Genomic DNA, 142,840 nt, shown 5'->3' on the forward strand with positions numbered 1-142,840 from the left:
GAAGTGTTCAAAAAACGTGTAGACGTGGCACTTCGGCACATGGTTTAGGGGCCACAGTGGTGTTGGGTTGACGGTTGGACTTGATGATCTTATAGGTCCTTTCCAACCTTGATGATTCTATGATTCTATGATTATATAAGTGGCCATACATGGGTTTGGTTCCCTCCCCCTCCCCCCCTTTCAATTAAATTGTATTAAAGTTTTACTTAAAAAGTTAATGCAGTTCTTTCAGGTAGGTACACTACTAAATTGGACTACTTTGCACCTCTATGCTATTATGTTGTTTGCAGAGATGATAATGAGTTGCTCTTGAATCACAGTTTCTTTGTTCTTTATGGGTCTAAGGCTAAGGATCTGTTTGTCACCCTTGCTGTAATGAGTCCCCGTAGGCAGTGACCAATATTAAAAGTCACTTAAGTAAATTAACAGTGACATGCTGATATGCAATTGAGGGGCTTAGATGCTTTCTATGCTACTGTCTTGAGCGTTTTTTCATTGTGCTGGCCTTTGCATTTCTTTCATGTCCATGTATTTATAAATTATTTACAAGTAAAATCTTTTTAAAATTGGAGACAGAAAATTTGGAAAACAAAGATACAGTTATGTGTTTTGCACAGCTTCCTGAAGGACAAGTTTGCTAATTCTGCTGGATGCAGACTTAGGGACCCAATACATCTTTAAAACCCGTTCCTCCAGCATTTAAAGTTGGCATTGTGCCTAAGGCAATTAAAAGGGCAGGTTCTGTGAAGATAGATATCCTGCACAGAACAAAATGTTAGTATCTTAAATTAGGTCCACATGTTTTATATTTCTGTTTTCAAGATGGTAATTTTAGAAATTTGGAGGAGAAGTAGTAAGTTGTACTTCAACTGTGGGAAGATAAATATTAGGAAAGCAACTTGGAAACCAAACCTTTTCTTTTTTTAGTAGTTCACACCACAAACATGATTCGTTGGTAGTGTGGGGTTGTTTGTTCCGATTTTTTTTTTTCTTATTTCTTAAAAGACTTCACAGATGTTTTTCCTTTGAGCCCAGCAAGCTTTGAGCTGAAACAGTTTTATAAACTAAGTACGTAGGCACTGTCATCAGTGAAATTGCCATTCTCTCTGCATAAGTGAGACTTTTGAGCTTCTGTGGCTGTATCACAGGGGCATTTCATATTGCTGAGACTGGGAGAGAAGGCACTACAAGGCTAAAGTTGTTAGGTGCGTGAACAAACATCTGCTTTATAGATTGTTTGCTGTTTCAGATTTGTGGATTTTGGGTGGTGTTTCTTTGTATTTTCTGCTTAAGAAAGAATGTAAAAACCTTGTGTGGTTGCTTGAAACTGTACTGACCAGAATAGAAATGCTCCATACACTGTCATGTATTGTAACTACAAAATCTAGAGGCTTCTTCCCTTCTTTCCGGAGTTCCTAAGCTTTACCACTGCAATATTTGAAGGGAGTGTGTGTGTGTGTGCATTTTGAAAGAATAAAACATTTTAAAAGTTGAGCTTTAGCATACGCATCCACTCTTGTTGCTGGAGATCAGTAATGGGTGCAAGATGTAAAGCTTAACCTATTGGATTGCTTAGTTATTCCTATCCTGCCCTAAGTTTAAGTAGTCTTTCTTTCTTTTGTGGTTAAATCTGTCTTACAGATAATACATTATCTTATAGATAAATCTATCTTACAGATGTAAGTGGCTCCTTATGTCTGGTTTTGTTGCTTGTTTGACATCTGTGTAATGTTATCTTGGTTTTGACAGAAACTTCATTTTCCAAAGGTCTTTGCTGGAATTCTTGGTCAAGCTTTACTGCAAGTTTTGTTGTTGCTTTTTTGTTTTAAGTGATCTCTCTAGTGTAGGCAGAGGGATGCTCTTGCTTTTACATTTAGAATGTCTGTAGGAAACTTGGATTTATATGTGTATGCTGCTGTCCAAATGGTATGTTTTGTAAAATCCTTTTTTCGCCTTCTTCACCAGCCTTTTCCACCCTTTACAGGTAAACTGAAACTTCAGGAATGATCATCAGCTCATTGGCGAGTTACCATATACAAGGCAAGTAAATAAAGACTATGGTATGAGTGCTTTGTCAGATAAACTGTCCAAAAGAAGTAAACACTTGGAGGCTGTTAAATTAACATGAACTCTGCTCTGCATGTCCCCCCCTACTACCCCAACACTTCTGCATACGAAATGTTTCAAGAAGGAGCTGGTGTGGCTTATTTGTCACTAAAGTGAACTCTACTGGGTATAAAAGTAAGTCAAGGCCATTTGTGTTTTTCAGGGAATACCATTTCTTCTTCCAGCCATTTCTAGCTGGGTAGAAGGCAAATACTGACTAGGACCTGTGCAATGAATGTTTTGCAATGGAATGCTACATGGGAAACCAGTTTGCTTTAGAGTGAAAGGGAGCAGCATGCAGAATAGTCAGGAATTGAGGAAAGGCAAGACAGCTAAATGCAGACCTTAACCTACAAGGAGCTGCCGGAAGGTAGAGGAGTTGAGTGTTTAACAGCTGGCTCACAGTAGAAGGCTTGGGAAGGGCTCTGATGACATCTTGCCAAGACAAAGCAGGTGCATCTGAGAGGGGAGCAGGACTTGGTTAAGATTTAGAGGTTTCATGGAAGCCACTTGAGGGCCATGAGGGCAGTGGTTGTCTGTTCAGTCATGTCTTTGTTGGAGAAAGCTGCAAAGACGACCTGAGGTGTGAAATGAAACTACAATTCTTGAACACTTCGTTTTGTGTCTGACCACAGCAATTCATATTAGCTGCGGTTTCCACACACATTTGACTTTAGACAGCAATTTAAGTGCCTGTGAAGTCGCACTGGAGTTACAATGTGCTTGTTTTCCAGCAAAGAACTACAACTTCATCTGCTCTTAAAAGCCATGCTACCTCAACTGTTACAAGAACAGTCCAAAGAATGAAACCTCATACATCTCTGTGATTGTGTCTCTTGTAAACATGTGGAAAGAGAAGTAGCTTAATCAAGCTTGATATCTAATTTATACAGTATTTAAGTATAGCTTAAATCACTGTATGCTAGCATAACTTGTCTGTGCTAGAGGGATGGGGGGCTTAACTATGCTGCCAAAGGAAAATTACGCTTTATGCAAGAGTTATACTACTAGAAATTTGGGAAAATTCCAGTAGAAAACTGAAAACTGAGCAGCCTTCAGTGGAGGCCAACAGTTGCTGTAGTTGAGACCTTCAAAGGCTGAGGCTAAATTACCAAACCCATTTTTTCCCTCTCCGAGATGACTAATGCTTCTCCTGATTTTTTAAGGAGTAACGAAGGGTGCAGAGGACATTGCAACTTAAACACTTCTACCACACTAATGGAAAAAAATTCTTCTTTGCAGAAAAAGATGACATCTACATTTTTGCTCATTGGTCATCTCATTCTACTGATACCTCTGTTCAGTGCTGGTAAGTTAAATACGTTGTTGAAATCACCATTTTAAAAAAAGAAAACCTGCAGGAGATGAGTTGTGTGTATGTAGTAGTAAAGAGTTACTGAGGGCAAATAGTGGATTTGAGGTTTGGTTTTGCTTCAGCATATTGGAGATGTGCTGAATGCCTCTTCTTGGATTGAAGTTGCACTGGGGATGGAATGGACAGATTGACATAAATATTTTTAAATTGAACCACATAAAGATAGGGTACTGGGGCTTTGATTAGCCTCTCCCTGATTCCTATGAAGAAGTCCAAACTGATTTGATTCCTTGACTTAAAGTCATCTCTTAAATGCCTTCTTTAAGAGGCATGCTGTAGCTCTAGTCCTGAAAGCAGTGGGGCTCAGTTTCCTTTGCAATTAATTCGTAATATTTTTAATGGTAGATCTAATTTTTCGGTAAAATTTAGGACTACATAAATTAATGATGCTGCTCTTGACATAAGCAGTCTAACGTTAATGTTTCTGAATTAGCTTAAAATCCATAAGGACCTACCTGGAAATTTTTAAATTAGGTGACAGGAAGGTGGTGGGACTGGAAAGGTTACTGAAGACTTTTTTATTTTGAAAAGCAATACAGTAGCCTTGTGTTTATACAGTCAGTCAGTAAGACTTGTAAAATCAATTCAGTTAGATGTTTTGCAGTTTCATGGGAATTCAGTGTTGCATATGTATGCAAAAGTTTGGAAGCCTTTAAAACCTGCTTTATAGCCAAATGGCCTGCTCTGTGCTAAGCTAGTATTCTCCAAGTAGTTTTCGCTATAGCTTTCATAGATAGTATCTACATTAAGAATCTGGTAATTCTGCAAAAGTATTAACATGCTCAAATAACAGGGGCACAAAAGATGAGTTGTGAAGCTTGTGTTGCCTGGTGAATCCCATGTATATTCTTATGTCTTGGTTTGCACTGAGGCTATTGGACTTACATGTGCTTGTTGGTGACTAGCTTAATAGAAGGAAGCTGTGGCTTAAGCTTTGTAAAATGTGGTTTAGATCCTCAACCAGAAGGTGCTAAACAAACAAAAAAATGGTAGCCTTGTGATGTTTTGATGGTAAATTGTTTATTTTCTAATTTTGTGCAACTTGGAATGGATATTAATACTTCTAAAACATAATAGTATACAGATAATTGCATACTGATAATATACAGCACTGATAATTTTTTTTCTTTTTTTTTAATAGAAGAATGCATTATTTGTGATTACTTTGTGCTTGTCGGAGAGCCTATAGCTATTAGTTGCCCAATAATTACACTGCCAGTGCTTCACTCTGATTACAATCTGTCGTGGTACAAAAATGGTAGTGCTACACCAGTAACCACAGAGAGAGATGCCAGGGTCCATCAGCGAGAGGGCTTGCTTTGGTTTATTCCTGCAATGCTGGAAGATTCTGGACTTTATGAATGTGATGTAAGGTAAGGAAGGGCAGAGGGAAACAACTGCTTTGCTAATGCTTACAAGTGTGATAATATATTCATGGAACTTGAGTATACAGAATTTTTTGTTTTAGGTGAGAACTTGGGTCAGTTAAAAGCACTGTTTTGACTACACTTTTTGTTTCTGTGTGCTGCCCTTTTTAAAAATTCCACACATGTAGCATTGCAAAAGACGTTCATGCAGAAGACTCTTATCTTAAAGCATGATAATACTGACAATGGTCTGCGTGGTTGGTTGTTTATTTTGTTTGTTTGTTTTGGATGAAGTGTAAGGTCACAGGGAAAAGTCTTAACTGCTTCAGCTTTTCCTGTGTTCAAATTGCTGTTTGATACTGACAGATCAGAAGAATATTTTGGTTTCTTCATTGGACATGGTTAAATGGAAGAAGGATCTGAGAGGAGCAAACTCTGTATGTTACGCAGTATCACCACATACAGGCTTTGTGGAGAGCTTAGCTACTTTTTGGGAATCCTTTTAGAAATTTACAAACTAAAAGGCAGGAAACCTTTCTAATGTTTTATTTTAAGGCATTACTAAATGCTACTGGTCACAAATGAGAATGCATGTGAAGTGCAAAGCAATGTGCTAGACAGCTTTAGAGCCAGTGAGAGTAACGTGTGCCCAGTACTGTTCAAAAGATCTGAGTGCACAGAGAAGAAGGAAAAAGAAATAGATTCTTTTAAACTCTTTAGCACTTTAAAGCTTTTGCTATATTTAAAGCTCAGATTAGTGTACTGGACTTCACCACTTCAGGTGGTGCTGGTGGAATGGCTGAAACTCACTGTGTGCTGAACAGGGAATTAATTTTGGGAAGGTGCACAGAAGTTGTTCTTTTCCTGACGGTCTTGCCACAGCACGCTGAGAACAGCCAATGGAGGCTTTCTGAGTGACCCAAAATTTGTTTCAGTAGTGCGTAGTTACGTGTACTGGTGTGCATACAGTACATCAGTTACGCTGAAGGGGTTTGGGCTGTGGACGTATTAACAAGTGATCAGCAAAAACTTCCAGTGTAGGCACAGGTCACAGGCCTTTGCACCTTCCTGCTCCAGAGTCAGAAGTCAGAATAAATGTAATCCTTGCAAAGCTACCCAGTTAAATAATTTTAATTTAGTCTTTCCTACTATGTTTCTAGTTACTCTAGCTATGAGGTGCGTTCTCATGGGCACCTCATGTCCCTGGCTTGCATAACAGGGACAAAGAGGACAAACATAACAGCAGGAGAAAAAACTTGCTACAAGTTCAGTTGTGTTAACCTGTAACCTGCATTTTATGTGTCAGTCGCTTAAACCTTAATTACAGAGCTTGTCAAAGTTCAGTATATAGAAGTTGAAGCCAGGACTGTCAAAACATGCAGTTCACTCTTCGAAACTTCTCCCGTAGCATATCACTAAGAAATGAAGAGTTGAGCCCTGAATTAATAGAGAGTATTCCTTTACTTCTGGCTTAGGCTTTTGGTTTCTAGTGCCATCTCTCCTCTGCAGTGATAGTGTACCACAGGTTCTTGCAAGCTGTTGGTGTGAAGTGGTTTCACGTTGATACTGCACCTTGATGTATATGTTACTCAAAAGCTTTATCTCTCTTCTAAGAGTTCCAGCCTGTTTCTCTTGATAAGTCCCTCCAAGGAATGCTGAGATGAATCTGTTATCTTCTCTTGTTCATTTGGCACTGAGGGTGTTCCAGTGCAGCTATGTTTTGGGTTACCTTGCACTACTGTATGTTGGCAGACATAGCGCTGAAAATGGCTGGGTTGGTGCTGTGGGCTCTGTAGAGTGTCAGCTCTGAGAAGTCGTGGCTTCCCTTCTGGTGTTTCCAGAGCAGACTCCACTTCTGCTCACAACATAAAGTCAGAGCTTATTCCCATCTCTTTCAGTCTGGAACAGGGCTGAAGTGCTGAGGGTGGTATTTAAGAGCTAGGGGGGCTGTAGCAGGAGTGTTAGAGGTGAGGCTGGTGAAGACGCTGAAGTCCCTCTCTGTAAACTCCCTGACCTTCTGGAAACAGGGAACCTTGTTGGTAATGACCTGACTTGTCTGCTGTTCTCGTTACAGGAGCCTTAACCACTCTAACAAAAAACCTATAAATTTAACAGTTTTTAAGAATGATAATGGTTTGTGTTTTAACGGAAAAATGAAGTTTGAACAAAAAGTGATGAGCACAAATACTGGAAAGATTATATGCCCTGATCTAGAACATTTTAAAGATGAAGACAATAATCAGCCTGAAGTACACTGGTATAAGGTATTGTGCATGTGTATATCAAGATAGGAAATACTCTATTTAAAATGTGTTATAAAGGAACTGTGAAAAGCAGCTTTTGGAAGGGAAGGTTTATTTTCCCTACAGTTTGAGTCAGGTGTCTGTCTTCCTACACTACTGGGGAGGTGTAAGGAGGTATGGGAGGCATATTTTAAAAAAAAAAATTCTCTGTTTTTGGATTGCCTGTTTTTTCAAAGTAAAAAAACATGTTTTGCGTGTTGATTTGTGAAAATCTAATTTATCCTGTCATAATTTTATGTAGACAATAAGTTTAAAAACTGTATGTTTCCTTAAATACAAGACTCTGCATAATTATTTCCGTTTCCCAGAATATTAGGCTTGTCCTGTCTGTTGATCATGGTATTGTATTCTTATGCCTCTTGCTCTGATTCTGCCAAAACACTCTGTAGCCTATGCAAGCTTAGAAACATGGATTTTGTCCATGTTAAGGTAAAATTCTAAAGTAGCTCAACTTATAATTCTAATGCTGGTATTAAAGTAGCTACGTGGGCCTGTGCATGTGAAATAAACTTGGTGCTGCACCTATACATCTTCTTTTGAGATGAAGTGATTCTAAACTGCTTATAGGTCAGGGAAGACAAGGAAGTTTTTTCGCTGTATTTGCATTGCCACAGAAATGGTAATATACTCAACAGAACAAGGCATTGCTACAGTTCAGTGATTCATTTCACTGAAGTAGAAACGTAGGCATGTATTCTCATAAATTCTGCTACATGTGTAATAACTTTTATTACAGCTGAGGTAGATAACTGGCATTTAATGAAGGCAGTGAAATAAAACACAGCATTTGAAAAATTAAAGGATTTACTGCAGTGATTATTAAAAAGTGCAGATGCAGTAAGACGTCATTGGGCTTCATGTTAGAGTGTAGTGATCCTTGGAAAAGAACTCGCATAATTTTTTTTAAAAAAATCAGCATTTGGCAAGTATTTTAATAATCTGTAGAGTTCAGTAACTTATTTAATTATCAGATTACTAGTTCCCTTAAATCACAGGAACTTTTGATATATTTAGGAGTGTAAGCCTGGATTTCTTGAAGACAAGCGACTTCTTTTGGCAGAGGGTGAAAATGCTGTCTTGATTCACAACGTGACTGTACAAGACAGAGGAAACTACACATGCCATATAGTATACACGTATATGGGAAAACAATATAATGTTTCACGAACTATGAGTCTAGAGGTTAAAGGTAAGTGCACTGAGGTTATTCTCTTCTCTTTTTGGCTCTGCTGTAAATATTTGTATGCAGGCATAAGCTATTTGGCATGTTACTTTTCAACTCTGTGAAGTTAGAGTTGCAAATCTTCTTTAATTAATTACTTCCTGAATGCTAAAATTAAAATACAATAATGCATGTTGCTACCCTTGAGCATTGCTTCTGAGGGAGAATTGTCACAGGGTAATGAGAAATATGAGATTAGGAATGAGAACTATAAGGAAGCAGTGGTTACTGGGGTAGGGCGGTTTGGTTTTGCTAAAACAAATAATGCACCATTAAATTCAATACCTTTAAAAAAAAAAATTTTTGCTGAGACCATCACAGCAAAATACCTGCTTGTGACCTTGTTAAAGTTGCTTACAAAGTTCACTGGAATCTCAAGTGATGGGAAAGAAGATGTGACAAGCTGTATAAATACTATAAAGTTAATGAATCTTCCTCTGGAAAGGATTGGCTTACTGTTGGCACCTGGTTGTGCTTTTCTGCACCTAACGGGACATAGAACTTGCTGTACCAGGATAGTAGTTCTGTCAGCAAAGTTGGCTGGAAGTAGAGCATCCATTTTTCTAAATTAAATCAAAATTCTGACTTTAGATAGGTGATACAAAAACATTGGGTTGTTAGCAGTGAGTCTATATATCGTGCCGAATGGTACAATTCCAGCCCAGTTTAAGTTTGTGCTTGTTTAGTCTTTTACTTACATAGATACTCACCTGATCTAGGAGGTTGGTGAGACAATCCCTCTTTCTCTTCCTTATCCATCTCTCTGACAAAGCTCATTGCATTTTTTTGTTTTGTTTCTGTTTTCTGGTTTTGTATTACTTTTATAACAACTGCCAGTCAATTTGAGATTTTTTTTCCGAAGTATTTTTAAGGTAAGCTAAAACCTTCTGTTAACTTGGAAGGTAAAATAGAGTAATTTGGATAGAGTACAGCAAATCTCATGAGATATTTTCTGTTGTAAATTTGAAACTGGTAGTAAGTATGGTGTTACAATAGTACCAAACAATAAAACAAAACCATTGTAAAACTATCAGTTGAAGTAAGTTGTGGGACTCTTCTTTCCTAAAGATTTTATTTTTCTTGTTGTTTCTGTTAGAAAGACCACTGCGAATAAGACCAGAGTTTATTTATCCAAAGAATAATACAATTGAAGTAGAACTTGGTAAGTAGTGACTATTTAAGAAGTCATTAACATTCAGTAAAACAAATAAGCTCCTGGTCTTTCTGAAATAACATGTTAACAGTTCCACTGACTTTAGCAAGACTAGGAGGTAGGTACATGGATTGAGGATATCTGGAAGACAGAGGGTGGAACATGATTCCCTGAAGTAATTTGCAGGGGCAATAACTGTGTGCTTAAGGTTAGAGTCTCTTGACCAGCATGTTGGGTGGATGCATTTATTTTTTTTATTCTATTGCCACCTGTCCTTTGCACCACTTCTCGGTGTGTATGTCTTGACATATCCTCAGTATCTGTGGAAATACAGTTACATATAGGTAACATGTTAGGATAGTTACCAGTTGAGCAGTTCAGTAGTTTTTCCTCCTCCTGTATGTTTCCTGTCTACTTTCCCCCTCCACAACCTGGATTTTATTCCTTGTTCTAGGGTATTAAAGGGTTTCAGATACTGGCCTTTTGTGAAACAATGAGCTGCTAGTTGATGGATATCCCAGGTATTGTTTATCTTAGAAATTGCTTAAAGAAGAGATTCTGGATATAATGAATAACTTCCTCCCAGTCAGGACAGACAGACAGTGCAGCAGGCTGCCGAGAGAAGTTGTACAGTCTCTGTCCTTGGAGGTTTCGGAGCCTGATAGGATAAAGCTGTGAGCAGCCTGGTCTGACCTCAGAGCTGGCTCTGCATGGAGCAGGAAATTGGACTAGAGAGCTCCCAAAGTTCCTTCCAACCTCAATTATTCTGTGATTCTATAGGCCAAGTATATGGTACGCAAGTCTTTTCCTAAGGAAACCTATATGTGTTTAGATTGCACCATATATCGGCCAGAGTTGTGTTCTACTGACGTAGCCCAGAAGAGTAAGTTTTGGAGCTGCTTGAACTGTAATTATTTTTCTTGTTTTGCACCAAGGACAACTGCTTCAAACAGAGTATTTGATTAAAAAGGGCATTAACTGATTTTGGAGAAGTGTGATTGGCTATTTACTAGATTTACTAGTACAGGATCTAAGGTGTCTTGTAATCTTTTGAGGAAGGATTATTGCCAATTAGGTAATTAGAGAAGCTCTGAGGAAAGGTTGCTTTGGGGTTCTGGCACTATACAGGATCTGAGGCCACAGCACTGTGGATTATTTTTATGTACATCTCATTGATGGTAGTCCCGCATAACATGGCTACTTCTGCTGATGATTTTTCTGACACTGAGCTTGTAAATACTGTGTATGATTCTTTTGTCACATTGAGGCTTCACGCTTCTTTTCACATTACGTGAAACATTTGTCTGGCCCAAATTCTAACTTTGAGTATATGGAACTAAACTAAAGTGAACAGCACTGAAATACTGATGGGTTTTGTGGTTTTGTTTATTTGGGTTTTTCTGTTGTTGCAATTGTTTTGGTTTTTTGGGTGTGGTTTTTTTTCTTTCCGTTTTGACCTCAACAACTTGTGAAAGATACCTCATTCTGAAGTTGCCAGGTTCTGGTGAGGGTCAGTAGATTTTGACCAGAATGATGAATGAGCTTTACTAGAAATTATATCCTCCAAAGTCCAGAAGGCTTTGTTTTAAACAGTGGGAGTAATCTGATACAAACAGTATTATTTTATAGACTTACAGTCCTGCAGTCTTCAGAAGGTTATTTAATTCTGTTGGAAACATTCAGAAATGGCTCAGCAGCCTCTTCTTTTCTGGTAATTACATCTTCTCCAGCTTCCTTGCAATTACATGCCTGAAAAGCTTTTGTGCTCTTCTGTTGTGCTCTTCCACTAATAAGGAAATTTGTTCACTGGATCTTAGACTGAAATAGGGAGACTTGCCACAGTAATTTTTTTACCTTGCACAACCCTAATCTTTATGTGTGAAAACTTTCCTTTTCCTTTGTAATTGTAACTGTGGAAGAAATGAAGTAATATTATGGTGGTGCGTCCCTGTACTGCATCTCCTACCCATCAAAATACGTAAATGTTGTCCCCAGTTCTGACTGGTAATTAGTTATGACTTCCCATTTAATTCAGAAAAATTCTTACCAATGCAACTTCTACTCAGAAGGAGTCTGATCTGCATAGGCCCTTAAAAGGGTCTTTAATTTACTGAAGACAGCCTTTGAGATTTTCTTAATCCTTGATAGTACCTGCTGAGAAAATGGAAAATAGAGCAATTCTTAGTCCAGGGGCTGCCTGTGACTCTCAGCCTCTATTAAGATGTGTCATGCAACAACTTGTTTAGACTCCTTAGTTTAGAATAGCATTTAGTCCATATTTGTTATGGCTTGTACACTGCATTAATTAAAAGTTCTGATGTATTACTGGGTGCCTTAGACCAGCTAAAATGAACAAACCCAGCTTTGATTGCATTACAGACATTAGGAAAGCAGTCACACATGAGACTAAAAGGAGACACAAAGCCTTTGGGAGCAGGGTGTGAGGATATGCAGAAGCCATCCCAGCGGACAGTGTTGGCCAAAAGACTCTGATCTTGACTGAAGATATGCATGATCACTGAGAATGGGATTTAGCTCCAGGGTGTAATTGTCTACACATGGGTATCTGCATATGAGCTAAGGGCCTTAATTCATGTTACTATCAACAGGGGCACAATTCAGTTGCCTACACGTAGATGTCTAGTGCTGTGTTGGGTGATCTGGCTTGGGTGGTCTGGGTACTCTAGTAGTGCAGGTTTCTTGAAGATCTGAAGTCCTATTTCCCAGGTCTGTATGGATGCCTTGAATGCTAGAATGCATCTCAGATGTCACCATACTGTGCACATGCAACTAATTTGAGTCCTGCGATCTTGCAGTGGAGTCAGTAGAGCCTGCATTCGGTTGATAATGTCCAGGTATCTCCTTTAATGTGAGTGGACTCCAGCAGAGCTGAACTCTGTTACTAGCTTAGACATCTAGCTCACATGTAGACGCGAACATTTAGACACCTACATTTAGGGTGGAATTTATATCCAGATTGGAGACACCCAAGTGCAGATTACAAATGGATGAGTTTTAAGGACTCTGCTTTTTATAAGGTAAGTGGGGTTTTCGATATCCCTCCTTTTCCCAGCTGTTCCCTAATCACTTGATCCTGCTTCTGTTACAAGACCTTCAACTGCCGTATTTAAATGTTTTTTATAGGCTCCCATGTAGTTATGGAATGTAATATATCAAGTGGCATAAATGGCTTGATTCCATTCTGGCAAGTTAATGATGAGGGTGTTGATAGCTTTGATAGCACCTACAGGGAACAGTTTTATGAGTAAGTATCCTTATACATTGAATTTTAAGTATATTTCTACGTGAAGTAATCTGCAGTAATTTGCAGTGAATTCACCATAAAGTTGACTACTAGTCAACTGTCAGTAGTCATTGAAAGACTGATTAGAAGTCTGCATCAAGTACGTTATATCCTTATTGCTCGGTTTTAAAGAAAGTAAACATTTTATTATAAATACTGATATATCTGATACAAATGTAATGAAGCAATCATATGTAAGTTTTTATAATGTTGTTGTGAAACATACAATTTTGTAAGGCTTATTTATGCATTCGTTCTTATGCAGTCCTTTTTGCTAATAGAATTAAAGCCTGCCCTCTATCATTAATATGGGGAGGATAGATTATTCCAAGACAAAAAATCATCACACTTTTATTTGTGGAGTGGTTCTTTTCTAAGTACAGACACAGCTGCTAATCCTCAAGAACACAAAGCAGAAGCTCTTGTTGCAGGACATTTAGGGTTTTTTTATGTTCAGGTCAATTAAGCACAAATTAGGCTGATAAAACCAGCAATTTCTTTAGAGAGAGGAGAACCTTTGTTACTCAGTGACTGGTCTATGCTGTAGCAGAGTGTACAGTTTGTTTTCTCATTGTATCAATCACTGCTGTTAAATATAACCCGTAAAATGTAGTGCAAAGAAGAAAGAAAAAAAATCTCAGCTGATCACTTCACAGTCATGCAGAAGCATTGCTGTCTCCATGAAGTGGAAAGCAGTATAAAATATGGCTAAAGAGTTAGGTTGCAGGCTGCTTTTAAAATGATCTTTTTTATTCATCTGTATCTGTATCTTCAGAAGGAATCTTAGTTCTGCTTTGTCCCCAAGTTCTTTTAGGGGGAATTACTACTTTCATGATAGATCTGTATACTGGGTTGTTTGCCTATAAGTATTAGGGCCCCAGCTTATGGTCTCTAAGGCACAACTAAGTCCATTATTCTTTAGGGCATGAAGTTTCTCAGCTTCACCAGTTAAGACACGTGCAGTTCTGTGTAGTTATGTTTAAAGTTATTGTAACTGCAGCTTCTTCTGAAACCAACTTGGTGCTGCTATTAAACACATCTTCCTGAAAATCATTTAATATATTTAACTTAAAGCAATTCTCTGTTGAGGTTTTTGGCTTGCTTGGAAGTGATCTCCATTTCTAGTCACTAACCTACTTGATAATTTTCCCATGCCAGAGATGGAGATGTGCAAAATACATCCTGTGCAAGTTCTAATTAGGATCAGTATTTCAAAGTAAGTTGTCCAGGATCAGAGAAATGAATCTAATTGCAATAATAATGTTTTATTTAAAAAAATAGTAGCAATTTCTTAGCAATTAAATTTGTGGAGCATTTGCTAGTGGCAAAGCACACTGTAGGCATGGCCAACATTATGGACTTGAGGTCTTACACCTAGGAGGTAACTCTTTCGTCTGCTGGGAGGAAAGTTACAACTGACTTGAACAAATCTGAACATGCTGCAAAATGATGAGGTTTGTATTGGCATCCCATGACAGAAGTTGCTGGCAATTATATGTGTCAGAAAAACTGGTTCTTCAGGATGTTCTGCAAAATGAGTTTTCCTCCTTAAGTACATGGTCACATCACTTTGGTATATAGGGTAGGATGCCAGTTTGTAGGTACTTTCCTACTGTGGCCCCTCTCACCTTACGCTTTGAAGTCTACCTTAGAGCAGGGTGGTATTTAGCAGGATAGCATATTATATCTCCAAACCTGTTGTGGCAATAGATGCCAGACATAAAGGCAGTATCACCATGTTTGTTGTCACTTGACACCAGGGTCACCCAGCTTTTGTGACTTTTGTTCATCATTATTTCCTAAGTTGGTTGGCACCATTGACTGTGGGCCCTGTGAGCTTGGAAAGTCTGTTAGTATGCTTAGATAGGTTTCTGCTTCGTCATCAGTATAAAGAATCCTGGAAGATGATTTTTCTGTTGACACTTTTGTTACTATGAATAATCTTTCATTCACAGAATCATTTAGGTTGAAAGGGACCTCTTGAGATTGTCTAGTCCAACCCCCCTGCTCAAGCAAGGTCAGATAAAGCAGGTTGCTCAGGGCCGTGTCCAGTTGGGTTTTGAATATCTCCACAGGTGGAGACTTCGCAGCTTCTCTGGGCAACCTGTTCCAGTGTTTGACCACCCTGAGAGTAAAAAAGTGTTCAGATGGAATTTCAGATGGGAAAGTGTTTCAATTTGTGCTCATTGCCTCTTGTCCTATCAGTGGGCACTGCTGAAACGAGCCTGCCTTTCTCTTCTCCACTCCCTCCTGTCAGGTATTTACACACATTGATAAGATCCAACCCCCATCTTCTAGCCTTCTCTTCTCCAGGCTGACCAGTGCCTGCTCTCTCATATGACAGATGCTCCACTCCCTTAATCATTTTCATGGCCTTGCGCTGGACTTGCTCCAGTAAATCCATACATTTCTTGTACTGGGGAGCCCACACCACTACTCCAGGTCTGATCTCACCAGTGCTGAGTAGAGGGGAAGGATCACCTCCCTCAGTCTGCTGGCAGCACTCTTCTTAATGCAGTCCAGGATGGCTGGGCATGGGTTATTCCTCCTCAGGTGCAGGATTTGCATTTTGCTTTTAACTTCATGAGGTTACTGGCAGCCCATTTCTCCAGCCTGTCAAGGTTCCTCTGGATGGCAGCATGACCCTCTGCTGTTATCAATCAGCCATCTCTTTGAGCAGTTTTGCAGATGATACAAAACTAATGGTGCACTCTGTCCCACCCAGCAAAAAAATCCCAACAGCGCAACATGTATGGAAAATGCCAAAGTCACCTCTGGTCATGAAACTAACTGTTACAGCGGTGATACTTACTGTGCTTCACTAGCTTCTTAGGTTTACAGAGGTAAAAAAAAGAATGCTCTAGTATTTGTGGATAGATGAATCTATCCCATATTAAGCACTGATATTTCAGTTTCTCTACAGATGTTTTCTTTTTACCCTTTTTTAATGACAGAAAGGGGATGCCTCATGGACTTGCTGTATCTGGAACAAAATTTAACATTTCAAAAGTGAAAGTAAAGGATTATGCTCATAAATTTTTCTGTCACTTCATATATGGTTCTGAAGAATTTACAGCCTACATCAAATTGGAACGCCCAGGTAAGAGATCTCATCTTGATAAAATGGTGATCAATGATGCTTACTTCTCAGTTACTTTGACAACACCCTACTTAGAGCTAAAACTGCATGATGTACCATTGTGCAAAGTGGGCAATGCAGCTCAATACCTTCTTTTGTGAATTTTTTGTCATATCCTTGGCAAAATTAAATAAAATGGCACTTTTAATTTGCTCTGTCTTCTCTCATTCAGTGTTTTAGGAAACATTAATGAAAGATTCCAATTTGTTTGAAGCAAGTATGAGACCTCAGTGGAATACTGTGCTTTATTTTACACATTTGTACTTTAAAAAGTATGTGGATCAGAGGAGATCGTGTGTCTAGAAGAGCAGTGAAAATGGCCAATTCTCTAAAAGACCAGGGGGAAGACATTACTAAGTGTGGAACAGACTGCCAAAAGGACATGAATGTATATGTGAACCTGGTTGTCCTATCCTTCAGTAACAAATAGTGGGCTGAGATTGCCAGGAGGAAAAAAAAAAATCTATTTCTGTAGTAGGAGAAACTCTTCACATGATAGTGAAGGCATGAAATAGATTGCTTGGAAAGTTTATGGGCTTTCTGTTACTGATGCATGTGCTGTGTTATCGCCTTCTAGATAGGCTCATGCATGTTGTTTGGGAGCATCAGGCCACTTGTTGGAGGCCCCAGTCTTGTGCTCAGAGGCAAGGATAAGTTTGACCTATTGCTGGCTGGCACGAAATTTCATTTTCAAGTAGATGAACTTAAAGGTAAAGTGAGCTTTAAAAACTCAAAGGCAAGGCTGAAGAAATTAATTCTTTTTATTTAAAAACAGATACACAAAAAAGCAAATCACCAGATATTATAAGTGCCTATGTTTTTTTTAATTTAGCTGCAGAAGAGCCTCTGGTCTATTGAGCTTGTATTGAGCTGGCTTTGTCAGCTGTGAGCCAGTCCTTTGACAAATGTTATTCTCAAACTTACCTTTAACTGGCCACATTGTAAACAAACAGTTGCCTCGAAAGTGGATCTGAGCTCTGGCTTGTTACATAACTGTAAGTTCTTCATAAAGATTGTCAGGGTAGGACTTAACCTCAGAAATCTTTTAATATGCATGAACTAAAAAATGCAGTTTGTGGAGGCTGTTTGTTTTGAGGATAACAAATCTATTACAACAAATGAGTAGGCTCAATGACAGATCTTCAAGGAGGCTAGAGGCAATGGAAGGCTGGTTGGCCTCGCGAGAATAGCATGGTCAGAAAATCACCTCCCCACCTCGGACTTTTTTGCTTTTTGACTGATAAAATTTTGTACAAGAATTTTCACTCTACTGCTGCATACGTCAATATTTTGGTGTTTCAGGTGAAGAGTAGCCTCATTTGTCACATTGCTAAGGTACCTTTTCTCTGAAAGATAAAAGTAGGCTTATCAAATAATAGTATTTGCAGAAAGCATGCATGAAAAACTTTCAGTCCTACTCATTCATTCCTTTTTTTTTAAAGTATTTTAATGACTAGAGTTTTAAACATCTCTTTTTGCCTTTCTCTGGTTCTAGTATATAACTGTGTTTTGTTTGTTTTCTCTCTTTTTATTCCACTCTACTGCAGCTTGGAACATTCAGGGTTACTTAATTGGAGGAGGAGTTTCTTTGGTATTTTTAGTATTTTTTACTCTCTTTATCTACAAGATCTTCAAAATTGATATAGTGCTTTGGTATCGGGACTACTGCAATCTTTTCATGGGTAAAAAAGGTACATTTGTGTAACAGTGCTGTGTGTTGTATTGAGTCTTCACCTTCCCTTGCAAAGCAATGAGTTAATCTCGTGGAGTGTGATTGGTCTTCCTTGGGCTTTTTGAAAGGATAACATGTTTTTAGGATGTTTAGAATTAGTTCAGATAACAAAAGCATTTACAGGGGAAAAATCAGCAACTTTCCAGGAATCCAGTACTATCATTCCTTTCCCTGAAGACCCACTTCGGTAGTTTGAATGCTGTTCTGACAGCAGTTGGTCAGATTTCTTTTAATTACTGTGCTTACAGAAAGCAGTGAAATTGTTGTGCGTTTTTAATTTTCCATAGATGAACCAGGACAAATTGCACTTTCTTTTGTTTGCTATTTGAAAGCACTTATATTTTACTTTCTCTAAATTCCTGGCATGCAGAAAAATGTTGATAGGGGTGCTGTCTATGAGAGCATGCTGAAGAATGGGTCATTTCTAAACATCTGAGAGGAGGTACATGGCTAGAGAAACAGAAAATATTTTCTAGAGGTATTGAGGTTCTGTTAGATTTCTTTGAAGTCTTTTAAATTTGCTCTTTCTGAAAAGTTTGTTCCAAAATATCTAATACTATTCAGACCTTGAAATTTGCCAAATACTTTGGTTTTGTTTTCATGTCAAAGTGGTTGCTGTGTTTTGAAACTCCAGGTTAGAAAAATGACGTGTGAGTTATATGGCAGTTGAAATTTTAAGTTATTCAGTTGTACTGTTGGAACTGCTACTCTGCAGATAATTCAGTGATAGTATTTTTTTTATTCAGAGTTCAAAAAAGGATATTCAAACCTACTTAATTTTGCAGGTTTCTTGTGCGTGTTCAGATCCAGAATACTGAATTCTAGAAGGCCTGATTCTACAAATATTTCAGGCTTAGCATAGCAGGATTAGAACCCAAAAGAATGATTCAAGTGGGGAAAAAACAGAGTTTAGAAATTTTTTTGTTTTTTTACTTGCTTTTGTGTCCTTAGAATCCATTTTATATTACTCCTATTGCTCACTCTTTAGTTTCAGATGGGAAGATCTATGATGCTTACGTTGTGTATCCAAAAAACAGAGCGAGCTGCTCAGATATTTTTGCTCTGAAGATACTGCCAGAGGTCTTAGAAAGACAGTGTGGATATAACCTCTTCATATTTGGGCGGGATGACTTACCAGGAGAAGGTAAGCTCTCTGAAGACAAAGAGCTATTTGATAGGATGACCTCTCTACTGTTTCATTTTTATTTGTGCTGAGAACTGCTGTCAACCAGTGGGATCCAATAAAGGGTATAAGGGATGCTTAGACAGTGCAGGTGGAAAACAAAGAATAAAGAGCAACACCAAGTTACCAGGAATGATATCAAAGACCACTTGTTCCTAGTGAAAGTTCTTACAAAGCACTGGCTTCCTTGCAACGTTTTAAAGTCCTTGTGGAGGTTTCCTCTGTGTGCATATGCACATCAAATTTGAATTTCTAACATCTGACACTGAAAATTGCAAAGTTTGTCCCACTGACCGCTTATGTGAGGTGAAATGATGAAAGTCTTTTGAATCCTTCCCAGTCTTATGACTTTAAAAAGATAATACTGAGACAATAAATTTGCAGAGTAGGCCTTGAATAGAAGTTTTTGTTTAAAAAAAATTATGTGCGAACAAACCTACATGAGGTGGTTCGTGGATCACTTTTTTATATCTGAAGGCTTTTGATAGTGGTTTGAGAAGAAAGAGGTCCCTGAGAAGTAGAATTTAAAGTGCTGCTTTATTTTTCCACCTTGAAAAAATGCAATAGTTCTCATGGTTGACCCATATGGATTTTGTGTAGTATTTACCATATTTTGCTGGTTTAGAATTAATTGTCTGGAATGCCATTGAAGGGAGGATTCTTTGCTTTCTCTTCCAGTTACATGTAACTAAAAACAGTTAAGCATAGCAGAGCAAGCCGTTTAAGGAAAAAGGTCATAGTTTTATTTAGGCCTATGGTTTTGGAACTTGTTTTTTTGCAATTGCACCTATGATGGTAATAAAATGGCATTAGCGAGATAGGTAGTAGATAGTTGGTAGCTCTTCTCTGTTTATGCAAAATAAGAATATCGACATGCAGTCTGATGGGGTCAGATTGTGTTGCATTGGCCAAATCTCTACTTGCTGGCTAACCCAATGTAACTGCTTGCATGCTCTTACCCTGCCCCTATTTGTGAGGTAAAGTGTGTTGGCTTAAATACCAAACAGTGAATGAAGCAGCTGCAATGTGTTGGTAACACAAAAAAAAGAAACACAGCCTTAATTTTGCACGTTTTTTTTTCTACAGCTGTGATCAGTATTGCTGATGAAAAAATCCGTCAAAGTAGAAGAGTGATAATTGTTTTAGTGCCAGAACCCTCCTGTTACAGCGTTATAGAAGATGTGTCTGAAAAGCAGCTAGCCATGTATAATGCTCTTATCCAAGATGGCATTAAAGTAATTCTCATTGAACTTGAAAAAATACAAGATTATGCAGACATGCCAGAAGCCATCAAATATATTAAGCAAAAGCAGGGGGCTATCCGATGGAAAGGGGACTTCTCGAAAAGGTCTCACTCGGCAAGTACCAGATTCTGGAAGAAAGTGCGCTACCACATGCCATCCAGAAAAACTGCGTCTTCATCAGGATTGCATTTGTTACCGAAAGACTTTAATTCTCCCTAAATGACAATAGAAAAATGACACTTACTGACTAATTCAGTGCACATAGTTTGTGATGGATTGATTGAAGGTGACGTGTATCTGTTTTGTGCAATCTCATCCAAATTTCCTGGATTGAAGGTACTACAGCTGCGTCTACAGATGTGAATCATCCTTTCTTCTGGCCAGATCAACAGAACACCTTGTAATGTCATCAGTAGCACAGTGATGACATGGAAACCATTGTAGGAAGTATATGAGGCCTTTTCCAAGAACTGTACTGTGTTTTGGTGGAATTCGTTTGGTATTAAAAGTGGAAGGGGGAAAAAACTATCAAAAATCCCAGAAAACTTTTCTTTTTTGCAGTTGAAGGTTGAATATGAAGGGAACTATAGTAATTATAATTGTGATGCTATGTAATGGGCAAGGTTGATGCCAGTAAATGGTTTTCTTTCAATTTTTTTAATGAAGTGACACAAAACTTTTATTTATTACAAGTTCATTATTTGCCGTGTTCAGTTTGCTGAAAGATAAATCCCTCTATGTTACTGCATCAGTGTGTTATGATCCAAGAGAAAAGGTAAGAGACAATCCCAGCCCCTGAAAAGTGCTATTGACCCTGACAAAGCCTAAAATACTCTTCCCTGATCTTTTTTACATTTTAAAGAACTGTACCATTTTTAGTCACTTGTCCCACGCAGACATCCTAAAAATCCCACTGTAATGCTGTATTGAGTCAAAAAAATTAATCTCTAGATGATTTTTTTCCCCCAGTTAAGTGGCTAAATATTTGTTCTTCATTACCCAGGCGGAACAATTAGCTAATGGCACGGACTCTCTTGTGGGGAGTACAGAATGGTTGGCTTCATCCTCCTCACTTTAAAGACCAGATGAAGGGGCTTCAGGGCACCTACTTCTCTTGGGTCACTGTTGCTGAAGGAGAGCAGGTCTCCCCTCCTGTTCCCAGCCAGGGTGCTGGCTGTAGCATTTGTCAGCTCTGAAAGCTGAACCTGACTGAATAGAGTACGTGGCAGAAATCGTTATTTCCCATGTGATAGTTTTCTCCCACATTAGTGCATTTCTCTGGTTCCCAGAGGGTTCAGAGTGTGATGGGAGAAGTAAAGGGGTGGTGAGGCCACGCTTTTTGGCTCTGGGAGTGTTTAGAAAGCAGAGCTAAAATAGCATTGTTGCCCAGTGCTCCTTAAAGTGAGAGAAAGAGATGCCCACTCTTCCCCTCTGTAGCTGCTTGATTTTCTCCTTTCCCTTTCCACTGATGATGTCAGGAATCTGAGGTAATGGTTGGCTGTGGCTAGATGAATTGGGACTGGAGTTGCAGCTTCCATACAGCTGTTTGGGAAAGGAAGTTGTTAAAACTTACTGTGCATATTAAACCCTTTCTCTCCCCACCCCCTGTTTACTTTTTTTTTTTTAAACAATATTATGTATACCACAATTTTCTTAACTCTGAAGTTATGTTTGACTTGCGTGCAGGCAGTGATGTAGTTTGTAATGATAAATTATTTTTTCAGGGGAGGGAATTGATTTGATTGATTTTAAGAAATTATCAAATCTGTTTAATGCCATGTTTATAGCTATGAATTTTATAGGAGCAGGAGATGTGAGAGCCAAATTGCCTGTGCTTTTTAGTCTGTGCTTGAAAGTTACATTTTTAAGTTACCAGATCTGTTTGTATATGAAAGTTTGAGGATTTGGCTGTTCCTGCCTTTAACTGCTGCTTGCAACTCCAAATTCCTGTTTGTGTCCTATCACCTTCTTTCTTGCAGCACCTTTTGTTCTCCTCCCATTCAAGCTCCGGGCTATGTTTTCCCATGCAGTTCCCTTATCTTGGAACAAGCAACTTACTGTTCTGTCAAACTCCCATCATTTTCCAAGCTGTCCTTGAAGGCTGTTGCTAATACAGTATCAGGCAGAAATTTTCCCTTTACGTTGGTCCTTTGATATCTCCACTTGTTCATCTGAAAAAGCAAATGTTCTGCGTCCTTCAGAATCCATGTATTCATTTTGACACTGCAGTGCTGGCTTTTGCTTTTTCTTCTTTCATGGCTCAAGCATTTATCTTCTGATGCCTCCATCCTCAACCAGATAAAATGGATAGTGTGAGGTGCCATCCCACAGAAGAACTGCCCAGTGAACGTGGGATGGTGTGACCCTCGTGTTCTGCCTCATAAGTGACAAAACCAGTGGAAATAGGTTCCTCTCCCACCTAATGTGCTTTGGTTACCTCAGTGTATGCTGGAAATTTGAAACTTGGCCCCTGAGAGACAATGTCTTCTGGGCTTTGCGAGTTGAGTGTGTGTTTGGCCAGAATGGAATATGAGTCTCTTCGGGATAGGAGGGGGAGAAAACTGCATTTGAAACATCAAACTATTTCAAACTGCCATGGTACTGGAGTGTTTTATTGATGAATGTCATGTATCTATAGACCAATGCACACACTTCTATTCTCATTCTGTGTTTTAGTCAAGACAGAAGTGTCAAGGGAGGAACACTTCTGGTCATGAAGTGCCACATTCATTTAGCTGTTGCACACAATCTGCTTTTACATATGATGTGTATTCAGTGACAGCCCGTTGTAGGGTAAGAGAGCCTTGCGATCCATCTGAAGTTACTGACATCCCTCTGAGCAAGGCCAATTGTTACAGTTGACATCGATAGAAGAATACAGTGGGCCAGAAATACGGCTTCTGTTTGGTCACAGAACTCTCCTGTAGGAAGATCCCTATATGAAATGTGAAGACTAGACACTGGAAGTATGGTAGTTGTACTCTGAGGACTAGGGTATGATACTGACTGCACTTCCACCTTGACAGCTCGCAGTATGCAGGCCAGCAGCCTTGGGCCTCCTGAATTATTTTGCTGGCTCGAATAGATAAATGAACAACTGCTAATTGCTTTCCGTACCTTTAGGAATAGGAAAGTTACTGTACTGAGCCAAAACACTGTTTTTTAATAAATACTTGTTCTTTTTGATATATTTATACAACTGATGCTAAAGTTTTCATGTGTGTTATGTAAAGGCACTTTGAAGAAAGGTCCATTTTTTAATTCAATAAAGGCACTACATATTTTTTTCGTACATCACTGGTGTTTTTTTCCTCAGTCCTCCACTAAAGCATCCTGAGAATGAACAACAGCCAGCAGCAGTCTTGTCTTCAAGTGTTTTAAACAAGACTCCTATATTAGATCTTCATTCAGGCTGCTGAATGTGTGTGGGGGAAAGGGTCTCATTAACCATTGTGTTAATCTGGTCTTGGCACAACATTAGCACTAACCACCTCACCCTGCCTGGGCAAACAGGAGCTGTGAGCTTGGCTCAGCTCTGTCCTGTCCTCTCCTTGCAATGAGGTGAAGCTAGAGCAGCCCCAAGGCTGCTGCCTTGCTCTCTGAGTCCCCAGCAGTGCCCCACTGAGCAACCTTCTGCTGCAGCTCCTCCACAGCTGGTGGAAATGCAGGAGACCTCAAATGGAGGAGATGTGAAGGGCTTCTCATCGGTAGTGGAGGCAGCCTTCTCTGCTTGGCTCCTTGGGCAAGCTCTGACTTTCTCATCTGCTCCAAGAAAGTCAGAGCCTTGGCAGTGGGACTGTAGGGGCTGGTCTCACATGAGAACTCATGTTGATTCCAGAGAGGCTAATGTACTTAATGTAAGGTTTACAGCATAATTTTCAATCCTAATAGATAAAAGGAGCTTATAAAAGTATGAGTTTTAAATTTGATCTGTACTTTTTGCATTCTGATTGTTTTGAATCTCTTCTGGAAAACTTACTGAATACCATTTCTGTCCCTTTTTCTAGTAAAGGTAATGCTAGTTCTGTTCACTTGCTAGGTTAATCCTGGGCTTATTTTTCATGCAAGATAGATAAGCAGATAAGAAAGCCATTAAAGGAGTTCTGAAATGAGTTTTTATCTACCTGTGTGAGTCTCATAGTAGTTGTTTTTCAGACTCTAAGAACTTTTGTGAACTTCTGTATAACCAGCAGCAATAAGTCTAATTTTATATTTACAATATAGATATATATGATATATAGCTTTTTCATGTGAAATTTCCCAAATGAAGTATTTTCAAGACCTGTATTGAGAATGCTTTTGCTTTTTTCCAGGCCTAATCCGTGCTATACACCTGTCTAAAATGCAGGCAAGGGTTCAGGCTGTAAATTAATATGTGTTTGAAGGTCCTATGCATTTGTTGCTTCCTCTTAGGAAGGGGATCACTATAAGCATCACTTCCATGCTGACAGCAGCACAGCACAAATCCTTTTTAAACAGGAGGTGGGTGGACGATTTGCTTCTGTTAAGGTGCTATTTGTTCCCCACGTCTTCCAAAATACAGCAGCTTTGAACTAAGTCTGTGTACTTGGAGATTAAAAGATTGTGGTGGAAAGAGTCAAGTCAGAGAAAATCACCGTTCCCTGGTAACTGGACTCAGCATGGTTTACTGTGAGAGCTGAAGCCAGCCTGACCAGCCGGTTTCCTGCCTGGACTACAGGAACAGTAGGAATGTGGTCAGTACTGTGACACAGCCCTCCTGTGTGGACTTTTCAGAATTCTTCTACATTAGTTTAGTCTTGTCCTCCTCAAAGCCATTGCCAGCAAAGCTTTCCATTCAGTAAGAAGATATCATGTGAGGTGAGTAAAGCTGATGCAGTTCTTGGATGTCTTCACTGGTAATGAACTTAAAGGGAAGCAAATTAACCAAACCCTAAGCCGCTGGATGAAACAAGAGAAAGAAAGGGGCGGTCAACAGAACTGTCAACTTCAGGAGGACACTAATGCAGACATCGAGTGAATCAGTCTAATTTCTGCATGTAAAATGAACTCGGGAATAGGATTTTAGAAAGGTATTATGATGCAAAATTTCCAAGTTTTGACTAGGGTATTTTGGGTTGCGTGCATTTATTGTTTGAGTATGTGTCCTGCAAGAGTATTAAAGACAGTCTTCAGCAACTACACGCTTTTCTTCTGTGGTTCTCTGCTTGCTCTTTTTAAAATTCTCGTTTGGTTTTGTTCCCATGAAATGGATATTTGCAATCTCTAAAAATACATAGAGAGATGATTTGAACAAGGCATTGCATAGTCCATGTTTAGTGTTTGCAGAGAACGGGCAGTCTCTTCTTACTGATTGTCTATGAACATCGGAGCTCCAAGGGCACTAAGAAGCCTTAGCGGCCCTGAGCAACCACCCCGCGGGCCCAGGAACCCCATCTTATCCCACCCTGCTTCCTTGCTGGGGGCGGACCCTGGCTGGGACGGAGCTGCCATATGATATGGAATCCTGACAGTTAGGTCGTTAAGTGTCTTGTTATTAAATGAACTTTAGCTTGACTTAGTACAGAAGTAGAAGCCAAATGCCTGTGATGAAAGGGAGCCAGACCAGAGCACATCCCTGTAAGAAGCTGCTTCAGCTTGTTCTTGCAGTTGCAGATTTTATTCCTAAATGCAAGAAAACAAAACAAACACACCAAAACAAACAAACAAAACCAACAAAAGGAATTCCATGCAAAACCCAAATGGCTTTTGTGGAGGTAACTCAGGGACGCCTGTGTTCCCAATTCCAAACACTGGTGTGAAATACACACAAAGCAAAGCTTTCTCTTCTACTTTTAACACTATTAATTTTGCTGCGGCTGGTAGTCTTCAGAGATGAGCATTTCTAGCTACCTTCAGAATTAACCTAGCTCCATGGTAAGAGATCTTCAAGCAACGCGATGGTTCCATCAAAGCTTAGCAGTAGTGTAACTAAAATATTTTAAATTAATTAAATGCATTGTAATTAAATTGAAACTAAAGCCATTTTCTTTTAAGCTTCTGCTTAAATAGTAAATGCATCCTGCTATAAAAGGCAAAGGTGTTGTTTATTTGAGAGGGGACTTTGTATATGAAGCTTGTAAGAGGGGGCTTGTATATCAAGCTTTTTAAAGATGCTCAGTAAATTTCTTCGCCCCTCTTCACTTTCTAAATTACATTTTAAAAGGACACCTTAATTTTATTTACATATATCTGCACAAATGTGGGTGATAAGTGATACTTCCCTTGGCTAGAATGGCTTTATGTGTAGCCAAAAGAAGCGAAAGTTGCTCAGTGCATCTGGGGTGCATCACTGAGCCCAAATACTCTTTCCCACATGCCTTCCCTTCGTGGACTGCTCTGGCTGTGCAGAGTCTGTAGCAGGCTCATCAGTACATCATCAGCAAACCCAGCAGTTATCGATGATAAGCAAAGTGGAAAATAAAGAAAAAAGTTTTCAGAGATGTCTTAATGAGAAAGTAATTGTATTGTTACCAGCAAAATTACTTTCTGCATTCTTGAGGAGGAATATTATGGATTTTGAATTAAGTTATTTATTTGTATCATCTGTCCATGTTTTAATAATCAATTGGTATTGCATTTAGGAATGTAATCTGCTTAGCAAAGACAAAAAGTTTCTTAGATTGACAGAGGATCTTGTACTAACCAATCTGACTGTAAAAGGAGTGGAGAGAATTATACAAAATCACATATAATTACTTGGGAAAACAATATAACATTAATGTAAAAAGTATTAGTCAGTCTACTTCTCAGTCTGTTGTGTAACAAAGTGGTTTGATTCTATGGATTTTCTATCATTTCTTTATCTAAATCCAAAAGTTTCACGTGATGGTTCTCTGTATTCGTGAGGAATGTTGAATTGAAACACCCAAGAAAACGGTTTTCTTCAATTATAGTAATCCTTTCCAAAATATGAAGTTATAATAGAATTATTAACAATCTGTTAATAATTTTGCATATTTAGAAGCATATTAATTTCAAATTCAGAGCTCAGGAGCCCAGCCATTACCCAGTTACTCTTTACTTGGCGTTACTGTCAGCAGCTACTCCTCCCTAGTCAAATGATGTTGGTTATGACTGGAAAGTGAAAATTTGAGGTGAAAATCACCAGCCTGGAAGTTATATCAACACTTGCAATTTCCTGGAAGGCAAGTGTGCAAAGGAACAGGCAGGTCACAGTTCATGGCAGTTCTTCAGACTGTGGAGCATGAATGTGGGTGGTTTGGACACCTTCCTAGCATGACATAGCATTTTCATCACCTTGGGAATGGCCAGAAAGTCATGCAAGTCCAGACAGGTAAGTCTTCTGGGGACATGCAGAAAGGGCAAATAAAACCTTTGAGAGCTCTCCATGGCAATAGCTGTATTACAGGGTATGTTAGTTCTTCAGTGCTATTGAGTCTAGGTGCACACCAAAGTTGTATCCTGACCCCACACCAGGATGTAATGTGAATTCAAATGAGCTCTTTTGGCTTTCTCTGGAAGAAAACCCAGTCTGTCTCCAGGAGTCATGAGCATGCTCTGCCCCAGGTCTCCAACAGAGCCCCAGCACGCATCCCAGTGATGGCACAATCAGTGCTTAGAGAGGCTGAAATATTAGGAGAAGTTCCAGTGCAAACATTTGATTAACACTAAGTTAAAAGTTGCCAGCCCCCATTTCCCACTGACCCCAAAGAAATAAGCAGCAAAGATCCATTCTGTCAGCTACTGGTGCTTCATTTTTCAGTCCTCCTTTTCAGACTCAACTATTGCTTTATTCACCTGGGAGACCTGGATGTTGTTCCTTCCCTGAGCAATCTCTGTTCTGCCTAGGCTACCAGCACAAATACAAATAGTGTTACAGTTCCACTGTTGTGCATTTTTTCCAATAAACCACTGCTATGACCACAACCTTTGAACAACTACTAACATGGGCCAGCTGTTTGCAAAAGTCTTCCTTAATGTTACAGAAAGCACTCATGTTTTCAGTTGGGTTATTTACGTCCATCTGAAAAAGGCAACAGGGAGTTACAGAAGTCTGGAATCTGTATCAGTACCATGCCAGTCCTAAAAACAGATGATTGTTCAAACAGTAAAGGGTGATGGTAAAGGTGCTTGCTTGTTTCTGGCTTAAAAAGGAAATAATGGAAAGGCGGGAGCTGGGCTGAGATGATGAACTGATGAACAAATGAGGTACTAACCAGCCAAAAGGCTATTTTTTAGTTTTCCTTCTTCATTATCCAAATAATTTGAATATTTTCCTACTACACCAGATAGATATTTCACAAAAAAGCTTTATTTTCAAATAAAATAATATTGCTCAGGTATTTCTAGTAACATAACAATGCTGTCTCTTTTTCTCTAGTCCATAATATTTTCTTACATCTGTTGGGCATTTTTTGGTCAATGCTACATTCAAACATAGCAGCCCAGACAAGTAGAATAATACTAAACAAAATAGAAAAGAACAAAGAACAAATTGTGCAAAGAACAATAATTCAGGTGCAGACCTGCTTTTTTGCAGTTCTTTAGTGAAACAGAATGTCAATCTCTCAGCTGCTAGTGATATTTCTACGCGAGTGCTATCGCACTTGTTTTGGTAGATATTTTTAGGCTAGTGCTTTTTTTTTTTCAGATAACATTCTGTATTTGCAGCAAGGTTTTTTTGTTGTTGTTCATTCTTAGAAACTCTCCCCTCACCCCCTTGGGAAGAAAATGAGCTTCTTTTTCCAAAAAAAAGTATGGTTGAAATTAAACTTGGTAACTACTTAATGTATCTCTTCCATCTGCAGGTTATAATAAGCTAAACTTAGCTATTTCAGTGATGCACTTGATGCATTTATTGTGAATGTTCAGACTTGTTCGTATTAGAAAACCTTTTCCATACCCTCCACAAATTCTTTGATTTCCCTTTGTGTTCACAGAAAAAAAAAAGGTTCTTTGATTAGGTATCTGGTGGTATACATACAAAGATTGGGGGGTTGTGTAGGCCTCCTGCACAGCAGAAGTAATTTGTAAGTTTTGCCTTGGTGGAGTACTGGGAAACCCGCAGTGACCCGCGTAAGGGGGAAATGCCAGAGAAGAGACACGTCTGATGGGGAACATGCAAAAAGATTTCTGTAGAGGAAAATTAGTACAGGCTGGCATCTGGTAGAACGGAAATTAACAGATGATGTGCTGAAACATCTTACCTTTTACTTGCTCTCAACTCACTCGCCTTCAAACAGTTTTGCCTTCAGAAGTAGAGATATGCCAATCAATGCACAAAATCTGCCAGATGATTTGCTGCAGCTCATGTGGGATGCACTGGGATGCTGCAGTGATGAGTAAGAAAGTGTGGTTCTAGAATAGACAAGATTTATTTCATCAGAGCAGAAGAGAAGGGTACAGAAGACATGAACTGGGAATTTATTTAAATACTAATATTCACAGTGACCATGAGTGATGACATATCTTTAGAAGATAAATTAAACTTTCTGCATTTCAGACTTTGCGAGTGAGGTCTAACGCTAGTGCTCAATTACCCTAAATCTGCTTCTTCCAGTTAGTAAAATTCTCTCACAGTTTCAGTCTTTCATACAAGGTACTGTTTTGCTTTGCTATATAGTGTTTGCTTAAAACCATCAAGGCTAATCTGGGGACAAATCCAAATGATTGTGTTGCATTGTGCGGTCTGCTGGTTAGGGCACTTGTCTAAGATGTGGGAGATGTAGTTTCATCCATCCCCTCATTACACACAGAAAAGGAACACCTGTGGTTTTTTAGCTTTTAAAAAGTAATTTTAAAAAATTTGAACACACATTATTGTAGCTTTCTTCAAGATATTTTTCCCTTTACAAATCCCCTTTTAAAGGCCAGATTTAATACTCAAATATGTTAAATGGGCTTATTTGTGCATTAACTGTGCAAGAACTGGAGGATGTTTACCTGCACAGATACTAAACAGAAGCAAAGGTAGGGATTTTAAAACAGCCCAAATATATTAGATGTTGAGTCTGAGAACTTACTCACGTGAGAAATTCAGGTTATGTGTGTTACATATTATATTGGCCAACCTTCCACATATGGTCCTGTCTGTATGCAGAAACCCTACGTTAATCGTGTTAAGATTAAAGGACTGCAAAAGTTCAGTTTAGAGAGTGTTGGGCTTTCTCAGTGTCCCTATAACACTCAACTACATAAATGCCATTGACCCTGGCTTAGGTGCCAAATGAAGCTCTCTGAATCTCCTGTTAAATAAAAGAAAAATGTTCAAGGACTGGGGTCTCAAAAAGCAAACATAATCTGAAAAGGGACCTAGAAAAGCCTCACATTTCTAAAAAGTAGTTCCTTTCTGCTGTCAAATTCCTCTTCAGCTTCTTGCTGTTTCCTATCACTTGAATGGCTCAGACAATGCAAAATCAAAACAATTTTTAAGGCCACACCCTAATGATGTTTTTTAGAGTATACTATTATCATAGACCGCAATGTATCAAGCTTCCTAAGAAAGTAGTTAGGTTTCTCTTCTCTATTATTGCTGTTCAAGAATCTCATTCAATCTGATTCTTAGAAACATATAAATTTGTAGCTTTAATGTATTAAATGATATCTGAGACGTTCTTCTCCTTCATTGGCATCTACTGGGTATACTATTTATAAACAGCAGTTGTAGTCTGTCTTTGGTTTAACCTAGACAAGCTAAATTAACTTAATTCTTCCTGAAAGGTAAGCTTCTCATTTCCCGTGGTATGCTAGTAGTCCTCCTCCCATGCGAAGTCCCTTCAAATTTGTTAACACGTTGACCAGGACAGTACACAACCTTTGAGCCGAAGGTGGGACGCTACCCTGAACAGTGTTGTCGGGGCCCTAAGCAACAGATGCGTGTGTATGGAGGAGTTAGTGATCCACGTGAGAGCTGATGCGAGTCGGCACAGGCCTGAGCTGTGCTGCACATACCACGTGGCTGCAGGACAACCCAAGCCAGCTAACCCTCATGGAGAAGGCTGTAGGCAGCTCCTGCTTGGCACATGGTGATGACTCCAACCGCATACCTCAGCTTAGTTTGGAGAGAAACAGCCTGTTTTCATAAGACAACCTTTGCTTGACAGTAGAGATGACAGAGTTGTCTAATTCTAAGGACAGCTCATGAAACCTCTAAAAGCTTCAGTGCTGGCAAATCTCGCCACAGGTGGGATTTGCACGGCTGCCATGCCCTGGCTAGAGGTCTGGCGGATGCTGCACAACTCCAGGTGCCCAGCACCTGAAGGGACCTAAGATTATCTGTGCTATCTCCTTTTACCTTCCAGGGTTATCTCCAATAAGCTGAATTTTAATCAACATCCCACTGAGCCTCAGCACCTTTTACACAAAAATAAGTGGTGTAATTTCCGAGTGCATAAGGAGCACATGAGTAAACATCTTTATGAATCAGACCTCTGGATCACATACTTCACTTCCAACTGTTACGCCATTGCTAAATTACATAGAAAACTTCATTTTTTTTGTGCTGACAGCACTGATGTAGATATGAAGAAAATGGCTGATCCCCTGGCGAGTTCCCTCCATGACAGTAACTACTGCCACACCTTGGCTTTCCCCTTTTCAAGCATCTGCTGTCATCTTTCACTAGCTGGCCTCCCAGTCAGCCTTGCAATTCTGGTTTTGCAATACAACTCAGTTTTCCATCCTCTACCATGATAACTGGTTTCCAAGATGAAGCCGATAAGGATATTGAAACAAAACAACACACTAATGTGATGTAACTGAACGCTGCAACGTTACTTTTGTATTTTCCATTTCCGATTTTCCATCCCTGTTTTAACCTTTCTGAATCAAAAGTTTTTGCATACCCTGCAGCTTACATTTTTATTGTTTTTGAATATTTCTTCCTCAATAGAAGATTTTCTTTTCTCCAATTGTATAATATAGAAAATTTTTTAAAATACTGTAGAGTGTTTTTTCTGCAGAAAACCTTGTCTCTTCCTCCAGCTATTTCAGATGGCCCAAAGAAAGGTATCACCTCCTGCAGTGGCTCTTGCCATGCTTCAAGATTACTAGCTACAGGGCCTGCAAATTCATACACCAGTGAATCTGGAATTTAGGATAGAAACTGCTTGGCCTCCCTGAATGAAATATGCAGAAAACTTAACAATTTTTGTTTCTTCTTAGTGACTGTACTTTGCTGGATCATATCTTTATTTCTATTAGCCTTGCTACCTTCTCCCATAGTTGCCTTTCTCAAAGGAGATGAGAGGATTAGTGTGGTTTTCTGGCCACATGTAATTCTTTCGCTCATTCTGATTGCACTGAATTCTATTTTATTGGTCATTTTATAGCTAAAGAATATGTTATTAAATGTTTTGATTTACCTTGTGAAAATAAACTCCATCCGACTTTTCCCAGTGCTCATGGTTATGAACTTGAAAACAGATCTTTGTTTACCAGTCAGTCCCATTTCACATTTCTGTAATATTTTTTTGCCAAGACAGATTCCCCCAGCTGAGTTTTAAGCCTTCCAACCTGCAGGTAAAGTAGGAGGAAGAAAATTTGATGGAAGCATGAAAAGCAATAAATCATTTTCTTTGTGGGAAAAAAGGATAGATTTTGCCATAGACAGTGTGCCTGGCTTTTCTACTAGAAACCTGCTAGAAGTACAAATTGCTTCCTATGCTCTACTGGTGAATAATTTGTAATGCAAGATGTTTGATTACCACACTTACAAGTCCAGAGAGATTCTTGTAAGATGGATGTCTGCAAGCTAGTTGCTCAGTGTTAAAACCAAAAGTGGGATTGCTCAGTAAAATGGAATTACACATTCTCAGCATTGCAAACACATTTGGATGGCCTTGACATTCCTAATATTCTGATTTGGGATGCTAAATATCAAACCAGACTGTTTTATGCAGCTTTAACTGTATCTAGTTACCTGCAATTACATTTCTTGGTATTTATTCTTGTAGCTTTAAAAGTTTTGTACGTACAACAATATTCTTAATGTCTTCATCAAAGTTATCTTGTGCAATAAAGATTAAAGTAGAAATGGCAGAAAAATACACATAAAGGGCTTTAACATTCTGTTAGGTTTTTATTTGTCCTCTTCAGTTTCAGATGAAAAAGATATACGATAAATACGTATTGCAGCCAAAACCAAAAAATAAGGTTGTGGCTACAAACCACATAGTTTTGCCCTAAATATACTTCCGGATGCCCTAGAGACATGGTGTGATTACAGTCTCTTTTCACGTAGAAGGGTTGATTTACCAGGAGCAGGTAAAATACAAAATTACTGAATTCTATCATTTCCTCTACAAAAGTAGCAATTACGTTTGCTTGTCATTGTCACTTGTCCTAAAAGAAAATCAGGGCAAGCGTTGCCCTGATTTTTGCAGGTTAAGTTAGTCTGTGCAGAGGACCTCATGTCCATACAATGCATGTTTCAAGAGACTTTATTTCAGACTAACTGCTGTCAGGTACTGTTGATAGCATACCCAAGTAGTTGGAGCTTGTCTTCAAGTTTTGCCTCACCTGAAAGGAATCTGTTCCATGGGCTCCAGGACTGTTTGGTGATACAAAGTGTGTGGGGTGGGGTTGAGAGGGAGATCAGCTTTAAAAGTGCTGTCCTGATCTGAACAAAAATGCTAATGCAGCCACATGCACATGCCTGAAGGAGATAACATACGTGAAAAGGGAAAGTTGTCAATACTAGAAATTGGGGAAGACAAGTGATCGCGAAAGCTGGAACAAAACTACTGGATGATGTAGAAAATCAAGAGGTTTGTGGTAATGAAAGGCAATGGTCTAAATTAATCCCAGGCAACTTCCATCCTATTCCTACCTAAGTGAATGCTCTCACTCTGATTTCCTTCTATGCATAACTCAAAAGCATTTAATTATTTATGGCATGTAACCTTCTCCCTTCATTGGTTATGTAAAGTTTATAAAATAAATAAAGCAGATGCATGCCGCCATCCAATGGAAAAAGCACTTCACAGTGATACCTTATGTCGCAAATACATTTTGGAAAAATGCAATATACCAAATGCTACCCCTAAGTCTTGTCTCTCCATCTGCACAGAAGTATCCTTGTTTGAACCACTCCCAGTTGCAAAAAGAAAAGTCATGTCATGATCATTGCTCTGCTGCAATCCATTTTCAAAGATGGCCCTAAAGAGTTGTATTAGAGCCCTGTGCTAATTACAATAGAATAGATCATTCTGTCTTAGAGCTTTACGTGACAAAATACTTCTGAATGTTTGTGCAGATTTTAAAAATAAAGTAAATTCCACTGCACAGATCTGATCAGGAGGATGTTTGGATAACTCTTTGCTTCGCGTCACCTTCATTGCTGGAGCTGGTGGTTCTTGGTGTGCTTTGAAGTGTTCCTGGTGACCACAAGAAATGTTCATGCAGACTGCTGTCAATGTCCACCTTCCTCGGACAACCCACTTCTCTGCTCTTCCAAAGAATTTTTGTCTTATGATTGCCATGTTCTGTACATTTTGCTGTCTTGGCCATTTCAGTTGATATTCCTCCAGCTTTACTATAACGAGTTTTTTTCTGAATTCTGATTCACATCAATCACTGAATAGTTGAATGATTTAATTGTTCTCATTTTACCTATTTATTTTGGTAATGCTTTAGAAACATTTTTACTGGAAGCATTTTTTCACTAGTAGTAGTATTATAATGAAGATAGGAGAGAAAAAATACTGCATACAGCAGAACCTCTTTCTCAGAAAGAAATACTCAAAAATGAATTTTTTTAAAATCAGTGCTTCTAGAAAAATGTAGTAGAGCAGATTAGGGAACACCTCACTTGCCTTTATGATAATCAGATTTAACTCACAGATGTTTGGTGGTGGTGCAAAATAACAATATAGAAATTAGAAATCTTGCATAAAAATTCTTTGACCTAATGCAATGAATTCATAAGAAATATTTCCAAAATGAAATATGGATATAATTGCTGACTGAAGAGAGACTAGCTGACTGCATAAATCCTGCTGTCTTTGCTGAGCCAGGAAGGAATTAATTCTCTGCGGGTCTCCCAACTGCATAACGTCTGGAGGTGTTACAACATGCCTCCAGTCAGCACTACATGCCTTGCACTGATGGAGGACAATATGTGCAGGCATAGCAGAGCGTTATCTCTCATCTTTGCTTACCTGTGGCTACCATATGGTGGGCAGGATAGTTGAACGTTGTTTCCGTTTGGTAAATAAAACAGTACCAGAAGTAGAATGAATAATCAGGGTGGAAGGAGCAGGATGGGTCTGGATTATTCTCCACAGTTTTTGCAGAATACTTGTAATTTGCTTAGGAAATGTGTTTATGCTGTATTTTTAACAATAATGAGAACATTTACCTTGATAATTCTAAAAGGTCCATGCCTACTTTGGGAGGAACATAAGAAAAGGGCTTTCCTCTACCTTACTATCTATTCTAGTCAACAAATAAGTGATAATGCAGCCTTAAAAATGCCCATATCAGATTCTGTGTTCACCACGCTACATTTGAAGAACTTCTACTTTGAAGAACTCTGACTCCAGCCGTGGCATGCAAGTGAAACAGAGAGCTTCAAAACACCAGAATGCAGCAAATAAATATACTGTTCCCAGAACAGACACAAGCAGAATAACCTCCAAATAATGTCGGGGCTACTTAGCAGCTGTTAAGTTTGTAGGTAAAAAATTAGGGGCTAAATGGGACTAAACGTGTATGTTTAAGCTTCAGAGCCAAGTGAGATCTCAGTGAGATGTGGCAGTCTGGGAAACTTAACTGTCTACAGTAGCCTACTGAAGCAGCAAATAAAACAGCTAATGTCCCTCATGCTCCTGCCAACAGCCTCCATAGTCTTGAGGGGATCTTTCTCGCCCGGTGGCCCAGTGGCCCAGTCTCTTCAACTAGGGAAGTTTGCAGCTGCCCGTACTACAACCACAAAAACAACAAAAAAAGGTCAGTCGCTCCAAACCTTACAGTCTTGGAAGATTTGCTGCCGGCTCCCCCCGCGCCTGCCGTGGGGCGGAGGCCGACGCTGGGCCGAGGCAGAGAAGAGCTGGGGGGGATGGCGGCCCAGGCGGCGGGATCAGGAATGTGGCGGCCGCCTCGCCGGACGCCCCCGTCTGCCTTTTTCAACAGAAAGTGGCTCTTGCTCAAACTCCTAATATTTCGCAGCTCGGATTTAATCAGCACCGCCTGCCTGCGCCGGGACACCTGCCGCCCTGCGCCGGGGCGGGGAGGGGAAGCAGCCCGGCCCTGAGGCGAGGCCGCCTCACCGCCGCGCGGCACCCAGCGTTGCCGCCTGTGCGACGGGGCGAGGGCCGGCGGCGCGGTTCACGGGCTGGCCGGGCTTTCTAGGAGACGGCAGCAGGGAGTCCCGCCGCCTCGCTCCGCTCCGCACGGTCGGGCCGGGCCGGGCCGGCAGCGGGTACGCAGCAGCTGGGCTTCCCCCTGCGTGCTGGCGCATCCTGAGGGAAGCCGCAGCCCGTCAGCGGCGGCCGCCTGCCCCTGAGGGGGCGACGGGGCCTCCCCTGGGACGGCGCGGGCAGCCGGCGAGGGTGGGGGCGGCCTCCGTCGCAATGCCGGGCGAGGGGCCACGCCCCGACCGAAAGGTGGGGGGAGGCGGAGAGCGGCAGCGGCCTGGGTGCGGCGGGGAGGTGCAGCGGGAAGCGCTTTCTCCGTCGATCGTGTAACAGGGCGGTCGGCGACAGCTAGTTTGGGGTAATCCGGGGGGGAAAATCCGTAGACATACGCCGATAGTCGTACTTTGTTCCGATGTCCCGTTTTTGGGGCTGCGAGGTGGCTCAGACCGAGGTGGTGTCTCTTGGGGAAAACGGAGGGCTCGGTGACAGTTTAGGAGTGGGAGTGAAATCAGTTTTAAAAGGTCAGCATTTTCCTCTGCCAGCCGTTGCGTGCGACGCGGCTCGGTTTCTGAGAGGAAGCGTGAGAGCACCTTGCCTCTGAAGTCAGATCTTGGCCCCGGGTGCGGCGGGTCTCCGGGCAGCCCGCCGCGGCCGCCACGGCGCGGCCTGCCGCTGGGCTCCCCGGGGCGCCCGGGCCGGCGGCTGCGAGCGCCGTTCTTGCGCCGCCGAGGAGCGGCAGCCCCGTTCCCCTCAGTGTGTCCAGGAGTAGGTAAGAATTTAAACGAAGGCTGTTGACAAATTATTTCCTGCCATACCCGGTGAGGGCTGTCAGCGACTCACAGAGAAACGGCTACGGAGATGGTGTCGGTGCTGTAACTGCAGCCCAGCGCGGGGGCTCGCTGCAGCACCTGTCAGGTGTGCCTCAGCACCGAAGGAATACATGTATTTGTTGTACTCCTTTTCCTAGATGAGAAGCGAGACGCTTGATTAAGTTCCCTTGAAGAGGCATGGCATACCTGGCAGTTAATACAGGCGTTTAAGGTAATATGTATATATCTTTTTTTTTTCTGATTTGAAATGCTCATGGGCTTACGTAAAAGAAATGGTGTGATATTCTGACTTCTTGTTAGTTCATTCCGAGAGCAGGACTCTCACATGTTTTTGAATGAGACATTCAAAGAAGTGCCACACGTGCAGAAATTACTAAAAGACGTGATTCTTCAAAGTTCTGATGAGACTAGGTTTTTTAATTGAGTAGATCAACTTTGAAAGAACTAAAGAGTAGAGGAAAATGTGGCAGTACCAATTTAATTACAGATTTTGATGAGAATTAGGCTTTATGATGTGCTGTCATGGATGCTGTAATTGTAATTCAGGTGCGTGTATCAGTGAAGACCTCTTTCAGCCACTTTTAAAAAAAATTTATTTTACATTGATGCAAATATTTCCTTTCAGGGTGAAACTTTATGGATGTGGCCTCAGATCATAGAATTTTTTCCCCTCTGGAAAATTTCGGAAAAAAATGGCTCCAGCTGAATTCTGTCCTGAGTGGTAAAACTCCACAGGTCGATTGCAGGCTCACGATGTGGACAAAATGGCTGGAAAAAGGGACAGATTTACCTGTTTATCATGGTGGAGTGTGGTATGAAAAACATTTGCGCTTGACTCTGCAGTCATATGTTTGTTGTTTTCATTATGAATTATGTGAACGCATACACAGAGCAGAGCCTAATTTTGCTGTTGGGTATACCTTCCACAGAAATGGAAGTTTTTTCATTGTGAAGCTTCAGAGACAAGCAGGAGTCTCTTCAGAGTGGTTCATGTGTTATCGGTTTATACAGGGCTATATATACTTGCATGTATATATACATATTTGCATATATATATACATACTGGCAAAAGGGCAAGTTAAAACTTTAAATAGCTACAAAGAACACTGAATTTATAGTGAAGCAGGATTCTGAAAGACTTTCCTTCAGAACATGGCAAAATGCTGCTGCTGAATCTACTGATAGGGGCAAAAAACTGCTGGAGAGAGCATGTGTGAGAACACTGGAGTAAGGTAATGCTGTAATGGAACAGAGCTTATGAAAAAAACTGTTTCAGAGAAGTCAAAGAAAATACATGGTCGTAAGTGGGGTCTATTCAGTCCCATTTTCTCCTTAAATTATTTCCATTATAATATTTTCATCTTCTTTATAATTGAAAACTAGAGATTTTAAGAGTTACTGTCCCTCACAATTAGTGAAGAAAGTTGGAGCTTTTGTACAAACATGCATAAAACCCCTCTAAGGATTCTAAACTTTTTTTGTATTTCTTTTTATGCTCAGCATTCTTGCAGGGACTCATTCCTTCTTACAGCTGGGCAAGAAAAGACCTGCCTGGCAATTTGAGCGGAAATTTGCAATGAGGAAGGAGGGAAGAGAGGGGGAAAAAGGAAGAATGCAGGCACTGCAAGAAGCAGTGTAGATGACTCAATATATGGCACGCTTCTGAGTCAGTTTGGTGAAGTAAGACACAGCAGCCGGAAGTGTCATCTTTGGCTATTGTAGAAATTGGTGATCAGCTAAAGATTTTTCACAACAGGATGGGATTCTCCTGATCATCCTTCAGTTTGAATAATTGCATTTGTCCTATCACAATGCTGTAAAAACTGTGGTAGGCTGAACTAGAAAAAAAGCACTAAGGCAGGCAAAGTTTAGGAACAACTTGTTGGAGGCATGTAACTAATGGATCCTTCTGCAAACACGTTAGGGATAAGAAGCCTACCAAGGAGTCCTGAGAGCCAATAGATCATTCGGGTATAAAAAAAAAAACCCCTATGGGAGAGTCTGTGGGAAGATACGAACATAGCAAGGGAAAAAACAAGAATGGGAATTTTTTGCATTTGTGTTCATCTTGGTAGAGCATGAATTTCAGTGCCAGTACATTTTCATATGGCTAATCTTCGTGGAAAGATCTGTCTCAAATTGAAAATTCAGTAAAAAGCAGCTACAGAACAAAATGGTCAGTAACAAAGCACCACAGCTGGCTGATACTCACTTTTGTGTTCTCTTGTTGTAAATGTCTCATTAAAGCAGCTTTAGGACCAAAAGATCAGAAAGCAGTAAATGTTTTTTTATCCTCCCCAAGTGATCAAAAGAGAGCCAGGGAAGTAAAGCATGGTGAGTCTGGTATATGTAGCAGTCAGCTGGGTAGAAACTCCTTTAAAAGATGGAACCAGTGGAAATGAAGATGGATTTTTTGGGGAAGGAGTCGACAGTAGCTTTTGTAAAAGGAAGTCATGGCTCACAAATACTAAAATTATGTTAATATTATAAACATGTAGGTGAACACATTGGATACAGGAGACATGGTTGATACAATCTGCCTTAGTTTCCAAAAGGCATTCAACAGAGGCTGTCAGTGAAGCCAGGCTGCTGTAAATACGTATTCTGACATGTATAAAGAAGCATAGGTAAAATGCTTAAAAACCTTTACCTAGGTAAAAGGTAAATGCTCAGTTTTTCAAGTGGAGGTAGATCTAGTGGAGTCCCAAACAATTGTCTTCTGCTCAGCATATATTTTTAATGATCTGAACAAAGTAAAACTATTGCAGTGGCAGAATTTGCCAACAATACAAAGCTATTCAGGCTAGAACACAGAGGTGTTAATTGCAAAAAGTGGAAGAAAGGTGTCATGATAGTGAATGAATGGGTAATAATAGCAGAAGAAATTTGTTGTAGATAAATGTAAAGAAAATTTTAAATGAAGACATATGGGCAAAATCCTGACATCATGTGCTCGGTGGCTGACTGGGTTTGCCTGTTCTTTAACACTCAGTGCTGAGGTCTTGTGATTTTACTACATAGGCCCATGGAAATACCAGGTCAGCACTTAGTGATATGCAAAGAACAAATAGATTGTTAGAAATTATTATGAAATTATTAGGAAAAAACCCAGAACAAATAATTGTTTTAGTTTATAAATCCATAGTGCAGCTATGTTTTGAAGACTGTATGCAAGTTCTGTTCTCCCCTTGCCATCTCAGACGAGCTGTAACATAACTGGAGGAGGCACAGAAGAGGGTAGAAAAGATGATAAGAAGTACGAAATCAGATTCCACCTAAGAGACAGTTAGAGAGATTAAGACTCTGGATAGGGAAAGCAAGAACTGGTGAGAAGTATGCTAGAGATGTAACAAAGATAGAGTGCTTGACAAGCTGAATAGGAAATGTTCGCTCGTGTTTTTTTTTCTTCTTGTATAATAATTAGGAGCTGTCAGGTGAAACAAGCAGATAACAGGCACAAAAAAAGCCAAAGACAATTCTTACATTTCCTGTGTCCTGTATTAACTGTACAATTCCTGCATTAACTGTGTAATGCAAATGTTGGCTTTCAGTTGTGGAAGTGTATATTGGAAACTGCTAATTGAAGGTTTGCTTTCCTTTTTTGCAGGGAAACATGACAGCAAAAACATTGTTTTCTTGTAATATCACAACAGCATTTCTATCTTTAATTATTGCAGGTAAGTTTGTTGGTGGCTATGGAAGATCTTGTTCTGAAATTTATTTTTTCACACAATACTAATTTGCTGTGAAAATGGCTGTAAAAGTCAAATTTATGTGCATGCCAGTGAGGATTTTTTTTAAACAGTCCTAAAAGCAGTAACCTGTGAAGCATATAATATGTGATATTTTATGTACTGTCTTATCACAGACTTGTTTAGGTTGGAAGGGAACTCTTGAGATCATCTAGTCCAACCTCCCTGACCCCCCTCCAGGGTCAGCTAGAACAGGTTGCCCAGCACCATGTCCAGTTGGATTTTGAATATCTCCACAGATGAAGACTCCACAACCTCTCTGGGCAACCTGTTCCAGTGTTTGATCACCCTCACAGTAAAAAAGTGTTTTCTTGTGTTCACATGGAATTTTATGTGTTTCAGTTCATGCTTGTTGCCTATTGTCCTGTCAGTGGGCAATACTGGCAAAAGTCTGGCCCCCTGTTCTTTGTTCCTTCCCATCAGGTATCTACAGACACAGATAAGATCCACCAGGGCACTCCCAAGCCTTCTCTTCTCCAGGCTGAGCAGTCCCTGCTCTTTCAGCCTCTCCAGTGGAGAGGTGCTTAATCATCTTTGTGGCCCTGTGCTGGACTCAGTCCAGTAAATCCATATAACTCTTGTACTGGGGAGCCCAGAACTAGCCCCAGGACTCCAGATGTGGCCTCCCCAATGCTGAGTAGAGCGGAAAGATCACCTTCCACCTGCTGGCAGTGCTCTTCCTAATGGAGCCCAGGACACCATTAGCTTTAGCTGTGAGGGAGCATTGGTGACTCATAGTCTGTTATCACAGAATCATTAAGGTTGGAAAAGACCTCTAAGATCATCAAGTCCAACCCTCAACCCAACACCACCATGCCCACTAAACCATGTCCCGAAGTGCCGCGTCTACATGTTTTTTGAACACTTCAGTGATGGTGATTCGACCACTTCCCTGGGCAGCCTGTGCCAATGCTTGACCACTCTCTCAGTATAAGAAAATTTTCCTAGTATCTAGTCTAAACCTCAGCCTTGTCCTCCAGGACCCTAGTGTTCTCTGCAGAGCTGCTTTCCAGATGAATGGTCTCCAGCATGTACTGGTGCCTGGGGTCATCCATCACCAGAGGCAGGACTTTGCATTTCCCATTGTTGAACATGAGGTTCCTGTCAGCCGATTTTTCCAGCCTGTCAAGGTCCATCTGGATGGCAGCTGTGTCGTATAAGCTGATGAAATGACTTGTAGTTTTAACTTTTACAGGATGTGTCCTTATGATTTTTTCATATTGGAAAATAATGGCCATTTAACAATAATATAACATCCAGAGTTTTGTAGAACTGCTAGGCTACTTGGTTGCAACTGCTTGTTTCTGCCCTTCAGCTGTCAACCAACAATCAGTTCACATTTAAAACATTTCAAATTAGTTGCTGTCATAATCTTATTCCACCTGGAATCTTGCAGCAGTGCCAGACTGTTAAAAGAAAAGCCTCATTAATTTTCATGCCTTGAGTTTCTAGCAAGCCATTTGGTTGGAAATGCTTTGGATTTGGTTTGGGTTGGGGTTTTTTTCCTATGGATGAACAAGCTGCAAGGTTTACCAGTCCATTGGATAGTCTGGGTTTTGGCTAAGTAATCATATGGAAAGGTGATTATTTGGCTGCCCTCTCCCCAACAGCAGAGAGTTCTATTGTCTGCTTAGTTATGTGTGTACCTTACAATTCTTTCCTGCTCCATGGAAGTAACGGAGGGCATTGGGGGAGGGGGATTTCAGAGGCAAGAAGTGTTTTTTTTGAAAAAAGACACTATTTGAGAGTATTAACATTTAGTGGCAGAAAAAGGTTCTCAGTTCTTATGGCCGCAGCATTTCATAACCATTGAAGCTATCACAGAGCATTCAATACAGATATCTGAGCGATTCAGTTTTCATAAGTAATTTGGAAAAGAATTAGAGCAAAGTGGTGAGAACTGTGGGTGATATGAAATTATCCCTGGTGATTAAAACTAATGCTGACTATGAAAAGGATATCTGGGTGTTGAATGGTTTAGTGATAGAATGTCAATCAGTAAAATCAAATGGAGGGGCATGGAAGGGCCCTACACATACAGCAGAAGCATGCATGCTGTATGTGTGTGATGTGAACATTAATTAATAACCACTTGGGAAAAATGCTACTTTGGCATCTTTGGATGTCATCAGTGGTGGTCAGAAAAGCAGAATTTTTGGGAAGGGAGTGGAGCAGAAACCAGGAAGCTTCATTATGCTACTCTGTAACACCATGGTGAATGTGAATCAATTGAACTCTGCAGTTCTGGTCATTCCATCTCAGAAAGACTATATCAGAAAAGGTAGAGAGATTAGTGACAGTGTTGTCTGCTATGGGATGGCTTGCATATGAGAAGTTATTAAATGAGTGAGGACTCTGAGGTAAAGAGATGACTGAGGCAAGATGTGATGGAAGTCTATAAAATCGTGAATATCATAGAGTAGGCAGATGAGGGAATGTTTACTTTGGCGTTTCTCATCACAAGAAGTACATGATACCCAGAGAAATGATAAAAGCCAACGAATAGTTTTTCATGCAGAACATGAGAGAAAAGAAAGGGGCTGAAAGCAAAGCATTACTGTACTTGTTCTGTCCTACTTTCTTTTCTTATACATTTTCCACTGGTTGTTACCAGAGACGGGGTTTTGGGCTAGACACTTGCATGACTCTCTGTGGCTGTTTTTCTATTCTAATGAAATAAGGAATTTAGATAAATAGAATACTGACTCTGGATACCAGGGTCACATTCCTGAGTTGGTGCCTTTTTTGTCATACTGGAAAAAAAAAACAACAACCCTCATGGTGTTCTCTTTTTGTGTGTGAATCTCTGTGGGTCCAGGGGAAAAAAAATGAGCTCATTGGTAAGTGCTTGTAGTAATTCCTTTCTAAATTCTCATAAAATGAAGGATGAGTTGAAATTTCCATATCGAACTTAGTATTTGTGCAACTGCAACTTTAACATGTGTTAAAGTGTGTCCTCTTTAGGACATTTGTGTACTGAAAGCATCGTCCATCTTGAAGACTTGCTTTGACTGGAGTTAAGTGAAGCTAACAAAGAAAGATGTTAAAAGTGAAATTTATGGGTGTCTGTGTGTATGCACATGAAACAGACTGGAGAAATACGAGTACTCTAGTAATTTGTGTCAGAACAAAAACATACAAATGGCAGTCTGCTGCAGACAGATTCTGTTGGAGGTAAAGTTTGGATTCAGAAAAGAGCGTTTCATTTCAGTGGTGTAGCTATAGCTGTATGTCACAGAGTAGTACTCTCAACTTCGAAGATAAGGGATTATAATTGTATTTTTAGTAGATGGCTTAAGAATGGAAGTGGAAACTCCAATAAACTGTGTAAATGTAATCAAGAAATGAGTTCGGTATATTCTTTTACAGTGTTTGAGGTTTTTTTTAATGTTTGTCTCTCTCTAGAGAAATGTGACGCCTATGACGTGATGTTGAGGCAAAGTCTTGTGCCTGATGGGCAGCCTCTTGCTATTAAATGTTCACTGGAAAGGAGTTTGGAAAGTGGAGACTACAACTTAACATGGTATAAAGTTGGTAACAAGACAGCTGTGCCTAGAGACAAACGTTCTAGAATTCATCAGCGGAAGAATTTCATTTGGTTTCTCCCTGCTATGTTAGAAGATTCTGGAGATTATGAATGTGTCATAAGGTGAAAGTTTAAAAAAAAATGACATTGCTACAGAAATGAGTTGCAGAAGGAATAAATTTCAGAAAGCAAGTAGAATTTGGGGTGTAGAGAAATACTAATGAAGAAGGGAGAGTGTGTTCGCAAAAACTGACCTTAGGTGGAGGAAAGTAAGTCTAGTTTGGGGTTCTTTTTCCTAGTAAGCAAAAGTAAATTTGTTAGAGAAACTGTAAACTTTTCTTCCTCTCTTTCTTCTTCAAAAAGAATAACATATATTTTCGACTTGGAAGGTATGCCAAGGAGGTTAATTTAATTATGTTATATTAACTGCAGGAATTTGACAAGCTGCAGGAAAATGTGTACAAAAGTAACAGTTTTTGAGAGGATTGATGGTTTATGCTTAAATGAAAAATTTGCTGTAGAGGAGGTGATATTCACTTTATCATCTGGAAAGGTGGTGTGTCCACACTTGGAATATTTCAGGACTGAGAAGAATATTCAGCCTGTTCATTGGTATAAGGTGAGAATGCTGTGTTTTGTGCTGCCTTACAACTGTCTATTATTTAAAATGTAAATCCCCGATGCTTGTGAACTGTAGGAGAAAAACTGCAGGTTTATTGTAAATGGGAGAGAAACGCTTTTAAGACAAATTGGGTGAGGATTAAGACTTTTTACCTTTTAAAGGCGTGTAGAGGGTTTTTGATTAACGGGGTAAGAAATTCGGCTCAGATGGAGGAGACGTTGACCCGCGCGTCCACCAGGTGGCGCTTTTTTACCCGCCAGGGAAACGCGCTCCCGCGAATTTCTTTTGTGCGGAAAGAGACGTCATACTCATTTGTAAGAGGTGGCGTATCCACCATGGGCTCAGTATTGTTCCATAAAATAAATGCCATTTCATATTGTTCAGTCTTACTTAAAGGCTCTTTCCGTTAGGAGGACGTAGTGCCTTCTGCAGCATTCCTGCCTCATGCCCATATGGTCCATATGGCACCAAGAGTATTTCAATACTTAAAAAACCTAAGTCTAATTATTGACAGATTCTTCATTAATGAATACTTTTACAAATGCTGACACGTGCATTTCACTTTCTTATTTTTTTAATATTGAAAGTTGTTTTCTGTAGGATTGGATTAAAAACTCAGAGCCAAAATGAAGTATGTTTTGCTTTTTATTCCACCTCCTTCTCTCTTCTTTAGCCTCTGCACAGCATCCATCCTTATGCTGTGGTCCATTGAAAGTTCAGATAGCATTAAAGAGAGACAAACCGTAGAAGGAGATAGTGATATGCATTAACAGAGTTTCTACACATGTTTAGGACTGCCAGCTTCTGGAAGGGAAAAGGTTTGCCTTCTCAAACAGTGATCTTATAATTTTCAATGTGACTGTACATGATCAAGGAAACTATACCTGCGAAACAACATATACCTATAATGGAAAACAATACAACATTTCACGAGACGTCAGTCTGACTGTAGAAGGTAAGTAGATAATTTTACTGTGTTTGTGTTCATAACAGTGACTCCAAATTTTTGTCCAAGTTTCTAAAGACTAAAGTTAAAAGACCCAATTTGTGGATAGGCATCCTTAGGGCTACTAGTTTTCACCTAAATATGGGGGAAAGAAATGTTAACAGAGAGTTTATATTTGTTGCCACTGTGTTGAAGATTGCCTCCCCTGTTCAAAGTTGTAGTATGTTAAAGCTTTGCTGCTTAGACCAGCTGCCAAGGTCCCTAAGCAGGTGCCCTGTAATGCTTGGTAGGCACAATACTTTCTGCTGTAGTTGCACCCTCTATCCTGCCCGTCTTACTTCTCTGTCTTTTACATTATCCTCTTGCTGCAAGAACAACAAAATAAACCAGGCCAAATTGTAGCAGTATCTTTATTTTCTGTGTCCTGTTTCCTTCAAACCTTTGTTTTTTCTGTTTTTGGTTTTAAGCTCCTCAGCACATGAACTGCTGATTTCTGATATCGTGTGTCTAGCTCGGTAGACCCTGATTTATGTCGGGGGGCCACCAGCACAACAAAAAAAATATGAAAGAATGCCTAGCTGTAAAACGTGAATACCTTTGTTAGCACAGCATTATGAGAATGATACTGGATCACTGAAAAGGCTGTGCTATGTCAAGGTATGAAATACCAATGCTGTTTTTACATTCCAGCCAATGAAAGGCTTTTTCAGGTTTACTAATAGATTGCGTTACTATTTCATGGTCTTGTTTTGTGCTTGCCAATTTTGGCTGTGTGTGTATATATATGGATACATATGTATGTGTATATGTGTGTATGTGTATATATATGTTATGAATATGGATTGCATTCATATAATGTCATATGTGTATGATGCGGATAAATAAAATATGAGGAACATAAGGTCAGATCAGATGAAATGATCATTCTGGTCTTAAAATCTATACCTAGAACTTCTCTCTTAGTGTAATTTCAGCTCTCATTACTCAGTAGAAGCAAAATCATATCACTCCTTTGCCATAAATGACTGAAGGCAGCTCAGTTGTTTTTAAAGACTCTAGCTGAGTAAGTCTGCACTAAAGTGGGTGATTTTGGGTCCAAACAGTAGTGCAGACCCAGTTTTCAGAAGGGGAAGGGAAGGATATATCTGGGGCAATTCTGTGTGCTTCACTAGTGGGCTTGAACAGGATGCTTTATGATTTCTTTTTGTTAATTTGTGCTCTTGGAGAAACTTCCTTGAACTTTGAGTATCCTGCAGGAAATGTTCTAAAACATCCTACAGCTGCCTGAGGCAGCTGGAAATGGTACGTGTGTTCAGTGAGGGACCCTCCAAGTTGGGATTCATTTAACCATACTGAGACTTTTTTAATGTAGATATCTAGATCTCCACGTGACAATTACTCTCCTTTTGTAGCCTGTAGAGAGAAATAAGCTTTCCAGAGTGTCATCCATCTAGTCCTAATGTAAATGTCTAAAAGGGGCCACTGGTATTGTACTTCCTTATAGACAGTGCTGTGGGAAGAATTGTCAGGCTTTTAACGGGAGTACAGAAATGAAATTTCCCTTTATAATTGTAAAAGTCTAAAATAGATTCATTGTACGCCTAAGTTTTTGGCTCCAGTTTGTATCTGTGGGGTATTGGGTGACAGGCTATCTAGATTTTAGAGGGGTAATACTGTAGATATTTACCAGTACACTTTTCAGGACCTGTATGTGCAATATTTCATGATTTTTATGCTATGGAACAGCCAGGCTGCCATGAGTGTGTGGAGATTTGTGGCACTAAGTTTTGGAAGAGGTTGAGCAAAGAATAGCATAACTTCAAGTCAGAAGTAACGACTACTTGAGATACGGTACTTTCAGTATTGAGTGGTATCTGTTATAAAATTGCTGTCAGCTTTGTCCATAGGACAGGTTTATTTTAGTTGTATTTGGGTTATAGAGCATAGAACAGGCTACAAGTGCCCCAGCTTTTCTGAAAAGAACTTTCTTTCTTTTGGTTAGTAAGCCCACCAAAAAAGCCCCCAGAAATATCTTATCCACGAAACAACTCCATTGAAGTGGAACTTGGTAAGTAGTTTTCTCCATAAGAAAATATGATTTTGTATCCTAGTGAAATTTTACACTCATGGAGTGCCCTGTTCTGTGTTTTTGGTTTTGTGTTTTGAAAAAAACTAGTTCAGTTGACCAGCTCAGTTTCTCTATGTTGATCTTCTGAAGGAGGAGTGTTTGGGGGTGAGAGGGAAAGAGACAAGGCATGTTGCTTCCAATGTCTTTGGAAACCTGTATGGAGATTTGTCAGATGCAAAGAAAATGATAGGGAACCCAAGTGATTATCTGTCACATTTGTTGCTTTTCTTCACTCTGGAAGAGATTTTAAGAACAGATCCATCTTTGAATCTGCAGGGAAAGTGATGCCCCAGAGAGAGGCATCTTCTTCCTGGTTTTAGCCTGTTCTATCCTACCAGTCTCTTTCTGAACCTTCAGATCACTGAGTATATAGACCCTCTGTTAGAGTAACTTTTCTGAATGGGTGTGAGACCATCCTTAGCTGGTCTGTGTGGGAGCCTGTGAACAGAATTGTATAGACTTTCCTAAAGGGTACAGAAATTAACTTTTCACTTTGTAACATGATTTTATAGGCTCACAAGTTACAGTGGATTGCAATACAACAGGTGCTGATGGGTATGAGGTGTTTTGGACAGGCAACGGTGTGTATATTGATGTATTTTATATGAGCAGAATTTTTGCGAGTCCCTATGAGTAAGTATATTTTCAGATTAGAAAATACTGTGTTGCCAACCAACGTGGGATTTTCTCCCTTTGACATTAAAATATTTAGCAACATTTTTTCACTTGCTTAAATAACTTTCTTTTTAAGAACTCTAATGCTTGCTGCCTCCAATTCACTTTCTGCTTTGAAGGAGAAACTTGAAACACAGTAGGCACATGGACTTCACATGTGATTGTGCTCTTTTTGGCCATTGTAAAAATCTGTTTTAATTTCCAATCTTGGGAAAAGACTTATGTAGACTTACAGTCTCATAATTGTAATACAGTTTCTATTGATTGGGCTCTGGCCTGGCAGAGACCTCTTTCAGTTGGGTCAAGCATGTCCAGACATATGATCTTCAGACTGTGTTTTTCTTCTGCGTTCTCCTTTCCCTTCACTTCTGCCTCTCTCAGAGGTTGCAGGAGTTCAAACCTGTGCTTTGCAGGAGAAATTGAGAGTTCTAGGTTTAAGAGCCTTGAGTTAGAAAAGTGTAACTGAGATCAGCTGAAGAGCTAATGGAATACTTTGTTGAGGACATTTGTACTGAAGCTTAGTGGGATAAGAGGAGGAAAGGGAGACAGATTGCCAGTGGTGAGTTGGGGTTTGGGAGGTGAAAAGCAGGTTAAATGGACTTCAGAGAGAAGAAATTAGACCTGACTTGAAAAGGCAACTAAAACTGGAGCAGAAGGCAAGCTGAAAGATTCTTAGATATGACAGGTTGGGAACTAAAAATTGCAGGGATTTTGTCAGCCCTCATCTCATGCTGGTGCTGTGAAGAAAATATGTGATAGTTTTTGTAAATTCTCAAGCACTATCTATGAGTGAGAAACTGATGAAGAAATTAGAATGATATATTCAAAGTAAGAATATAGTTGTGAGACATAAGTTCTCATCATGAAACAAAGGGGGAAATAAAATGCTGTATTCTTTGAGTGCTCACTGAGAGAAGACGCTATAAAAAAATATAATATCGTAAAGAATTGTAATGCAATAAACGGTTGGGCCGTAATACAGAGGCACATGGTCACCTAACTGATACCATAAAAGCAATGTTATTTTTTGTACTTCCTAGGACTTAAATGGTCATCTTTGCAACTACTAATTATTTGCACTGGTGATGTTGATTCATTCATTCCTTGTTACAGTGTTCAAATTACTGTAACTTTTTGCTCAGAAGGTGATTTGCATGGTCATATGTACGTCCTTTGTCATATATTTCAAGCTTTTATTTTGCATTTTAAATGGAAACTAGAATATGTTTTCAGGAGAGATTAGTGCTTGGCTAAGTAGACTAGTTAGTTAATTTTTCTCTTGAGATCTACTGTTAACAAGGTAGTAGTATCCCTTATTTTGACGGTGGTTAAAAAGTTGTTTAGTTTAGACATCAGTCACACATCACAGTACACATGACTAACTGAATGTACAGCATAATGAGCATTTTTGTGCCCTTGTACAGTGTATGGGGGCTAACCCCTGTCTCTTAATGGTGCAGCCTGACACTTTAGCTGTTACAAATCTGTTCTGATCCACGGAGTGAAGCAGCAGTTTAGACTCTACTCCCTGGAATCACTCTGTGAGTTGGTGTTGTCTGCTGCGGGTCAGCACCTTTGATGTCTTCCCTGTCCCACAGCTGCTTACCGCAAGATGATGCCCTTGTAGCGGGGCCTCTTTCTGTGTCATTTCACACTGTGGAATTTCTCTTCCGCCAAGCACTGGGACTCTCCACCTGCTCTTACAGGGGCTGGGAAGCCCATAACAAGGGTTTGCTTAGGTTTGTAAAGTATATTTTTCTACTTTAGCCTATAGAAATGTTATATTCCTTTGGGGAAACACAGCTCTAGATAAGATAATGTCTTGATGTTCTCCAATGTCTATGCTAAATGTCAGTAAGAGGCCCGACTGTTGTTTGGGTTTCCTTCATCTGTTCTGAAGTGTGGTTGACATTTATAGATGGAAACAACCATTGTCATGCTGCAGCTGTTAGTGATTAAGCCCTTCCAGAAAGGACTGTGATTTTATGGCTCTATTTGTTGCCCTTTGGGTAGGGAGGAAACTTCTTATGATGGACGTCCTATGAATTCTGTGAAGCTAATAATTTCAGAAGTGAATAGTGAAGATTATGAACAGCCCTTTGTCTGTCAAGCTTCAAATGCCTTTGGCCAGGTTGCATCCTATATTATATTAAAACACAGAGGTAAGAAATACTGTTATTTTTGAGGTCTGTGTTTGTCTTTACTTCCCCAGAAGGGGTTTAGGTACCAAATGCTCATATATCATGTTGAGAGAAGGCAGATGGATTGCAGTCTGCAGTACGTATGCATGTACCCATGCATAGGGAAGGAGTTGTAGTAGTGTATTTATCATTATTTTAAAAAATGGTAAGTAGAAATGAAAAATATGATACTCAAATGTGTATTACATTTGTGTGAAAGATCAGATTTGGTGAAATTCAAAATAAAAAAAAAAATCTTCTTATATTTTTGTGCAGTTCCTGATATACAAAGATGGCTGACTGGAGGGCTTGTTTCTTTGTTAATTTTAACATTTATTACTTTAATAATCTACAAGATTTTCAAGATTGACTTGGTGCTTTGGTACCGTAACTCTGGCTGTGCCTTTGCAAGTAAGGAAGGTATGTGAGTGGCACCAGGTATATTACTGTAACTAGTCTATTGATTTTTTTTCACTTGCCATTACTTCTAAGCAATAATGTGATTGTTTAATAGAATGTATGTGGAATTTCCTTGAGGAATTTTCAGATAGGCACAAAGACATTTTTGGGTGGATTTTTTTTCAGTCGTGGGTAAAATAGATAATCATAGTTGAGACAATAAACACTGCATAATTTTGAAGGCAGTCATGGTGAAATAGGTCAAAAAGAACTCCAGGTTCTTCCCAAATTAGCATGTTGCTTTTTGCTTTTCTGTAAAGCAGTTTCTTTACATGTAATTTTACGGTCACTCTGATGATGACCAATAGGTGTCAGTAGAGCTACATCCTGTAAACTAGCTGTTTAAAGGCATGCATTAAATACATTGAAAATCAGACTCTCATTTTCTCAGAGATTAATTTTGGGTTTTTTTTCCCCCAAACTTGTCTCTTTTACCCAACAGTTCCTTCTATATCCTGTCAGTTATGATGGTTATGTGCCAAAGAGAAAAAATACTACTTGTTCTCTATTCTGTGATTCTTCTTACGTATTTTTGTTGCTGCGGTGTAGACAAATACATTGGACGGGTGGGAAAAAATTGGAATAAGTGCAACATTATAGATACTTTGCATGGCAGCCCTCAGAATTAGGCTGCCTGAAGTTCCCCATAGCTTGAAAAGAAATGGATTATGTACATTGAGATAGTTAATGTTTACTCATGGCCATTCTAAATGTTTTCACAGAAAAGTAATTTCAACTTCTGGTTAAAAGTTCAGTTTTCCCAGAACACCTTAACAGACTTCTAATGAAAGAAAAATAAAAATCAAAGAAACTCTGTTTTGTAACTTGTTGAGCTAAACTTAACTTGTTGAGTTAAATCTGATTTTGGTTTGTTTTCTTCATTCCTGTTTATTATGTAATCAACTGCCTTTTGGCCTTTACTTCTGCTACCTGCCTTCCCCTCACAGAATTATTACAAGAAAGAATTGCCATTTTCCACCCTCTCTTGTGGCTAATCAGAAATGGACATAACTGCTGTTGAGTTTGTTTCAGGAGAGGTGGTGAAGGAAGTCCTGCAAGAGGACACTTTCTTAATGTCCTAGCACCTCTGGGGTTGGGGGCTCCTTCCTGGAGGTCCCAGGTGCTGCATACAGCTCACTTACTGGCACATCTGTCCCCATGATGGGAAAAGAGGTCAGGTTCTGTGGCTGAGCATCTTTTTTTTCTTGTAGAGCATTTTGGTTCTTTGATGTTATTCTGTCAGATAGGTGAATCAACCCCCCTTTACTATTTTTAAACAGTTCAAAATGAAACCTTGCAATAAAGGCATGTGGCTTATTTTTAGTTTTTTAATAGAAACACTTGTGTTTGTTTTAGATGGGAAAGTCTATGATGCCTATGTCCTGTATGCAAAAAGTAGTGGAGGCAGAAGCTTCTATCGTCTGGAAACCTTTGTTCGTAGAATACTCCCTGATGTTTTGGAACAACAGTGTGGATATAATCTCTTTATATTAGGAAGGGATGATTTACCAGGAGAAGGTATGCTTTAATTAGTAGAGTTAATAGGTTGTCTTTTGACACATTTTCAAGTTAGAAGATTATATATACAATGAAAAAAACACCTATTTTTGGAAAATAAAGCAATATTTGTTTATTTTTAGTGGATAATTTGTCCAGTAGACAATTTCTTTATTTTTAGGTTTTTTTTGGTTTCTTAACAAAAATTCCGTTCTGATGTTATGAGGGTCTGCTCTTTCACTTTAGTGATGAACAAATGAGGATTCAGCAGCATTAATAATATTGTTGAGGTTTCTTGAATGATATCTGCTCCTGGGGACTGAAGAAAACAATTTTTATCAGTAATTTCATGCAGCGGATCATGAATTATGAATGACAGTGTGGAGATCTTAAACCAGTACCAGTCCTCTGAGCTAGCCACTGCTCATATATATGCAATTTTAAAATTAAGAAATATTTTACATCAGTTGTAAGGTTTTTATGCAAAATTTGATTGTTCCTTCATTACTTACAGCTGTGGTCAGTGTTGCTGATGAAACCCTTAAGCAAAGCAGAAGATTGATGATTATTTTGGGATCAGAAACATCTAGTTGCTGCCTGTTAGAAGACACCTCTGAACAGCAGCTAGCTATGTATAATGCTCTCATCCGTGATGGGACTCAAGTGATTCTTATAGAAATAGATGAAATACAGGACTACACAAGCATGCCGGAATCAATCAGATACATTAAGCAAAAACATGGAGCTATCCAATGGAAAGGGGACTTCTCAGAGAAATCTTACTCAGCAAATACAAGATTCTGGAAAAATGTGCGCTATCAAATGCCATCCAGGAAAATGGTATCTTGTTCAGAAGTGTATTTGTTGCCTCTAACTTTGAACAGTTCTTCAGCAAAGAGAAGTTAAGATGGCACTTACTAAAATAATACTGAGAAAGTAATTCTGAAATGTGGGGTTTTTTAACACAAATTATTTATGTGACAAAGTAAATGTTTTCTTCAAGGAATAAAAACTACTCATCCCTTCCTCAAATTACACCCTAGAAGAAAAACTCTGTGTAACTTTATTTCTCTTCTGGGTTTTATATAGTGACACAATTTGTTGTGTTCATCTCACACAGATATGAGAAGTAAACGCCGGTGTTCGTAGACTATTAAATAGTCGTTGTCCACATAAGTGTAATATCCACTGAAGAAGCAGCTATGAAGTCCATTTTTTTTAAATTGAAACTGCAGTTGATAAATTAAGAATCTGTTTCTGTCATCAGCATTTTCCTAGTCATTCTATTCCTCTTCTTGTTGCCTCTCCGTGATTGCCTGACTTCCTCATTAGTGCAAGAATCTGCACTGTGCAAGGTTTGGGGTCCCCTCCTGGGCAACAGGAAGAATAAGATAAGACAAGAAGCCTTATCCTTGCTTCTTGAAGGGGTTGGGGAAATACATGACATAGCAGGTATATTTAAAACTCCTCACAACACTAAATGTGTTTCATCTGAACAGTTAGTACCAGATGTGTTCAGCAAATGGAATGGAGTCTGTGGCTTTTTAGACATTGGTTGAATAATTCTGTGATACCTGGTCTATGGAGTGTTTCTAAACTTCATCTCTTGAAATGGTCAGGAAACAGAAATTATTTCAGATTTCTTGGAAACTGGAAGCTTTCTAGACTGTGCTGCTATTCTGGCAGCCAGATGTTCTCATTCCATGTCTCACCTGTGCTAACTACAAGCACAGAAATTCACTGAGAATCTATCAAAGGACTGTGCTTGGGCTGGGTATCCAGGAGAGGGACGAAAATGGCCAGTTCTGGAACATGACCAGGTGGTGATGGAAAGAAATAATATCTTATCTACTTGTTAAGGAAAAAATTATTCATGGGGCTGTATCAACCTGCTTGGGAGTAGCTTGGTATTTCTGGACCCCAATCCATTGTTTTGTGTGCATTGCCATGAGAAAACGACATGCAGCTTCCTTTTCAAGGTGGTCTGAAGTGGTAAGAGTTTTCACTCTCCAGCCTTGAAGAGCATCATCTAAATGCAAGTGTGAATTCTGCTTACTTTTTGTGTTCTGAAACAAAGGTCTGAGACAAGGAAGAGGGTTTTAACATGTAAAATCAATCAAATGTGAGTTTTGTAAGTTTCCTTTTGTATGCGAGGATTGTGTAAGATAAAATACTGTGGACAATACTGTTCTTTTATCTTAACCAAGTAACTGGCAGGAACCGGTAAGAACCAGTACAATGTTAAAATACAAGCTAAGCAAGTAGATAAGGAAAGAGTTCCTCTGGAGGACAGACAAGTCACGGGGACCAAGTACTGCAAAAAACCACCAGAGACCACCAGAGGACCACCGACTCATTTAACAGCGCATGCGTCAGGGACATTTGAGTATGTTAAACATTTCTCGGAAATGTAATGAATATGCTAACAATTGCAATGAATATGAATGTATGTGCTCTATATAATTCAGATGCTGGTAACACGGGGCACGCATGTTAGGAGGAGATATCCCCCATGCGTCTGGCGCTGTGATAAAGCAGTCTGCTTAATAACACTTTGATGTTATTAAGTTTGAATTTCTTAAATTTGAATTTCTTTGAATCAGTTCTTTCCTGAAGTATGTTCTTTCATTGTCTTTATTGCCAGGATAGTATCCGTCACTGAGTTCCTTTCAGCTCGTTTTCAGAAGTGTGTATGCTGTAGAATATACTCTTCATTGAGCTGTATTGAAAGCAAGGTCCAGGAGTGGAACGTATGTTTAAAGTGAAAGATTTGCAATAGCATTTCATGGTACCTTTTTCTTTGAGAAGGTCTAGCAATACTCCTTATGAGCAGTGTGGTGTTCTCCTGGCTGTGGGGTTCACAGCTGTGCAATTTTCCACAGCCTCCATTGACTAGAACTTCTGAGATGTTGCTATGAAAACTGAGAACGGGATGGATCATCCATTAAATGAGGTACTATTTTTCGAGTAGATGTTGAATCAGTCTTTGGAAATGCTTAATGTTTAGGCTGGAACCTTTAAAAAATAAATTTAGGAACCTAGAGAGTTTATGTAATCATTATTATCAAATTTTACATTGTGTTTGGACTTGCTCAGAAATTGTTGAAAACTACGCTTTCTTTCAAACATTTTTTTTCACTTGTGTTTGAGAACACTTATTTCCATGTAGAATGCGAGAAATAATAAAGAAAAGATGTTGAAGCTATGGTAGATTTTTTTAACTTCCTAATTTCATATGCTTTGAAATAAAGAAATATGCATGACACTAGGATTTTCAGTACTACAGATAAGTACATTAATTTGCATGGAGTTGTGTTGGTATTTTTGTTTCTTTGAATGCGCTGTTATGATTTCTGACCACTTTTTTCATAGTTCTTTTCAGAAGTTTGCTACAATATTCGGTCAAGCATTTTCCCACTAAATGAGACTCCTAAAGACTCTTAAGTGAAGACAGATGGTTGTAAGTCAGTATTTATCTACCTGATACTTTCTTTTAAACAACCACATTTAGTATGATTATTTAGGCATTTTAGTTTTCTTGTGTGAAAATGAGTGTGGGAGAGAGGTTTCAATTTTTGTGGTTAATTGTTAGCTAGCTACTTGAATGTAGCACGACACCAAGTGGCTTATCCTTTTATTGTGGGGCTTTATTTTGATGCTGAATTTTGCCTCTGTTTTCTCCCCTTGGGAATTTTTTTTGCAAGTCACACAGGAAAACACACTATTTTTGTGGTACAATAAAAGAAATCCCATAGAGACAGGTGTGCTGATTGCTCTTTATTAAAAAAAAACAACTCCACAAATGATTAGTTGGCTGGAGGTCTGCTTCTGGAAACTTGGTAGCTTCAGAAAGAAAATGCAAATGCAATGTAATCTGTGAAAAAGTATTTGTTCACTACAACGTAGTAGATATATTTCCCTTTATTGTCTATCTGTGCTGACAGAGGAAACAGTCTGAATGTATGTGGCGTAAGATACATTGAAAGCATTCTCCGCACCATTTTTTACTTTTCAGCCATAACTGTATGGTATTTCTTCTGTTGGCTTGTTCCTGTCAATTTATTTGGCACCCCAGATTGCCCCTTCTTTCTGCATCTTTCCATCCATACTGTGAGGGTAGTTTTTTCTGGGAGACCTTCCTCCTTTCATAATTTGCCTTCCATATCCCACTTGCTTACCTTTATGGCAGCTAGTGCTCAGATATGGCATGTTTCATGTTTTAATGTACACATCTATGAGTGTATTAATTCATGGGTAGAGGCTTATGTGATGGGGAAGAGCATACACTCTGAGCCCAAACCCGGAATCAAGTTGTTACAATCTGCTGGAGTCTATGCAATGGCCCTAGACAGGACAGCCCTGACTGACTTTCTTTTTTTCCTTTTAATTTACCTCTATATTGCATCCTAGAAGGTAGAAGAGCATAAAGGTGATTCACATTTCCCCTTTATCTCGATGGCTTGCGCTTCTGTTAGAGGGGGAAGCCCATTCTGCCTTTTGTTCCGAGGCTATGGTAGTTTTAACTACGGTTCCTCCTTCAATATCTGCAGTTAACTTGAAGATGAAGCAGGCACAATACAGTTAATGTTCATAAAATCTGGGCTGGCATTCTTTTCCTAGAAATACTTAAGGATGTATTACATTGCAGAGCTTCAGAATACATGTAAGTAAAATCAGTGGCTAGCAGCTTTACTCCAGAGTACTCCAAGGTCTCTGGTTTAGTCATAGATGCTACAACATGAACACAGGAGCAATAAAATTTTCTTCTCTCCTCTCTACACTCACTATTCCCCTGCTGCCTACACTGGCAGCAGGAGAGTAAAGGCAAAGTACACACCTGACGTGCATGCTTGTTCTCTTTTAAGATGGGATAATATTAACCAGGACTTGATGCACTTGCTGAGACAAACTGAACATTAGTCACTAAAAGTGAGATGGAAAGTAGTACTAACCACTTGTGTCCTCAGCCTAGTCTAAGATTGTTTCCCATGTTGAAATCAATGGGAAAAAGGAGTCTGATGTCTGCTGGGCATCAGGGGGCACAGTTAAAAAGTACAGCCCATGTGTGACTTCCTCCAAGAGCACATGGATCACTGTGGCATTAGAGCTGGAGTTAGAGCTCTGCTTGGTGATGACGGTGACTATCAGAGGAGTAGGTATTTCACTGTGAAGAAACACAGAAAGCTCACCAAGTCATTAAGGTGAATTTTTTGCTCCAGAAGGGATGGTCTTGAATTGCTGCTCCAGATCAGGTGACTTAGATGTGTAAATTATTCTTCTGGTTTGTTTTTGCCCCAGTGACTTGCCCTAAGTTTTTTTGAACAGAGCGGTGGTTGTAGTAGAAGGGGAATTTTGAACACTGTCTCATTAGGTTTCCACCCCACTCCTCTCCCCGCCCCCCCCCCCAAATAATTTCCCCGGTGGGCTTCATTTCTGTTGGCAATTACTAAAATCTGTGTTCTCTCTTTCCCTTATCTCACTAGTGATGTGCCTGAGGGGAGTTCTTCCTTTTCCTGCATTGACCATGGTAACACACCCCGGTGTTGCCTCATCTCTCCTCCAATCTCAAATGCTGATTTTGATCTTTTACACTTTCTTGCTCACTTTATATACTGTGAATATATACAAATTCCCTGAAAGATGGGAAGGGCCACGTTCAAGTTCTTAAGATGCTTTTTCTGTCTTTGAGCACATTGTTCCTAACAGTCATACTGTTTGTTTGTTTATTTGTTTGTTTTCTCTTTTTCAAATATTCATAACTGTTTCTCCTGTGCCATGGAAGTGGATGACTTGGACAAGCCATTGGATCTGGAAATAAATTTGTGCTGTCTACTCTTATTCTGGGAGCACACCTACATTGTTTCAACTAGATTTGTTTCTGGGTAAGGTGTGCCACAACCACATGATTTCAAGTGGAGCATAGAAGAAGTGGCAGGACAAATGCATTTTTGTAGGAGTAAAAAAGTTACAGATAGGTAAAGGAGGTTATAAATTCTCCCACTTGCAAAATGGTAAATAAGCAGGATATTTGGGAGTTTCAAAAATAAGATTAATCTGTCCCTTTAAAACAGAAAAAAAATTGGCAATTAACTCCCCTACATATTGCCTACAGGAACAAATAGTGAAAAAGCTAAAGAGTTGTCTTGACAGGGACACTCACAGTGGGAAAGAACTTGTGTGCCATATGTCCCCCTACCATCTGTGCACGCTCTCTTCTGGGTCGTGACATCTGGTTCTGCTTGATATCTGGCTCCGATTCCTGTATTTTTAGAGTAAAGGGACTCGATTCTCCTCAGAGACTGAAGAGGATAGAACACATGCCGACTTCTGCAAGAAAAGCCAAGTGTTTCATAAAAATATGTCTCCTCAGCCTAGATCTGAATGGCTTTGTACATGTATGTGTTTAAATGAGCCGAGGATGTGCCAGCACCGTCTGCTGCTGCTTTTAAGAACCTGTTTATTTCGGCGTGTTTGACATTTTTGGAGGGTTGGGCCGTATAGTTAGTTGGGTACCTCTACTGGGATTAGCATCCTGGAGGATAGTATGAGATGGTTTTTCACAGGAAATAAAATGAGAATTCTTGTCCATATTGTAATGGGGTGTAAATAAAAGTGCACATTTTGCAAAAGAAAATATGCCATTTTAAAAAATACCTGTATGACTTCCTTGGCACCTAAATACCTGAGTAAGAGACTAATTGAAAAAAATCCATGTAATGCTTTAAAAGTGTTTAGCCAGTTTGACCTAGACCTGACAGCATTATAAAGTCTTTGTGGCCTGGCCTGGGGGAAAAGGGAGGAGGTGAGGAGGAATAAAACCAGCAGCACCCTACATAATTACTGATTAAGATCACATGTAGCATTTTGAGCTACTTGTGGGACATGTGAAGCAGCAAAGTGCTGTTTTATCTTTGTATGTACCCCTGTTTAACCACAATGTACTTACTATGGGCATATTTCACTGCTCTTGGCTTTTCTCTTTGAAGATAACTCACATAAGCCTGATGATCTTCTTTTGATTTCCGGAGTGAGGCCACCTCCTGGATCACCATGTTCCTTTCACAAGACCCAGCATCATGGAAATTCCCTTGCCTTAGATGCAGAGCAGATATTTTTCTTCCCCTAAAAATTAGTGGTTTGCTGTCAGCAAAGTCTTTTTCAAGCAGTGAGTACAGAGCACTTTTGAGTGGGAGGGGAGCAGAGATTTTGCAGACTGTAGGGATTTAGCTGTGGAAGCAGTTATTTTTGGCCTATGCTGAAAAACTGCACCTGTATTTCATAAGGGAGTGCAGGATGTACCCACCTGCAGGTGATCCTAAATGCCTTGGGGAGGAAAATGAGGCTTTTGACAGGCGATGAAGTTTGGTTACAGATGCTGTGAGTCTGCGTGTTTCTCTGGCTAGAGGCTTGTAAGGGCCGGAGGGAGACTTTCCGGCTGCGATAGCTCCATCTGACCTGTTCCTTGGGCCAACAGCTGTCTCACAGTCAAAGGACCCAGTTTACTTTATGAGGGCTGCTGGGAAGAAAGAGGAACAACAAACACTGGAGATGAGCACAAGAATGCTCTGCAGAGTCAGGCCAGCAGCTGACTGAGCCAGACTTTCTGTCTTCAACAGTGGTGAAAGGAGCTGCTGAATACCCAACTGATACCTCAACAGCTGCCCCAAGCTGCTGGGCTGGCTCGCCAATTGCCGAGGCAGCCATGTAGGTCGCTGCTACCTTCTCCCCGCCACTGCCCAGCCTCGGTGCGCTCCAGCTTCTGGCAGCATGCTCTGTCGTCGTGGGAAAAGGGCAATGTTTCTGAGAGCTCAGGTGAGCATCCAAGCTGAAGCCACCCTTGCTCTGGTGCTGCACCTGCATGGACAGAATCCCAAGGGTACCAGCTCCAGCTGCACCTCTCATTGCTGTCAGGTCAAGCCAGCTTGGCTCCTGTGCTGTGGCTGTGTCACTTCTGTGCTCCCACCATCCCGTAGGCTGCTCACACGGTGTCTCACGTCTGATTCTGGGCCTGTCATCCTTACCACTTCCTCATGCACTCCCTCAAGGCCAAGGAATGGAGCCAACAGCAGGCAGGCCCCTAAAAAGAGCCCTTTCTGTACACCGGACATCCCAGAGGAAGTCTCCCTCCTCTTGCATGATCTGGAAGCTGCAGCACTGGTTGTACAGACACCTTGTGCTGGCGGGCTAATGGGTTTTGTCCCCGCTAGCTGTTAGCTAGGACTACCCGGGATGTTTTATTCTTGCAAGTTTCAGAACGCAGTGGTGGTTGAACAAAAGCAAGTGACATCATCATATAAGTGCCCCAGGAGACCTCGGGGTGCGCTGGGCTCTCAGCGTGCTTTGGTCTCCCGTCTGCCTCTTTGCCTGTAAATGTCAGCAGGGAGCTGTGCACTTTTGCAGCTGCTGGGCCATGGCTAATTCTGACTACATGGATTTTGTCTCCAGCACTCAGGATGCGAAATTTGAGCTCCACTGAAACCCTGGGGTCAGGATAACACTCTCATGTTTGAATCCTGAAGTTTCTTTAGTATTTTGCTTTTTTTCCCCCCTCTGTAGCAACAAACAAAAACCCATGTGAAACCTGCTGGGTTTTGTGTAGCTTGTTTGGCCTGTGTTGCTCCAGTATTTCATGTCATTTTACCACTGCCTGTAGCAATAGGTGTCAAATGAAGTTGTGTATTTAACAGTGAGATGCTTTTATCCTGCTTACTCAGTATATATTTAGACTTGGGCAGGGTGTTGATTTTCTCTCTTGAGAGTGAAAAAGAGCGTTTTGTGCTTCTTGCAAAGTCTGTTGCTGTTGGTAGGAAAGAAGGTCCCGGAGGTGAAGTATCAGAACCCAAACACTGTTCTGTAAGCCTTGAAAACCACGCAGCATGGAGCTTATTTCTATTCAGATGTAATAATGCTGAGTTGGTCTGTTACTGCATTACACAATTAACCACATCCTCCCCCAGAAAAACAACAGCGCTATCTTTCCTATTAAGGTGACTTTGGACCCTGGGAGGTATTAAAAGTGTCAACTTTTCTCTTGAAGAAAACAGCGTTCTTTGTTGGTTCTTGGTTAGCAAACACTCATGCAACATGAAGTTACCAGAGAAATGTCTGTAGGCATCATGCTGGTGCGACCATCCAGTGCAGCGGGAGAGCAGGAGAGTTGTGACACTTTTTTGCAATTCTTCTGGCATGGTCTGACAGGTGCTTATTCCCTGTCCTGACCATGTTGGACTGTCCTGCCCCCTCTGTTTGCCCACACCTGCTCCAAGGCTGCCCTTTCTATTGTGCCAGCACAGCCGCCTGTCTGTGAAACCCACTCAAGAACCAGACCAGCTGAAAAATAACTGTGTTTTTGTTGTTCCTCTCAGACAGTTATTTCTTAGGCAGATCTGTTTTCTGAAGTGACTGCCATCTAGGAGCACAAAATATTTTTTTCTGGTACAGGAGAGGCAGGGAAGGCATGGGTGGATGATTAAGATGGTGTGAGAAGCACTGGTCCTAAAGCACAGCCTTGGTAGGGTTAAGCAGCTGTTTGATGGTCTGTGTTCTCATGGCTATACTGTTTCCACCACTCAAGTATGGTCCATTGGAGCCTCCTCTTGTAGACTGCAGTACCATGCCAGGAACACACTGAGATAATGTCTCTCTTCTCTGGCCACTGTTTGGGTTTTAAGGACTTTTTCTATGCATTGCATCTGATGGATGGAATGAAAAAGGTCGTATCCCACAGTAAGCAGCATGGTCTGAGACACCAGCTTCTGATAAGGGGTATTTTCTGCAACCAGCGCAACTTTTCTCATGTTTTTACCTATTCCTTTATCAAGCTTCAGCACAATCTCAGTGCTGGCCATCCAGCACATTAAAGAGAAAAAGATGATGGATCTTCAGGAAAGAGATAGCAGCCCTGTGTAACTCGTTGACAGAGGACATGGCAGAAGTAGGAAGTCCACACAGGTTCCTTGGCAGACCAGATGTGGAAGAGAGATCCAACAGGAGGTGAATAAACATACAAAACTCAGGAAGTTCCTAGTGCCGAGAGCAATTCGAGGCTAGCAGAGTACTGAGGTGGAGTTATGGTGTATGTTGGATGTGATCTTACTCTTTATTTTTCTTAATAGTCCTTACTACAGAAGAACTACTGAGCTAGATGGTCTGAACCAGTACAGCTATTGTAATTTTTCTATGACTTGATCTATAAAAGCCATACAAGGATGGAGCTATTCCATCAAAGTTTGCTACCACTGCTATTGACAAGCATTCTTTCACGTCTTTTTTTCATGCCATTTATTGATGGTTCCATAAATGACAAGTCTTGGGAGGAATCATCTTGTCTGAATTGTAGACTCTGAAATTCATCATTGTCTACTTCTTTTGTCTATCACTGCCTGTTTCTTTGTGTCAACGAAGTTTGTCATGATTGTCCATTACATTGCCTCAACAGGCTCCACAATTGCTTTTTAACCTTCTGAGAATTTGTCATTTTGCTATGATTTCAGTAACCCCAACTAGCTGTTTGTTGGTTCAAGATCTGATATTTCCATTGTTTGTCGTGCTAAATTTATTCCTTGTCTTTTCAAGCTTTAATGGACCATCTGAAGGGACCCTGTTGGTGAAAACCACCTGGAAACATTTTGCTAGAACAGGTTCTACTTCTTTTGTCATCACTGTTCTATTGTCTTAGTCTTTGGAACATAAATATTTATTTTGTCTTGATGCAGATGATACTTTTACCTCTTCCTATTGGATATTACATTTTGACTGAAACTTCTGGGTGCTTCTTCCTTAGCATTAATTTACCCAGAATCTTCAGTCATAAGAAGTTAGCTCCTTCTTTCCAGACATTGTTTGACTCAAATGAGCAAAACAGAAAAAACAGGAGGTAGTAATAGTTGAGTACAAATGAGTACATTGACCTACAGTGAGTTCAGTTGATTTTGGCATATGTAAAGAATGAAAAAAAAGGTACCTGGAACCTCACAGGCTTTTCTGTTGGTATGCTGTGGGGAGGCGTGTGGACTAGACATAAATGCAGTTATAACAGTGTATTTGGAATTGAACTTCTCCTAGAGTCAATATGAGCCTCTGAATAGTTATGACAAATTGTTATGACACACAACCTCCTTAAATTCCACCTTTTTAGCTATTTAGTAGGTGGAATTGTCCGTAACAATGATGTGCAGATGTTATTTAATGGTAGGATTTCCATTCTAGGCTTTCTGCTCTCCAGCTCAAAAGAGCAATAACAACAAAAAGAAAAAGAAAAGGACAATCAGAATTACTCATTTCCACTTTAGCTGGAACATGGAAATACCTACTGGCAAATGGAACTTCCAGTAAGGAGTTAGAGGTGAAGCTTGGAAAAAGTGGTTACAGGTGGGAAGCTGATTGATTGATTGATTGACTGAAAGGAAACATAACTGAAAGGTATGCCCACTGAAGTGTACTGTCTCAGGGGTTTTCTTTGCACATGATCTTATTCCTCTTCATGGTGGCTAGGAGAGGTTATAGTAACATTTGTTCATTTGTTACAATACTTAGCTGTGCATTTGAAAGTTTCTTCTTCTGAAATCTGCAGACCAGAGACGTGTCCCTGCTTTTCTTCATGCTGTTGAAGCGTGTGGTGTTATGCTGGGTTGATATGCTAATCGTCTGTTGTGATGAATATGTTGGAAAACATGCCACAGTCTTGTTCAGTTTCTATTTCTTTTGCTAAGTGTATGTAGTTTCATCTAGTTTTAAAGTGTTTACAGAGCATTTTTTTTTATATAGATTTTCTCATCAGACACATTCTTGTATTGTAATTCAGTGTTTTCTGAAATTTCATAATAAACTACTCCAGAAAGACAACACAAACTGAATGGAATTTTTTAAATGAGAATAGTAACTCAAGGACTTTAGTATCTCCCAGCTATTTTTCAAAGACTGTATAATGTAGCAATTGCTTTACAGGTGTTTCCTTTATTGGCTTATCAGCCACAGAGTTGCTGTTCTGCTTATGACTAAACTGTCTTTCCAACTTTTGGCATATGAATTCATAGAAAAAGAGTTCTTTTGCTAGTGATGTGGAGAGAGATTAAACGGATTTTTCTGGTTTTATTTTGTACGATAGACTGCCATTTCTGCTGAACTCTTAAAATTCAAACTTTGTGGCTGCCCAAAGGTCAGATCTGACACCTGAGGTTTGGCTGGGGCAGAAAACCAACCTGACAAAAACTTCAGGCTGACTTTACAGTACCGATAAGCTTTGTGATAGCAGCTCTGTGGAAAGAGCTCTCCACACAAACACTCATTCAGAAAACTGCTAGTTGTCTGAGAAAATTAGGATAAATTAATTTGCATGAATGTGATATTGCTTCTGTGATATCCTGCAGAGCTAGAAATGTGAGTACCTATTGGCAATGTCTTTGCCCGAATTTAGACACACACCCCCCTCAAAGGGAAAAGTATGGTCTAATACGCCTATGTGCTTAGTGGCAGAAGGGAAGACTTCAGAGGGAGCTCTACTCCCTAAATTGGGTGCTCTTGACCTTTGCTGTTGACTGTAGAGAGAACTAATAGGAAATGCTTACTTCCACCCCCAGTCATGATGTAAGCTAGCTATCTGTCTTCTGAGAATAGCTGCTAACAGAGCAGAAACAGCTGTGATGATAGAAGAAATCTCAGTGCATGCTGCACCCCTGCTCAGGTCTTTGTTCCCATACTAGCCTCATGGTTACAACAGTCATCAGGAAGCTGGTGGCCTCTCTTGTCCTGAAAGAGAATGTGCTCCTTCAACTCCTCCTAGGACACTTGCTGCTTCTGAGGTACCTGGGACAATTTGTACCTGGTAGTGTACCTTATTGAAAGCAAATTCCTACTTAAGAGGAATCAGAGCCTCAGAATACAAATTTCTTACTAATGTCCATTTTCCACATGGCTGGTGTCAAATTCACTCTTTGCTGTTCTCTGACTTCCCCATGGTTTATAATCCCCAACACATAGCATCCCAGTTTCAGTGGGCAGGGTGAAGTGGTCTTCCTATGACGTAGAAACCTCTAGAGACCTTAGAAGTTGGGTCTTCTGGTTTCTGGATAAGTGTTCTGACTGAAAGCCTTGTCTGGGCATGGTGGATTGTTCTGTCCTGAGTTGTAAATGATTTTATGTCAGAGAGAAATCCTTGTCCTTTCCCGAGGATGGGGTTCTGAGTGCACAGAGTCCCTGTCTTAAGCATAGAAGAGACCTTGAATGAGTTCAGGCAGTGCTGGACATCAGAGGTATGGGATTTTTGCCTGAGGTGTGGGTCAGTCCTATTTTCTAAATCCAAATTCAGGCAATATTTAGCTGGAGCCTGAATGATTGACAATTTGTGGCCATGTCTATGTTGTCTGGGCTTGAATGGCCTTTGGGAACAGTAAACTGACTCTATAATGCACCAAAGTAACCCTTCTCCTGGGTAATGGAAATGAATACCAGGAATGAAGTCTCCTGCTAGTCTGCAAGTTCTTTAAAGTAAGAAAATAGCAAATCTTATTAGTGTCTGGATGTGCAGTGTCCAACCCAGTCACCTCCTTGTGACCCAGCTGTCCTATCGCATCCACAGTGGCGTGGGCACATCTGCACTGAGGCTGCTGAGGCAACGTGGAGTTGGCCAGGGAGCATCCTCGGCTCAGTGGCCTAGCCTATGATTAGTGTGTTACCTAGTGTGTGCATATGTAATGTCATCTGAGGACGTCAGACAATTCATTTAAGACACAAGAGGCTCAAGATAGTTATTGAGCTAATCAGTAATCTGGACACAGGCTGTAGCACTCGCTCACATACAGTTATCTGAATGAACCATGCAGGGTGGCTGGCAGGTGCTTGGGAGTCCAGTACGCAGTGCATGCTGACTCTGTGAAATTGAAGAGTACATGAGGGCTTACATGCCATGATTTGCAGTCTTTGCAGGACAGATATTCACTGAACTCATGTGCTTTTTACATTTTTTTTTTTTATTATTACTTCTGCTTTAGGGATGTTTATGCACCCTGACAGTTACCAATATGTCCACATTAGGTAACAAAATGAAGCATCCTTGAATTTTCCTTCTTTTAGGCCTACTTGTTTCAATTGCTCCTTTGTAAAAATAAAGGAGGTGGAATATGGTTTATCTTTGACACCGACGCATAATTTCCCGGGAAATGGAGGGGCCCAGAAGTGCCCAAGAGAGCTGTTTTTGTATGCATGGTTTTTTTCCCCCCAATTCCCCACTTTAATGCATATGCAGTCTGCAGTTGATGTGGTGGCCCTGTCAAGCTGTGTAATGTGTCTGCAGTCTAGACCTTACCTCTGTGAAGCAATGTTTGCTTCATATATCACTGGCAATTTGAACACAGGATAGGTTTAATTTCCTATTACACTTGCATAGTGCTGAGTGACCGGTTAAGAACAAAAAAAGGTGGAGTGATGATCAGTGAGGCAATGCCTATAATGGAAGAACAGGGCTCCAGAACTGTAGCTCGTGCTGCTGAGCAGGATGCCCATGGGCCCTCATACCTAGCACAGGTGAGTGAACCAGGTGAGGTTTCAACAGAGAACCAGGTGAGGTTTCAACAGAGCTCAGTGCTTAAGTGGCTAGTAAGAGACACCAAAGAGGAAACTGTGCCAGAAAGTCGATTTCGCAAAAGGGCTTTGACACTTCAGTGAAACTGGGATTTGGAACAGGAAACAATCTCTTGGCATAAAATAATAGGTTTCTTTTCTTTGCTTAGAAATGCAAAAACTTGCCACCTTACGTTTATTCTCAGTCCTCAAAATCTATCAGTATCACTGTCTTCTCTCTGGAGGAACATTTTCCCATATGTCTACATTTCTCTATATTTCTAAGCCACAGAGAATGGAAATTTTTCATTGTGAGCTTCTTTTTTTTTCAGCAGGTTTTCTGCTCCAAAACAAGAACAAAGGGGAGGAAAGAATGAGCCTTTTCAAAAAGCACAACTTGAGAACTTATGGGAACAGGTCTCCAGACTCAGCAGGAATTCCTGGTTTCAGGGAAGGAATTTTGCTCTTTTGGCTCTTAGCAGAATTATTAATCAGTATTTGCGAGAAGAAATGAAATAACTGACAAAAAAAGTAAAGGAATTAAAACTCAAATAAAAGTTACCTCCACTTTTGTGTTTCTTCCATTTCCCTATTTATGTAAGGAAATAAGAACTGTCATACCAGCTTGCACAACCTCCTCCATCCCCGGGTTTTTATCCTGTTGCTAACCAAAAGCACAAGCGATCAAAAACAGGCAAAGAGGAGGATTATGAACCCTGCCAGTGTCAATCATGTGGGATGAACATCCTCAGTTTTATGTAGCTTCTCCAACAGCATCATAAGTGGTCATGAATGTATCTCTCCTTCCTAAATTCAAGTCATGCCTTTTGAACCCATTTGTGCATCTACTTTTGACAACTTCATGCGGCAATTAGCTTCCATTTTTATGTGGAAGAGTACTGTTCTCTGCTTTAACCATGCACCTGATAATTTCCCTATATCTTTTATCATAAGAGGCACTGAAAAATCATTCCCTGTGTAATTTTTCCTAGTACTAAAAGTCCTTCCTTTTCTCAGCTGGAGAGTGCAGGTCAATTCGGTTTATCCTTGTAGGAAAGGCCTCTGATAACCTTACTGCTCTTTTCAGTAACTTTTTTCATGTTGTTATATCCTTTTGGTCATTTGTGACCCGAATTACATCCAGCGGTCAAGATTAGGATAGGTTGCATCAGTATAATAATATTTCCTGTTTTGTTCTCTGTTTCTTGCTAATAACTTCTGACAATCTGTTTGCCCTCTTGGCAGCTGCTGAAGAACAGGCTGTTTTCAGAGAAAATCCAAAATGACCCCAAGATGTCCTTCCCAGATAGTGAAAGCTGGTCATTTTCTATGTGTTTATAAGATTATGTCTCCAAAACTAGTGCTTTGTGTAGATCAATGTCTAACAATATTGAACCAAATAAAGCTAGAGGACACCTGATTCACTGGGGTTTCCCATGAAAATTTATCCACCATCCAAAAACAATCATTCTGCTACAGAAGTGACTGACAGAGTGGCCTTTGCATTTCAATTCGTTTCACACGATCTATGAAACTTGCAACATTTGGGTCCTGTCCTAGAGCCTCAGTCCCGAACTGGTGTGTCTGGGAGCCAGGGGTAGTTAATACGGTGTTGGGCTCCAGCGTGTGAGAGAGAGACGAACCTACTCATGTCATACAATGCAGAACATGCTCTTCAACTGCTAATGTGGGAGATCTTGGGCAAGTTTGATTCTGCAGGCTGTTAGCTGTAGAGCAAAAGTCTAGGAATGATCTGGCCTGTGGTCACAGACTCTGAGAGCAATGAGGCAGGACTGCTTGAAACCTGTAGCTCTTGAAGGCACTGAAGTCCTCAGAAGCTGCTAGGGGACCATGCCATCTCTGCTGTTGGCCATGGAAATGAGGTGGAGCAGAGATGTTTCTAATTGAACACTTTTGGATAAAAAACCAGACACGGACTGACTTCCATTTCCAGCTGAGTCTGCTGAAGACTCGTTTTTTTAGTGTAGGCATTGATTAGCTGTGAGTCAACCTCCTCACAGGGGCTCTGGGGGAGCTCGTGCTCGACTGCCTCAGGGAACTACCTCCTAGAAGTCATCCATGGACCCAATGTCCAAAGAATAAGTGGCTTTGAAAAATGTTTTCCCAGTGTGAAGGGACTACACCATTCAGCACTGAATTCCTTTGTAGTAGTGGATTGCCTGTATTATACTGCCCACATCCTACAAGGAAAGCAGATGGGGCATGGCTTCTCCTGTGTCTTCCCAGCAACTGCTGCCTCTTATTGGCACCTGGCAGGCCAAATTGTTGTACACAAATACCTCTCAAATCTGTGAAATAGCCCTGGTGAAGATCTGCTTGGGATTGCAATAGGCCATAGTTACATACTGGTTGTTTTCCACGTAGAATGCTATGTAAATGAGGAGTTTGTCCTAGGGGACAGTTGAAAGGTGAGCAATCGATACACCAAGACTGTGCTGTGCAGGAGAGGCAGCCATGGTGACCACAGATGAGAGAAAATAGCTCATTTTAGATTGATGGGAAAAGAAGCTTCGTTCCTTGAACAGCTCATCTCCCAAGAAAACTTGCAGGAAATCATGTGGAGAGCTGCAAGAAGGTTTCCATAAACAGAGCAGTTTTGGTTAGTGAGGGGAGAGAAAAAAGGTTGTGTTGAGTTTTTATTTTCATGGTTAAAGAAACAAGCCTAAATCCTCAGGTGGTAAATGCTGGAAGAAACTCTGCTTGCCATTTGGTGTCTTTACAACCTACAGAGATGGGCAACAGTCTATATTCCCAAAATTTCTTGCAGCTGGCCAGACTGGGTACATACATTTCTACAATAAACCACCCAATTGTTGATATACTCTCTCCTATCTTCCATGTAACTAGGTGTTGGGAACCAGGGCAAGATAAGATTTTCATGCTCATAAGTGCTCCCTGCTTTGAAAGGTGCTCTAATGTCTAAGGATTAGGCGCTCTAAGGATTTCTGAACTCTAGCAGGGGACTCCTTGGGGTCTGGACAACTGTCTGCTTCAACTGCAGAAAATCTAACAAAAATGTTGATTTTTTATTCTAGAAAAAAGAAGTTGTGTAACATTTCCTTTTCACAGGAAAATCCCAGAAGTTCTAGTTTTCATGAGAAGCCTTGTTTTTCTTTCCAAAATACTGTAAACTTTCAGGGAATGCAAACTCCATGTTGCGGCCAGATCTGGTGGTAAATACAATGAGATAATTATCACAAAAAATGTTCTTCTAAAAACCCAGTCCATAACCTATAGACAAAACAATACATTTTCTTGAATAGTGATATTATAAAAAACAAAAATAATTTTTACAACTAAAGCTCTGCTCCTGCATGCTGTCAGTATGTCATGACCCTCTTTGACCAGTAACTTCCAGTAATTCATCTACATTAAGGAACAAACAAGACTATTTAGTAAGAAGTCATTATAAACAATATCCTTTGTCAAACAAATTATCTTCAATGACTTTCTGAAGAATCCCAATTTGTTTTAGTTGTGTAAATTAATAAGAACTCTATCTTTCGCATCTGAGTTATGCTTTCCAGAATGCCATGTATTTGTAGGCGTTTCTTCCTAAGAAATCATGTAGAAAAAACTCCTTATTCTCAGGGAAGAGGTCAGATATGAACAAAAATGATGTGCTGAATAATCTTCTGTGTGCGCAGTAATGGGCAATAGGGCGGGTGCTGCACAAGAGGCGGTTAGCTTCCCGTGCGCTCCAAGGGGAGGGTTGCCTGTAAGGGCCTGGGACTTCCAGAATGATCTATGCTGTTGCACCAGGCAATGACCTCTTGGATCTAATGGTCTTTGACTTGAAATGTGGAAGATTTCACTTAGGCACATCTTGACTGTGCCCTGAAGTTATTTGGACACAGGAAGGCTGGTTTATTCAGCTCTTCTTTTGTGGATAAACTTTGGATACATTTCTTGCCCAAAGATACTTGCCTGCTCAGACTCACTCTCATCTCTGTGCTGTAACTCTGGCATCCAAGGACAGGACTACCTCTGGGAATGGGAGATCCTGGAGACCCAGCAGAGTATATTTATTTTATAAATATTATTTATATTGTTTATAAAAGCAGCAGATGTACTGCACTGATCCTCTCTCTGGTGGGCTTTGTGGCCTCCCCACAGGGATCCCTCCGGCAGTGCAGTGACATTCAGAACAGCTGCTGTTATTTTCATGTTTGTTGGCTGTATCCAGCCTCTGTGGGATGGTGCCACAGCTGCTTTCCTTTTGGGGCAAGGCATGGAGCAGAGAAATGGAGAACTTCTTTAGAAAGGGGATCTAGTTTTAAGATGCAAAGGCTTTGGTGATGCTATTAAGACTTTTGTGGGAATATCAACCTTGGCCTGACAAGCATAACTATCACTGGTAACATCTTTTATAAACTGCCGGTGATCAAATAATTCCCCAAGTAACGTATCAATGTGCAACCCAAAGGCAAGCACACACCAGCCACATTAAAAAAGGCAGATATAATTCTTCTTACTTCAGCTAATTGCTTCCTTCAGGATATACTCACCTCTATTTTGCATCCTCTGAACTTTAATATGCTATCTGGCATTCCCCTGCTCCAGCGTGGGGTCCCTCCCATGGGAGACAGTCCTTCATGAACTTCTCAAATGTGAAGCCACCTCTGCAGTGCTCGCTCCCCAACAAGCTTTGCTACATAAACCAAATACACTCTGCTGTCCCACATACCCACCAGCAGTGTCTTCTTGGGATAACTGTCTCAAACTTCTCAATGAAAGGAACCAGCAGTGCTATTCGGGGACCAGCCCATTCATCTTTATCCAATGTGGGTGGTAATAGGACTGCATGATTAATGATAAAGATGAGGGGCAACTCTTATCTTGAGGGAAGAGTAGTCCATCCTCATCAGAATATTACAACCCTTGAAAAATCTTTCAAATTTCCTTTTTGCACAAAGTATGAGGTGCCTATGCTAGCTGCAAGTAAGGCACCACAACACAGAGGAACAGGAATGACACTGCAGTCAGTAGGGAGGTTCCCCACCAGCTAAAAAACACCAGACCTACCATGGGTATGGATATACCCAACGACAGCTTCCCCTGCCATCCGACCATTTGCTAACTCTACCAGCGCTCCCTAGGTTGGCCTCAACGAATGTAGATAGTGAAACCTTCCCTGCCAGGGTCAATTCTGTCCAGGTGTCCCCTAGTGTGTGTAATGATAGTCTGCAAGCAGGGTGCAAAAAAGGTACACTGCAATTATTTCCTGGCTAATAGAGGTAGGTATTAGACAGCCAGGACTAATACGCTGCTAGACTAAGCACTGTTTCTTGGGGCAGAGTGAACCCTGATGTTGCAGAGTTGCTGTTTTTTCCTGCCTCTGCTTTTTATCTCAGGATTTTATCTTTTTTTGTGTCATCATTTTTCTTCTTGAATGCTTGAACTCCTAACCCTAATGATCTCAGTAATTTCATTCTACCTGGATTTTCACTTTTTATATCTAGCATGGGTTTAACTTGCATACTTTTCACAGCTTAGGAGTAATTTTGTCAGCACAACTGAGTTAATTTCATACAGCCATGCTGCACCAAAACCAGCCATTGAATCACAGACAGCTGAGGCACTGCGCCTGGTGCTGGTAAGGACCTGTGGGGCCAACTACAGCATCTTGATATCAATACCAGATTTTTCTTTAAGATCTAACACCTAGTGACAGTGGCAGCTCTACTAAGTTGCCGACAAACTCTTCCAGTGCTTCACTACCTTTCCTGTTAAAAGGTTTTTCCTGCTGACTTGCCTAACTATTTCCTGCTTCAGTTTAAGCCCATTACTTCTTGACCTCTTTGCTTGGAGAACAGATAATTCTCTTGCTTGCTGAAGTGCTATGCATACAGGCTGCCAAGGGAGCAGGATGCATCTAACTCCTCAAAGAAATTTCCGTAAGCACATTTTTCCATATACTTATCAGACAGGAATATTTTTCAAAGCTGGGCCAAAAGTTACAAAACATTAAACATTGATTGTAGTTTTTTATGAGAGCTGCAGAATGGCTTTCACTCAGATGGCAACTATCCCCTTTAGCCAGGAGCTCAGTTTCCCACCTGCATCATGATCTGGGAACAGCCTGGGCATGGGGAATGGACTAAAGGGCTCTTCTGAGGTATGGAGCAACGCAGTGAGGATCTGTCATCTAAGTTTCAGTGGACTTGATGATAGAAGAACTTATTCTGTACCCAGGCAATGGAAGTTAGCTTGACCTGAATGTATTTAACCTTTCCCTAGAGTAACCTGACATGTCGTGGTAGGGGACGCTGAATCTACCACTGAATGCAGGTGGGTACTCCAGACTTTTTGCCAGATTCTCTAGTGTCAGGACATGAGGAAGGCTTTTGCGAGCTTTGTGAGCTTTTCAAGGTCACGATCTGAGCAGATCCTGAACAGTTGACCAAAGCATTGTGAGATTTCATTGTTGCAGGTGGTTTTTTTTAGCTCTTTTGCATTTTCTGTGTCATATATAGAAAGTGCAACCCCTAGACTACTTCAATGGAAATGCTATACCAAGAACTGGTTAAAGCATGCGTGTGACACCGGTGAGATTTTTGCATACTGCTGTATGATTGCTACGTCTTTGTGTATTGATGTGGAGTTGCTGCATGCTGACAGCAGAGTCCCAGGAACACTGGAAGTTATAAATGGTATTCATAACTCTGCCAGGGAGAAATAAGGGTTTAAATGACCATAGCATAAAATCTTCTTGTTTGGTTAAAGAAAGAATGAACAGTTGATTCTCAAAATGTCTTCAGGGGTTATTCTGCTAAGATGTACAAAGCTGATTTGTCCTCTGGAATTCGGCTGATTTGATACTGAAATTACCCCTTTAGTAATGGGGGGCTGGCTGCTGCACAAGAAGGGGATGGTTTGGGATCTTTGGTCTGATGGGTCCAGGTTTAGTGCTAATGCTTGCAAGGCTGCTCAGCAGTCTTGAACAGTGCTCCCTAAAAATGTCTTTCAGGCATTCCGTGGCCCGCACAGCTTCCTGAATACCTCATCTTGTGGCTCACCGTACACTGGGTCACATCCACCGCTGCGGTGACTTCTCCCTCTCCCTCCTGCAGTCCTGGAGTTGCTTCTGGATTGCCTGTGGAACTGCTCTGCCGCTCCAGCCTGTTTTCCCCTCAGAGACTTAATTTAGCTGCTGATGTAGCAGCCTTTTTTAACAGCTTAGCTTCAGTGAAGCAGTTTCCTTCACTAAAAACTGTTTCTGGTGCTGCAGGGACTTCTAGAGCTGTCCTCTGGGAGATGCTGCCTGACTAGACCAGGCAAAGCTGTCACTTTTTTCAAATAAAATCTGTTTCAAAGCACCCTCTGCCGACTGAGCGTCCCTTCTTTGCTCTCCCCAGGCGTGTGAGAAAGCCAATAACCAGCCAGCAGATTTACTGCAGTATAGTCATGCTGAAATGGAATGATTTGTGATTAATGGAAAAACTATGCTATTGATAAATGATATCTGATTAACTGGAACTATGAGCTGTCATCTCTGATAGGTACCTGAGGTTACTACAGTAATTTGCATGTTCTGCTCTGTTCAGTGGGAGGTGTCTCAAAGTGAAGCTGCATATCTTGCTCCTACAGATATGAATTGCACAAGCCAGTTATAAGGGGTTCCCAGTAATATCTGGTACAAGCTACAGCAGAGAAATCAGTGCAAAGGACCCAGCCACACACGGCAAGCCACTTCTCTACTTTCTGAATTTTCCAGATGGTAGGTTGAATTTTTATACTATCATTTAATCAAAAATAACTGATGCTGCTGGAAATAGCATGAAGTATTTTACAAGAAAGTTTATTTCAGTTCACTTATGCGCTTCTTTATCTCAAAAGAAATTATTATATTAAAATAGTGGATACACTTATGTAATAGACGAATAATTTTAGGACGAACATAAAGATTTACCTTATAATGAAGTGTATTTAGAAATGGATTTGCCCTCAGTTTTCTGGCAGATGTTCTTACTAAGTATTCAAAGACACAGAAAATACTTACTGTGCAATGGATTTTTCAGAGTTTAGTTTATTTATGTACTTTTTTGCTTCAAAATATTTTGTAAGAATCATTTGTATATCAATTCCAGCATTTCTGTACTTTAATATTGAAATTCCTAAATTTTACACTTATAGCTGTAACTAATGTAGGTGTTAACTATTGAGAGTGCTAGTTCAGTGTCACTGTGGCTATCTTAATAGCCCATTTTCAGTCAGAAGGGGTTTTTGCATTTGAAGAGAATGAAAATAACTTTCAAAACATTAATGAACGAATTCTATATCTTAGTAAACAAATCTCACACAACTGCTATTTCATGGTATGTTTATGTTGTAAAGTCTATTAAGCTTTTTCAAGTAGAAATTGCAATAACTTTTCCAAGTTTTGTTAGTATGCAAGGTACGGTAGTTTTATAATACTTGTTCACTTATATAAACAATAATATAAACATGTTGTTGCCAAATACAATTTTGGAAAAAAGATGACAAATACATTATTAACACAGTTTCCTTTGGAGGAGCAAGGAGTTAAGCCCTATAGAGTACTGCTTCTGCAACGTAAGTAAGGGTTCACAGTTCTTTCATTTTCCTTTGATATTGGATCATGAGGGGCTAGGTAGTTATCCCAGATATCCGTATTTGGATCTAGTGCTTTTTTGGCATCATACTGAAGTTTTCCTTCACAGAACTTAGAATTAAGCTCATAAATACAGTTATTGTGAGCTATAGGAAGAGAGAGATTTATGGAAAGTGTCTCCTTATCTTTTTTCCCCTGAATATTAACAATCTAAATTTACGCTATACGGATGACCCAAAAATCTGTTGCGCATGTTTTACTTCAGACAAATGTAATAAATAAATTATAAAAAAATCTGCAAAAGCAGAGACAAAACTTGTAACTATTTCCAGAAATTATGGCCTTTGTCTCTCAGTGCTTCAAGCTACAGGAACGTCTTCCTTTTGATTGTGGGATGCAAGGTTTCTTACTGCCTTTGTCTTGTGCCTCATAATACCTTTTTTATTTGACCTAAGTATCATGGATGTGTGGATGCTTTCATTTTGCTTTGCACAGAGTAATGCCACAAGCTGTAAGGCACTTACAGTGAACCGGTCCTTCTCTTGCTATTTACTGTCTACAGCTGCAACCTCTGCCTCAGTTTTTATTGAGGTAATTTGGCAGTTTGCTGCTGAGTTTGGAAAACACATTGTTCTTTTAATTGCCTGAGCTCTTTGTATTTTCAAGGAACATTCCTCTTTAATTAGAGCCCCATATATTACACGTATTCGCACACACAAACCCCAAACTCTACTTAAACTGCCAGCAATACACGGCAACTTAAAAATGAGGGGAAAATCAATAAAGCAATCATCAAAGTTAGGCAGGGAGAATCATCCTTTCAGCACAATTATTTTGCGTTGTTTTGGTGCAGGCTGGTAGCCCAATATGTGTAAGTTCTCTTGAAGACATATGTTTTCAAGAAACAGAAGGCTAAATACAACAACTGGCAAGTATGATGGTAGGAAAATACAAATTTCTTACTCATGGATTATTCTGGCACTTGTTAGAAGAGTTGGTGAGGGCAAGTAATTGTCTTTCTCCATTTCTGGACAAAGGTGTATCTCAAAAATGGAGAAGGCACAGCTCCTTGCAACTTTTTATTAGTCGCCAGCCTTCCCTTTCTAGGGCTGCAGTAGCACTGACAATAAGGGACTCACCAGTATCTCTGATAGTGGTATCAGTTGTAGCCAAATACATAACAGACACACATAAATAAAATATCAAATGAGAAAGAACCTCATTTCAGACAGTCTTCAAATCTAGTCTGTGAAACTCGTTTTCCTTAAGAATCCATCACTTCACTTTTTGTCTTCATGCTGAAGTATCTGCTTGCTTAAACAAAATAGCTCTAAAAAGTAGTAGGACAGTTAATACAACCGCTGGTGCACCTCAGTGGGGGCAAATACATTCGTGGAACAGAACTGAACACTTGGAAGGAAAAGGTTCCCAGCAGAGAAGGAACATTCTGAATATTTTTTAATGTCCATTTAATGACTCAAATAAGCTAATGGCGTTAAATTTTCTTTGCCATTCAGCTTAGAGTTCTTCACTTAGCTGATTCTTAGGGTCTGTTTGGAGACTTCACTGCAGAATCTCAGTTGATATAGATGTATCCAATCTCAGCTGTATGAACTAGCCCTGCTGCAGCTAGTGTTTTGCATGTCATGTTTGCTTATGTGTATACCCATACATGTATTTTGCATGCTGTAGGCATTCAGCATCTGATGGCACAGTGCTCTGGAAGGCTGCAGAGGGATTCACCTTCCCTTGCTGCACTGCTAGTTCTGACTACGTACACACTCTGCTGCAGTCCCAGATGTGTCAGTAAGTCCCTCTCTGGAACAAGCGAGCCATTCCAAATGTATGTGGGTAACAAATAGTTTAAAGTCAGCTTGCAGAACTGGCCGTCTGGCTGGACAGAAGGCCATTTTAGGAAGAAAAGGTCTCCTCTGCGTAAGCTAATGCTACATAGTAAAGTCACAAATATCTGGAGATGGTGAATTATTGGGAATGCTCAATAATGGCTCTGTGAACTGCCAAGTGAAAAAAGTAATTTCTGTGAGAAAAAACCAAGTGAGACATAGGCTAACCAAAGCTGATTTGAACCAATAAGTTTAGATACAGTAACAGGTAGTGAAAGAGAGTTAACTAGAGTGGAAATCAGTGCAGAGAATGAAGTGGTGTTTTAGAGCAGATCTATATTAATCACAGAATCACAGAATCACTAAGGTTGGAAAAGACCTTTAAAATCATCAAGTCCAACCATCAACCCAACGCCACCATGCCCACTAAGCCATGTCCCGAAGTGCCACGTCTACACAAGACAACATAACAAAGCTCGGTGAAACCAAGTCAAGGAAAATAAGTTATCGGAAAGATTAGAGCTAGATGGCAATGTTTCAGTTTTACCTAGAGAGACAAGAATGGAATGGGTAGATACCTCATGGATTGTGGAAATGAGGTGCTCACTGCAGTATGCCAAAGAAACTTTCACCACTTGCTCCTGATGTGCTGTTCAGGAGACTGAGACACCATGTATCTATCAAATGTTGCTCATATCAGCTGAATAGTGAACTGGTTTCCAAACATGTGCAGGGCTTTTACACCTCCCTTTTCTTTCTCAGGAGAACACGAAGCCATGAGTCCCCATATAGTTTTTCAGCTGTGACTGAAGTAGACCTTAGCTGATGAATGAAGTCAACAGAGTTGCTGGCAATTACAAATCTGGTTAGGTCCTGAATTGGATCCAGGCCTCTAATAATCAGGATATGTGAAACTCAGCTCCCCATTCCCACCTGCCAATCTAGTTTGCTCTCTGGTAATGTCAGAAATAAGTCCTAGGAACAAGACTTCTTCTCTAAAGGATGAACAAGGACAAATGCTTTGCCGTGTTGATGCTGTGAATTTTGTTGTGTGGTGTTTTGCCCTGAATCTTTCTTGCCTGAGGGCCTACCCTGTCCCAGGTCAGTCCTGAACCCTCTTTTGGGCCAGCTCATTCATTTCTTCCAGGGCAAAACTCCTGATGTTTGTTGTGCTGAAAAGTACCTTCTAAAAATCAACTAACCTGGCCTAAGATTTCCTTAAAATTAGTCAACAGACTGCATGCGCTTGTAGGTAGTGCTTTTCTCCAGCTCTAATGAAAGCGAGCAGCTCCTCAACGCACATCGTTTCTCGAAGCTCCTGGCTGGTCACTCGCTTCCTGTAAGAGGCATGGCACCAGCCTTGCTGTGACATTAATGCTGGGACGCTGTTTCTTTGGTCTAAACTTCATCTTTTCTGTGATTTGTGAGTATCCCTGCAAAATACCTACACTGAAATTCTCATGCCTTTCTCTTCCAACACTAAGTTTTGTTATTGTTTTTAAGAGTTTAAGAATAAGCCTCTGCATGTTATTAAACCTCCTAAAAGAAGAAACTTTCCATACCAACACAAAGCAAATAACATTTCTGAAAGCTCAAAATTGAGTTTGTTCTGAATTTCAGACTTGGCATAAACATAGGTCTTGATAAGGTCTGTCAATGTTTGTTTAGTCTGGAAATCTTTGGCACTGAAATAAAAATTCCTTGCAGTAAGTGTGACGACAGTACTTACCCTGCCTGTGCATTTCTTGGCTATTTTTCACTCCTCTTCTTCTGCTCCCTATCTGCAAGATAAATTATAATTTGTTTCTAACTTGGTTTCTCTTGAAAACTTACCTTCTATCTGTAGTACCATGGGACTGCTTCTTCCTCGTACATGATAGTAGAACCCACTGTCCTGTGATCTGCAGTGAAGGACAGCATTCAAGCAAAGGCTTTATTAATGGTAAGTAGGATGCTTACAGCTGTGTAGTGTAGCTGGACTGCATGTCTGCTGTCTCCGGAGATAATCCTAGGTTAGGTCAACACTACTGTCCATGGACAAATAGCCAGTTTCTTTAATAAAGACGTTAGCAGGAGAGTGCCTGAGCCACACCGCGAGGTGTGCATTACAGCAGGTGCGTATAAATTAGAGACAAATGAAGACATCAGGGAGGCACGAGATCTGCCCTACTGCTGTTATATGAGTGCAACGTATGTTCCTTAACCCACTTTTCCTGTCCATTTCTTCAGTTCCCCTTCAGGTTAGCATTGCTGATGGCACTCACCTGGTTTTGTTCTTACCGCTAAATACTTACCTAGAGAAGCTGTCACTGAAGATACCTCCACTTCCATAGAAAGCCAAAACAGTGTTGTGCACCTAAACAATTTATTGGATGTAAGCTTAATTCAAAACCAGGGTATATATTTTTAAATCCAGGATCTATCTTTTTCTAAATTGAGGTATAATTTTTCCACACTTGACTATGAAGACAATGCCAATGTACGTTTAGCTCCCTTAAAAAAAAAAAAAGCAACCAAACAAGAAGAGGCCCACCACAGCAGAGTAATTCCCCCAGCCCCAGTAAACTAAGTCATAACGGTAGTTTCAATGGAAGATCAATTATTGCATTGATTATAGAGGAAAGAGCATGATCTCAAAGCTGCAAAACCACTACTACACACACACACGTTCTCTGTACAGGAAAGCTCACAAGATACAGTTTATCACTGCATGATATCGTTTTCTCTCAGTAGATGTACATCAGTACCATGACAATAGCATAACTGATGCAGTCAGAGTATATTCTGAGATATCAGTGTTTTCCTTTTTGGTTTAGAAATATGATGGGGTATATACATCTGATCTTCGTATCTACCTTCCTCTCGGTTTCCATGACATCCGAAACATGTAAGTCACGTTCTAAAAATACTTTCTGATGAGGTTTTTTCTGTAGAAATGTGTAGGCTGTTCCCAAATTGGTAATTTTTTTAAAACATAAAATTAGCTAGTTTACCTCAAGCCACAAATCACAGCTTAAAAACTAGCTTTGTGTGTTTTCTCTGTATATTAGAATGCACCGAGTACTGTCCATTTCTGTGACATTAAGTCTAGGTTCTACCTCTGCTCTTTGGCATCTCTGCAAGCAGAAGGAAAAGAGTTTTTTTGAAAAGATTTGGGAGTAGCTGGTGTTCTAGGCCCCAGCTGGGCAAAGTTTCCAAAAGCACACATAAATTGCACTGAATAGGACAGGCGAATGCACTCTGCTGAACCAGGGATGTAACTGAGACCTTTGCTCATTAAAAATGCTTTTTCATGTCCAAGTTTTGGGGGTGTTAAGCCACAAGTGCAGTGTAACAACAACACTTCCTTGTACAGAGGGGATATTCAAAACAGTAAGCTCTTTCTGATGGGTCAGCTCTGCTGGCCCTGCAGTCATTTCTACCAGTGATGCAGCATTATATAGCACTCATGTAGTTCTAGTCTCCAGCAGAGCTGCTTATTTGACTGAAAAATAACATATGATGTCTAAATATTTCCCCATATTCTCAGTTTTACAATATGAATGCTAAGTTTCAAATGAATTAGACTTACTAAGAGGCCAAATTCTGCTGAACAATTTACCAAGATAATTTTCACTGATGTCACTGAGTTTAGATGAGGCCTTTCATTTTCTATGTGTTCCCTCTCCTCTATTTTTCCCTGACAAAAGCTGTATTTCCAATGTGTTCCATCTTCACTGGGGCAATGCCCCCTTCCCTGACCTCTCTCATACGTCCCACGGTATTTGCAAGGCTCACGGGTGGGAATGGTGTTAAAATGGTGAGCTTGGAGGTAGTCATACCTGATGTGGCTAATTTAGGTCCCCAAATTAGTAAGCAAGGTGACATGTAATGTCAGTGGAGGAGGACTACTTCTTTACAAAGAACTTTAACCTGAACATGCACAAGTCTACGGGACCTGACAAGATACATCCCAGAGTCCTGAGGGAATTGGCTGATGTAGTTGCCAAACCACTCTCCATGGAATCTGAAAAGTCCTGGCAGTCAGGTGAAGTCCCCAGTGACTGGAAAAATGAAAACATTGCACTCATGAAAAAAGGTAGCAAGGAGGACCCAGGGAACTACCGACCCATCAGCCTCACCTCTGTGCCTGGGAAGATCATGGAACAGACCCTCCTGGAAGCTATGCTAAGGCACATGGAGGACAGGGAGATGATTCTAGACAGCCAACATGGCTTCACCAAGGGCGAGTCCTGCCTGACCAACGCAGTGGCCTTCTGTGGTGGAGTGACTACATCAGTGGACAAGGGAAGAGCTACTGATGTCATCTGTCTGGACTTCTGTAAGGCCTTTGCCATGACCCCCCAAACATCCTTCTCTTGAAATTGGAGAGAGATGGATTTGATAGGTGGACTGTTGGGTGAATGAGGAATTGAATGGATGGTTGCATCCAGAGGGCAGTGGTCAATAGCTCAATGTCCAGATGGAGTTTGGTGATGAGTGGTGTCCCTCAGGGGTCTGTACTGGGACCAGTACAGTTTAATGTCTTCATCAGTGACATAGACAGTGGGATCAAGTGCACCCTCAGCAAGTCTGCAGATGACACCAAGCTGAGTGGTGCGGTTGACACGCCTGAGGGACGGGATGCCATCCAGAGGGACCTGGGACAAGCTCGAGGAATGTGTCCTTGTGAACCTCATGAGGTTCAACAAGGCCAAGTGCAGGGTCCTGCACCTGGGTCATGGCTACCCCCAGTATTAGTACAGGCTGGGGGGTGAAGGGATTGAGAGCAGCCCTGCCGAGAAGGACTTGGGGGTACTGGTGGATGAAAAGCTGGACAGGAGCCGGCAATGTGTGCTCGCAGCCCAGAAGGCTAACGGTATCCTGGGCTGCACCCAAAGCAGCGTGGCCAGCAGGTCGAGGGAGGGGATTCTGCCCCTCTACTCTGCTCTGGTGAGACCCCACCTGTAGTCCTGCGTCCAGCTCTGGAGCTCTCAGCACAGAAAGACATGGTCATGTTGGATCGGGTCCAGAGGAGGGCCATGAAAGTAACCAGAGGGATGGAGCACCTCTCCTGTGAGAACAGGCCTGGAGAGTTGGGGTTGTTCAGCCTGGAGAAGAAAAAGTCTCTGGAGAGACCTTATTGCAGCCTTCCAGTACTTGAAGGGGGCTTATATAGGAAAGATGGGGACAGACTTTTTAGCAGGTCCTGTAGTGATAGGACAAGGGCTAATGGTTTTAAACTGAAAGAGGGGAAATTTAGACTAGCTATAAGGAGGCAATTTTTCACTATGAGGGTGGTGAAACACTGGCACAGGTTTCCCAGGGAGGTGGTAGATGCTCCATCCCTGGCAACATTCAAGGTCAGGTTGGATGGGGCTCTGAGCAACCAGGTCTAGTTGAAAATGTCCCTGCTGGTTGCCGGCAGGTTGGACTAGATGGCCTTTAAAGGTCCCTTCCAACCCAAACCATTCTATGGTTCTGTGATTCTGTGAACCAGAGCAGAACCCAAGTGTTCACCACCTGATTTGTGCACCTACATGTCTAAAGCCAGGTGGTGGCAATACTCCCACAAAGTGTAATTTTTGATAGAGATTCTCTGTTTGGTTATCTACTCTCATTTTCATGCTCCCTTGTCTACTGTAGCTCCTCTGCCAATCTCCATGTTTGTCCATTCTCCATCCGTGCTCATTTTCTGATCTCTCTCTTCTGCAAAATGCAATTTAACTTTCATATTAGCATTTGTTTTCAGCAGCCAATTCACTATTCAGGTGCCTGGGCACTTAAATATCTGCCAAAATTGCTTGATTCAAATTTCTCTGTACCAGTTTCAGTATTCAAAAGTAGAAATATACTCAGTTAAAAAATAAATAAAAAATTAGTGCCTTACTCCCAACTTCCTCCTCTTTTTTCTTTTATATGAGTGTGTGTGGTTTTTCTTCCTTCTTGTTTGTCTCTCATTCCTTTCTGTCATCTTTTCACCTTCCCAGCAGATTCTTCCTTTCAGTCTGTTATATTTCTTTAATTTCTTTCTCATTTTTGTGAACTTCAGAGAGAAGTTCTTCTGGCTTTTTTTTTTTGTTTGGTTTTTTGATGATCTTATCTACAGGCTTCCTCCTTCTCCTAGTTTTTTCTTCAGTGAAAGAAAAATATTTTTATTTCCTTTTTCTATATTAAAAAGGCAGAGCAAGAGCTCTTTTCTTAGTATAAATAAATACTAATTATACTGACGTAAGGAAAGCTAACTTCCTAGTACAGCAGTAAAGCCACTTCTTTTCTTTGTGTTTAATTTCTTGTTCTGAATAAAACCAGGATTTCAAGCAAAGGTTTGCATAAGAAGTTCATTGCAAAGAATCACTGTTTTTCAGGTAAAACCTCATATTTTTTCAGGTATCTCTGGTTTGAATCTAGGATTATTGGGATTTTTTTTTCTGACCCACACATTAATTACTAATTTTGCCAACAAATGGCTCCATAACTCAAGGTAAATATTTTTTTTTTCTTGAAAAAGTCCAGTGAGAATACGTTTTCTATATATAATCTTTGAAAACTCAAGGATAGTAGGTAGAGGAACATGTCTGGCCTACTGATCCAGGAATGCCAAGTTCTCCTCTGACTCAGTGGGGCTAAAGTTTAATTAATCTGAGATTTTTATCTTGTGCTCATTTGCAGTTGATGTAATGGAAGGTGAGGCTTTAGTTATAAAATGTCCCCAGTGGAGTTCATCAGTGAAATTCACCTTCTATCACACGGACATTAACAAAATAATTCCGGCAGAAGAAGAGGGATCACGAATATTTTCCTTAAAACGATTTCTTTGGTTTCTGCCAACTTCTAGAGAGGATTCTGGAAACTACACTTGTGTTATACATTTGTAAGTAAGTGCAACATTGAAAAGTGAAAGGCATAAGACTGGAAAAATAATGTTTTAATAATATAGTCTAATTATTATCTGTGGAAATGATGCCATTTCTTCATGATATACACCAATTCATGTAACTTTTCATTCTGCAATTGCTATTTTTATGACAGGTCATTAAAAATCAATATGTGACTGAACTATGATAACCATCCATATGTTTATAAGAAAGAAAACTCACATTTGTTACAAATGTTTAGTATATTCTATATAAAAATGTTATCACTGACATGTCTTTATTCCATTTTTAAAGTTTGAATAATCGTACAAAGTCGTTCAACATGAGTGTGCAGGTGCATCCATACAAGCAAGGAGTATGTTTCCCAAATCAGATTCGTTACCCAAATGACACTGGAAGAGGAAAAATTGTTTGTCCTACAATTGACAATTACAAGAATGCTACTATCATCCAGTGGTATAAGGTAAATAAAACCCTGGTAGTGCCAGCTGCAGATCAGATTACCGTGAGAAGCTATTTGCAGCCAAATAAAGAAAGTTTTGTTTTCCAGGACTGCAAACCTCTTCAAGGAGAGAGATACTTCAAGGCAGAAAAATATATTTTTATTAACAATCCAAGAAAGGAGGATGATGGTTATTATACTTGTCAATTTAGCTACACTCATAAAGGAAATGTGTTTAATGTATCAGCAACAAGGATTTTCATAAGTAAGGGTAAGACTGTCATTTTGTAGCTTGCTAGGATAAAAAAGATAGATGTTTACTCAAAGCAAAGAAAGGTTCTTTTGTATATTAAAGAGAAAAAGAGTTTCAGCTGGTTTGTTTTATCTTCTTAATGAAACTTTAGATCAGCTTTTTTAGGTGAATTTTGTGGATGGGGATCCAAATGGAGCAAGATGGGGGTAAATTCAGACTTGGTCACATTAATCTTTTTGCTGAAAGTCTCTAAGGACTCTGGTTACATACTGTGGCTGGTAGAGCTGTCTGGTAGCACAGAAAGGAAGGGTTGTTGGGGGCTTGGTTTTGGGGTTTTCTTTGTTGTTATATTTTTTCAAAAATAGATAATGTTAATTTGCAGACTGACATCAGACCCTTTTGCTGTGGGGAGGCACCCAGCTTTGTGCGCAGAATGCAGCTTTGGAGCGTAGGAGCCTTGATTCCAGTTTTTGCTGCTGTGCCAAGATCTCAGTAGCAGAGTTTGTTCTGATTATTCTGAACTCGACAGAAGATAGATTTGAGCTGAGACTTAGTACAGTAGTTTAGGAGGTGTCGTGCCTTTCCTCCCCCTCTTCTCTGTAATACCCTCTTGTTCCACGTGACACTTCTCTGCCTAACACTTAATTTTTGTTTGAATGTACTTTCATCAAAACTTCACTAACTGGTCGGGAATATTGTTGTGTCTGGGTTATAATGAAAATTGCTGGGGTTTATTTGGCACAAAGACATCCAAATTTACAAAAGCCTTTGTTGCATTCAGGCAGATTACTTCATTTTAAAGATAATCCGACTTTCTTTTGAACTCGTTGCAGAAAGAAGGGATTGCAACATAACATGTGAAATCTGAGCTGTGTCTGCTCCAGTTTTTACTAAATTCAAAGTACTTAATAACAACTTCTTTGAGTTTTTATCAGCCCTTAAAGTTAGTACGCTGATGAGTGGAGCTATTATGTTTTGATAATATTGGCTTATGATGTACGTTCCTGTTGCCTTGCAGATCCACAGTGACCCAGAGGACCTTGTGCCTCTGAATGCTGGCAGCTAAGAACTTAACATAGTCAGCTAGCCAGGAAGTTACTGACTTTCTCTTGACTTCTTTTTTAGCAGATCCAGCTAATGAAAATTAGAAATGGTTAGGTTAGGTAAAGAGAATTGCTTTTCTGGCAGCCTGGGAAGCAGGGAGTTAAGAGTGCCTGCAGATTTTTTAGGGAAATATGGTTATGGGTTTCACAGAGGTGCCTTGAGACAGAAAAGCTTAATTGGGGAACAGATAGATAGCAAGCAATGTGTTTGGAGTGGGAAATGTGAAACAGCATAAAGTGCAAGAAAAGGAGAAAAATGCATCAAGGGAAACAAATCTGGAGGATCCAAATACATAAGTGAAGCAGATGGATCTAGTTTGGACCTGTCCATAACAATTATTAGTGGGGACAAAAAATAAATATGTCAAAGGAAAAGTAGTATTCCTGCTAAAAAGTAATGATGAGAGATGCTCAGTGTCGTGACAGACTGGTGTAACGGGAAGGAGTTGTGTGCAGCAGCGGTGCGCAGACAGCAGGAAGAGGGGCCTGGGAACGAGATGTCAGGATGCTCCTGTCAACCTGCAGAGATGGGGGAAGTGGGGGGGAGCAGAGGCAGGCAGCTGTGGGCAGGAGGGTCTCCAGTTCAGATACTGCGTGAAAGTGCATATTCGTTATTTCACATCACGGATGTGAGTAATTTCTTAAATGTCTGAAGTAATTTATCTCTTTTTAAAAACAAAATAAGCAACTGAGAAAACATACAAACCTATAACAGTTAAAACAGTACTTGAGAAACTAAAAATTTTCCTTGCTCTTTATGTACAAAGTAAAAATGAAATAAATGGGGAGAAAACACTTAAACTATTAACACGTACAGACTCCCCAGGAACATTTGGTCATAGGAATAAAATCAGATGATCCCAACAGACATGTTGTAGTGTTAGTTTGCAATTCTGCTTTGGGATCTTAAAATATTAACTGTACAGGTTATAATTATTAGCTTACAAAATGCTTTTTCACAACTTCCTAATATGTGCTTTCTTTCCCTTCTTAATTTCTAAAGCAAAACACTCACCTCTACCTCCTCAAATTTTATTTCCAAAAGATAAAGATGTAATAGAAGTAGAGCTTGGTAAGTATGGACTTTAAATTGTTTTTAAATTAACATTTTGTGATGGCCTAGTGAACATGGGGTTCTTCAAGAAGATTTAATGATGGGATTTTTCATTAAATTTCTGCACCGTAATGTTTACCAGATTTAATTCACCTCAGGCACAGTGATGTGAAGTTAGATATAACTGATGGGTTATTTAGGTATAAAGCAGCAGTTTAAGGGTATTTAAATAAGCCATTCTACCCTTACTGGGATGGAGCAGGATTACTTACATGGTCAGTTATTACATCTCAGCTGAAGGGGTCACAGCTTCTATCCACGGCAAAGAGGTCTTTATCTAAACCCCTTGAAACTGCTTGATGATATCCCTAAGAGAGAAGGATGGACTATTCTTGCGACTAGAGATACTCCTTGTTACTTGTGGTTCTGGTAGACAGAAGGTGTGTCTGGTAGGTTCTGGAGACAGTGGCTGTGTCTCTGTTGATGAGTGAAGGAGAGAAGGGTCTGGTCACCGGCCCTGAGGCCATGGAGCACTGCCTGGCCCATGTCCGTATTGTCCAGCGCTGAGCAGACCTGTCTGGTTGGAAGGTACCGAGAGGGCTGAAAGACAGGACCAAGGAGCGAACATAGAAATAGCAGGTTGGAGAGCCCACGACGAGCGCTTGCTCCCTGGCTCCCTTTCGTTTAGGACTGTAGATGTTCTCAGCGATTCAGAGTCACCCTGTGTAACTTGCAGCATCAGAGCAAGGTGATTGTGGTAGGAGTGAGAGCCGTCTGGGGGTTTTGTGTAGTCAACGGAGAAAGGTGGACCTCTCCAGAAAACTACTGAGCCCATCCGAGACGTAAATAGGTAGCCCAGGACACCTGTGTCCCGGGGCAGGTGGGGTGAATCTGGGCCACTGGGAGAAGGGATGGCAATTACCACTCCACTCTCTCTGTCCTACAGCAAGACTATTCTGGTAGCAGGGGCCCTGGGCCCCGTCTGAGGTGCCACGTACCGTGGCTCAGGGACTTGCTATATTGACTGTCATTCCTGTTCTTTTTTCCTCTTTCCCCTAGTTCCTTTGTCAGCCAGAATTAGATGATCTCTGCTCCAAGACATTCCTTCTCTAATAAGATGCTCAGTCTCCAGTACTCTGTGGGCTCTGCCCACCCCTCTGGGACAATAAGTAATCTGGCACTGCTTGCATGGAGCAAATACTACACTTTGCATTTAAAAAACATTTGATGTACTGGATCTATTGTCTCCTGTTTGCAAAAACTGGAGATTTCTCCATGCTCCCTAATACCAATTCAGGATGTAAGTCATAAGATTTGTTAGTCCTATCTAAGCCCTGCTCAGATGCAGATTTACATGGAAATAATTTGAAGTGTTGTAATTATACCTTCTTCCAGTGCAACAGTGACTCTCACTTTGGAATAAATATTTCCTAATGACAAATACTTAATAAGTAACTTCCTGTTTTAGTTTTGCTTGGACTGGTTTACTTCACTTTTGACCAGATTGAATAAAACCCAAGATAAGACTCTGCATGCAAGCCTTAACCAAAATAACGCATACTGAAATTGAATTATGTTGCTTCCATGTATATTTGTGTGTAAACCAGCATTTACTTTCCATGTTCCTCAATAGTTGATTACGTCGGTTAAATATCACAAGCAAGGTCTACGTTGCCTTTATCATAGCAAATATAAATAAACCCTTTTGTAACCCGTGATGTTGTATTAGATAATTTGTTAGAAGTCTCATTTTACTATTTCTTGTTGAGTCTCTTCTATGCATCTTTTTCAGCAGTAGTTCAGAAAAATATGTCAAAATAGTTAAGACAAAACTCAGAGGTGTTATGAAGATTTGTATGTAGAAAAAGATGTTATGAGGAAAAGAGAATTGTACTTGTTTTTCATCAAGGAATGTTTACATCTCTGTATATCTTGATTAGGTGCTGCTTTGCGTCTGAAATGTCAGGCCCGCCTGGGGATTAAGAAACAGCCGATGGCTGTTGTCACATGGGATGTGGATAACGTCCCAGTGAAATACTTAGATTTTTCAAGATTTCATGAAAAAACTCATTTGTAAGTATATGTAACACAGAGTAATCTTTCTTCTATGCAAACTGTACCTAGCAATTAAAAGCTAATGGTACCAGCTCTTTCTCTGTCTATTAGTTTTCAAGGACGGGAACAAGAATATTACAGAGAGACCACTTTGCATATTACTGAAATAAAAAAGGAGGATCTGCAGGCAAATTTCACATGTGTAGCAGTGAATGAAATGCACAACACGAAAGCTACAGTGACGTTACAACTCAAAGCACAATGTGAGGGTAGGATTTTTTCATTTTGTTCTCTTACACTTTACGCTCAGTTTGCAGTATGCCCTTGATTTTATTTAATTTTTTTTTTCTGTTAGTAAGAAAGTTTCTGTTAGTAAGAACAAAAACCAGCCTGCTTCCTCCCTGCATATTCATGCCAGTAGCAAAATTCTCATGGTTTCATTAGACCATGAAAGTCTTTGGGGTAAATTCTGCGGGGGGGGGGGGCATTACTCAAATGGTGTCAGCAAGAGGTTAAATATGAAGAGCATGACGGTGTATCAGCCCTGTGATAAGAATATTCTGTTTCTAGGGTATTTCTGCTCAGTGACAAATCCTCTTTGCCTTGAAGGCCGGCAGTGCACTTGGATTTGAAGCACACTGATACAGGGCAGTCTGCTCTACAGAATACTCAGGCTGTAGAGGAGCCTCTGCAGATGAGAGCTGGGCAAGGAACTGACCTCTCCTTTGGTCATCAGTGTTAAAATGCATTGTGAGGAGCCGAGATTCATCTTTTTTGAGAATCAAACTGTTGCTTCTAGTGTGGAACCATGGCAGAAAATAGGCAAATTTTAAAACCAAGAGTTTCAGCTGCCAGTTTGTCAGTTTGCCTGCCTTCCCTCCCAAACCTCATCCACTGTAGTGCCTTGTTCTTCGACTAAATGTTAAGTGGTGTAGAAGACTACCTTCTGTGATGTCTGGCTTTATCTCTCTCCCTCTGAGTGCCACCATATTAACTGTGTGCCAGAGGTGTGAGTAACACTTCAAAGGCTTTCCCTTGGTTTTGTTTTTAAGTTCATGGTTCTAGAAATTTCTGCCAGAGAAGGAAAATCTAGGTCAGTAAATGGTGGGAACTGTCATGGATGGTGTTTAGCTCCTATGGGATTTTTTTCTTACTAAGGACAGCCAGATCCTTAAGCGCTACTGCCAGCACCAGTGAGTTCGATTCTTATGGCAGAAAATGTTATTGTGCCTGTGAAGGCACGACAAGGAGCTGCAGTCAATGGTTTCCTCTCTTGTCCCTTCAGATATGCCGAACCACCAAGGACCTTGAGAGGAAATCCCAAGAACTTTAACAGGGATTAGTTTTCTGTTAGAGAGTGGTGGGAAGAATAAAATCAGGTGTCTTGATCGCAGGGTGTGCACAGCTCCCTGTCCTGCACTATTCTTGACTATTCATAACTTCCTAAAGGGTCATGGCTTCAAAGCATAGATATATTTCCTTGCCATAGCCTAGACTAGAAGGGATGCAGGTGAATTATAACAGAGGATGGGTCATCATCCAGCAGGACAGCACCATTTCCCCCCAGAGGAAGGTGGCAGGAGATGTTTTGGTTAGATGTTACTGAGTGCAAGCATAGCGTCACTCAGGAAGCTGGAAACACATCAGCTCTGCACTGAACTATCTGAGGGTGGGAGCGTACTTGCAATGAGAGGGAAGGAAACTGAGCAATGGTTCCTGCTCACTCTAGCTCAGGCAATACAAGTCCTTTATGGGCCCCATATTACAAATCAGATGAAGGAAAGAGTATATTTTATATTCTGTATTCAACAAGTGATCTATTAAATCTGGTTTCTGTTGTAGACAAACCTTATTTTGTTTCTTATCCATAGGTCTTCAGTAAATGTTCATGAAAGCTCTTGACTGTGACCCCCTTTTTGCTGCTGCCTGTTTTGTGTGGATGTCTGTCCCCTTCTCCTTGTTCTGCTGTTGTCAAGATGCCTGCTTCTGCTACGCAGCACTGTTGGTGTAACCAGTGCTACATCCAGAAATGGTTGTGCTCTGCTTTAGTTTTCTTTGTTCACTCCTCACACAGCTGAGCAATATTTATGCTAAAACAATGACAGCTTGCTTCTGAGTATAATAAAAATGCTGTAGGGTTTGCTTGTGCCTCACATCTCGTAAATGTGTAATAAAAATATGTACTCTACTTCTTTTTTGTACTTCATTTTTAATAGAAAAAAACAGTTGTGGTTTTTTTAAATATGTGGTTGTTAGTCCTTGGTGTTTCTCACAGCACAAATTGTGTCTGCTAGCTACTATCCTGTTAATGTGCTTTTTACACAAGTTCCTGCTCTGTATTCTGATATTCTTTTTTCAGGGCATTCAGTATGGGTTACATTATCACTATTTGTAGCACAGATCCGTGATAAGAAGTAAGAGATGAATAGTTGTTGTGCCATTTACTACTCAAATTAGTCAGTTCTGGGGGCATTTAATAAACTAGATAAATACTGCTTAGCAGCACAAGTGACAGATTAAAGGAGGAAGCAAAGATGCTGTAAGCAATTGCATTAGAGCCCCTCTGTGTTAGTACCTGTTCAGCTTACAGCAATAGTCTCTGTCTTCAAAAACCTGCTGAATGAATGATTTGGCTCACTACATGGAAACTTTCCACGGGAACATGGAATGAAATCTATTTTTCTGAATCATAATCAAGTACTTTAAGTCCTAGTTCACTGTTAGCAGTATCATTATAATTAACCCTACCTATTTTCTTTGATGACAATTGTAATTCACGTAAGAATAAAAAATTGCCGGAGAGGAGTGATGAGAAAAGGAGGAGTTTCTTTCGCAGTCAAGGGTGATGAGAGCTGTTTGGTTTTGTCTCCATGGAAAACAAAAATACTCCCTTAATACTGACAGGAATGGATATCATCGGCAAAGCTGCTTGACATTTCACAGGGAAAAAAGGCATATTTTCCAGTTTAGGATATATGCTGTGCACACATGTATGTATTCACATATGCGTGCGAAGAAAATGTTGTATTGTGAAAAATGTGTCTATCCCAAGTGTATTTTCACTTGTCTTTTTAAGTAGGAAATAAATGCTGCTGTACCTCATTTGTCAGGATTAATGCAATGCAGTCAGACCCTTTTGGTGTGGTTTGGTGCTATCCAGACTACGCATACTATGTCTGTTAGACACAGAGAAATCAGGCAAATTCTTTCTTTGTTTTAACAGAATAATTTTAATGAGGATTTGGCTATGAATTTTGACAGTCTGCAGCTATGTTTTTGCCTCCATTAGAAGGTGTTACTGTCCCTGCATCTTACAGCTGTTGCTGCTACATTCAGAGGTTTCTTCTCCCCCTGCTGAGGAAGATAGTTCTCCATTCTTTTCTCATCCACTCCCTACCTAGACTTTGATCACCCCCAGTCAATAAGGAACCCATCCTTCCACCCTATTTCCCATCCTTTCTCCCCCCCTCTCTGCCTGAAGCTGTTTGGTATCTTCTGACTCCTTCACCAACACTTGTTCCTAAACACATTCTTCATGTTTCCTAATACCTCCTTACAGAAAATATAGGCTGTCTTATTTCCTCCAGAACTTTCAGTCCTACATCTCCCTTTTTAATTACAGAGATGGTGATCATTCCATGTTTTATACCCCATCTCTGTCACAAGATATGTCCTTTCATGTGCTCTGAGATCACCTGTGTAACTTGTGTGGTGTTGGCCTCCAGTCGCTGTAAGGCTAAGGAATTTGCAGCAACTTTTAATTCCCTTTTCCTCCACCTTTCCTGGCAAAGATGTAGCTCATCTTGCTGGACACCTGGCAGGAGACAGCAACTCTGCCTGCCAGACGGCTCCCAGTTGCCCTCCACAGCTGCTTGGTATCTCTCACGCTGGAAGATGTCAGCTCTCAAGAATGAGAAAACTGATGGGCTACGCTGTTCGTGCCAGTTCAGCTCATTGATAACTGCAGTGGATCAACTCTCACTAAAGTGTCTCTGCTGGCAGAGGGAGGGGAGCTGTTAGCTCCTGAGACAAAGCCAATGACAAGTAATTGCAGAAACACTGGAATTGTTCACTCCTTCTACCAGCAGAGCTGGGTCAGGACAGGAACGTCCCTTCAACATCCCCTTTTACCTGTTTACTAGGGAACACAGGGGCTGTCTGAATATCTTCCAAGTCCTTCCCTTTTTATTAATACATAAGCTGGTACTGTCTTTTAGTTCCTCGTCTTGATTAAGGGCTGGTTAAATAACTGGAGGTGGCTTTTCATGTGTCTGACACACAAGCATCATCTTATTTCTCCCTAAGCATTCCTCAGTTCTCATTCACAAGGAAGTGTAAAATGCCCAGAGGATCACAAATCTTTCTGGCATTGAGCCCTCTTCTCTGGAGAATGCCAGAAATTCCAGTCATTCGGAGCAGAGATAAAGTTCAGCCCAGAACTTCAGCTCTGTTCTTCCTCAAAGATATTTAATGCCGAACCTAAACTTTTGGCTCATCTTTGGTAGATGAATGTGGACAGGAATTCCAGACCCAGATCTCTGCCTTTACTGTCTGGAAGTGCCAGACAGTGTCCACCTTAGAAGCCAGAGAAAAACTGCTGTTCTTCCAGAGTTTCTCAGGAAATCCTTCAACTGTTGCTTTACGACTTGTTTTCTCTGGCCTCTCTAATATTGCTTCTTGTGAGCTGATAGTTCTGTATTCCCATTGCTCTTGAATAAAAATAAATAGTGTTAGAAGACAGTCTACTCATGAGCTCTCTGCTGCTAAATGATGCAGCAAAGTCAAATGGAACAACAGGATCTGTTCAACCTTGTTCATGGCCTCCAAAAGTGGCTTCTGGCCCTTGTCCCCTTGTGCTGGACATAGCTGATTTATTCCAGAGAAATGAGAGGCTTAGTCAGCCTTAATGGGAACTGAACGTGCTCTTCCAAGAAGACCTCTGTGGGGTTCTTGCCTGATGCTTTACGAGCACAGGAAATTTATCACTTCTTTTCCAACCTTGGTCTAATCAGCGCAAAACCAAATGTAAACAGCATTTTTTAGGTTCGTAATTGCAGAAGTTGTTGTTCAAACCTGTTTCTTCTCTAGCTGTTTTGTAGGTGCTTAACTCAGTGTGTTACAACAGTATTTGCAATGTTGTGGCGAGCACATTCTCAACAAATGAACAATAGGAAACAGTGGCAATCTTGGGTCATCCTCACCAGGTGGTGGAAGGGATTTTCTGATTTTGTCTCTGTGTGTGTGTGTATTGACCAGGGAAATGGATCAAATCATAAAATCTGAAAGAGTCCACAAGGACAAAGTTCCTTCATGGGCATCACACAGTGCTGTTAAAACTAGAAAAAGGCCAAATTTCACTATAAAAGGAACTGGTTGTTTTCTTGCCCTCTTGATCTTATTGGAAGGTGGTTTCCCCAGATCTAGTTCTGGTGAGGTAGGCTTCATCACGTGCCTGATGTTTCTTTCTCCCTTTAAATGTCAAAGAAAGAAATACCAGTGTGAAAATCATGTCAGATTTACCTCACATCCTGCCAGAAGAAAGGGAAAATGTACTTGTATACTCTTTATTTGTACAGTTTTTCCGTGGAATTTCTCAGGCAGTAGTATTTTTAGGTTGCCTCCTTCTAAGTACTACTCAATACACTACCTTATTCAACATCTCCTGGATAAGCCAGGGAACCTATACATTTCACTCTGAGGCTCTTCACTGCTGAATATTTCATTCACTTAGCGCCAATTCCAAGCGAAAGCTCTGAAGTTGCTCCTTGGAGGTGGTCAGTGCCTTCACCTGGCAGCTTTGCTGGCTGCATACAGTCTGCAGCATTTTCCAATCTCTCTTGCTGCCTCTTCTGTAGAGGAAACCGATGCTGCTTCTTCAGCCTGCCATAAGATGCAAATCCTCAAGTGCTGGTGAATGGTCTCTTCCTGTAGCCACACGTGTCTTGTGTCTGTTTTGCAGGCAGAAGGAGGAAAACACCTGAACATCTGATCCCTGCTCTGAATGCACAAGGCTTGGCTGGGTGGACTTGCTACTAGTACATATAATCACCTTCCACGGGTTGAGTTGCTGTGAAGGGTCTTTACAGTGAGGATGTCAGAGCTGACCCCCATGTTAGTATTGCCAGAATGCTTGTATTTACATTTATATGTGGCCAACCTTCAAAGGAATATTTCTGTCCTCAGCTAAGATAATACTGAATTTGCAGCATACCTCAAATATCATCGTAACACTGGAGAGATACATGCTTCTGGTGATATTCCAAACCAGGGCATTGCATTTGACAATTATTATGTTTTCTATACCATAATATATAATAATAATAAATAAATAAAAATAAAAATACCAGTGGGCTATTTTACGCAGAGGTGATGCACAATCTGGATGCTTTCATGTGCATTTCTTTGGGATAAAAGTTCATCACCCATTCCAATGCCTCTGGGGCTATATTTTTTAATCCAAATAATTTCAGTGATCTGAATAACAGAAAGGCCCCCAAAGTAGCTATATTATTAAAACCATAGGATGGTGAGTTGTCATGCTGGGCAGGAATAATTAGGTAAAGAAGGTGTACTGCAAATGGAAAGCTCTGAATGGATTTAGTTGTTAGAGAAAAAATGTACATGGAACTGCTCTGAGTCTACAAGTCAAAACCAAGTACAGTAGATTTAGGTATCTTTCATTTGCTTAGAAGGAGATTTCTGCTGTAAGACAATTGCCATTAATCTTCCCTCCAAGGGAATAATGAATCATCTTTGTGTACTCGCTGTATAAAGCCTTTGATATTTTAATTTCAAACTTGGCTATCTGGAATTCATAGTGTTTTCAGTACTGAATCCTGGGTGAATTCAATATGTCCAGGACATAGGTGAAAAGTATCTTCTTCAGCTTTGTGGCTGTAACAGTCTGTGGACTAAGCCTCTATCTTTCCAGCTTGCAGAGAGCACAAAATGACCTTGCTTCTACCTCCCATCGTCTCTTGCTGCAGCAGAACTAGGTATCATCTAGAGGATGCACATATCTAGATTGACTTCTGCTCCATGAATCACAGAACAAGTGGAAAAATGGGCTGTTGCAGAAATGCAGATATCTGGACTGTGATAAAAACATAGTTCTCCCATAGAAAAGTGATAATCACAACCTTGTCCTAGACTAGCTGTGTGTGTACGACAGCACGGAGCTGGTGACTATAAGCCATCCTTATAGAATCATAGAACGGTTTGTGTTGGAAGGGACCTTTAAAGGTCATCTAGTTCAACCCCCCCTGCAGTGAGCAGGGACATCTTCAACTAGATCAGGTTGCTCAGAGCCCTGTCCAACCTGACCTTGAATTTTTCTAGGGCTGGAGCATGTACCACCTCTCTGGGCAACCTGTGACAGCGTTTCACTACCCTCATTGTAAAAAATTTCTTCCTTATATCTAGTCTGAAACTATCCTTGATAAGTCTTCATCTCTGAGGTGGAGGCGGTCAGATTCAAGAGCCTTTCCACGAGGGAAGCTGGAACTAAAGTGGGTGGCTCCTTTCTTTCCCAATTTTTCTTACTCATCATTGTTATTTTATGCTACTTGACCCTCTCAAAGGAAAAGGCAGGGGAGAACATCATCTGTCTCCAGCACAGTTTATTTTATTTTTGTGACCAGGACATGTTCTGTTTTCCCGCTTGTTTTGTGTACTTTGTTCTTATATTACAGATTTCATTATTTGCACATGTCTCTCTGTACCCTGTTTGTGCAACTACACCAGAAGCCTCAGCTTGTCCTTTTGTGGACACGTAACGGTTAGATGCCTTACAAAATGCTTGAACATTGTTCCTTGTTGTGTTATTAACAGTTTTACAGTGTTACAAGATACTTAAACATAGTTGTCAGCTGTGGTATTTAGTGTAGGTAGGTCTGGATTCGACGGAAGTAAATGCTAATTATATACTGCTTAGTATGCTTCTAGTTTAGCAGTCTTTCTGCTGGGGAAGGAAAAAGCTTTGTCGTTTCTATTGTGAGCTCCTTAAAGCTGCAACAGAAGTGAGGATATGAGAGGTTGAGTCTTCAGCCCAGGGGCTAATTTCTCTACAACTAACCATATATTCCTCTCCTTTGCAGTGGGTCTTCCTAACGTCCTCTTGATCGTAGGATCTCTAGTTCTGCTAGTTGCAATAGCAGTCTCTCTCATACTTTATCAGTCCTTCCGAGTTGATATTGTCCTGTTGTATCGGGAGATATTTCAGCCCTACTCAGCCAAGGACGGTAAGTAAGAATTGAGGAATAAAGTTTAAAAAAGGAAAAAGGCAAAGCATATGGAAATTAGTTTATTTGGTAATTGCTTACTAAGTCATATGACGCCTGATCCTGATTCTTCACTTCCTCATGTCTTACTGAAATCATTTAGCTAAGGGGGGAAAACCATAGTTCTGGTAGTGCTTCACATTCCCTTGTTTCCTGGGTTCTGCAGATGATGTATTACATAAAAGAGGGATTCAGTCCTGGTTTCATATTTTTTAAACAAAAATATTATACATGAAACATTGAATGACAATGAAAATCAGGTTTACATTGCAATTAACTGTACTTGTTATGTGCTCTCTAAAGCAAAGGAACCAGCCTGCTGGCTACTGTGCTCACAGGTGCGTGTTAGAGCAATGCAGTTCTTATCAGCCAAAGTGAAAGGTACCAATATTGCAGAAGACACTTTTAGGGGGAATAGATCCCATCCACCTTTAGGGACAGACTTCAGCTCAGGATTAAGGCAGCTAAATTTAGTCACATGCAATGAAGTTGCACACACACAAGTTCCCATCATTGACATGAAACCTGGAGACCTGGGGCTGGGTTCAGCTGTCGAACTGTAAGCAGTGCCACCTGAGCTCCCTTAGGACTTAAGGGAGACCTGAACCCCTCTGCAGTGGCAGCTGAAGGGCAAGCAGTGCTTAATGACACTATGTGGTACATATTTTTAGGTGACCAAATCCAGCTCCTCATCAATAAAATCGACTCGGCTAATCAGGCACTGGGAGCTTGTCTCAATGGTCTAAACATGGGCACCTAGAGTCATTTGTGATGGCCAAAAAAATGGACACATAATACAGATCTGCTGGGTGTTGCAGACTTCTGGAGCAGGGGTGCACATATATATATCTGCATATACACACACATATATACACACACATACCCTGGCAGGCAGGATACCATAGGAAGTCTCAAATGGCACTAGGTGCCTGTGTTTAGGCAACTCAGCTAAGCCCCTGGCATTTACATGAGAGTAATCTGAATCACTCTAGAATTCACTAACCACGATGGCTGGTTCTCCACTGGTTGTAGCAGGAGTTTAGACATGTAGACACCCAAATTTACATTTTTTAAATCTGAAGCTGTCTCCTACCACAGATGTCTGCATGGCAGATAATCTACAGCTAATCTAGTTACTTATGTTCTCTTTAAAGAGGAAAGAAGTATGCTTTTTAGGGCAGTTTCCATCTGAGTATATTTTATGATTAAATTAATCAGACTCTGGAAATGGCTATTTCTTTTTGATTGTAAGGATGGTCTGGACAAGAACGTCAGGTAGCAACAAAAGAAAGGATATTATCATCTCCATTGGAAAAAAAAACCAAAAACATTTGGAATTAGAAAACAAATGCTGTAATGGAAAACATGTTTGAGAGAAACGAAGAAAAGAGTGAAAGAAATATTTGACTTTGTGCTTGGTTCTGACTGTAAGACTACTTCCTGAGTAATGGAGCTTTTCACTCAGCAGTATGGTATGTTGTGGGAATGATGAGTAGTTTCTTCAAGGTGGAAGAATTTAAGTGGAGCGTCTTGTCCTGAAAAACAAAGGCTGTTAACAGCCTACTGTATCACTGAAATAACAAATGCTGAGCTTCATCTCTATTTCATGCTAATATGCATTGATCAAGTGAATTCTTCCTCGATATATTTTGGGATACAGCCTTCACAATACAAAGATTGGGTTCTCCAAAGTTACAAACACACAGGACACAACAGTTGAGCATGGAAAACACCAAACCTGCACAGTCTCTAATTTCCAAACATGCACCCAATGACAGACGTTATTCAGATTAGCAGGAATATCTACTTAGATCTATTTCAAAGACTGATATTTTTATTTCTCTTCTAGCTTTTACAATAGACAGCTCTAATTCATGTTAACACAATGCCCTGTCCTCTTGTTTTGCCTTACAGATGGGAAGATATATGATGCCTATGTTATCTACCCCAGAAGCCACACCAATGAAGCTAATTTTGTGGAATATTTTGTTTACCAAATCATGCCAGATATTCTAGAAAATAAATGTGGATATAAACTGTGTATTTATGGGAGAGATATATATCCTGGAGAAGGTAAGTTTCAGATCAAATAATGCACTGAATGACTGGTCAAGCTTGCGCAAATTGTGGTTCTAGTTCCTTTTAGGGATATCGGAGGTCCTGAGCTGGCTGCTCATCTCCTCAGCAGCTCTCTGCCTGCTCTTTCAGGCAGGGTGACACAGTGGCACTCCGTGTTTGCTGGTTGGCTAAGAAAAGCAAGCTACAGGGCAGGGGCACATATTGTTTATCATCTTATCGGGTCATGCAGGAAATGTGACCCGGAGTGTGACTCTTTTAAACACACACCTGCTCTTGCAGTAGTGCAACTCTGCATAGCCATTATCTGGGAAAAGCCACAATGAAACTGTATGCGAGTAGGTCTACAAGACATGGAAGAGGAGAAAACCACAAACTAAGTTGAGGAATTAACCTTACTGTAATCACTCATGGTTTTTCAACCTGTAATGAGGGTGTTGAAGTCACAGGAAGTTCAGCTTCTGCTCACTGACATGACCTACTTTCAGTTCACACTCCCAGTGCTAATTGAGGAGCTATATTCTTTATTCCCGCTTCCTTGTCTTCCAGAATGAAATCATGTTAATTAATCTGTGATAATTTCCATATGGACACCTCTATGCTATCTCTTGTGATTGCTGTCGTCTAGGTGCTAGCCGCTTTCCTTCAGAGCTGACTTGTCTGTTTATTTTGTGCTCTGGTTATTCTGTGGACCAGATCTTCTCTCCCTGTCAGTAATCAGGCATGAAGCCAAAGCTGGCACATTTTCTGTTACACATTTCTGAAATCATCTGCTTTGGGCCAGGTGTCATGCATCTGCCCAGAGCTGGGCTGATGTCTTTGATGTCCTTCTCTTCTGGAGAGTAGCAAAAGTGCTGCCTGGCCTTGGGAAAAGCCACTGCAACAAGAATGTAAAAAAAGCTGCAAGAGTTGCTGAGCCAGACCATACCCATCATGCCAGATCCGGAAGAAATAACTAACAGTAGCTCACAAAACTGTCAATGACAAAAACCTATGCTACCTGTCTGGGTGATTAGAGACAGGGCAATATTCTGTTAGGGGACAGTACTCTCAAACTGTGGTTTATGGATGACAATCCTAAAGAAAACTGAGCATGGCATGGAACTGAGCAGAAGATTGTGGGACTAACAAAGGGTCTAATAAGTTGGCTGAAAACAAAGACATTTTCACTGTACAAAGGCATGAATGGATGCCTATGGATGCCTGTGACAGACAGAAAACTCACCAAGCCAGCTGCACTGTGTTTGCATGGCAGGGTTTTGGTAGCAGGGGGGCACCAGGGGCGGCTTCTGTGAGAAGCTGCCAGAAGCTTCCCCCGTGTCCGACAGAGCCAACACCCGCCGGCTGCAAGACGGACCCGCCGCTGGCCAAGGCCGAGCCCATCAGCGACGGCGGCAGCGCCTCTGGGGTGACAGAGTTAAGAAGGCGGAAACCAAACAGCGACTGCAGCGGGAGAGAGGGATGAGAATGTGTGAGAGCAGCAGCCCTGCAGCCCCCAGGGCAGGGCAGCAGGAGGGGCAGGAGGGGCTCCAGGCGCCGGAGCAGAGGTTCCCCGGCAGCCCCTGGGGAAGCCCGTGGCGAGGCCGGCTGTGCCCCTGCGGCCATGGAGCTCCACGGGGGAGCAGATCTCCACCTGCACCCGGGGAGGGCCCCACGCCGGAGCAGGGGGATGCCCGAAGGAGGCCATGACCCTGTGGGAAGCCCACGCTGGAGCCGGCTCCTGGCAGGGCCTGTGGCCCCACGGGGGACCCATGCTGGAGTGGTCTGTTCCTGAAGGACGGCACCCCATGGGGGGACGCAGGCTGGAGCAGTTCGTGAAGAACTGCAGCCCGTGGGAAGGACTCACGTTGGAGAAGTCCATGGAGAACTGTCTCCCATGGGAGGGACCCCAGGCTGGAGCAAGGGAAGAGTGTGAGGAGTCCTCCTCATGAGGGGGAAGGAGCGGCAGAGACAACGTGAGATGAACTGACCACAACCCCCATTCTCCGTCCCTCTGCACCGCTCGGGGGGAGGAGGTAGAGAAAATTGGGAGTAAAGTTAAGCCTGGGAAGAAGGGAGGGGTGGGGGTAAGAGGCTTTGTTTTATTTGGTTTTGATTCTCATTATCGTACTCTGATTTGATTGTTAGTACATTAAATTAATCTTCCCAAGTTGAGTCCCTTTTGCTGGTGACGGTAACTGCTGAGTGATCTCTCCCTGTCCTTATCTCAACCCATGGGCCTGCCCTTACATTTTCTCTCCCCTGCCTGGCTGAGAAGGGGAGTGAAAGTACAGTTTTGGTGGGCACCTGGCATCCAGCCAGGGTCAACCCGCTGCACCAGCCTTGGACAGTGAGTAACTTCTGTTTGACTTGTACACTCTAATTTAATCAAAACTCTAAAAATGTCCCCAGCATTGACCATTGTCCTTTTCTCTTCTTGCCTACTTTCCCAGCCTTCTGCTTTTCCTTGTCCACTTTCATGCCCCAAATTGCTTCCACTTGGGTTGAAAAACTATTCAAAATCTGCCTGCCACTGGGAGCACTTAAAAGTTCTCTGCTTCCAGGCAAATGGACTTTACGCATGTGCTCCCCATGCTTGTTTATCTTTTGACCTTGAGCCTTTCATTACCAGGTTTCCAATTCCAAAACCTTACAATTAAAATATGGTAAGCATGGAGTAAAACAGGAAATGCCACTTCAAGTTACTGTGATCCTTCTTGAGCATGTATCATAGTGTTTGATGAATCATATTTTTCACTGTAAAACTTCATGTATTTCCAGAAAAAAAAATGCAGTGAGGATATAAAATGGAATTATTGTTTCAAGAAATGCTTATGACTCTTAGTTCCACAGCAAAGCTTTGTTACTTGAAACATGTGTTCTTCCAGTAAAAAGGAACGTTAAACAGAACGATTCAAGTGACAAACAGCACTGCGTAGCTGTTGGACTCCCATTATGCTTCCCTAAGCTAGCACTCTTTTTGTTTCCTGGACTTACTGATTACTGGCATTTTCTACAACCTAACAGTTGCCTGAAGACGTGCAAATGCAAGTATTATCCAGCAAACCAAGATGTTTCACCAACATCTTCTACTCCATCCTTCTCATGGTCTTATTGTCCTTGCCTGCTGCATTCCTTGCCACGGAATCTAACTGCTGGAGCTGCTGTATCTGTAATACACAAACCCACGAGCAAGTAACAGAAGAATGATCATGCTTCACTGGAGCAATGTTCTGTGTAGCCAAGTATCCTATCTTCAGCAGTGGCCATGGGCAAATTCTTGGAAAAGATTTTAGGAATAGGGCAAGCTTATATTACAGTTACACTAATGTACTCTCCAAGCAGTATGTGGACTTCAGATGCTTGAATTTTTTGAATTGAATTTTTGTGTGTAATAGCTGCTGATGGATTTTTCTTTCATAATATTGTCTGTCACTTTCTGAACTCATATAAACTTCTGGCATTCACCAAAACAGTTTAAATTAATCCCTTGGTTAAAGGATTTGCAGCATGTAGCCTCATCTTTCCTCTTGCCACAAGTATGGATCAGAAATCCAAATGGAGAAGTAAATACCTCCCCAGGTCCATGGTCTCTCAGTCCTGAGCACAATGGACTACACTTCAAAACTGAGAAAAAGGGATTTTTTAAAATGTTGTTATTATGTGAATGAGACATACATTTTAATTTTTCTCACCTCCCAAAGGATGTTTCTCCTAACATCGGGGAAATTTAATTAAAAAGAAGAAAATGAAAGGAGTTAGAATTGGTGAACATCACAGAAACGCAAATTGTTTTCATAGAATACTCTCAGAGCCAAGAAATAGGACAGAGAAGTCATTGAAAGGGTTCTCTTCCCGACCCAGGAGCTGAAAAAGCTGGGCCTCTCTGAGACTGAGAAGACCCTTGCAGTGGGCTGGCAGCACCCCGCAAAGGAAAAGGGGATGTGTATGCAGCTGGGTGATGACATCTGCAAATCAGTGGCTTTGTTAAATAATTGTTATGCTGAATTTCCTTAGCTCAGCTCCCACCTCCTTTCCTCTGGCCCAGTGTGACATGCTCCCACCGAAACAATTCCAGCTTTCATTCTGCAGACCACAGGAGACTCTTCTAACTGGGACAAGTACTTCACTGGGCAGATACTCATCTGCAGTCTTCCTCCCATAGATATCACAGCAGGTCAAGAAAAACAGCTCCTGGAGGGTTGATGTGGAGCTTTCCAAGCCAGCCAAAAAGTTTCCCCCATAATATGCTGGTTCTTGAGTTTCCTAGGTTCAGCACCTCCAACATCACAGTCCCAGTTGCAGTTGATCAGCTCTCCCTAACATGGCGGTGGGAAAGAAAAACACGGTTAGTCATGCTGACATACAAATGCCCTGCAAGTATGGGTCCACCCCCTCTGGGCGGATGCCAACCCAATGCACAGGTTAGCGTATAAATTAGCATGCTATAGCTCAGGAGAATTAACACTCCCTCTGCCAGTAAGTAAGCCTTTTAGAAGTCACCCACCCAAAAGTCTCCAAATGACTTAATGGGTAAGTGAGTAAGTGAGGGTAAGTATTGCAAGATCAGTCTGTAAAGTACTAAACTTGATAGAACATGATTCCTTAAATGGAGACTATTGATCAAATGCAAATTTGATGCAATCCAGATCTACTGAACTTGACCCTAGGTTGTGAGATTAGAAATTCCTAATAATTCTTAAGAGCAGTAAAAATATTAATGTTTCATCCAAAGAAAACATTTGAAAGGAAAATTTTGTTTGGTTTGGTTTTTTCCTCTTTTTTTTTTTTAAGCTCTTTTTCTAATGAATAAACTGTATGAGACTGAAGTGAGACAGAAGTTACTTCTGGTTAAAAAACAATGAAAATGAAGTGCCTAAACACAAGAGATTTTAGAAAAGAAATTTCGGAGCTCATTGGTTTTTCGTACATTCCTAGATACGGCCAGCGCAATTGAGAAGAGGATCCAGAAGAGCAGACGGATGATCATCCTCCTAACCCACCAGCTGATTAATTGTAAAGAACCTGCTTATGATCAACACATTGCTTTATACAATGCCCTCATTGAAAACGATACAAAGGTGATCCTGCTGGAAATGGAGACAATTGGGACTTATGAGAAGCTTCAGGAATCTCTTAGGTTTATTATTAAGCAGCAAGGTACCATCAAATGGAAAGAGCAGCACACTGTGCACCCACAGTCATCCAAGTCTAGGTTCTGGAAGCAGGTGAGGTACCATATGCCACTGACACTCAAGTCCTCATACTCAGCTAATGCCGGCTGAACAGTGAGTCTAAGAAAATACAGGTACACTGTCAGGATGAACCACAGGCCTGCAGCTCTTTTTCTTTACAGTGGGTACATGATGTTACAGTCTGGCTGTATTTTTGAACTTTTTTTCAGTCCTTCGATTGAGTAACAATAAAGGAAACTGATGGAGGAGGTCTGGGGAACTAAGGGGATTTTTTATGGGTATGGGAGTTCTGTAAATAAATCATTCTAGCTTGTGTACAGAGTTTTGCATGTCACAGGAAACAAAATGTACCTATATTCTTTCTTAATATATTTGTACATATAACTGAAAGTTTTGACTCCGAGTAGCTGCATGTTCTGCAGGTTTGCTTTACCTTTCTAATGCAGTTGATCAAACATAAATGCCTTCTGTATTATTCAACTATGATGTTGTGCTTCTGTTCATTTTTTCCACCACTTATTTCTTTTTGATTCAATAGTAATATTCATACCAAGAAATTTTATTCTTCCTTGGTAGGGATGCCTCAGTAAAGGCTCTTTTGAGACTTATGTGAATATAGCATTTTAAAAAATGCAGTGTTAAGGGAAATAAATACACACCGATGTATATTTATATGCATTTTTAATATTATATATATTTAAATGAATCTCATACAAAGGGGAAACTTAAATCTTTCAAGTACAACATATCATGCTGTTGCTATTGTTATTATCTCCAGATAGAAATATAATTCTAAAATTTAAGGTTTTGGGGATATTTTTTGGCACGTTGATAGCATTCCTTTAAGCTACTGAACAAAGGGACTTACTACCTTTTTATAACAGCTAGTATCCACCTTTTTTTCCCCCTCTTTTTTGACCTTATGCCTAGTTATACTTTATTCTTATAGGGAATACCTTGAGATGCAAAGATCGCAGCCAAATCTCCTCCTATATCAGGGGTGTATGAACGCATTAAATATGTTCTAGTACACATACCTTTGTGAACCTGCATCTTTTTGGCTTCTTAAAGCCAGGAATTTTCTTATCGTTGGAGAAGGCTTGGGTTTGAGCTTCAGGCTTGCTACAGAGATGGACTTAAAAAGTGAAAATTAGTTACAGAACATCTAATACTATCAAGTCCAGGTTTACAGAGCAGGCTAGTCCTTTCCTTTTGCTGTAAGTTTTTATTAAATGTGGATCTTCAGACTTATGCATGGCTATTTGGAGTAGGAAAAATATGTATGCAATATATGTATCGAGTTTTTTTCAACATAAAATTAAAAGTTCTGTGGCAAACTAAACAAACAGCTTTGCACTGATGAAATATTTTCTAGTGTTCATGAACTCATCACTCACTATATAACATCTAATGTTGCATTTTATTATTATCTCATTAGATTGTGTGCAGTGTTGGGTCCTGTTCCTAAAAATCTTGCTAGATAAACCTTACTATCTCTATGGAAGGTCCACAAAACAGATTCATGCCAATGTGAGAGAGACTTGGTTTATTCCTACAGCACCATTTCTTCCCACAGAAAGAAAACTAATACTAGGGCAAGTGTAAAGGCAGGAAAAGCCTGTTGCTTTTCACTATGAAGATTTTTCAGAGCAGCTTCTGAGCAAGACAAAATATTCACTTCCAAGGTTATTACAAGATCAATTTGTAATAGGGTTTGAGTCCTGGGCACTTAATGAGAAAGAAACAAAAAGTCTAGGATGAATTTTAAGCTGGAAAGGGAGGAGAAGGTACAATGAGGAAGTGCACGGGATCAGCAATGAACCAAATTATTCTGAAATGTATTGATATCTGACTGACTTCTGTTAGCCAGGTATGTAGTTAGTGGAGTTGTGGAAACATTGTGGAAAACAAACCCACTAAATGGCTGTTATGATGACAATCCTTTTGTATGAAGCCTCATGGTCAACCAGGAAAAAAAAGGAAAACAATATCAAGCAAAATCTGACAAGTCTTATAGTGGTTTACGAGCAATCAACAGTATGGCCTTGGCAGAAAGAAAAGGGGCAAATTCTGAGCGTGGCCAAGAACTTTTACAGAAGCAGGGGGTGAGTATGTGACTGTAATGACAAAAAAATGCTGCAGTTATCACTTCTTTTTGTATCCTTGGTGGCTAGGAAAGAAGTCTGAGATATGCATTAAAATTAATGTCTTTCTACAGATGTTATCACATTTGTAGTGTTAAAGAGAAAGCACAAAAAGAACTGTGGAATACTTTTACAACATCATTACAACATCAGCACTGCTGAGGCCACACCTGGAGTCTTGTGTCCAATTCTGGGTTCCTCAGTAGAAGAGAAGCATGAACATACTGTAGAGAGTCCAACAAAGGGCCATGAAGTTGATGAAGGGACTGGAGCATCCATCCTATGAAGAAAAGCTGAGGGAGTGAAGACTCTTCAGCCTGGACAAAAGAAGGCTCCCACCTGAAGGGAGGGTGCACAGAAGAGTGCACAGAGGGAGTGAGGCTCTTCTCAATGATGACCAGTGACAGGATCAGAGGCAATGGGCACAAACTGAAACACAGGAGGTTGCCTCTGAACATCAGGAAACACTTTTTTATGGTGAGGGTGACCCAGCACTGGCACAGATCACCCAGGGAAGTTGTGGAGTCTGCATCTTTGGAGATATTCAAAAGACTCCACGGTTCTGGGCAACTGACTCTAGGTGGCCCAGCTTGAGAAGGAGGGTTGGACCAGATAGATAACCTCCAGAGGTGCCTGCCAACATCAACCATCCTGTCATTCTGTGAAATGTGACTTAAAAATAATCTAAATTTTCAAAACACGTTTTTAAAGAAAATTGGCAATTTTTATTTTATATTGCCTTGGTTACAAACAAAGTGCACTAGGCAGACTGCTTTCATGGAATAACCGACAGTCTGCCCTGTGCAAAGCAGCTCGCCTTTCACCATAGAAAGCTTATAGAAGAATCAGTTTGAACGTTTCAAACATAAACTAAACAGAGCAAAGGTAATTTTGTTTCTGAATTATAACTTCCACGTAGAGATTTAATGCCCTTTAATTTCTGCTCTGTACTTCCCTGGGTTTGGTACCTCAAGTGACCCAGGAGAGCAGAGCTGCTGTCACTTTTTACTCGAGTGGAGTCCTCATGCCATCTAGTGGATGCACAGGTATGGAGCGATTCGGACCAATTAGGAATACATCCGTTTAAGAATATCATTGGAATTAAACACAGTGAAGTTTTCAGGGTGTACATACTGCTGTAATCTCCTGAAACCCACACAGCATTACTTGTAAACAGCAGCTCAGAATCTGGCATTGAGAATACAGTGCTGAGTCCCTTATAATAACATATTTTGAAGGAACAATAGTGTCCCCTTGCCATATAACTGCTGTCATGCAGAGTTGCATGTCCCCAGTTGTAATATCTTATCTCTAGGTACTTAATATCTGAAAAGCATATGCTGCATTGCTGGCAATAAAGAAATAGCAAAGAGACAGGAATAAGCATTGACTTTACTGACACTGATGTCAGTGGTGAAGCTCCTGGTGACTTCCAAGGTATGAAAACCAGCTCCTGCTAATATGAAGTAGGATAGCTGCAGACAGCACTTAGAATGTACTGCCCTGCTCACATATGCATTTAATAATTAATTAACCAGCCCTTTGTGTGAACATATTTAATGGGTTAGCCTTGAGATCTCCCATCGTACTGTTGAGATTTGACGTTCCTACAGCTTGATGAACCATGACCCCTGCGGCTTCTTCACCTAACTCCCAGTTCTGAAAAGCCAGCCTAGCTATTGCTCCTGCCACATGCAGGGAGAGAGTTTTACCTACATTTGCTTACCTGGTTGTGAAGCCCAAGAGACTGACCATGAGAAGGAAGTTTTTAGAAGTTTTTGTAGCAAGCTATTATTTGTAGTGTATGCAACATTCATTTATTACAGCACTGGACAAAAGTATGTTTGGAAAATAATATGTAAAATTGATAGTATATTCTATTGAAAAATTGTACATGTACACCTATATGTTCCTGACTTTTTCAAGGGTTGAAAAACTACATCTGTTTTGTTAGACATGTGCTCATGTGTTCCCTTTTCCCACTTTAAAGCATGAACAACATACCTAATTTTGTATGAAAGATAGAATTTGTTGTATAGCAGTTTACTCTTTAAAACTGTTTCCACTCTTTATAGATCTCCTGGGAAGGTTACAAAGCAATCCTCCTTGAAGCCATTTCAAAGTACATGAAGGAGAAGGTGACTGGATTTACAAAAGGCATATCATGCATATCCAGCCATGCTGCGGGGAATGGGAGGGCACTGGGTGCTGCATAGCTTGAATTGAGCAGGGCCTTTGACACAGTCTCTGTTGGTGAGGTGTAGATAAGTGGACAAAGGTGAGTGGAAAAACAGTGGGACCAAAGTTCATGCGGGGCCAACGTATTGTGATCAGTACACAAACCTCATCTCACAGTAAGCTACGTGTGGCATCTGTCAGGGACTGATATTGGTACCATACTGTTTAGCATCCTTATCAATGACCTGGGCGGTGGGACAGACTGCACAGTCAACAGATTTTCAGACAGAAAAACAAACTGGGGAAGGATAGCAGACACACTGGAGTGTGGGGCTGCTCTTTTGGAGGGAAACAGGCTGGAGAAATGGACTGATGGGAAACTCACAAGGTTCAACCCGCAGGCAAAGTGTTGCATCTGAGATGGAATAAACCCATTCAACAACACAGCCTGGAGGTCAGCCCAACATAAAATAGCTTTGCAGAAAGAGACTGCATGTCCTGGTTGATACTAAGGTGAATATGAGTCAGCAGTGTGACCTTGTGACAAAGGCGACCAACTGCACCCTGAACCTTACTAGTGAGAGTGTAGTTGAGGAAAGTAGTTATTCCCCTCTATTCAGCATTTGCGAGATCACCTCTGGAGTACCGTGTGAAGTTTTGGGCTCCCCAGTACAAGTGAAGCACTGACACACTGGAATGAGTCCAGGAAAAGACCACTAAGAGCACAGGACATAGAGGGAGAGGACAGGAGGTCCTGTTTCTGTCTACAAGGATCTAATGGAAAGATAGAACAGATGGAGTGAGGCTTTTCTCAAAGGAGCACAGCAATGGGACAAAAAAGCAATGGGCACAAACTAGAACATGGGAAATTTAAATTACATATTAGGAAAAAAATTTTCAGCATATGCATGACCAAATGCTGGAAAATTTGTGTCCAGAGAGGCTGTGGGATCTCCACCCTTGGAGGTGTTCAGGTCTTAGCTGTATGTGCCCTGAGTAGGGGCTGGACCTGATGACTTCCAGAGGTCCCTTCCAACCTGAATGAGGTTCACATAGGCCCATTCCTCAAGCTTGTCCAGGACCCTTTGGATGGCATCCCATATCTCAGGCATGTCAACCACACCACTCAGCTTGGTGTCGTCTGCAAATGACAGTTTGCAAAACTTCTAAAATGTCTGCACCCTGAGGAAGAGGGTGCACTCAATCCCACTGTCTGTGTCATTGATGAAGATATTAAAGAGTACTGCTCCCAGTATGGACCCCTGAGGGACACCACTTGTCACCAATCTCCACCCGGACATTGAGCCATTGACCACTGCCGTCTGGATGTGACCACCCAACCAATTCCTTATCCACCCACTCATCACATCCATATCTCTCCAATTTAGAGAGAAGGATGTTGGGGGGACCGTGGCAAAGGTCTTACAGTGGTCCAGACAGATGACATCAGTAGCTCCTCCCTTGTCCACTGATGTGATCACTCCATCACAGAAGGCCACTGCGTTGGTCAGGCAGGACTCACCCTTGGTGAACCCATGCTGGCTCTCTTGAATCACCTCCCTGTCCTCCATGTGCCTTAGCATAGCTTCTAGGAGGACCTGTTCCATGATCTTCCCAGGCACAGAGGTGAGGCTGATGGGTTGGCAGTTCCCAAGGTCCTCCTTGCTACCCTTTTAAAAAGTGAGTGCAATGTTTCCCTTTTTCCAGTCACTGGGAACTTCACCTGACTGCCATGATTTTCCAAATACCATGGAGAGTGTCTTGTCAACTACATCAGCCAGTTCCATCAGGACTCTGGGATGCATCTTGTCAGGTCCCATAGACTTGTGCATATTAAAGTTCCTCACGTGGTCACAAACCTGATCTCTTACAATGGGAGGCACTTTGCTCCTCCAGTCCCTGTCATGTGGTCCATCCACTCGAGAGGTGTGGGAAGAGAGGTTGTCAATGAACACTGAGGCAAAGAAGTTGTTGAGTACCTCAGCCTTCTTCTAACCCGTTGTTACCAGTTTGCCAGTCTTGATCATCATGGGGGCTACGCTTTTTTTGATCTTCCTTTTCTGGCTGACATACCTGTAGAAACCCTTCTTATTCTTTGCATCCCTTGCCAAGTTCAGCTCCAACTGCACCTTGGCTTTCCTGACCCCATCCCTACACAACCAGGCAGCGTCCCTGTACTCTTCGCAGGATACCTGTCCCTCCTTCCACTGCCTGTGCATTTCCTTCTTGCTCTCTAGTTTGACCAGCAGGTCTCCACTCAGCCATGCCGGTCTCTTGCCTTCCTTTCCTGATTTCTCACACACACAAGATCAAGAGCTCTTGCACTCTGTGGAAAGTGTCCTTAAACACGTGCCAGTAATGTTCTGCTCCCTTGTGCCCGAGGGCAGTTTCCCAGGGGGTCCTATTGACTAACTCCCTGAAGAGCTGGAATTTTTCTTTCCTAAAATTCAGGGTCCTGACTTTACTCTTTGCCTGACCCATATCCCTCAGGACTGCAAACTCCACCAGTGCATGATCACTGCAGCCCAGGCTGCCTCCGATCTTGACATCACCAATTGGTGTGTTGGTGACCAACAGGTCCAGTATCGCATCCCCTCTGGTAGGGCTGTCATTACCTGGCATAGGAAGTTATCCTCCATGCACTCCAGGAGTCTCTTGGATTGCCTACAGCTCATCCTGCTACTTTTCCAGCAGATGTTGAGGTGGTTGAAGTCTCCCAGCAGGATGAGCCTGCGAGCATGATGCCTGCTGTAACTTGTGAGAAATATATGAGGCTCTAATGGACATGATACCAGTCTGGAATCTGCTTTTTTACTTAACCTTTGCTAAGAATTAATATAACTGGTATACAGAGATAGCAGAGGTAGATTAAAAAGAATTATTACCAGCTAGAAGCAAACAGGCTTAGACTGTGGTTACAAGAGTTGGATGTGTTGCTATTTATGACGAAAATAGTTTCACAGATTAGGTTTTCAGCACCTCTGTATAGTGTATGTTGGATGGAAAGGAAGATGTGAAAAACTGTGAGAAGCAACTGGTCTTCCCTAGCTGACTAGTCAGGTGATCAGAACTTCATACAAAAATCTATTTTTCTATATTAGTGCAAACTTTCATTTTCATCATGGCATTTTCATAACGAAAATTTGAGCTGTAGCTATTTTTGGTGGAGTTTCTTCTCTATTAGGAGAATAGTCTTGTCAAGACTTTATTTTACTTTACCGTTTTATTTGTTGGCTGCTAAATTGCTTTTTGGACTCTCATATATAATCATTATGCTCTTTATGATATATGTTTTAAGTTTTAAAATCAGGCACTGAGTCATAAAACCAAAAAAACACCGCAAAGTATCTTGTACACATTTTTAAAGTAATTGTAGTGGGTCTTAGATTCTTAGCTGGCTTTCCTGAGGTTGTGCTGATTTACATTAGCTAATGGTCTGATTGCTTTTATATTCAATGGTTTCAATCTGTGATGAGGAAAACAAATGAGATGAGGCAGTAAAACTCTCCAGGGTTTCTTTGCTTCACTTCAGCAGTAAAATATGCAAGAAAGTCAGCTGTGTGGAATCCCTCCTTTTTTAGTGTAACCTGCTTGTTTTACCTCTGAACTGACACCACCTGTTGCTATTGGGAACTTCTGCACTCCCATCTGTCCTGGGTGAAACAACAGTGTAGCTGTCACCAAACAAGTTTCTGAACATGAAAAGGGTGATATGAAAATAAAAGAAATCCTGAGGGGATGATTTTTTTGCTGCTGCTATCAAAATAACTTTTTTTTTTTAGAAGAATAGTGAATCATTGCACAGTGCACATCGAATAAACCATTCATGTGAAATAAGCAGTGGCAAACATTCATTTACTCAGGAATGGTACTAAAACAGGAAATACAGCTATCAGAAATCCCTAATGGAACTACAGTTCCAATATATCAATGTTTGGCTAAACAACAGGCTCATCTACGGGCATGAGGGCTTATTTGGGAGTGAACACATACACTTCCTTTGCAGTAGTGGAGCTATAAAATGTTTTGCGTCTTGAAAGCTTGCATTACTCTCTCCCCAAAGGGGATGCTATCACAGAAAAAATAGCACTGAACTCGGGACATTTCTGATCAAAGTATTGCAGGATCACGTGCTTTACCTTTTCTCTTTTCCTGGAGACAATATTTTGTAACGCTTTTGGTTTTTTCCCCCCTTCTTTTTTCTTCTCCCCCCCCCCCCCCCCGCCCCCGCCCCGGCCAGCTCGTTACAGAGTATCAGCCTTTCCGGATACGGTTTATTTCTTTGCACATCCTCGTTCTCAAAACATCCAGCTTGGGGGGGGGGGGGAGGAAGTGGTAGCAGAGGCAAAAGTCGCTATATTTAGCTTAATACACGCGTTCCTACACCTCCATCCTACTTCCATCACACTTCTTGGAAAAGAGTCCTGCAATGGGCGTTCAGTAGAAAAGCGGAAAAGAGGCGTTTCTACCAAAGATAACCGAAGACATCACCTCCTTACGCCGCCTGCTAGTGAAAGCGTTGTGAGAGGGGAGGAAGACACCCCCCCCCCCCTCCTAAAACAGGTGATCTTCACTCCCTTTGCTCGCGGGGGGCTTCCGCGACCGGGTGACAGCCCAGCACCCTTTGGCAAGCCCTGCTAATACTTCAGCCAGCCTCCTCGACGCTGCTGCCCGGCCCCGGCCCGGCAGCAAGGGGTGGTGAGGCGCGGAGCTCAGCGCCCACCCGGCTCCCCGGCCGCCGCCGCCGGCCAGGTAGGCCCCGGGGGCAGCGGGGCGGCCAGGGGAGGGCAGGCGGGCCGGGGGAGGCGAGGGCCGGGCACGGGCAGCTCCTTCTTCCCTCCCTCGGCGGGGCCGAGCGCCTGCCCCTAGTCAGGGCAGCCCTGCGGGTGTGCGGGGAGTGCCTCGCTTTGCCCCGCCAGTCCCATCCCTCCGGCTCGGCTCGGGCAGCGTGCTGGGGGGCGGCAAGCCCTGTCCGGGGTCGTGCGCGGCACCGGGGGCCGCGGCTCCCTCTCCGGAGCACCCTGCCTGGTCCCCCCAGCCCTGCCTTCTCTGCCGCGCTTCCCCTGCCCGCGCCGCCGGGCCCGGGCCCCTCTCCGACTCTCGTCCGGGCCCGTGATGTACTAGTTCTTTATTACAGAGACGGCATAAATAACTTCGCTCTGAAAAGGGCTTATTTCAACACACAGCCCCTCGCTAGCACCCCAAAGTCGCCCTCCCCGGGCTGCCCCCGACCCTTTTCCTCACATCTAAGGTGGCTTTGGAGCCAAACAGGCTCCTGAAGTGCTATTGTAGATGGTAGCAGCAAAAGATGCTGCCTAGAACATTTGTGTGTCAGCCCTCGCGTGCCCTCCTTTAGAAAGGTTAATATTCATAACTTGCTGTTGCCTTTCCATTAATGCTAGTAAAGAGGAATTTCTCACATCTACCTTTTCCGTTTTCCTCCCTGCACTCAACAGTTCATAAAGTAAGAAATTCCACTCTTCCTTTTTCAGGAGGTTTTTCAGACTGAGCTGTCTATGTATTGACTCACTCGCTGAGAGAGATTGCTCACGGTTTCAGTGATGAATTAGGTTCAGAAGATTTACAAGTACACGTTGTAACTCTCTGGAGTTTGGAAGACTACCTCTGCGTTTGCTTTCCACCAGCAAGACTTGCATAGTGAGTACACAACTTCAATTGTGTGGTTTGAAATGAAGATGGATTTTCATCTTAAGCAATAAATAGCAACCCTGGCAGAATGGTAATTAGACTTAGTATGGTTAAGGCAACTGCTTGCTAGATTCCGTTGTTTCCTTCATGAATCCTACGTGAATTATAGTGCTGTATGATGATATTTTAAAAAGACTGAAATTCCATAAGAAGCCATCCTTAAAGAGGTAAGATGAGTGCTTTCCTCCCTTGACCTTGAAATGTTTGTTGAAACACTCTGACATTCAGAAGAATCTGTTGGTTTTAAAAAAAAGGAAGTCGCAACCCTTTGGGACCAAATTTGGATTTCCAAAAGTGTTGATCAAAAGAAGTTACTTGACAAAAATTGAGGATCGCTTTGATGTACCAGCTTGCTTTCATTCCAAAATCTTCTGATGATTCTAGGAAAATGAGGAATATTTATAATGATGCTTAAGTACACATAATTGTCTATACTTCATGAAGTCTTTAATGAATTAATAGACTTTACAGAATTTAAACCTTCAGTTTGTTTAAAGATTTTGTTGGCTTCACAATGACACAATGATTTTTAAGAACAATTTTTTATTATTAAAATTCCATCTGTGGCTTTAAGCATGTATGACATGAAAAACATGCTTAAAGATATTATTGCTTTGGGCCTTATAGATAACTGTTTTTTATATACTTTTTTCGTTGAAACTGTCATTCCCCACTAATGCCTTAGCATTTTGTCCGTTGAGTATTTCTCTACTCCTTTATTAGGCAGAGAATCTTTGCCTTTAAAGTATCTCTCAGTTTCTTTCTGAAAATTAAAAATCTTATTCTGTTCCTTGAAGAATTTCTTTATATTATCTGAGTTTCATGAAAAGCGTTTATCTTCCCTTCCTCCCCAACGCCCCTCAGTGTTTCATCAAAGATTGTGCAAACCATATGGCTCAAGTGTAAATACTGTTAGCCTGTAGTAGAACAATTTCAGACAAATTGGTCAGGTTCAACAGCAATGTGAGCATGAGATTAAGGACCTGTGTTTTGCTTGTTAATAGTAGTCACTAATCTCAAACCTGTTTATTACTAAGTATCTTGCATTATACTGTGTTCTTTAATCCCTGCTAAAAGAATGAAGGGCTCTGCTCTGCGTTCCTTAAAACTTCCACTGCGTGCTGATGTGATGTGCCAACAAAGAATGGGATTTAGAATTAAAAATCTGTCAATAGATGATTTTGTCTTTATGTAGTGGACCATAGTTTCATAGTCTGCAACAGCTGTATTTCTTCTGGATGTGAGAGGGTGAAAAATGAAAAGTAAATTCAAGAAATGAAAATAAGGAGAGGCCCTTTCCTTGTAAAGTGTAGCAGTTTGAATCTCCGTGTGTAGAGGGGAACAGAAACCAGGTCTGAGGAGTTTACTCTATGACCCTTTAGAGTTGCTTGTTGCAGTACTCTGCATCCAACTTTGTTTATCTGCTTTCTGAATCTGGATCTGTCTACCAGTCAGTCTGAAAAAGGGGATGTGAAACAGTTCTTTCATCTCCTTGCAGTGATTTATGGGATGACGGCATACTTGTAACGAACTGGGGAGAATGGTAAGAGAGGGAGAGCAATGACAGTTTGATGTCATTCTGGAATATTGCTGGAAATGCAGTAGCCTCCTGCCTCCAGCCGCTTTAGATCACAGGAAATTTCTGACTGTAAATCTCAGGGAGGTGTCTTACAACAGTTAAATACGTGCTTTCTCACATTGTAAGAGGTTTGGGTAATAAAACCAAAGAAACAGAATGCTAACGAGATTTCTTTTGGCAGCTCTCTGTGAAATGTCTTGTGTGTGTGTGTCTCATTTGTCCATGCGTGTTCAGGTGGGTGACAAAGCAACGTTGTCTGTCTTGGCTGCAGAGGTTAAACTGAGATTATTATACACCTAATCTGTCTGTTTTGTAAGCAAAACTGAGGCACGGTCTGGCTCTGCCTTTGGTTGTCAGTTAACCTGCTATTCTGAGGAATCTTGGCGAAGATGCTCCACGCTGGTATCATTCAGTGCTGTTTTCCATTTGCCTTTGAAAGCACAGTTGACTGCATACGAAGGAATTGAATATGAGCTTCTTCATCCCCTCCCCCTCAGTGGAAACGTTAGCACTCTCAGCTGGTGCTTATTGGTTCCACAGACAAAATTGTAAGAAAAAAATTGTAGATCTCATTGTTTTCTAACAGGCTCAAAATTAGCCACCAAGATGTCCCATCTATCAACTTTGTGCTGTTCTTATCAAAGGCAAGGGAAGTTTCTACTAGCTGTTTCTATAAGGTCCAGTCTTGCAAAGTTTACACTCTTTGTGGAGGAAAAAGCACTGTCCTATGCCATGGCAGACGTCTACTGGCTTGGGATCTAAGCTTGAGTGCTTCTCTAAGATTGTCAGTTTAATCAGGAATGTGAAATATATCTAGTGAGCAAGAAAACGGAGCAAGGAAACCCTGCAGTGCTTTCTGAATTTAAAACAAGCTTGCCAAGAAAAATCTAGATACATTGCCTGATATATGAAAATCGCTGTTATGATACAAATGTGTAACTTTCCATTTGGAAAGCCCTCTTCAGTACCAGGCAATAGTTACACTGCTCATATGCTCACAGGAATCTGTTTCACCGTGCTTGCGATGAATTGTGAATCTGTTTTTCTTAGGCTTTCAGTACAAGCAAGAACAATTCAGTTTCATTTTTTCTGGAGCAGTGAGAAGTAACTCAGGGAAATGACTCTGATGATTTTTTTTTTAATGTTTATCATTGAATCTGCCACTGGTAAGTATAAATCTTCATTTCAACAATAGAACCTTCAAAATATTTGCTGAATATATAGCATCATCTTAACAGTTGATTAGAGTGGGGAAAGTTTTGTATTTTGCAGCTAAGAACAAAATCTTAAAAGTTTTGGCAATTTCAGCCTGACTCCAGACTTCAGAAATTTGGTCCAAAATACCAAAACTATGAAGTAAGAAGAGCAGAGATGCTACCTGGAGACACCTGATGATGTTGTATGGGAGCATGGCTGTATGAAGAGCCACAGCAAGGAGGGGAATGAGTCTTCTTTTTGTGCCATTCAGAAGTGTGGTCCCAATAGTTGCTGAACAGCAGTAATCGCTGAGAACCTCAGGAGAAATAGAGACTGAAGGCTTCTTTTATTCTGCACTATTAATGCTAGACCAAAGTCCCTCTCCTCTATTTTTATGACTTCTGTAGGCAAAGGTGCATTTGGGAAATTTGATTGGAAAAGCAGACGTTAAGACTAAATTTTACACGTGTAATCTCATTCCAAGGCAACTTTTCTAGATATCTGAAGTTCTTAAGAAATCTAGCCACCTAGTAATTTAGTTTTAATTAAGAAGATAAGAAAATGCAAATGTTAATTCATAGGATCTCTGCTTACGGCAGTTAACCAGTTCTGAGGATTAGCCATATTTGTGAAGTCAAACCATTTGTAAGAATTTCTTCTTTCCCCTTCTATTTGTGGCAGCTGCTTTACTGTAGAATGAGGCCAGATTCTGCCGTTCATGCCCATTTGATTTTGACACTGTTGGACCCATGTGAAAGAAGCTTAGGGAAATGCCCTTTCTTTACCCTTCTTTGCCTTCTGGTTTTGCTTGTGTGAGGTAGAATAAAGACTTGGAAAACCGAGTTCTTAGACTGCAATAAATATTGCTGGAATAAATAAATACTGCCAAACCACTCTGATGAAGGAAAGTCACTTTATAAAAGACCAGTGGCATAGCAAATCACTTTGAAGTCAAACTAATGTCATTTTCTGAAAGAAGTACTTGGCTTCCTAATGAATCTTTTTTCCTCTTTCTCTGAAGAGAAGCTGTGTCCCCTTCGTGCCTCCATTGATGTGCTAGAAGGGGAATATTTTTTCCTTTGTTATCTTGGGTCAATGCAAGAACAGTTTAAGGAAGAAGCATACACAATAAACTGGTACAAAGAAAATGCTGGAAAGCAGCAACTGATAAAGGAAACACACAGAATTGTTTCCCAAATGAATTTTCTGGAGTTTTGGCCAGCTGAACTCAGTGACTCTGGGAATTACTCTGTCACTCACAGGTGGGTACATGAGCTGGTGGGTGAACATCTTGCCTTTGCACTTGTGCACTTGCACTTCTATGAAGAAGCTAATTTCTTTGTCTTGCTTTGTATTGCTAGTGGCACCCATACAAAGGAGGTGCAGGGAACCACTACATTAACTGTGGTGTCATTTTCCACATCATTTCACAATAACCATCCAGGCAGTTCTAGAATATTTACAAATAGCTATAGGCAGATGCAGCCTTTTAAAGGTTCCATAAACCTTTTGATAAGGTTGCATTTTTGGTGGTTTGTGATTAATTACCTAAGCAAAATGAGTGATGGGCAAAGCTTCTGTCCACTGCCTGGTGTATAGTAAAAGGAAACATTTCCTTGTCCTCTCCACTATACTTGTTCTTCCTTACTGTGTTGGGTGGATCTCATGCTATGAGGCCTGCCAAATGGTCTAATTGTATAGTAAAGAAATAAAAAAAGAGTGGCATAGCTGAACTCTGGTTTCTGTGCAAACCTCTGCATGCTTGGAGCCATTCAAAGAACAAATGAAATAATTGGCTTTGGTTTCTTACCTCTGTAGAACATCGTAAGTCAGAAGGAGAATGAGGGTGGGCTTCAATTATTTGGTGGTAATCTTAATTACACCACCATGAAAGACTAAAGGACCAAATCAAAAGTTTGCTGCATGTAGTTCTTATGACTAACTTGCACCAAAACTGTAATTCTGCATTTACAATTGAAGAAATAATTAATTTTAAGCAGATTATTTTGCATGTAATGATTTGTGCTGTTCTCCAGGTAATATTTTTAAGGTTCTTGTCTGGTTCATAAAGTTTATCGCACTGCAGATGCTGAAAAACGCTCTCCACATTCTCCAGTAATGTCACAGACACGAGTTTGATAGTTTACACTTTTAAGCTAGATTTCAGTTGTTAACTTCCAAGTTAACTTGGAAGCTGAAAACGTTACTATTTTTTTTCCATTTATCATTATTATTACCATCTTACTGATATTATTTTTAAAAGTACTGAGTCACATTATCTGAAATGCTAAATATTATAAATTAAAAGTCTGCTGGTAGAATATTTCTTCTGGGTTTATGTGATTTCTTTTTAATTGTAGGGCACTCTTTATCCAAATAGTAGGTAAAGCTTGAGAAAAATTTTACTCACGTATGTTGAACCCAATATTAAGAGAATTGTCTTAAGGGGTGATGAGTATGGTAGTTTGGTGACTTCATTGTGCAAGACTGTGCAAAGGTGGTGTGTTATGGAGTACAGACATTTGGCTGAAGTAGCACACAAAGATGAAGCCAGCTGCTCGGTTTTGGTGTATAGGGGTTAATGTTAGATAATACCTGACATAGGCTTGTCTGTTGTCATGGACCTGTACTTTTCATATCAAGCCTGAATTTGGCTTTACATTTTTGGCTTTATTGATGGCCTTGATCAGTCATCTATAGAGTCACTTCACTAAATATGGTGCTAAAAAACTATTAAAACTAACAACTCGCTCTGCTGCCAGCACCGAACCAGTGGTATAACATGCATGCTTTGACTTACCTCGGCATGGGGAAGGATAGGCAGAGAGCATACCTGAATTGCCAGGCCACTGAAGGAGGTGGTCATACGGAGTCTAAAATAAAGGACAAAAGAGAGGAAAGCTGTGATAACCCCAGCCTTAATTCATGATCCTTGCGGTTTTGTGATTATTTGAAGGACTTGGAGTACTGACAGTAAATCCACAGCAAATTACAAGAACTCTGTAAAATGAATATGAAAAAAATGTAAACTTCAAAACTGAGGGAAACAGCCTTACGTATAGAAGGAGACAACAGGAAAAGACCTTAGGTAAAGCTATTAGGACGAAGTTTGTTAAAATATGTACTTGTTGGAAAACACAAAAATGTCTGAATCGTTTGTGAAATGTCTTGATTTGGTGATTTGCTTAAGCAAGAAACTCAGAAGAAAGGTTTTGATTACATCAAAACATTCATTTGGAATTAAGAGTTTTGATTTTCTGCTTTTTTGTTTCATTTTCTAAGACTATATTTTGCTACTACTTTTTAAGACCCAGTTTTGAAAGAAAGCATTTTTATTTTGGAAAAAAAATAATTCTTAATTAAAAAAATGCATTTTGACCACTCTGAAACAGCCCCCTCCCCCTTTTTTTTTCCCCTCAGAATTTCTTTATGTTAGGCACATACAGATACTAATTTTTCTGTTAGGACCAGAATGAAGGCACATGCCAGAATCTTGCAATCCTCACGCAGGAGAAACTCTTTCACAGGTCTCACCACTGGAACAGTAGGCATAAGGGGATTTTTTTGGTGGGATTTTAATGGGATTCTGGGCGTAGTTTATGTGTTGGTTCTCACTATTGGCAAGTATATTAAAGCAGTTACATTTCAGCAAATACAGAAGATTATTTGCAGAAACAGCTTTCTTCAGGGACAGAGGACCTTTAATAGTCTGTACTGATAGGGAAAATTGTGGGCTATTGTGGACTACTGAATTGGTTTAAGATTTAATAAGAATGACAATTAGAATGGAATTAGTTTCATTTCAGAGCATTTATAATAGGTAAAAGTTTTGGTTTTCAAAGCAGACATTCTAAGTATATGTTTAATTTTTATTTTCAGCTATTTACTTTAGAGATAAGTATTTGTAAGCTATATGGACAATGATTTTTAGAGTGCTTCTAACTGTTTAGGCAGTTTCAGTGAACAAAGTGACAAATATACTGCAGATTTTTGGGCAAAGTAAGACAACACATGTTGGCAGATTTTGCAAACTAATTAAATATAGTGATTTTTTTTTTTTTCCTGGTATGTTACAACTGACAATATGCAAGAAGCCAGAGGTGAAAATGATGTAACAATGTATTTATGGTGTATTATCCACTTATTTTTGACTCAAAGAAGAATCGGCAGCTTTCCAGTTAAAGCAGAAGTGTCCTGCTGAGACATAACATAGACAACTAAAGTGTGCGTATGTGTGTGTTGATGTGTTCACGTGTGTTTCTTAGTATAATAGACTTAGGAATTAATAGACGCTACCCTACCTGTCAGCCTGACTGTGTCCACCTTCAGCAACATTTCTTGAAAATAAAGGATTTCATATGCACTTCTAGTAGGAGTGATAAGCAGAAAAACTGTCACACATCTTTGGCAGGATTTCTAATTTGTGTGTTTTTTTGTAGTCTACATCCTGTGGTTATCAAAGGGAGAAACAGAATAGAAAAAAGGAGGTCATCTGGTTTCTCTGTGTTGGGGAACTTACAGGTTCCTGAAAAAAATGAAAGTACAGACATGCATGATAAACACGTGATACATGTTAAGATCCTAATATTGCTTACTTTTTCAATGTGTTGAAAGCAGTGGGAACACACGCATTTAGAGTTAATATTGTAGTTCGGAAGGCAGAGTGACAGTTTCTTGCAGTAGATTGAAATGGTGAGATAACTCTGGCTTGTTGCAGTGAAATAGCGAAGGGGTGACTTAGAGTTGGCTATCTATCCACTAAGCTTGGTTTATGTTCTCCGAGGGCTTTCACTTCCCTATGTCCTCTCCTGAGTTAAGCTAGTTTTTGTTGTTCCTCTTTGGTGGGTTTGGCGGGGGGAGTTGAAAGCCCGTTAAGCCACAAATTATCACTAAAGAACCTCAGCAAGTAAAAACCAGGATAGAAATATAACGGCTCAGGAACTAGCAGTTTAAACAATACAATTTAATGCAAATTTTTTTTTTTTAATCATGTATGTGGCAGACGAGTAGAAATTACATACTCCAAATTCATCTTAGTTTGCATAGGTATGGTTTTGTCACCTTCCAGGGAGCTGCTCCTTGCCAGATTTTGGCTCATCAGGTAGAATATCTTGATCCACTTTGGGGGAATTCCTCATATCTGTTGAGGATTTCACCAATTATGGTGAAAGAATCTTGAAAATCAAGACATTTCACCAATCATGATCACAGAAGAAAGCCTCTGTGGAGTGACAGTGCTGAGGAGAACATGTGGCTTTATTGATTTTTTTTTATTTTTCTTCCATCTGCTGAATCTAGGTAGTGAAATCATATGTATTTTACGGCTAGATCTGTAATTGCCTCTTCAGCAGTATTCAGATCCTAGTGTGATGCCTCAAGAAACACACAGACTCGGTGGAATTAGCTGGAACTAGTATTTAAACTTATCTTGGGTACCTTTACTGTCGGGGCGGGGGGGGAGAGAGAGAGAGGCCTTTCTGGGGCACAGATTATCTTGTCCTAAACCAAACGTATGAAATAGGTCACCTAAACTGCACTCTAAAAGGGTGACTATTGACTGTGGTCCCACTGCTGACTGTGATTAGTAATTCTGATTTAAATATGTAAATGTGATGTTGAAGAATAAGTGAGAAGGACTCCACTCACTGTGAATACCCGTGTGAGTACATCTCTGATGGAGATAAGGTTTTTTCCTGTTTATGACACCAGAGCTAACTAATTGAGAAACCAAGCCACTATGTTTTGATTTAGATAGTCAACTGCAATTATGAGTAATGAATATCTCAAGTGAGGAAGGAGAACAAGGAGAACCTGTGTAGGCTGACAAAGGACTACAATGCAAAGAGGGTGAGCAAAAATACAAAACCACATCTGTTTGGGGAGCTTAAAAAGGGAAAAAAAAAATCAACCCAAAACTTGGTCTAAATTTGTCCTATCAATGATGTCCTAGTAGTTCTTCTGAATCTTGTAACAGTGAAAAGCATGTCAGTCAAGAATGGTGTTTAAGCCGAAACACTTGTTAGGCTTGCTTCTCCATTTCAACTGCTTTGTCCCCTTAGCCATTCTCACCAAAATGATTCTCGGCTAGTTTCAGTTCTCCTGGGAACGATTCCGTAGTCTATTCTTGGAGACAGAAAGATTCAAACATATTTATGAAGATACGACTGACACTGGAGAGAAGTGCTCTGTGACTGCTGCTTTTGCTTTGTCAGACCCTACTTGTTCAGTAAAAAAAGAGAGCTTTATGCACTAATTGCGAAATCTGACCTGTTAACTCACAGCATCTAACTTTGCCAAAGTTAGGCCAACTTTGCCAAACTTCAGCCAAACGTCCTGCAGCTTCTTTTCCCTTGGTAGTCATGTGTTTGGTCATACCCAGCAATGAAATAACACAGCTATAATCTGATTCTTTAGAGTAATATGTGGATAGAACACAGTAGATACCTGAATGACAATGGTCAGCTAGATATTCAAAAGAGTCATTTTTGGAATATATTCACCTCATCTTTCATGAATGCTGCATGCAACATGATGACTCTGCTTCAGAAGAGGTAGTTCATGGCTCTTCCAGTTAACCCGGGGTGGCCAGCTACTGCAGATCTCTCATCAGTGCAGACTGAAAGACAAAGAGATGAATCCTTTCCAAAATGCCTTGTTTTGCAGAGGTGCTTGAATCCATGAGTGATTCTGTAATTCATGAGACTTGCATAGTTTAGAAATATTTCCAAAATTTTGGTGACTATCTGCACAGTATCAAACAATGAATAATGTTGCTCTGTGAACAATAGCAGAGTTGCCTATCATATTTTTTACTTATTTTACAAACATATTTTTCAGTTACTGCTTTAAACCTTAGCAATGCATAGGAGATTAAAATTGCAAAATCAGTAGCTGATTGAAGGTCCTAAAACCCTTTATGCTCACTTGTAACTATACATGATGCCACAGATTGTTGCATTCTTGTTCTGGTCGATATCATATATATTGTCATATTTCATATATTTCATTGTATTGTCAACTGTTTTATGATAGATTATTTAGTTTAGATAACGTCTTTTGCTATGGAAAATAACACATTTTTGGGGGTGGAAAAGTAATAAAGGGGAATATAAATAATTAGGTCGCTGTAGTTGTACTTTTAGCCTAACAGAGGTATTACAGAGTTTATTTGTGTTGTGTTGCATAACTCACTAAGCTACATTCGTTTAAAAAGCTCCTAAAACTGGTTTTGCTAATTTTTTTTCATAGCAATGGAAAGCAAAATTTCACAATTCAAAAGTGGACCTTGAATGTACTTGAAAGAAATAAAAGCAGCTGTTTCAACAAAAACCATTTAACTACAGAAATTAAAAATGCTGGAACTGGTCATTCACTGAAATGCAGTGATTTGTCTGTCAATGAAAATGACAGCATAACATGGTACAAGGTAATTACTGAAACAGTTTCACTAAAATCATTGGCTATGGAAATAAAATATCTGATTGCAGGAAAATTAATTACAAACAAATTTTTAGAAGCATCTACAAACCTTGTAAAGCTTTAATCTCTCGGGTTATTAGGGAAAAAAACTTTAGACAGATACACAAAGAAAAAATTTTCTCTGCTCTCGGATTTCTTAGGAAAAATGTACCTGTAATCAGAAATTATTAATAAACTGGTAACAGGTAAACTTGGAACTATAAAAGATCTGATGTGCATGTCTGTTGGATTTAGCCAGCAGCTGGTTTAGCCAGCTGCTACTTTGCTGATACAGATATTATCCTGACACTAAACGAGATGCCAAGATATTTGTTTTACAGTTGGCACGTACTTGTAAAGTCGTTGCGAACTTTCAAATTTTGCTGTTTCTGAACGCTTTTTACAGAGTGTGTAACGGATCTAGGTCTGTTCATTTTAGGCAAATCATTGGTTTTATCTTTACCGTTTTTTGCCAGAGCATAGACGATAGTTGTGTAAGCACTTATAACTGTCAACCAATGGGTGAAGCACCCTGAACAGGTTTTTTCCACCCTGTCCCTATGCATCGCCTTGACCAGTGCTCCTTATTCCTCTCAGCTGTCCTGGTTGGAGTAACAGGCTCTGTTCACTCCATGTTGGATCACCTTCAGGAAAGGATTTTGGTGGCTTAAGTGCGGGCATCTGGATTCTGCCTGGCACAATGAGCCACAGCCCTGCTTCCTTGTCCTTTGGGGCCTGAGAGGATAGGACCGTTGATGGATAAGGCCATAGGTGGATGTTTTCCTCAGTAAAGAAGCATACCCAGACTGACCTCTCTCATGGCTAAGCTGAATATACCAAGTCCTAATATTTTTATGCCTAATACTGTGTGAGACAGATGAAGCAGCCATCTCTGGGTCTAAATATCCTTCCATGCTTGATTGGGTGAAAATTTTCAAAGCCTTCCTATCAAACCCTAAGCTGAGATAAAATGGGGATGGTCACGTATGCTTTTTGTATAAGAGCCTGGTAGTAAGCAGGAAATGTCCATTCCCTGGACAATTTCCAGCAGCAATCATTTACCTTCTTAAATCTAAGGTAATTCAGACCAGAACAAATTACTGTTGGGTTTTCATGAGACATTTCACTTAGCATGTGTTATGCAGAAAAAAACCAAGCAAATGAACCAGAGATTGTTTTGGGGGATAGCGAGGGTAAACAAATGTGAATCCAGTTCTTGTCACCCGCTGAGGTGGTATTGTTGAGGCATTTTGCTTTAACTTGAAAGCTCCTCATAAGTCTAGATAGCTTGGAAAATAACTGTTAACCACAAGCGGGTGACACCTACAGACCCAAGCCATCATTTTGAAAAAAATAGATGAGTGCATTTAAATTCCTGATACAATATTTTTATACTCAGATGCTTACTTGGAATTGCAATGCTCTCAACTTCTAATGCGCTAAATGTTCAAATGTTGCATATAAGTTACTATGACTGAAAACTGGGCCCTCACCTCTTTTGGGTCAGATAAATGTCACTGAGGTAGTGAAAGAGTGATGGTGACAATTTGTTTCAAAAATAATTTTTATCTTTAAGGTTTTGAATGTATGTTTGCTACAGCATAGGATTTTCTGTCTTTATTGATGCAGGACTGTAAGAAATATGAAAATGAAACAGAACGGGAACTGGATTTTAAAAGCTTAACAGTTCAGCACTCTGGGATGTATACCTGTAAAATTGTAACCAGCCATGAAGGAAAGTTATACCACAGCACAAATACAATTAAGCTGGTAGTAGAAGAAGGTAGGAAAACTTCCTGAAATTTTGAAGCATGCTTTTTTGTTCTCCTTACTATGGATATTTTTTATTACAGCTCTCATTTGATAAATATATACAAAGGTGATAAAATCTGGTAATCTGAACTATTTCACAATAATTTCAAAAATAAAAAAGAAGAAGTTTATATGACATATTACCCTTTTTGGAAAATTTATTTAGTGTCTTTTCCCTGCAGTTTTTTTTTTTTTTTTCAAAATTAGCTGCTGTAAGTAAGTCCTACAAACTTAGTAAGAGTTTTGGGGAAGAACCATTTCAACCATTGTAAACTGTGCACTGTATATGTATGCATTTTAAAAAAATTCAACAGGATGTACTGTGTTTAAACTACTCAGTAATGTCAGAGTCCAGATACTCCTCTTTGAATTAAATGAAATCTATGTGATTAGTATTAGAAATAAAGCAAATGTGTAAGTTTTACTGTGGTAGAGTGTAAGCAAGCAAGCTGTTACTTCAATAGCATTACTTCTTTCTATTTTAGATGCACCAGAGGCTGTAACTTTGGAGATAGTTGGACGTGATGAAGAAATTGAAACAGAAATAGGTATCAAATCAGTACAAGAATCTTTGTGGCAGCTAATGCATGTACATGCTTTTGCTCTGATCTCTTTGTGACTGATGGTCTGGTTAAGTGTAATCAAACTAAGAACTAATCAAACTAAACTCCTAGATCTGATGCATCTTCACATCTGGTTATGTTTTGCCTAGTGTATTCCTTGCTTGATATACTAGTAGACTAAATTTACCCTTTTACAGAGGCAGAAGTGGAGGTTGCATGACCAGCAACAGAAAGTGATCATGGTGATAAACCAACTCTCCATGACCTTATTTTGTAGACAGCAAACCCCACAGGCTGCCCAGGGAAGTGGCTGAGTCACCATCCCTGGAGGTATTTAAAAGTTGTCTAGATGTGGTGCTTAGGGACATGATTTAGTGATGGACTTGACAGTGCTAGGTTAACGATTGGACAATCTTAAAGGTCTTTTCCAACCTAAATGGTTCTGTGATTCTATGTCTGGTTTGTTCAGTGAACAGCAATAATGAGTAATCCCCTTAATACCTGATGCAGTTCAGGATATTATTCTGCAGGGAAATGAAAAGTGTGAGGGCTGACAGTCCTGGCAATGAGACCATGCAGATCTGTCACTGCTGCAAAGACTTGGTTATGTTGTCAAAAGCCAAACCCTTGACTGTGCTTTTAGCTGGAAGTAGGTTAGATAACGTGGTCTGCAGGCTTCACACTGTGTTGGACAAGATCCAGGATTTTGCGATCGTGGCTGTAAATATTTTTTAAAAACAGAAATTTACCTGTCTTTTTCCTATCCTGTGCCTGAGGGCTTCTCCCATCTGGTTATACAGTTCTTCCTTTCCAACTCTGAAAAATCCTATTTACCTCCTCTGTTGCTAATACATTTGCTCAGCCAGGACCTCAGATGATAATTTTTCTTCCTTCCTACAAATACCGGTTGGTATATCCTTTTTCCAATGGCAATACTGCAATCCTATGATGCTTCATGGCTCCCAACCTCCCAGTGTACCCTTCCTGCACAGTTCTTCCCCCTAACTGTGCTTGTCCCAACCCTTCGAAGGTAGTGTTCAGCATTAAATGATTATGAATCCTCTGTCGTCCATCTCTTACCTGCCTTGATCAGATCATTTGATAAGGTCATTGAACTACCTGGTGAGTGGTGAAACCAATGGCATGGGGGGAGTGTAGGGAATTTTGCATGAGCTAGGTCTATGGTCCTTCAAACCTGCCATTGCTTAGATGGTGTTCTGTAATATTTCCCCCAAAATAGCTGTTGTTTAGGGAGAAAAGGCTGAGATTGTGAGGTAAATGATGCTAGAAGTTTAGGTCTGTGTTTCAATCTGTGCAACTGTGATTTGGATTTCTAAGGTCTGAATCTAAGATGGGCAGATTTTCAGCTGGATCCTGCTTTAAAGGTTCTTGAGCAGTTCCACTGGAAGCATCCATTCTGATAAATCTGAAGAAGGCAGCTTCTCGTGTGCCCTTAAGAGTGATCCTGGGCAGACCTTGCTTGCTGGAAAGCATTTGTGTGTAGTGGCCTGTGCACAGGAGCACATGGCTTTTGAGACTTAGTACAGGGCATTCTGGATGTGTTCCCTGGAAATGATGCTGGCATAGCCTAGAAATGGTGTTGTAAAGTTACAGCTAATCTCAGGTCAAGCTTCCCATGACAACTTTTAAAATAAAATGCCTTGCAAATCATCAAATCTCACATTGCAGAGCTGCAGCCTTCTGCTTTTATTTTCCCAAGTGTACAGTTGCCTTTTACTTTTGCTCTTTCTTATAATTAACCAGACTCTAAGGGGTGGTTCCTGTCACTTCCAGTTGGTGCTCTGAAATGGTGCAAAGTAGTTGACTGGCTAAGTGACTTATTTACACATTCAGGATTATGCTGATTTCTAGGTGTGGAGCTGGGATGAGAATTTCTTCTGTGAGACTTGAGCAGGGCCTCTAACATGTTTTTTTTTGTTTTCCTTTGTGTGATGGTGTATACTTTAGCTATTACAATTAATTGGTTGTAATTCACCTTACCAGTTACTTACTTTCTCATGGCCCTGTGCCACTCATGGTAGGTTGTCATCTTCTGTTCTCTGCCTGCAGCACACAGTTGAGTTCATAGAATCACAGAATATCTCAAGTTGGAAGGGATCCATAAGGATCATCAAGCCCAACTCCCTTTAGTTCTCTAAAGTCTGAAATGCTCTGGCCTAGTTAAACTTCTCTGACTGTGACAGAGTTTATCTGACAGAAAGCAGTTGGATGACTGGTCACTCTGCCACAGGGTGCAAGAGAGCCCTGCGCATGGTTGCTGAAGCCACCACCAGTGCAGGTGGAACACGTATGAAACATCAGGCAGGGGATACGAAGTCCAGAAAGGAGCACAGCTTGTGCGATATGTTGCCTGGAAAGCTGACATTTTACTGCACTGTAAACATGAAATGCTATTTCTGACTAGATCCTCTCATGTTATGCTTTGTTTAGGTAAAGAAGAGATACTCAATTGCACAGGTTTCTTGGGTTATTATATGCAAGAAGATGCCAGCCTCTACTGGTTAATAAATCAGAAGTTTCCAGAAAAATGCTCAAGTATCCCTGAGAATGAACCTTCAATATGTGAAGAAGATTTCAAAAAATTACAGTAGGTTTCCTGAAAGTACTGTGCTTTTGTTTGTATGTGGTAATGTCCTGCACTTTGTGGATTGCAAATTCAGTAAAATGCCTAAGGTTGTTTTAGAACTTTTTTTGCAAAATCTGACTCTCAGCTGGTTGTAGGTTTTTGTATAAATAGTGTTGCTCACATGATTCCTTGTTGCAGGTTGGGAAACAAGTTCTATGTCACAAGACTACTACGGATTAAAAAAGTAACAGACGAGGACTTGCATCATAATTTCACCTGCATGTTGCAAGCTGATGAAAGAACACAAATAAAAATAGTGAAATTGAAGAAGGGTACGGTATAATCCATGAATCATACTCCTCATACATAATTATGAATGGTGCCGGCCTTCTCAATCCTGAGGGCAGGGTACCGATTTCGGAACATCTCTCCAGATAGGTCTGCATGCTTATGAAGGCCCTGGCCCATCTAGTGCTGAACCTAAGAAACCCCATGGGTGGTTCCTCCTGCTCTGAGACGGGAGCAGCAGGGGTTGCTGCCACGTCTGCTACAGCAGCTGCGTGAGGGCTCCATAGTTCAGCCGCTGCTGCTGTGGACATGGCTGGGGAGGCTGAGCTATGCCCTGGCTGACAGATCCCTGGGCAGCCCTTTTTTAGATCCCGTGGCAGAGCATTCCCTGTGCTCTCCTACTCTACTGGTTGGTGGGATCACGGGGGTTAACTACCCAAAGCTTGGTGCAACCTAGAGTCTGCTACTTTGATCACTTTGTTTATTAATCAGCTCTTTCTACAATTAAAATCTGAGGTTTTGGTTGGGGTTTGTGTTTCATTGTTTGTTTTGTTGGTTTTTTTTTTTTTCCTCTGGGAAGGTCAATCTTTTTTATTCCTGATAATTCCTGAAATGTTCTGGTCAACGGTTTCTCTCTTGTCAGAGACTCCATTCTTCTAGCTGTGGAAAGCTGACCTCTACCATACAGTTGTGCTTCACGTTTATAGTCCAGACAACCTGGAGATCCATGGCAAATGGGCATTCCCTTTTTGTTTTCCATCTCTCTCAGACCATTCCAAGCTTTACTGAGTGGAAATATGTGAAAATAGACTAGTGAAAAGATGATGCATATAGTAAAGCAAATGAAATACAGACTACAATGAGCATGACTTGACAGTGCCCTCATAAAGACTTCAAAAAGATTTAAGAGTTAAACATCTGTATTTGGAGCTAAAATGACAAAGGTAACAGAATAATAATAATTAAAAAAAAAAAGCCTGAAAGAGACTAGAGACAGAAGAAAAAAAAAAAGATTTTGGCCAAATAGATTAAAGGGTACATTAAGGACTGTTATGGATGGACTGAGAGAGGGGTGAAAGGTAGAGAATAATAGGAAATAGTAAAGAACCTGAAGAAAACCCCTCATGAAAGTGGGTGACCACCAGTTTGGGATTCTGTACATCTATGAGGATCTGTAGTGTCAATCTTGATCCCACATATAGTTCATTTATGTGTGTGGAGGGTGTGTGAATGCGTGCCAGATTGTTTCTCCATTTTTTGGAGTAATCCATGTTCCGTAGTTGTTCTCCATCTCAGGGCAAATGCCATGCGTCTGTGCTTGAAGTATTAGCAGGAAAGGATCCACATCAACGCTGTGATTTTTTTGGGGTGATTTTAAGATGCCCTCAGTATTGAATGCAGTAATCTTGTCATATAATACACTTTGTTAAGGCTATGTTTTCCTGGGTTTCTGTTTTACAGGGAACACCCGAGATCTGCCTGTGCACGTATTTACAACTGGAATGGTCCTTGCCGTACTATTTCCATGTGTTGCTGTAGCTGCCGTGTTTGTCTGTGTGATGTTTAGAGTTGACTTAGTTCTATTTTACAGGAACATATGCAGAAGAGATGACACTGCTGGAGGTATGACTTGGCTAATGCTGTCGTTGAAATAAGTACATTGATTTAAAAATGGTTTCTGGTAGGTTCTATAAAACAGTCATCTTTGAGGAAGAGACAAAATAAATCCAGGAGTTTTGTGAGTAGAAACAGCAAAGAATATGTAAAAGAGAACTTGATGGTCAGGTGCTGAAGTGAGTTACACACCTGGGACAGTAACAGCAGATAAACACAGTGAAGAAGCTGCCTCTGGCGCAGGTAGTGGAAAGGACATGTTTAGATGCTGTTCAGATGCACTCTGTTCTGCCATATTCTTCCTCAAAAAGCTGATGAAGGTGGAGCAGTTTACAATTATCTATCTGTAAGGAGGATGAGCACTCTGGAGTTGTCAGGCAGACTGACAGAAATTTATTTTCACCTCACTGATGCCCTTCAGTGAGGTGAAGGTTAAAATGCTTCTTTGACTGTAGAGGACATTGCAATGTTTATAGTCTTGTCACTGAATGCACTTAAGGAGAGAAGGAGAACACACTACAAGGATCTTACCAGGCAGCGTTGCTGTGACCTTGACTTGAGGAGCAAGCCTGACAGTTATCCAATTCTAGGTATAATTTTTCTGAAAATTGTGGTGAAAAAACTTGCTGTCAGATACTAGACAATGGGTTTCCTATTCGTAGAGCTCTTGCATGTGTAGAGTTTCATGGGCTTTAGTTTGTGCTCCCTCATGAACTACATGTAGTAAAGTATCTAGAAAGGGAAGCAAAGAAGTACAGTTTAAGATGCAAAGCTATGTGCGCTGCTGTATCAATCCAGAGAGTTGTTCTGTGGCAAGGTTCAATGATTGCTCTATGTGATAGACCTGGCCTCTGAACTGGTCTTGAATTTCATTTGTAAATGAATGCCCAAGGCATGACCAGACATGACATACTCTTATAATTAAAATAATAAATTGGTTTGTTCTCTTTTGCCTGTGTCCATTCTACAGAACTACTTGATAGTCTTAGACAAAGAGTAAAATAAATGTGAAAATCTGCAATATCACTTAAAATAGCTTTCTTACCAAGTTACAGACATATTTTCTGCTTCCCTTCATTTTCTTGATCATCACAGACCTGACATTAACTGGTTAAATTAATCTGATTTTTTTAAAAAACACCTTAATGTAGAAAGGGTATGTTCTTTTCAAATATTTGCCAAATGCAATCAGAATCTTTTGTATCAAATTTAAATTGATTCAGGAACTTTTTGTTTGAAGACTCTTCAGGATATCAAAGGAAAGAGCAGGAGTTTCTAGATGTTTTACTACTGAGACAATAACTTTGAAAACCAGAATGGTGGATCAGATACTGTGTTTCTACTGGTTGCTAACAAGACAACAATTGGTGATTTTTTTTTTTTTTTTTACAGATGGAAAAGAATATGATGCATTTGTGTCTTACCTGAAAGACTGCGTTTCTGCTACTGAAGAAGAGAGAGAATTTGCTTTGAAGATATTACCTATGATATTAGAAGAAAAATTTGGGTACAAATTATGTGTATTTGAGAGGGATGTATCTCCTGGAGGAGGTAAATGTATTGAAAATTCTTGCCATTGAATAGGCACATCATTTTCACAGAAAGGCAAAAATCTGTAATTAGAAGGAATTCTGTCAAATGTGTTGTGCATTGAAATGCTACATGCAAACTTTGCATGCACACATTTTACATATTTTATAGATATATTTATGAATTCATATACACCTACATACGTACATACATATCTTTAATGACACAGAACCAAGATGAACTGGTGAAAAAATTAGCATGGAGGAAGTTAAAGTGAGAACGCAGACGATGTCAGACAATGTTTCACGTAATAGTGCTCTTGCTCTGCTTTTGCTGAGAGCAGGTGCCTATGACTGAACTCGCATTTACTGCACAGAGCAGCTGGTGTCTCTGGTACTAGTTATTCTCAGGTAACTTGCATGTTTGCTGTATCTTCAGTGTGGTGGTTGAAACCATTTTGTGAATGTAATGGATGCGATAACAAAATAGAAATGAGAACATGGAATTTTGTTTTTCTGACAGGCCTATGAATAGATGGCCTTTTGCAGATGCTTGGAAAAAACATACTGATTCCATTTAGTCCAAAGATCTAGCTGAGTAATAGGATTTAATTGTAAAAACATAGAACAATAAGGTCAGTCAGCCTCCTTCAGAAAGCAGGATCTTCTCTCCTTGTCTCCATTCCTGTCATATCTTTCTAACCTGAGAGGTGCCACAACTCTCCCAAGCCATTTCCAGTTATTCTTTCTCCTTTAATATTAAAAAAAGGCTCTCTGATTCTTTCAATAGTTTTAGCCTATTTCCTTTTCTCTGGTCTGATCCATTGTGAATATGGAAAACAGAGTATTTTCTTCTATTTACAGGAGATTTTGGGGTGTTGTCATATCCTTGTCAGCCTCCTTCTCCCCTCAGTTTTCTTTTCTTTAGGTTACTGCTGCAGTTTGCTTTGACTTTCCGTACAAGGCATGTTTTCTAGATCTCTGGTTTCTGTAGACCTTGTTGTCCCATGGTGCTGAAGCAAACACAGGAAGTTATGCATGAGAATACAATTTGGTACATGGGTGTTTGAAGGGTATCACTATTTGATTTCATTCATTGCTTGTCATGACAAAAGTCATGTATTTAAAACACAGTTGGAACTCATTCTGTCATCACATGCTAGTCTTCTCAACCTTGTCTTACTGGCAATAGATTTGGGTATTTGGTGACATAAAGGAAGGAGTAACTTGAAAGTTACTCAATATTTGGAGAGAGGTTGCTGTTGATGACTTTCTGTGGAATCACTTCGATGGTATCTATTAAGAAAGAGCAAAGAGATGTATGGTTGGAGGAAAAATAAATTTTGGTGTCACCGTCTATTCATGTGACTACTGACAGATGGCTGTCGAGGGTAGCTGGAGATTGTATGTAGGTTTTGTCTGCTCCAGAGAACAAGCTTTGGCCACACCTGAGCTCATTTTTGCAGACTCTTAAACTGTAACATATATTAATCTTTTCTTAGGGACAGGATGCTTATATGCTGTCACTTTATAAGGGCAACATTTTTGGTACATGTGTGATTATTAAAGGATAAGTCAATTCAGTGTCTACCCTTTCAATTTAATTTAATAACACATTTATCTTTAATTTGCAGCGGTTGTTGATGATATCCATTCATTCATTGACAAAAGTCGAAGATTAATCATTATACTGAGCCAGAACTACGTTTCTGACAGAGCCATATATGAACTTGAGAGTGGACTTCATAAAGCTCTAGTTGAAAGAAAAACTAAGATCATATTAATTGAATATATGCCCATAAGTGACTACAATTTCTTGCCAGAATCATTGTCTCTTTTACCATCAAAGAGGGTTGTGAAGTGGAAAAAGGATAAATCTCTTCCTGTGAATTCCAGATTTTGGAAGAACCTTCGGTACCTGATGCCAGCGAAACCTACCAAGATGAACACCAAAGGGCACTATAATAATCATGACCTAGGCTCAGAAGGGGCTCAACCACAGACTGAGGGCTGTGATTTTAATGCAGTCGTATAACAATTCTGGAGACAGAAGATGCTGCAGAAAAATGTGCATTTTGCTAACTACTAGAAAACACAAACTGCACACTTACTTTGGGAAGATAGTGTTTATAAGAGGCCAAGTCTGAGATCTGAGAAGAATGTAGAAATTGTTACAGTGGCTAGGATGATGTTAACCCCAATGCTAAATGCTATCCCAGGGTTTCCTCAGCAACCTGCACAAGGAGAAGGATTTGATTCTGCTTAGGACTTACCATGGGGCATGAAGCACAATGTAGAACATTTTGATTTCATGTTTTCCAGTACTGTTGAAAGATATTAGTTATACTTGCATACTTTGATGAATGTATCAGTATTTGCAATGTATTGTTATATAGATGCTCCTGGTTTTGTATTTTGGTATTTCCTGTGGCTCCTGCTTGGGAGTAGATCCAAACAGCTCCTACTCTAGAGAGCCTGGCATGCAGGCTTTGGCCAATATCAAGCAGAAAAATCAAGTGAAAACAGAGAAAAGGAACGTTAGAAAGAGTAGGGCAGACTTGGTCAGGCTAACACTATTCACTACTGACTTGTATGGGGTCTAGACAAGCCAAGCGGGAGTGATTTGCAGGAATGGTAAAGACGGTTTTCACCCTCCTATTCCACAGAGAACACTGTAAATGCTCATTTTGGCAGGGAGAAGAGGGGGATGGGATAGAGATATTAGTATTTTGCTCATGGAGACTGATATCTACATTATACCTTGAGCTGCCTTCAGCTGAATCATAGAATCATGGAATCTTTGGGTTGGAAGGGACCTTTAAAGGTCATCTAGTTCAAGCCCCCTGCAGTGACCAGGGACATCTTCAACTAGATCAGGTTGCTCAGAGCCTCGGGTCCAACCTGACCTTGAATTTTGCCAGGGCTGGGGCATCTACCACCTCCCTGGGAAACCTGTGCCAGTGTTTCAACACTCTCACTGTGAAAAATTTCCTCCTTATATCTAGTCTAAATCTACCTACCCTCTTTTGGTTTAAAACCAGCACCCCTTGTCCTCTTGCAACAGGCCCTGCTAAAAAGTTTGTCCCCATCTTTCCTATATAAGCCCCCTTCAAGCACTGGAAGACTGCAATAAGGTCTCCCCACAGCCTTCTCTTCTCCAGGCTGAACAACCCCAACTCTCTCAGCCTGTCCTCACAGGAGAGGTGTTCCATCCTCTCTGATCATTTTGGTGGCTCTCCTCTGGACCCGCTCCAACAGGTCCATGTCTTTCCTGTGCTGAGGGCTCCAGAGCTGGACGCAGGACTCCAGGTGGGGTCTCAGCAGAGCAGAGTAGAGGGGCTGAATCACCTCCCTCGACCTGCTGGCCATGCTGCTTTGGATGCAGCCCAGGATACGGTTGGCCTTCTGGGCTGCAAGTGCACATTGCTGGCTCATGTCCAGCTTTTCACCCACCAGTACCCCCAAGTCCTTCTTGTCAGGGCTGTTCTCAATCTCTTAATCCCCCAGCCTGTACAAATACTGGGGGTTGCCCCGACCCAGGTGCAGGAGCCTGCACTTGGCCTTGTTGAATCTCATGAGGTTCACACAGGCCCATTCCTTGAGCTTATCCAGGACCCTATGGATGACATCCTATGCCTTAGGCGTGCCAACTGCACCAATCAGCTTGGTGTCTCCTGCAAATTTGCTGAGGGTGCACTCGATCCCACTGTCTCTGTCATTGATGAAGATATTAAAGAGTACTAGTCCCAATATGGACCCCTGAAGGATACCACTTGTCACTGACCTCCATCTGGACATTGAGCCATTGACCACTGCCCTCTGGGTGTGACCATCCAACCAATTCCTCATCCACTAAACAGTCCATTTATCAAATCCTGAAGTATGTACAGGATTTATGCGAAAATTACATCTTTGGTATGTACAAATATTCCCAACCCTTTTGAACATTTTTATTTAGTTTGTTTTAAAAAATAATACTTAGTAATTCCATTCAAAACCATAGTAATCCTCCCTTATTGTTAGCTGCCTGAGAGAAGATACCAATCTGACATAAATTCCTGGATAAAATGGAACAAGACTTCCTCTTAGTACCAAAGAGGAGAACTCAATGGAGGATGATTTTGGAAGATCTGTCAGTTTGCTAGGAGACCATCAAGGCTCAGCCCACTCTCGTCATTGTCTTGCATTCAAATAATGCTAGTTCTGAGGAGACATCTCTTTGGCACTGACACTTAATTCATGCTGCTGTAGTGGACGAGCTCTGTTACTTTCTCAGTGCACTTGAGGACATAACTGGAGTGCTAGGTGTCAGGGCAATGTCCCAAGTTTCATGAGAATGAAATACTGTGGTGTTTGTCAAATATCCTGTACTCAAGCATAGTTTGACAAATGTTCAGGTAAAGGCTAAATGTGGGTTTACAAAATGGAGTCAATACAGTTGCCAGGTTAACACACAAATGGAAAGGAACAAAGGAGTAAGGCATACATCTGTGGTGTCCTTCAGATCAGCTCCAAGAGGTCTCCCTCTTTCTGTCAGGCAGCTGAAGAGCTATTGAAATGTGATCCTGAGGCAAATGCCATTCTCTGGCTTAAGCTTTTACTGAAGAGGATTTCTGCTCTGTATATATGCGTGTCTTTGTATCTCCAAATCTTTCTCAAAGTTCAGTTCTTTACCAGTGTTCCTTGTGATTTCTAATCACAGATCAGTTTTAACATTCTCCTGCAGGACTAATGATTGCCCCTACTTCAGAAATGGCATCGGATGTACTGGCCACATCCATTTTTTGTCCAAACAGCTGACAGAAAAGTTAGTAACTTTCCTGGTACTTAACTGAGGTGTTAAACTTGCTCCTCAGCCACATAGTTTTTCATATGCTGTCATTAATGTATTGCCTAACAACATGAAGTGTCAAATGTCTTATACTAAGCATGTGAATATCGATAGTGCACATGTATTGTTAAAAGCTATCAGCTACTATAAATTGAGGTTGAATTTGCCATGAATGCCCCCTCACATCAGCTTGGAGAGATGATGTGACTGCATAAACCTGCTATACTTCATGAAGCGGTACCCTGAAGATTGTGAGACCATACAGAATTTGACCTCACTGAGGTTTACAGAATACCAGAGGACTATACACATGAAATGTTGAAAGCTAAATGACATTAACTCCAAAGTTATTTGAATGCCAGCGAAGCAGACATTCAGATGTAGTACAATGAACTACTCAATAGCTGTAAAAGAACAAATATTTTTGCTCAGAATGGTATCGTGACACAGTCATTTAATCTCTATAAGTGATCGTCACTGCCCATGCTGTGGTAAAGGGAGACAAGGGAAATTAAGGATATGCATCCTCATATTAACACCAGATGTTGTTCTTATTGCTCTTATATCCTGAATCATTGACTTTAATCAGGGCTTGGAAATGCCTGCTTTCTGTTTACCAGTCCCTAGAGAAAAGAAGTTGCTAATATGACTTTTATAGACTAGTTGTCTGATTGATTTGCCTGATCGTGTATGTCAATTTATAAGTGAATTCCCATGATAGTTGGGTTGAGGTAATGGGTTATTTCAGTGATTTATATTGCATTTTTTGTTCCATTTTTGCACTTAATAAAACTTTATTTCCCCCCCTCCACATCTGTGGCTTCTGTTTTTGATGCAGTTAGACAGTAGTAAGTGTCAAAAATCAAACTTGCAGTAAGAAGAAAGAATGCAATAAAAAGCAAGAGCGTTGTTAGACCTGCTCTCCACAAGCAATAAACATGTCATTTGTACTGTAGAACAATTTAAAAAAAAAGCCAAATCCAAACAAGCAATTTGAATATGTGATTTCCCAGAGGAGGATGCAGATGGGATCAGTGAAGGGACAGCTGTTGTAAGACACCAGTCTTGAAGATTCTTGTCTTTGTTGCACATGCTACAACATTGTACTGACTGTGAGAGCGTAGGCTGTGTCTGCATTTTTTTAGTGTCCCTGGTTGACCACTTTCTACCACACACAATGCAGGCTGGAAGAAAGAGTATCAAAGAAGTCTTCTTGTCTATTGATAATTTGAACATAAATGTTGGGAAGAGTTTGGACTATTGTATATAGTATCAATACTATAGTGTAGTCCCGTATAAGGGTCTGGAAATGTAGAAGGTTTGTGAATTATAGTTGTCCATGTACCCTGTCCTGTGTCCACCTTCAATGTCTGCACCAAGTCTGGTGAGACTCTTTGAGCGAAGGGGTCCTTCCAAACGGACACCAGGTCTGGTTCCGTATCGATAATTTCCTCCTATAAGCACTTCTGTTCCTCCATTACCATCTGCATTCTTTACAGAGATATGAGGAGAGGTAGAACTTGCAAACCAGGGGTAAATGGTAAACGGTAATAAAATTTGGCAGGAAAATAAAGATTAGCAGGTAAGAAGATAGACATGTGAGTCTGGTCTGTAATGTTACTCTAGAACTGTTGTTATATATTAAAGTTGTCCTTTTCTATCTTGCTTTCTCAGAGAAAGTAAAAAAAAAATGCGTTCTTTTTAGAGATTACCATGATCTGGCTTGCACAGAAGAGGCAACTTTTATATCATTAAATCCTATATATATTTAATAAAATATTTGAAATATTGCCTTTCCTAATGAGATGCTTGTGACGTAGTTGAAAAGTAGTCAGTGTTTTGAAAAAGGAAATGTGATTGCATTCTGGGAAAATAGTTTTCTGATTTAGTAGCTGTAATTAGATAAAGTGCCTGAGCGAAACAGTAGTTACCAAGCTTTCTGCAATAGCCACAAGTTACGTAAACACAAAATGGAAAAAAGGCTCCACAAGATTCTATTCCAGTTTTGATCAACTCATGACAGCTTCCTGTGGTTTAAGAATCCAAATTTCCTGCACTTCAGTTAAAGCAGCTGCAGATAGACCACATTTTTTGGTTTCGTTGTCAGCTAAATATATAAACAACTCATCACAGGGATTTGTCTCTTATATTACAGAATCATTAAGGTTGGAAAAGACCTTTAAGATCGTCGAGTCCAACCATCAACCCAACACCACCATGCCCACTAAACCATGTCCCAAAGTGCCACATCCACATGTTTTTTGAACACCTCCAGTGATGGTGACTCTACCACCTCCCTGGGCAGCCTGTGCCAATGCTTGACCACCCTCTCAGTAAAGAATTTTTTCCTAATAACTAATCTAAACCTCCCCTGGCGCAACTTGAGGCCATTTCCTCTCATCCTGTCACTGGTTACTTGGGAGAAGGGACCAACACCCACCTCACCACAACGCCCTTTCAGGGAGTTGTAGAGAGCGATAAGGTCTCCCCTCAGCCTCCTCTTCTCCAGATTGAACAACCCCAGTTCCCTCAGCCACTCCTTGATCAAACAATATTGAATCGTTTGATCTTCTATCTGGCCTCTATTGGTCGGATATAGTATGTATAACAGCAAGATATAACACAGTCCAATGTAATGTATTTGCTTATTACCTATTGAATACAAAAATAATAGAGTTCAATATATGGCTAAAGGTATTTATGAAAGATAATAAAATAGAATCATGGCTTATTGCTCTAATTCTTTTGACCACTGGCATAGTTAAGCCAATTTCAGTGATGTGCTGGAGACCTCACTTCAATATGTGGTTACAAAACTGTTTAGGAATATTGTAGCTCTGAATTTAAGGTTTTTTGACTATGGTGGAGTGCTGTTCCATAAAAGGTTCCAAAACTATTTGAAATGCTGTATTAATCTGACTTTTTAGAAACAATTGGGCAAATTCAGAAGTGACTGAATCTGTTCATGAAGAGCTGTCAGTACATAATAGGAATAATCTGAACATCCCTAGCAAAGAGAGCTCTTGAGGGACTTCATTATGACGTAGACCTCATTTCTGAATTCAGGCATTCAATTGGAGCCTAAATATTCAGCTCAGCTGTGATAGCAATGCCTCTTGTCTGTGTATAGTGGCTTATTTATTAAATTAAGCATATTAAATTAAGCATATTTATTTTTGTAGTACTTAAGGAAGATATTGCCTTTGGGGACTAGTATCAAAAATTCAACTATAAGGACGGAACTCATACTTTGGAAATAAAAACTTGTGAGAACCTCAGGATTTTTGTCAGCTGCCAGTATGATGAATGAAAATCAAATGATACAGTGCAAATAACCAGTGAAATGAGACCTTGAGACCTGAAAGGCAGAGCCATGAGGATCACCAGAAGAATCACCTGAAGGTTTTCTAGACGAGTTTAAATTGTTTAGGCTGGTAAAATGAACAGGGAAAGGAAAAGCACCTTTGTCAACAAATGCATAGAGGAAAAGTACTAGAAAGAAGAAGAGTTGTTTAAGCTAAGGAGCAGTATTCACACAGACATACGGCCATGAATAAATTTACGATGGACATTAAAGCCATTAGAACAGTAGTAGGGAAACTATTCTGACCTACATCTGTGCTGGAGCACAGTAAGCTTCTGAAAGAAAACCTGTAAAACAACAATGTTTATCCTTTTCAGTTTTAAGTTTCTTGGCTTGGCAGTAAGCAGGCTAGACTATCAAGGAAGGCAAGAGGGGATTGGCATGGAATTTGAGGTTGCTAGATGAGCTTTTCTAATGAACTATTAAAGACTGTGAGAATGAAAAGCTTTTAAAGGCCTGGGTCGTAAGTATTTGCTTTGCTCTTTCTCTGTCCACAAGTGATCTATTAAGTTATTCGTACATCCAAAGTACTTCTGTGGCACTGGCCATATTACACCCTGATGCCCAAGCCACAATGTACTGTGGTGCAGCGTATTTGCTGCACCATCTTCCTTTATT

General features: G+C 40.6%; 3 protein-coding genes across 3 annotated transcripts; all 3 read left to right on the forward strand.

Annotated features, from left to right (window-relative positions):
* Positions 1-3,243: 3,243 nt before the first annotated feature.
* LOC309417017 (uncharacterized protein) lies at positions 3,244-53,986 on the forward strand (the record flags this gene model as incomplete). The annotated part of the gene is made up of 19 exons (XM_082014409.1): positions 3,244-3,415; positions 4,623-4,854; positions 6,923-7,112; positions 8,166-8,340; positions 9,470-9,535; positions 12,671-12,791; positions 15,785-15,930; positions 17,517-17,660; positions 18,690-18,845; positions 19,971-20,336; positions 44,453-44,696; positions 45,006-45,192; positions 45,988-46,150; positions 48,144-48,209; positions 48,782-48,902; positions 50,958-51,106; positions 51,401-51,544; positions 52,940-53,101; positions 53,595-53,986. The coding sequence occupies 19 exons, from the start codon at positions 3,244-3,246 to the stop codon at positions 53,984-53,986; spliced, it is 3,396 nt and encodes a 1,131-aa protein (XP_081870535.1).
* Positions 53,987-79,982: 25,996 nt separating this feature from the next.
* On the forward strand, positions 79,983-105,459 carry LOC309416930 (interleukin-1 receptor-like 1; the record flags this gene model as incomplete). Its single annotated transcript, XM_082014314.1, has 10 exons — positions 79,983-80,963; positions 84,728-84,929; positions 85,228-85,396; positions 85,484-85,646; positions 87,735-87,803; positions 89,726-89,858; positions 89,952-90,109; positions 97,937-98,080; positions 100,034-100,192; positions 105,113-105,459. Exons 1-10 carry the CDS (start codon positions 80,843-80,845, stop codon positions 105,457-105,459), a joined length of 1,665 nt encoding a protein of 554 aa, XP_081870440.1. The 5' UTR covers positions 79,983-80,842.
* A 12,637-nt stretch (positions 105,460-118,096) lies between these two features.
* Positions 118,097-136,062, forward strand: IL18R1 (interleukin 18 receptor 1; the record flags this gene model as incomplete). Its single annotated transcript, XM_082003416.1, has 10 exons — positions 118,097-118,145; positions 119,198-119,438; positions 125,425-125,602; positions 127,264-127,417; positions 127,932-127,994; positions 130,461-130,617; positions 130,795-130,928; positions 132,346-132,507; positions 133,891-134,049; positions 135,662-136,062. The coding sequence occupies 10 exons, from the start codon at positions 118,097-118,099 to the stop codon at positions 136,060-136,062; spliced, it is 1,698 nt and encodes a 565-aa protein (XP_081859542.1).
* Positions 136,063-142,840: the final 6,778 nt, after the last annotated feature.

This window comes from Phaethon aethereus, assembly GCF_964289735.1.
Source record: "Phaethon aethereus genome assembly, chromosome: 1".
In the NCBI taxonomy this organism is placed as follows: Eukaryota; Metazoa; Chordata; class Aves; order Phaethontiformes; family Phaethontidae; genus Phaethon; species Phaethon aethereus.